General features: G+C 45.7%; 1 protein-coding gene and 1 non-coding gene across 2 annotated transcripts; both read left to right on the forward strand.

Annotated features, from left to right (window-relative positions):
- The first annotated feature begins 7,514 nt into the window (after positions 1–7,514).
- Positions 7,515–105,308, forward strand: LOC115324840 (connectin-like). Its single transcript, XM_042291281.1, has 3 exons — positions 7,515–7,888; positions 61,206–62,194; positions 104,731–105,308. The coding sequence occupies exons 1-3, from the start codon at positions 7,548–7,550 to the stop codon at positions 105,306–105,308; spliced, it is 1,908 nt and encodes a 635-aa protein (XP_042147215.1). The 5' UTR covers positions 7,515–7,547.
- Trnas-uga lies at positions 52,889–52,961 on the forward strand. The gene has a single exon. It is a non-coding gene; the product is annotated as a tRNA-Ser (tRNA).
- Positions 105,309–128,969: the final 23,661 nt, after the last annotated feature.

A 128,969-nucleotide genomic window follows, 5' to 3' on the forward strand; every position in this document is an offset into this window, starting at 1 on the left:
ACAAACCTCACATGTCTCGTCATGGACACCTAAGATGCCGACACTCGCTTACCCGACCCTGCACAGCCTGTTTCTCAAATTCAACACTGCCGTTCCATTCAGTGCCACGGTGGAACGTCTATTTAGCTTGGCTGGGGACGTCTATAGAAGAAAAAGGGGAAAACTCTCCTATCAAGAACTTTGAAAGTCAATTGCTTCTGCGAGCGAATAAACTATTTTGGCGAAAACGCAAGCTATTAATAGACTGCATTTATTTTAGGCTCGCAGGGTTTTTCATTGATCAAAACTGCTGTTAATTTTGCTTCCACAAAAATATAAAAAGGTAACTTCGAAAGTAACTTCAAAGTAACTCGCTACTTTTTAGAGTAGTTAGTAGTTTACTCAATTACTACTACAAATGCGTAATTTCTACTCTACTCCAATTACTTTTGGCGTCGATACTCAGTAACTTAACTTAACTACCTTTTTTGAGTAATTTGTACATGTCTGCTTTTTTCAGGGTATTGAATTAAGAAAGGGGGGCTCTTCCAAGAGACAATTCAAATAATGTATTAAGTACTAGTAATATTTGCTCCGCCTCTCCGTGTTTATGCGAGAAGTGACTGCAGTCACCGGCCAAGTCGGATTCAAAAATAAGAGTGCCACATATATAGAGACAGTGCGAACTTAACGTACGTAGAGAGGGGTAGGGGTATAAGGGTCCCGGTGTCGTTGCGTTGTTGTTGTGTGCGGGGTTTCGCTGCTTGTGTTTGTGTATTTTGTATGTTCAGTGATGTATGTGTATCTACCATGTAGCGTTCGAAAGTCCGGAAAACTTGAAAATAATTGTTTTAGAGTGTGCTGGATAAAGAGAGCCATAGGAAAACCCATACAGCCTTCTTTGGTAGGCCATATAGATGGCTAAAGACATCAAAGCAAAAGCCATAGGCAGCTATAGCATGCTGGCTAAGAGGGCCAGCCATTACAAAAGCTAAAGAGCGCTATGGCTGGACAGTGATAGGACCATAGACAAAGCTAAAGAGGCCTATAAGGACCACCATACAGAATGCTAAAGACAGCCTTAGAAAATCCTTTCGCTAATTGGGCCATATAGTTAAAGCCGACCGTACAAAGAATTTTCTATAGACGACTATAGGAGGTATTCACTGGACGCCACATTTGAGGGCGATGTTTAGAGCGCATGCTCAGAACGAGCTCACATTAGTAGACTGCTAAGACCGGCAACCTTGATGGTGCTAAATGCACGCTCCAAAAGGACTGCCGAAGCTCGTCGTCAGCACGCGCTCAGCAGCAGCGCACACGGATATGGCCGCCAATGAATACTCTCTATATTGGTATCGTGTGGGCTAGCTCACACCAGCTCCGAGCACGTGGAGCGAACACTCGCGCTGCATAACCCACGATCCTTGGTTCAATCCCCACCTCCGCCTGTTTCGATCTGGATAAGCATCGTACCGGCGTGCGGTCGTGTATCCCTACTCTGTGACGCACGCTAAAGACCCCAGGCTAGCGGTTGTACTGCACTGGCTAAATTTCTCATCTACAGCTGAGAGACTCGCCACTCGTTGAGGCAGACCAAGTTCTAGGATGTATGAACATACACACACCCCAATTTTTTAGAGCGCAGCTCTTAGGCGCCTGTTTCCGGCTTGAGCGGCGTCGGCGTCGCCGTCGCCTTCAGCGTATCCACGCGGTGCATTTTGGAAAATGTCCCATAATGCACCGCGCGGGACCCTAGAGCCGTCACGTGACTCTTGTGACGTCACGTGACCCACGTGACGTCACGTGACCCTTGTGACGTCACGTGACCCATGTGACGTCACTCGTGACGCCCCGAGTGCCACGCGTTGCATTATGGGACATTTTCCATAATGCACCGCGCCGGGAGGAGGAGGGGAAGGAGAAAGGAGGAGGGGGAAAAGAAGGGAAAAGAGGAGGAGGAGGAGGAGGGATAAGGGGAAGGAGGAGGAAGTGGAGGGAGGAGGGGTAGCAGGGAGGATGAGGAGGTGAGGAGAAGGAAGGAGGGGTATAGCCCCCCTCAGTACCCTTCCCTCCTCCTCCTCAAGAGCTGCGCTCTAATTCGGCGTTACAGGGAATTGTAAACGGCTTTCATGTTTTTTTGCTATTAGGGACAATTTCAATAGAACAAAAACGATTGCTAGACAACGGTATTAAGATATTAATCGAGCATTTTTCACGTTTTTGTCGAGAGATTTTGAGATTGGACGCACAAATGGCGCCGGAAGTCCTGCCTTTATTGAAGTCGAGTGAGATGGTCGTTTCAATTACTTCGTCCTTATCTCGGCATATATTGTCCTTAGTGGATGCACCGACGACGCGCTGCGGGGCTAGCGACGAGCGCCTGAGAAGAGTCTGTCACCCTTCTGGGCATAAGTTTGGAAAGGGCTCAGGCGGTACTTTTTTAGATCGGGTTTCGGAGTCAATTGGCAAAACGGCAAAAATCGATCGACGAATACGCCGAAGCGCAAAAAACGACAGTCGGGAAAGGGTATGTACAAAACAGGGCAGTACAGCCGCGCTTAACGCTAGGTGCACCGACTCTTTTCCTACGGTACTTAAAGGGGCCCTGCAAGGACTTTTTTACTGGTTTTTAGTTTGCACCGAACCTGAGCGCACTGAACGTAGTAACTTAATGAAACTTTTCTTTCCTCGAATTTCGCTTTATTTTAAAAGTTATAGGCAAATAAATATTAATAAATACAAGCAAAAAAAAAAACCTCCTTCATGACGTCCTTGGTTGCTTGAGTGGCCGTGAACAAGCGGAGGATTAGTGAGCTCAGCGAGCGCCCACGGCTCCCGCACTCCGTGTCCACGGCTCCAGACGGCGCCACTAAAGCATGTTCTGGGTAGGTTGTACGAAGCGGGCTGCCAGGGCGGCTCGCATTGCATTTGCTGCGCGATTAAACACTAATTCGGCATGACACTTCATTGGCTACAAACGACAGCAGACGCGAGGTAAAGATCAGTTGAGAACGGGAGCCACTTCGCGCTGCAATACCGCCAAAGGGCCAAACCGCAAGCCAAAGCTGCTCGCCGAAGGCCTTCGGAACGCTCGGAATTGGTCGGATCCTCGACTGCAGCGCCGCCGCGTACATCCGGGAGCTTTCTACTCTCGCCGCTCGTCTCCGCCTGATCCCACTTGACCTTTCTAGTATGCGCCGCCTTTTCAACCGCTTGGTGGCGGGTATGTCGACGGGTCATTTCTTGTTTCCGTACTTTATAAACTGCATTTGTTTCTTTTCTGATCTAAAATACTAAACTAAAACTACTTTTATAAATAATTAAAACGGCTCGCACCACGTATATTTTGCATTTCGACTCAACAAAAGCTTTTAGCGGCTCTGGCCAGTAGCAAGGCCAGGACCTAAAACGCCACGATGTCGTCACATTTTGCGCGCTTTAAACATTGCGGGTCGCACCCCGTAGGTGGAGGAAGTTTCGCGTCGTCCCGTTAAAATATGCGCACTGATATTTAGTTATTCTTAGAGTTCCCGTATAGCTACCTACGGTAGCAGAGTTGCGCATTCAGCCTTGGCGAGTGGCCGTAGCGCCGGCTTTCCCGCACGCCACCGGATGCTTTGCTCCTCATGTGATGGATCTCAGCGAATAGCGGCGTGGCGGCGCGGGGAAAACAAATGCGCAACTCTGGCTCCCGTAGGGTGCCTATACAGGAACTCTAGTTACTCTCTCCGTGCCCGCTGGCTTGCCCGAACCCCAAGAGACGTGGAAACCGCAGAAAAGGTAGACGGTTAAATATGATTGCAGGTCCCCTTTAATGAACAATAAAAAATATCAAGAAAACGGGTAAAATACACGAGGTGTGTTGCACCACCAGTTCAGCCCTTCGTTCTGTTTTTACAGCCGCACCTTCCTTAGCTATACTCCGTTTCGGCATATCTTGGGAAGTGGCGTAGGCTACGGCCCCAGCTGTTCAATAAGCGCTTGGGAGAAAGACACGTCACAACGCAGCTGTGCAACTGTGTAGATTCTGACTTTAATCTTGGCTGGCAGTGGCTTTTGACGAATGCCGATATATGCTGAAACGAAATGTAGCGTCGCGTCGGCCTTCATTTTTGCTTCATCTTGAGAAGTAATTTTGCTTCATCTTGAAAAGAAAAGAAACGCGCTGCAGTCTACGCAGAGTAACGGCTTCCAGCCGAGACTCGGTTATGTAAGAAACTACTACTTGAGCGGGTGGACAGTAACGGTTCTAGGTTATTTTTTGTTTGTCTTTATCGCCCAGGTGTCTGCTCTGCACCTTTTTAGACAACCATCAATCGTCTGCGGGTTGTCACATTCTGGAGCACCATCAGTTGCCTCGCGTCCCCCTCCCCCTTAAACAATAGAAAGTAAAGTTGCAGGTTTGAAAGTGCTGAGGCTGTGTGGCAGGACCCGCAGCTGCTCGGTCGAGTTTCCAAACTGCCAGTTACGAATAAAGGCAGCGTGTGTATCAGGGTGATGCACGCTCCGGCCGTACAATTTAATTATCCCAGAATAAGCTGAATGAACCGAGAACCTCTCATAAAAGACGGAAGTATTCTGATTCAGCATTACCACCGCTCTATTCCGATTCAGGCTTCATAACAGCTAGCGGCGAGTCGTTGAATAACAGCCGTATTTTCCGGACGAAATTTCACAGTTCCTAAATGATCAGCGGGAGCTAATGCAAGTTGCCTTTTAAAGAACAGCACGACCATGCTACCAAGCTTACGCCCAGAGCTACAACATGCAGAAAATTCAAATGGATTTGTCGGTTATCTCCATTGAAAAGACATTCTGTGACTATACTCAACCCTAAATTAGGAGTCACAGTTATTTTAAAAATGGAACAACGAACAACTTGTGCCTCTCTAATGTATAATGAAAGAAAAAAAAAAGCGGCAAACAAATTTACGAAGGAAGTCGAAGCTGGGAACATATAACTTAAAAACATAATTTTCGTGCAAACCTCGGATTGACATCGGGCGTTTTGCTGAGGGTTAACGTCTCTGAGTCCCGGGAGGCAGTTGGCTTGTGAGAAAAACATCGACCGCCACTATTGTTTTCCGATTCTTTTCAAGTATGCCGGACGTTCTACCCAGTTTTCCTCAACTCCCAGCGTTGTCATTTTTTCGGGATACCCTTAGAGAGGCGCAGCTTTTGTTTATTAAACCGCGAATTTCTAGAAATATAAACTACACAATGTATTTCCGATAAAAAAAGAAAGTGGCCCGAATTAGACTCAAATACACAAAAATAGTAAAATTAGTAAAACAAAAGAGCTTTGACTGAATCTATTCAAACCGGAGAATATACGGATTGGGGGAACGTAATCAAACGGTCTTCTGAAAACTTCCTATTTAATTTTGCAAGTAATAGGAGAGCGTATTGGTTGAACATACTGAAAGGTTTTTGAACGCAAGCATACAGACGAAGGGCACACAGTGTCTGTCGCCTTTGAATGTCCTTTGTCCATACTTGCGTTCAAAAACCTTTCAATTTGTTTAATTCCGTTGCTTGTCCTTACTGGATCTGTTTAAGTCCCTGTTTGCTCGATAGATTGATGAGACGCATTTATGGGAGCAAATAAGCAAATAAAGTACTAAAAATATAAAAAGGTTATAAAAAGCCCCCCTTCCAAACAGTGTTCTGTCCTTCAAACCAAAATAGGAGTCCTCAGCAAAGAAAAAGGAAACTAAAACGATAACAACATATTTTATATATTGCCTATTTTTCGAGCCTGTCCCTCGGATAGTTTCCCTGCGTCGACAATAGAGTCAGGCCTACAACATGTCGGTTAATTAAGCAGCCGTGTCCTCCATTCCGGATCATCGTCATCCCTCCCCCTATCCCCTCCTGCGACAACGGCGTCAGTTCCGCCTCGCCGCAATCACGGCCGGCGAAGAACTCGCAACAGCATCCCCCTTTGAAACAGCCGGGAGGGATACGGCATGCCGTGCCGGAATCGGAAGTACTCGCCTATAAAAGCGCAGCTCCGCTAACTCCAAGAGAAACATTCCCCAGCCCCGAGGATCCGGACGACGCGTGAATGGTGTCAAGGGGGTGGTAGCCAGCAGTCGTGGTTTTCGGCAGTGTCGAGGCGTTACCAGCAACGACGTAGCGCGTTAGATTTTCAGTTGCGTTCTCACGTACTCAATATAATCAGGAGTAACTGACAAATGAAGTAATTTTGTTACTATCTTAGGTATTGTCTGTCAAATTATGTACTCGTTAATTTTAATTAAATATGGTCATAGTCACGTTTTCGGTCTCTTTAAAGGTCCAACGCGCTATCGGGACGTCGCTTGATTCTACAGATTCCAGATTTCAATCAATTGCTTTCGAATTTCGCAGCCACGGCTCATTGCTGCCGAATTCCGAAATCGAAAGTAACGTAAAAGTAAAATTAGTTAGTTCTCGGAAGTGAAGGTAACGATATATTGTAACGTTTGCAGGACGATAACAAATCTCAGTAAGGCGTTAATTTTGGGTGAGCTAACGAGTAACCAAAGGTTTTCTGGGCGTCGTAACCAGCAGTCGTTAAGCGGCGCTGACCGTTTCGTTTGGCGAATTCGCGTGGTCGCCTCTCTCCTCTGACCTCGATTCAGCAGAGCGCCCCCTCCTCTCCGCCAGAGCTACTCGGGATCCTTTTCAGCCGATCACAACTGCTGGCTTCAGAGCGCTCCGAGATTCTCAGACCAGTCACGGAATTCATATTTCTTGACATTGGTAATGCGTTAAAAACAACACGATCTTACAGCGTACGGTGGACGACTGAGCAAATTTTACGCTCGCAACGTGATGAAATAAGTGTGGGGACGTAAATTGGTTTACGCATCAACATGTAAAAAAAAAAAAAGAAGAAAACGGCAGTATGCGAATTGATTTTCGCAGAACGGAACGAAAGCCAACGCTTGGAAAGAGTTGTCAACTCATCGCGGTTTCGTCCGTGAACGCGCAGCGATAGCGGTCATGCGTGCGACAGAACAGGCAAATATAAAATGGTTAATAAATCGCATTTTTGTCACGGCGAAATATCGTGCAAGCATCGCCATGTGGCCAAATAATCACAGTGCATTATATTCGGCTCTCCCTTTATTTTAGAACACAAACCTTTGAACGCACTTTTACCAAACCTGAAAATGTCTTGAAGCGACCACAAAACCCGGTAAAACAGCGGCGAGCCCTGCGAGCTGTTTCTTCGTCGGTTAGGCTTAGCGGATTCACCGCCGTGAGATGAACGATCTCGTGAAAGCACTGGGAATACTTCACACGTAGACTTTTTATGTTACGGTCGCAAAGGAATGTCGTCCCGTCCGTCGTAATCCTCGCACCGTCGAATTCACAAGCACTTCGTAGAACCACATATCAACCGCCGTCATGCCGTGCCCCGCACACCACCACCGAACCACAGACCACTGCCGGCCCTCGTCAACAAAACCACGTGATCCCCGTCCAAGTACCACGTGACGCCTGCGCCACTCCGCACTCCGACGGCTACACACGGAGTGCCAAAGAGCGCTCTGAGAGGGAGAGGCGTCCTCGGAATGAACCACCCGATCAGGCCGCAGCACTCTCTTTCAACCACCCGATCTCGCGCGCTCTGGAAAGAGCGCTCGAGAGCGCGCAGAAAGAACCACGCGAATTCGCCAGTTGAAACAGCGGAGCAGAGCCGGCGATCCCGACCGCGTCGACCGCCGCCTGCCTCGCTCTCTCCGTCGGCACAGTCACTCGGCGGAGCTCAGCTGCGGCGGAAGGGAGGACGCCGCTCGCCCGCCGCCGAAGGATACCCACGCTCCCGTTCGGCGGCCCCCGGCACCGACGGCAGCGACATGCGGACGACCGGGTGCTCCGCACGCCTCCTCCGGGAACACGGCTTCGGACCGCGGTGAGTGCCCGAACCAGAGTTTACTCTCGCTATCCGTGCTTGCCGCTTCGAATTCCGCCCAACCCGGCGCGGGAGGTGGCGCTTTGTAGCGTGCCGAAAGAGGCGCCTTTGGCGACAGGGCATGATATTTCAGCCGTCGGCCGTTCGCCAACTTTTCCGACAAGGGGGAAACAAAAGAGCGGACTGCTTTCAGACAACGTAGTAAAGTTGGCACCAGGGGCGTAGCCAGGGAGAGGGGGGGGCTTGTGGAACTTCTGCCCCCCCCCCCTCCCCGAAAAAAAATCCTGGCTATGCCACTGGTTGGCACCTCCCCTGCTCGATCCTCTGGAGTTTCTCCTTGTCTAAGTTCTTACGATGTCTGTGTGTATAGTTTGATCCATTATTCATTGCGTACAGATTTCGTAATTGTAGTTCATATCTGGTACGTCCAATCTATTCCTTTAGATTGCAGTAGGCGATCCCAGACAACAGGAACAAATTCCTCACTTCATCAAACGAACATTCGAATGTCGAATGCTCGAGGTGGTACTGCAAATTTGGCAGCAAGTCATAGAGCGGCTCAGGCTCTTTCCGTCGTTTCTGAACTTTTTCGAGAAGCCAATTTTGGAGAAATGCTCGTGAAGCTTGTCTCGGCGTACACAATTTTCCCGGAAAGTTAACGAAAGAAGTAACTAAGTATCGCTTACACGTTAGACGCCCATATAGTCAACATACCATCATCACTGTCATGTCATTTTTTTATTATCATCATCAGCTAATTGCCTGAATTATGAAGCACTCGGGAGATCATACTGGGACGACTCCGGCCATAGAAAATATGTAATTACTATCGTGGAAAAGAAAAAAGAAACGGGAGTTGCTGTTTGTGATTTCCTTCAGTTCAGCTTTACTGAGTACCAAACGCATAAATGTCAATCTAACTAAAGGTCGAGCCCGGTAATTGGTTCGACCTGACGCTCGTTAATCCCCTTAATAGTGCGGCCATCTATTGGGATACGATATCTATTAAATCGCTTGTTTTTGCCTTGTGGGCAACCTGAGGATTCCACGTGTTTGGCTTAGGTTGCCCCTCCGACAATCATGAATTGTCTGTCATCTTCACTACGAGGGGGCCAAGGACAACTGGCCACGCGAGCCGCGCTCCGCCGCTTATAAAGGGCCGTCACTTCGTATGCGCGGCGCTGTTGGTATCGCGGCGCAGGTGATAGCGGTCATTCATTGTTTACGTGTTGTTAAACCGGGGTGCTCTGGCATTCCCTGAGGCAGGTAGCAGCAAGGGTGATCCCACAGTCTAGTATAGACTGAGTTATACGTGGCGTACGAAGCCCAGACGTTTCTTCGACTCTGGGGACGCAGACACCAGCAACTCCTCGCCTACCTGCTGCACCGACGTAACACACGGCCAGAACACGCCGCCCATGTTGGCCGCGCACGCCGGATCCGCCCTTGAAAAGGGGTTTGCTCGCCCCTGTCCCCTAGCCCGCCCTAAGTGAATTACGGATCCACCCTGTAGTGTGTTTGTTTTGCTGACCCCCGGATACGCTAAGCCGGACGGGAAGAACCGCGAGTAATGACGTTGCTCTTCGGCGTCTCTTTATAGCTTGGACCGGCGGCGTGCTTCCCTACTTGCACCTGGCTGCTGCTCGGCCCTGCTACTTTCGTTCTTCGCTCACTTTTTATCGCTGGGGGCAAATCCGGTTTTAAGGTTCCTTTCACGTTTCCGCGACTTACGTTGTTGGAGCTGGGTTCTTGCAGATTACACGAGCGACACGATGTGTTCGAAGTCGAAACATAATTCATTTGATCGTATTTGTAGGGAAGGAAAAGAGACGTTTCCACCCAACAAAAAACAAAACAAAGGCAGGATGCAATATTTTTGTTTTTGTTCCATGAGTCTCTTTTGTTTCGCATCTCGCACGACAAGCATTAGTTAGTGGAACTCTCGTTTCTCTTCTCATTCGAAGGTCGCTCTCAAAGTGCAGCTAACCCTAGTGTAGAAAATTAGGCAGCCCGTCCAAGAGGAGGATGTAGTAAGACCTGATAAAATTAATCTTGCTAGAGACTATCTCGAGGTAGAAATTTTAGCGCGGGGTACATTTTCGGCTCAGCTCGCATTTAGGAAGGAAATTTGCGGGCCCTTTTGTTGTCGGAAGAAAACATACTTCTTTTTCTTTCCATTTAATCTGACGTTCTCCTCAAAAATGATTTAACTGTCTAATGTTACGAACATCTCACTTTCGGTAATTAAATGGAGTAATAAAAGAAAATCCGAGTGGGCGTATGACTGATCTTGTAAGGAACAAAAGTGAGCGGATGAAAGCAAAATGCCACTGGAATTCGATATACATATATGTTTCCTGATGGTGCCGCGATATGTTCTTGACTCGCGGAGTCCGTCGACAGCCAATGAATGTCAAGGACAACTGCGCGGCGCCGTTTTAGCTATGCTGGCGATAAGCTCCGTGTTCCCTGGGTCGTGCTTTATCGATTACAACCGTTTCTGATAAGAGCCACTCCAGATACACGGGGCCAAAAAAACTCCAATACGAGTTTATTATCTTTCTTTTTTTTTTTTTAGTGTTCAGAGTTGAAATTTTATTCTTTAGACATTTTTCAGAAACTCTACGAATACTCGATAATAAGAGCATCTGTGCCACTTTATTTCAGTCATATGTTTATGTTTTCTGACGCCATCGTCTCTCATGTTTTTCCCTCTCATTCGGCTGCCTATGTTTGGAAGTAGGCTAGATCTAAAGATCACAATACACTCCCTAACATACCCGCAGGTACGCATATACCCTGAGTAAGGTTCGGCGCGACTGATTTTTGTTAGTTTTCATTCAGAGGTGCGGAATGCTTCCGCCAAGCCGTGATAAATGCTAGCACCGACTGGATTCCGGTGTATCGGGTTACCTCTCGGCTGCACTAGCGCCATACGAGCTTGGGACTCTTGTTTATGTTTGCACTAGGTATTACTGCCTGATATTGCCTATTCGCGTGGCAAGGAAGCCGAGTTTAAGACCTGACGTCAAAGTCATAAAATGAGAAGAGCAAAGACGAGCTGATGTTAGATTTAACCAATAGTGTTCGTAGGAAATGAGGTCAACATCAAGCGTTATCTGTGTGTTTTGTTTCCAAAACAAAGAGGTGCGCGAATTCCGGGATATTTATACCCGAATTTCAAGTTGATTACCAATAATCGTCCCTATCTGGGCTCTACACTAATGCAGAGGAGGAAAGAGAGCACATCGCCTAGAAAAAGACTCGCAGAAAATATATTACAAATGCAGCATCTGGTCAGACAGTGCGACAGCGATATTAGGAAACTTTCTAGTGTGATCGACGGAAGCAGCGGCAAATGCTTGAAAATGTTTGTTCGTGGAGTACCTATGACAAGCTTGCAAGTGCTATGTTACAACGCGAGACGATATCAAATACAAGGTGTTATACGTTTTTTTAATTCACTGATCGTTTTCTGTAGTCGAGCTTTCCCAACAAAACGCAAAAAAAAACAATAGCAAAAAAACAAAAAAAAAAAAGAACCTTGTAAAGCAATTTTCGGGAAACACTGAACGGAAAGCCAGTGCTTCGCTGATTTTCTGAGAGATTTAACTTCGAGCTTCTGGGTATAGTTTCGAAATGCACCGATCAAATTATTCTGCCATTAAAGGTTACCTCTAGAAATCTTTTTAACGGTGTGCACACCACGACATAGCTTGCATCAGGGATGGGCAGTATTTCAAATACAAGTATTGGAAATAGGTATTTCAAAATACTTCGTGTATTTTGCCTTTGTATTTAGTTACCAATTGGGTAATGTATTTGACGTGTGTATTTAAATACTAAAACAAGGGTATTTAAAATACAATTGTAACTAAATTGTTTGTTGAGTTAAGTTTTCTTTTTTGGTTCAATCTTACAGTTTTTCTAATGTGATCACGCATCCTACTCGAGTGACGTTACGCAGTGAAACGGTTCTTGACTTATTTATTACAAACATACCTCTGACCCGGATTACCGCGGGTGTTGTGTGCTCTGATGTCAGTGATCATTTTCCAATTTTTATTTTTCTGATTTCGAAAACCTAGAAAAACCGTGTCATAATAGTGCATTTTTTTCTCCGGTTGTTGACGCGGAAACGCTAGGTATGTTTAGACACGGTGTGGAATCTCAAAACTGGGACGGGATACTCTCAATGGATTCGGCCGATGAAGCGTATGATTGGTTTATTAATACATTTTGTCTATTATATAAAGAATGTTTTAAACTTCGAAAATTAACGCCACACAAAAAGTCTAGAAAACCGTGGATTACCAGAGATATACTAAAAATGATAACAAATAAAAACAAGCTTTATGAGCGTTTCGTGCGGACGAAAGACCTGGATGTGCTTAAAATGTTTAAAAAGTGTCGGAATGAAGTAACTAGTATGTTAAGAAAAGCAAAAAGTGCATATTACTATAAAATGTTTTATAATGAAAATAGAAGTGACGTTATCTGGAAAAAAGTTAATAATATCCTAAATCGTAACGGTAAAGCAAACGCTATCAAAGAACTTGTAATAAATGGTAGAACTTTCAGTGGAGTAGAGTTAGCAAATAAATTTAATGACTATCTTACGAATCTATTTTCCCCTGTTCAGTTACAAAGTAATGATCTTTGTTTAACTGAACGCATAGCAGAAAACTGCTTCTTATTTCCTACTGATGAGTGTGAAGTACGTTCGGTGTTTTTAAACCTCAAAAACAGTAAATGTGTTGATTTTAATGGTATACAGGTGCAGCCGGTAAAATATGTGATTGACATCATTGCGCTGTACCTCACACATATTTTTAATTTGTCGCTCTCGACTGGCGTTTTTCCAAAGGGTATGCAGATTGCGAAAGTGTCTGTTTTATATAAGTCTGGAGATAGAAATGACATGTCCAATTACAGACCAAGGGCTTAGAGAAGATTATACACGCTAGACTTAACAACTTTTGTGAAAAAAATTCGATATTTACTGATTTTCAATATGGCTTTCGGAAAGGTCGCTCTACTGAACTAGCTCTTCTACAGCAAAAAGAAATTATTCTAAATAATATAGAAAACAAACTCTTAACGTTGGGAATATTTATCGATTTTTCAAAAGCTTTCGACCGGATAAATCATAAAATTATATTTAAAAAATTAAATTTCTATGGCATTCGAGGGCATTCTCTTGTTTTAATTGAAAGTTACTTAAGCGGTCGGATGCAAACAGTTGAAATTAATGGTTTTTCTTCTATGCTGAAAGCAGTCCGAACAGGGGTACCTCAAGGTAGTGTCTTGGGGCCACTGCTTTTTAATTTATTTATAAATGATGTAGTCGCTATTGCAAGTAACGCCTCATTTGTCATGTATGCCGACGATACTAGTATATTTTTTTTAGGGAACAATATTGATATAATGATAGCCGATGCAAACACATGTCTGCAAAAGCTTAGTTCATGGACTGTCTCAAATTCCCTAAAAATAAATGAAACCAAAACAAAAGCCGTTATCTTTAAATCAAAAGGTAGAGTGTGCAATCCTAATGTAAAGTTAATGTTGAATTCTTCGGAAATTGAATTTGCAAGCTCTGTTAAAACTTTAGGCATAATTTTTCATGAACATATGTTATGGGACTCTTATATTCAAAATCTTACACTTAAGCTTTCAAATACCGTAGGAATTCTATATAAGCATCGCCATACATTACCATCTAGTATTAAACTCTTAATTTATAATGCATTGTTCAATTCTCGTATATCCTACTGTAACCTGGTGTGGGCAACCACGACCAGTACAAACCTTAATAAACTTTTTTTATTGCAGAAGAGAGCAATTCGAGTCGCAGCCAATGCGTCGTATTACGCACACACCGATCCACTTTTCTGTAAGCATAAAGTAATAAAAATACAAGAATATTACAAATATAAGCTTGCGACAGTATACGCGGCATCCCTTAAGTATTTTAACCACCCATTACTGCGGTTTTCTGGACTAAGTGTTAAAAATACGGTATAGGAGTACGTAGTGCCGGGTCCCTGAGAGCGCCTCGTCCTAGAACAAATTATGGGCTTCAAATGTTAAAGCGTACATTGCCAACATTACTGAACTTTTTAAGAGACCACCATGTCTGTCTTGATGCACTAAATAAGAAAACAATACGCACAATATTCACTTCTAACTTTTAAACTTTTTTCTCCTGCATAGAACTGCCTGTTTTGTTTTTTCGCCTTTAAAATGTTTCTGTTAACGTTTCCTGTCTGCCGATCTGCCGATAGGGGGCAGGGGCTTTGTGAAGCTGCACATTTTGCAGCTTTTTTCCCTGTCTCCCTCACCCATATGTACAAATGGGAGTAAATAAATGAATTGAATTGAATTAAAATTGAAATACAACTTTGTGGGCGAAAATACATCTTGATTTATGGATGTGGTTGTAAGATATAGTCTCCATTGCTTATTCGGCCATGGGGCTTTTTCTCCTCCGGCTTTATTTCAAAGGCTCTCTCCAGAGCAGGAAGAAAACTAGGTTCTGCACCGAATGCAGTGTCTCTCAATCAAGCACAAGCGTTTAGTGACTTTGTGATTACGGTGTAAGTCCAGGGCAAGAATAGTGACGAAATCGACGTTCACGGGCAGACTGGCTAAATAAGTGCCTGTGACAACTTGTGATGCTTTCCAGCCTGATTTCCATCCATATTTTTGCCTGAAACATTTTAAATGCGCGGGTCGTCCAGAGTTTCGTAACTGGTGCGAGTTGCAACACTAAAAACTTTTCTAGCTAGTGCTGCGCGTCTTGGTCGTCTCGGTTCTTTGTTAGTCTATACCAAAATGTAATCGACAAAAAAAGCTGCTTGAAGCTCCGTACTTTTTTTTACCTATTACGTCTAAGTTGATTAAATCTTTCGTGATTATATTAATATGAACGTTACTAGAGCCTCGCACACTAACTCCCGAGTGTGCGATGCAAAATTAAAATGAGATACCCAGAAACCCGTTGCAGGTGCCCGGAAGTCGCTGACGCAAATTTTGAGGAATGTATTTGGAAAAGTATCTGGAGGGAGACCAAATACATTGGGTTGTATTTGTATCTTGTACTTAAATGCTTTTTTGGAAATGTAATTAGATTTGTAATTAAATACATTTTTGACGAAGTATTTTGTATTTGTATTTCGATACATATTTGCATGTATTTTGCCCATCCCTGGCTTGCACAAACAAGCGAACCGCGTTTTTTGTTTATCGTTTTAACGAAGGAGTAAACATACCAGTAGTCATCATCCATGCTGGCTTTCTAGGAGGTACCCTCTATATATTTAACTTAGTGGGCAAAGGCTCATGTAATCGAGCGATATAGAATCCAAAAACTATTTCAGGTGATGTGTCCGCGTTATCTGTGTTCATCAGGGTTCATATAAAAATTGTAGCTTGTCTTTTTCATGCCCGAGAAAAGGTTTATACCTAAAAGGCTTATTACCATTCTGCACGCGGAGTCACCACAATCGTCCAAATTTTGTAAGCCACACATCACCCGCCAAGCATAGCGGTTTTCACGTGATTGGAGAAAGTGTAACGTATGTTGCGTTATTTCGCTACATTATTCGGGTGTAGACCGGAGTGGGGGGAGCTTAAAAACGTATTCGACATAAAACTACGTAAAAGCGAAACATGTGTTTAACACGCAGCCAAGGCTGACTCCTGAATTTATATTTCGATGTACATCCCCGGACAGTATGAGCTGAAACGCCCGATCTCGACGTTCGCTACGCATACCGTTCTCCCCATAAGCTCCGCTATCTCTGAAACTATCAGAGAGTTCAAAGACCTAATTGGTTTGGCTTCCGGGTCCATTTTAAAGCAAAGCCTTTTTTTACAAATTGGCAAGGAAACCGAAGGAACATTGAGAGCTGTTTCAGGTCATATTGTTCGCGGTAGTAGGCATGTTTATCGGGTTTAAGTTCAAATCACCGCTTTTATTTCAGAATTACAAGAACTCGCGGGTACGGAATCATCAGACACAACACATTTTTCTAAGCACAGAAAGAAGAGTTTGTATTGTAGGAATTTTCTTTTAGGGGCGTGGGGGGGAGGGGAGGGGGAGCCAGAGAGTGTGCGACCGAGTCTCGGAATAATAGCAGCAGCAAGAAAATGTGCGAAGGTCAATGTGAAGATGAGCGATTGCGGCGAAGCCCCCATTCTTTCGGCACCCCACCGCTTGCCCTCTCTCCCGGCGCTTCGGTGCTCGAAATAACGAGTGGAAGGTGGGGATGCGTATAGATCTTTTTCACAAGGGCGCCGCCATCTTGAAAAATCGTCACTTCGAGTATGGGTGAAAACATTGTTTGCCGTCGCCACGCCAATAGAATGCATTTAGGTGATAAGCGTAACCGTCACCCATTCTCGTTTTGTCTCCCCTCTATTTTTTTACTATTTGCAGTTTGAAACGTTTTAAAATTTTTTCGTCGCCCATACCGGATATGCCTTCTTGGCGGTCGGGGGCGAGGGTAATCGGAAAAGGTCTATAAAGGGAAGTGGTGGCGAAGCACGGGGGCTGTTCGGGGTGTCGGGAGTGTCAGGGAACACGTTTAAAGCTATGCTCGGGATATCAATTAGTCTTTACGGCCGCAGGATGGAGGAGAACTCGCGTTGCGGAGGTGAGGTGCACGGCTTGAGAATTCCAACAAGTGTCCATGGAAACTAAAGTGCCTTGCGAAGACTCGGATTAAGCATAGACATACACTCTTAAAAAAAAAAAAAAAAAAAGGGCTAGCAGTATTTACTAGGTAAGAGCTAGTAACCGCTTGTCACATATGTTACTAGGTACCTAGTAACCTTAGGTAGTAACGGTCAAGCCAGTAACGGTTACTAGGTCAAAAAGATAGTAACTGTTACTAGCCTCAAAGTAGAATCCATGTATTTTACTATCTCTAGCCAGTAACTAGCGTTACTTCCCGACGGAAGACCGGAAACGCAACTAGTCACGTAATTTCCAGTGAAAAAAAAAAAAGAAAAAAAAGAAGAAGAAGAAGAAAAAGGGGGGGGGGGGGGGGTATATCACTTACCACCAGGTGGCAGGCGCAACAAAAATTGAAAACTGGAAATGAGTAATCCAGGTGGCGCTAGTCACCGTCCAATTTAACGTACACAAAAAAGGAGGCCCATTATTTATAGTTGATGTCAAAATTCTGCCACATTTGCAAGTATCAGATATATAAACCCACATTTTAGCACACAATCGACACAATGCATTGAACACAAACACACGCACTTAATCCCTCTAATCGATATCTTACGGGTGGGGGCATTGGGGATCGAACCCAGGAGGTTCCCAGCGCAAGCTTACGAGCGGAGCCGCTTTAGCCCACTCCGCCACTTCCTCCCCGCTAAATTGCTTGACTGGCGTTAAGTCTTTTATACAGACCATTTGAGTGCGGAGACTTGCCGTCGTGTATCAGCACGTCAGTTCTTCGCAGTCGCTAGGTCAGTTGCGCGACGTTTCATGACTTACATCTCTAAAACAAGTATGACCATATATACGCCAGGCGGTTTATCTAAAAATATTCGTATTGCAAAACTGAACCCTTGGTCAGATATCGCAGCACGCATCGACGTCATTAGATTGCATAATTTGCACTTAGGGAGTAGATCTCGGTTATATCTAGATGCATTTGTAAAACGAATGTAACTACATGTATTCGGTAACTAATTTCATAACAGCTCAAGTAACTGCAACGCTATAATATTTTTGAATATAATCCCTCTAGTGTAGGTTGTGCTAGTCCTGCTCGTAGGAGCACACGCAGAGTGTACGATATTAAGAACGCGCTCGACGAAAGTGTTATTGACCAATTTACAATTAAACATGACGTTTTTCTTAGTCTGTACTCTTCGCCAGAAAATAATGTTAACGAAATGTGGTTGTATTTCAAAAACCTAGTTCATGGGTGTTTGAATCTTCATGTGCCTAAAAGAACTCTCCGCTCCAAAAATCATAACAAACCGTGGTTAACGCGTAATATTATTCACTTAAAACGCAGAATTCATAGACTGCGCAAAAATAAACACAATCTTCTACTAGGAGAATATACTGACAAGATGAGGGAGCAAAAGCAGGTGTTAAACAATTCTATACGCAAATCCAAGTATAACTTTTTTAACGTCTCACTACCTCGTTTTTTAATAACAGACCCAAGGAAATTCTGGCGATACATTTCTCCCAAGAAGGAACAGCTAGATAAAATAATTGTTGACGGAGTAGACGTAACTGCGGGGAAAGAAATGTCCACCGCCTTTAACCAGTACTTTTCCAGTGTGTTTTCGCAAGACAACGGTGTCGAACCGAGCTCGCCAGATTTTCAGTTTGCACAGTCACTGCCTGATATTGCCGTCTCTGAGGAAGGAGTGTTCGCTTCTCTGCTCAGTCTAGATACTAAAAAAAGTTCTGGTCCCGACGATATACCGAATGAATTTTTAATGAGATACGCGGAATGGTGTTCTAAATATTTATACTGTTTATTCGAAAAATCGCTACGAGAAGGTTCAGTGCCAGATGATTGGAAATGCGCAAGAGTCGTTCCCATCCACAAATCGGGGAGCACCGATGACACTACTAATTATAGACCAATTTCTCTGCTCTGCACGGTCAACAAACTGCTTGAGCATATAGTACATAATCATATTTCTTCTTTTCTCGAAACAACCAACGTTATTTGTTCTGAACAACATGGATTCAGGCGTAAGCTCTCTACGACTACGCAACTTACGGAAACTGTTCATTATTTTTCGGAAATTATTAACAAAAGGGGGCAAACGGATGTAATATTTTTAGATTTTTCGAAGGCCTTCGACCGTGTGTCACACCCCAAACTTCTTGTAAAACTATCTAAATTATTACCAAATGGCAAAGTGCTTCGGTGGATTAAAGACTACCTATGCAATAGGAAACAGCTTGTTGAGGTAAAGAAGGGACGATCATCATTACTGCCGGTGCATTCAGGTGTTCCCCAGGGATCCGTGTTAGGCCCTCTCCTTTTCCTCGTTTATATAAACGACGTAGTAAAAGATAACATAAACATAAATTTTCGCCTATTTGCCGACGATCTGGTTATATTTTCTGAAATTAAAAATGGCGCAGATCAAGCTAATCTCAATTCGAGCCTGAAAAAAAATCAGTGACTGGTGCCAGACATGGCAAATGCAGTTAAACCTTGAAAAATGTGTTTCGATGACAATAACGCGTAAAAAGTCTCCGTTGGTCTTTTCATACAGTTTAAATAACTCTGCTCTGCAACAAGTTTCTTCATTCAAATATCTTCGAGTCACTATATCTTCTGATCTCAGATGGAATGCCCACATTGACTCGCTGTGTCAGAAGGCGATGTTCAAACTGTGGTATCTGAAACGTAACTTAAGACACTCTACATCTGCAACAAAATTAATAGCCTACAAATCTCTCATCAGGCCACTTTTAGAATATGCTGACATTATTTGGGATCCACACACATTATCGAACATAAATAAACTCGAAAGAATACAAAAGAGGACACTAAGATTCATTTACAACAAATACAAACGATTAGATTCTGTGAGTGCCCTATACAGCATAGCCGGTATCCAGCCCCTCCAAACGCGTAGGAAAATTAACAGACTCACTTTCCTATACACACTGATAAACGATGGGTTTAGGATAGACAGGTCACGCTATGTCACTCTAAAATCTGCGAGAAGCACACGTAGCTACCATGCCTTATCACTTACAGACTATCAATGCCATACCGACTGCTTCAAGTTTTCTTTTTTTCCTAAAACCATTACTGAATGGAATGAGCTGCCTTTTGACATTGTAAACACGACTTCCATCCAATCATTTAAAGCCTCGCTCTTTTCATTATTTAAATAACCTCGAGGCTACTTATTGCTTATTGTTTTGATTTTGTTGTGACTGCTGTCTGTTAGCCAATTTTTCAATGCACTGCTCCTGAAATAGTTTGGCAGCTATATATCTCGAACTAAGTTGTGTTGGTCGTTTGTGTATATAACATCGTTCAATGTCTTGTTCGCTTTCTAGCGTGAATGCTAAAATGTACATGGCAAAGTGTAATGATGCTCACTGTTTCGTTTCATTGTTGTGCAGTATTTCGGTTGTCGGTTTCACGGTTTCTGCTCTTTAATATGTTCGTTGCACTGGCCTTGTCCCATATTGTACGTTTCAGTCATTGTTTAGAAGCCCGTCCTACAACGCCCTCCTTGAGAAGGCAGTAGTATCTGTAAATAAATAAATAAATAAAATAAATAAAAAATTTAGTAAGAGTAGGTTTAACAGGTCTTCAGGCCCAGATGCAGCCTCCGCTTCAATGTCAGGTGTGAGGAGGAGGACACTCGGCATGCAGATCAGGGCATCTCGCCTTCGTGACGCGCTTCGCGAGGAGCTCACGTACTTTGCCGGGCAGGCCGCCGCGCATTTCAAAGAGGGTCCTCCTAAAGCAGAGGCTTCTTGTTTTGTCAGGAACGCATTACCGAGAAAACGCACGATTCGGTCTCAATTCCGTTGACTAGCAATGAAGAAAGTAACAAATGTACTTACTAGGCTACCGTACGGCCGTATGCACGAACTCAAGTCCCTGACGTGAGGCCACTGCGGTGGCGCTGGTGTCGGCACTGCGCAAGCGCAGACGATTTATATCGAGCAAAGCTGACTTCTGCGCACGCGCAGTGCCCGCACCGGGTGTGGGCACTGCGTCCACACCTGGTGTGCCAAAGCCCCAACTTGTTTGTTGACAGCTTCGAGGAAGGAAGAAGAGCAGGCGACATACCGGCTCAAGTCAGCCATTAGAGAACATCCCGAGTGAGGCCAGAAGTAAAGGTGGGGAATGCAGGAATGCACCCCCAGGGGTGACCAAACAAGCACAGAACTGCTGATGGCGCCAGATCACCTGTCCTTTCTGCCCAATAGCGTCTTTTGATTGTCCCTCCAAACCGGAAATCTCCATCGGCTTCACATCTGATGGCGTCATGTCGCCTCCAGTAGCTTCTTACCTCCATTGTTAAAGGGAGACTGACACGCCCCCCTCACCCCCTCCCTCCCCCCAAAAAAATAAAAGTAAAATGTTTATTATGTGATTTAACATGTTCTCAGGAAACTACCCAATCAATATTTTTCTACGGCGTCACGTATAGCTTTTATAAATTCAAAAAAGGCAACTGCTTGAAACCGAAACCGGACTGGGAAGGAAGAAGAAATGTAGAGGAGGGAGAGCGCTGCCGGATGTCACGTGGCTACACCCGACCACGTTTTCTTTACTTATTTTTTCCTTCGTTTTTCCGGCTTTACGAGGCAGATGAAAGATTCGCACGTCGCAACCAAAAATAAAAAAAAAAGAAACCTCAATGTCGAGCACTTCGTGCTTGACGTTCGCGCGTTTTTAAAGCTCTTATAGACCTTTCCAAAAAAAGCGCTCTGGCCGCCGCCATTTTGCGAATCGAGCGACCCCTATCAGCCAGAAATTTCTGGCACCCACCTGAGCTGTGGAAACCCGGTCAGCGTGACCCCCACCTGCATTCTGCACTCGGAGTTCGCCGGCTTTTCTTGGAAGTTTTTATTTTATTCGCCTGTTTAGGATGCTTACCCTTTGTATGTTATCTTCCACAGTGAGAACCAGGGAATACCAGGGCTCGTAGCCCGCTCGGCCTTCGCAGGAAACGAACGAACGGAGCGAACGTCAAGCAGCCCGCGACGCCGGCAGTTCGACGTGCTTGGAGGATTATCTCCGTCGAGATAATCTCCAAAAAGCCTTCCAGGCTGTGTTCCGGGTCTTCGCAAAAACTAGCTAATAGGGTCGGGTCCGGGGTGTGGCGACACAATAAGCACGTTCGTTCATTTGCTATGAAGCTGTGCAAAAAAAGGAGCTCTCTTCTACATGTTCCCCAAAACACGCCAGATTCCGTCCGATCGTCGTGAAGTGACTATCGTCGACACTGTATATTGGACATGCTGTGTTATTTGAGACCTTTCTCAAATCCTGTTCGGATAACGCGGCACCGAGGGGTACCTACAATCTATTTTTTGTTCGATTGATGAGATTCATTGAATTTTATGTTGTGGGCGGGGAATATCCCCGTAGTACGGATATCCTGTGTGGTCAAATATTTTGACCTTTATAGATTGACACGGCTGAATTAACGGTGCCGTAAAACAATGAACATAAAATGAAACAAACATTCCAGTTGCATTTGTTCTGTCGCGCACGGACTCACCAAAACAGCTTTCATTTCTTTGTTTTTGTTCCCAAAAATAGAGAACTGCTTTCTTAAAGGCATCTATAAATTATGCTCGCCACGGAACACAAGATAAAAAAGAAAACGCGGCAATTCAGCCGCCACCAGCGTCTGGAATTGCGCCCAACGCAGGCTGCCACAGCCTACTGACGAGAAACTCCACAGCTCAGCGCAGTCGGGCAACACTGACGTACACTCTCAAAACCAGGGACACGCGCTGTAAATCGCTTCGTTCGAGACTGCCGCTGGAAAGGTCTATACCAATTCGCGTTCGTGAGATGAGCGATGTCTTCAGCCAGTAGAAGAGACGACGACTCGGCGAGGTCTTCGTGCCATACATGGGTAAATTACTTCCAAAATGTAATTTATTTACAATTACAATTACTTTGCTTCAAATATAGTTTAACTACAATTACAATTTCTACTACGTGAAAAGTAATTATTATAATTAGAAATTACTTCTAAAACGTAAGGAAATTCCTTTACAAGTACTTATTTCTGAGAGCGACCCGACTTGGGCCATATAACTTTAAACGAGTCGTAAAGAATGCAGCGTATCTGTTCATTCCTAACTCCAATGTTCATGTGTTGTACTTTCTTTTTATACATTTTGTTAAATTCATGATAGAACTTGACAGCATGGGGCAGTGAAGTACTACGTTCTTATATTTTTAATAAATAATAATAAATTAGTTTTCATTCCGCAAGACGCCAGATTGCTAAAGAGAAACTTCCGCCCTTTCCACTCTGGTAAAAAGGGAAGACCTGCGGAGCTGTACAGTGGCAAGTAATGGCCGTCCGCAAGCCGGCAAGCCAGAGTGAAAGGCTGCCGCCATCTATGAGCGACGGCGGCAACCAGATACGATGCTTGCCGCCGTCGCTCATAGACGGCGGTAGGTGTCCACAGTTCGGTGTCTTCATTTGTTTGCGGGGGACACGATCCTGGGGAAACTAGCCTTTAACAGCTCCGCTATAAAAATTCTGCAGAGACTTTAATTAGCCAGGCAAATAAGAATGTGACAATTAATCTTATAGGAATATTTAAGAAGTGTTCGTACAAATGTAAAATCCACACGCGATAATAAGACCACATTCACACACAAAAATCATGGTATTTTAAATAAATTACATTGAGTTGAAATTATAATGGGTCAAAAATATATAAGAACCAAATCGGGGCTCCGAATCATTGGTGACAATACTCACAGGTGTGAGGTCAGTCTCCAAAGTGCTAATGCAAATAATATCCGAAGTAAAACCAACAGAAAATAAGCTTGAAATTAATACAAACATACACATATGCAACAATACTGAAAGAGGGACGTTCCAATATTTTGGCATGTTTACGCTATTGTTTTCTACCGCAGACTGCGCTACACAGCTCCTTTGAGGTAGGCTTTAAAGAAAATTGTCTCTTAGCCCACAGTGTAAGCAACAAGGCAACAAGCAGTGCGACGCTATTTATGTCGTGCGTGTGTGTGAGTCTGTGTCTGTGTGTGAGTGTTTCACCGAAAGCTAGGCCGCTTGTGCGAGCGGTGAGGCTTTCAGAGAGGTTCCGTCGGCTCCGCAAAGTTTTGCAAAAGTAATTGTAATTGTGTGTGAAATATTGCAATTACTGAAGCTAGAAAGTAATTAAATTACAATTACAATTCCTTTTAGCGAAAAGTAATTATTACAATTACAAATTACTAACAAAAACAATTAAATTACAGTAATTCAATTACAGTAATTGAATTACTACCTAAGTCTGCTTCGTGCGAATCAACTCGGTGGTCAGGCGTGTTGCGCGGAAATACACTCTAATTGTTTTGGTCGGTAAATGCTTTCTCTTTGGAAACTAGACAGATTCGCCAGTACCGCGAACAACAGTTCTGAAGCAAAGGTCCAACGCCCGTCGTCCGCCGCCATCGTTTCATCCGCTTCGTTTAGCCGTCCATGCCGCGACTCCCGCCACTCGCGATACGACGCCATGTTGAGGATTACGCAGGGAATGCACTGAGGGCTTCCGGGTCTATGCGCTACTTTCTATTTTAATCAACGTATCTTCAGCATTTTAAAACCAGGAAAAAAATTATATTATTTTGTTTTGTTTAAACATTGAGTGTGTGCCTTTGATGGCCCACAACTTTGGTTATATTTGCTGCGTGTGTCTACACCATAACAAACTGCACGTGACCACGAAGAAGAGAGTGAGCGCGACTCAAGCCGTCCAGAGGCTCTAATCCGGACACTCTGAGGAATTCTCGTTGGGGATTCGACCGCCGGTGATTGGACGTCGCCAAAGTAAAACGCCGCGCTGGCCGATATCGGCCTCAGGATTCCTCGCAAACTTTGTCGCCAAGTGTCCAGATTAGAGCTCCAGTTCTCGAGTGGGGATTTTGGGGCGGAAAGAAAGCAAATTTCGAGCCGCAAACAGTGTTCTGGGTAGTTGGGCTCTCATATCTCATGTACAAATAAAAATCTTGGCGAACATGTATACCCTGTCAATGTACCCTTTAACAGCCGTGTTGCTCCATATACCATTCCTACTGAAGCGCCTTTTCGGTTCTGTTACGTAGCTTTTTGAACACGCTGGTGAACAGCTCCTGTCATTTGCCCTTTTCGCTTGGGTATAAGCGGTCTCCTCTTGCGTCGAAACAATTTTGCGCTTGTCTTTTTTGTTGTGTTTGAAAATTTTGGCGTATGGCTAGTGCTTTCGCCGACGACGGAGTTCAAGAGCCACAATGGGGGACGTTTTTGGAGAAATTAAACCCTATAGATTACTCCGTTTTTGTTTATTTTGCACGGTTGCTTTGTGTCGCACACGCAGGTGCTTGACTGCGAAGAGACTGCTCAGGCTACGCAGGGTCATTCAATTCGAGGTTTTATCTTTGACCGCTGCGCCTCGCCTAAACACACTTGAACGCATATTGAACCAGGGGTATCCAAGCTGCGGCTCGCGAGCCGCATGCGGCTCTTTGCATGTTAATGTGCGGCTCGCGGCTCTCTTCCCTCACCCCCCCCCCCTCCCACCCACCATACACACACACACACACACTTCCCCGCCTTTCTCCCGGTCATGCGAGCACTTCCCCAAAAAGAAAAAAAAATGCATGGAACGCGTTTTAGATAGAAAGACAGGTTGCGGTTCGGTAGTCTTGTGCTATACTGCTACCTTACGTACAGTTGAACTGCTTTTCACTCGGATAGATTGAAAGTAGCGTTACGTTTATTGCTCTAAACAATATTTTTGGCACAGTAGCCTAATGAAACTAACTGTCAAAATAATACTGAGCATATGCTCGTACGGCCATGTTTTTGTAAATACCAGCAATGAAACAGTCGCGAGTTACTGCAAAATGTTTTCGCGGACCCGATATTCCTTCTGTCCGCTAAGCGTGCTTCGGAGAAGTTGTGCCCAACACCAATATTGTTCTAAATTATGACCTGCTGAAGCTCCCTTAGCGTCCCTCGTGCACGTCCTTTTTAATAGGGTGCTCAACGCGAATGCAATAAGACCGGTAACCGTAATGCCGATTATTGCCGTACTAGTTACTTCGAGCGAGGCGGCTCAATTGCTATACTGGAGGTGGGGAACAAACAACAGTATAACCGTGAACGTCCCGACGTTATTGCAGTAACATTATTGCGACGACGCAAGTTAAGGTTGCTCAGAAGATAACAAGTACACTCTATAGCTAGTGTTTATCTAGAGTCGCTTTTATCTGCACAATGTCAACAAGTTTTATCATTTATGCTCGCGGGGTATCGTCGTGCAAGCACCTGAGACTTATAAAGCCAAGTTAAGTCAGGGTCCTGTCAAGGTAATCGAAGAATAATTTTTAAAAATTGTAAAAACAGAATAATGCAAGTTTTACAGTAATAAAAGCTGTGACACTTGATAAGCATATCGAGTAGTGTATAAAATTATATTATAAAAAATAACACACTATATCTGTGAAGAGCGTGTTGGAATAAAATTAACTTTAAGCAGAAGTAATGAAACGGTAAGAGGACGTGACATATGCCCGCTTGTGTCTCACCTTCTTTCTGTTTTGTTCTTTCTGCTAGAAGTAACTAAATTGTTACACTTCTTTAATTCGCGCGTCCTCCCCCAGTAATACCTTTTTATATATCGTTAATGTAGTCGGTTACAATTTTAGGAAGATGTGAGTACCTTAGGAATTGTTATTCTCCTTCAACCAAAACTCATTATGCAAAAGCGTTTCTTAATCGTAACCGGTCAGATTTCATTCGTTTCCCCGTAGGTGACCCAAGTCGCGGTGCGGTGCGCCGATGCATATTCCAAAGACAAGAGTGGAGCGCCGGTCGGTTGGCGAGGGTGAAGAGATTTGCGGTCGCATGTGCGCTTTCGAGCGTGACGAAGCACACGAGAACAATTTATCAAAAGACACGTCCACTTTCTGTCGCTTGCTGTATCTGCCCTGAACTCGGTGCAAGAAACACATTTACATTTATGTGATGACTCTGGTCGGAGCTCCCCCGCGGGAGCGAGCGACCAGATCGTGTTCGGAGCTAGCCTCGAACCAGGTGTAGTTAGTTCCGCGCCGCCGCAGAGGGCGCTGAAGTATGAGGTCCCTTCTGGGCGGCCACGGTGTCGGCAGCGTAGCGTGCTCGCCTTTTTCGCGGTGAGGTGGTGTGGTGGTGGTTGCGGCCAGTGGCTCACCTCGTGTATTGCTTTGGTGCTGTGTCGATCACAAGTGCCACCGTCGTGCACGAACGTGAGCCTTAACCCGAGGAAGAAGAAAGAGAACATAGATTTACGGACTGTGGCGACTTGGTGGCGGCGTGGTGGTGGTGAGGTACAACAAGAAGCGGGGGAATGCGAGCCTACCGCTGGGAGAAACAACCGGAGCGGTCAGTTTGGGTGGGGTCCCATACTCAGGCGTCATCTATCCCTGTGCAAGGGAATCACGCTCGGTGCGCCGAACATAATGTGGCCGCCGTGTCGGACAGAGAGTCATCACATAAATGTTTGTTACCACCGTGGCCCTGAGTGGCTGCACCAGAACTCCGTCGAGATAAGTTTCCAAGCTGGCAGCTCAAAAATGTGAGCACGGGGCTTGCCAATGTTACGTATAATAATAATAAATATAAATAATAATAATAATAATAATAATAATTAATAATAATAATAATTTTGTATTCAGGAACATTCATGAATTCATACAGGAGTGCGGGGGCAATCAAAGCCAACAGTGGCTTGTGTGACGCCGCCCAAAAAAAGAAAAAAAAAAGAAACAGAGCTGGAATGTCCAAGAACACAGTCAGTAAAAAAATTAGCACAAAGAAAGCAGAGAACGGGAAAGAAAACGATCATAAAGCAGTTAGGAGTGCACAAGACAGGATGACTAATATATACACAAATGCAAATGCAGTAAATATAGACACAATTGTAAAACGATCAAGAACAAAGTCAGTACAAAAAATTCGCAAAAATAAAGCAATTTGGACGTGAAAAACAAGAATAAAGCAGTTAGGAGTTTACAAAACATGACTAATATGTACACAAATACATACGCACTATATATAAACATTGTTATGTAATCTCTCCTCCAGAAAGATAAACTTTCAGACTTTTCTTCAGCTGGCTCAAAGATTTAGCCTGCAGAATTTCAGAGTGCAAATTGCTAAACGTCTCAGGCACATAATATTCGCATGTATTCCTACCATATCGAGTACGGACAAAAGGGATTTTAAACGTTTCTTGAAAACGAAGGGAATGAGTAGGTACCTTTTCTCTTTTGAAATCATCAGACCAGAAGTAACGTTGGACAACAGTTCGATTAAACAGACTTCTGAGACATGGGAATTGCAGGAAGTTAAACAGGTCACTGTCATCAGGTATTTGCAAGCCATAAGATACACTTTTCAAAATATTTTTTAAAATTCTATCTATTTTACCATGCCACTGGGCAGAACTGTTTCCAAACAGTCTAATCCCATACCTTAACACGCTATATGCAAGTGTCCGCTTCTTTTGTAATATAGTGGAACCTGTAAAGTCACGGTGCAAAGGACAAGTCGTATGTGATTGGTTGTTCACGACGAAAACGAACTATATAAGAGGAAGTTGTTGAAATAAACGTATAGCTGAATTTGAGACCTGTCTGTTTTTTCTGTTACTTCTGCTCTTCAAAAAAAAACCCAGTCTTAGGGTAAACGACGAAATGCAAGTGTGTGGGCGGTTATTTTACGTACAGAAAAAGGCATAAGCGATTTGGTGTTATGACAACTTACACTCCTTAGCTTTGCACAAAGTCACACGAATTGAGCACTCCAAGTTAGGCCGCAGTCAAATAATATTCCAAGGTACTTGACAGATTCAACATATTCCAATGAAACACACTTGCGTGGTACACATTTTGAGTGATGTAAAACAAAAGGGAAATCCGGACGCACGTATTTAAGGGGATTATGGAAACAGATAAGTTTAGTCTTATTTACGTTAACGTCCATAAGGTTTCGCTGAAACCAGTCCATGACTGCAGTCGCAGCACACTGTAATGAGCGGGCGGCATTTTCGAAATTAATTAGATGTCGAGTGACTATTACGGTATCGTCCGCATATTGATAAAGCTTGGCTTCAGAGAGAAATGTTGAAATATCATTAACAAACAGATTAAATAGAAGTGGAGACAAAATTGAGCCCTGGGGAACCCCTGCTCTTAACATTGTTCGCGGACTGCGGGGCTCAGCTGCAATTACAAGCTGTGAGCGATTTAAAAGGTAATTGGACAGAAAAGAAAAGAACGGGCCACGAAAGCCGTAGCTATACAGCTTTCTCAAGAGGACTGAATGGCTGACCGTATCAAATGCCTTCGATACGTCTTAAAAAAGGGCACAGCTAACAAGATTTCTTTCAAAACCGGAAAAAAGTAAATCAGAAAATTCTTCCAGCAGCGGTTGAGTTCCTTTTCCCTAAATAAAACCAAACTGACTAGGTGAGAGGACATGATGCACGTCTACAAAGGATGACATAACTTGGAATACGTGTTTTTCTAGGATTTGAACAATAGTCGGTAATATAGAAATTGGGCGGTAATTTTCAATCTTATTCGCTCCACCTCCTTTGTATAAGGGCCTTACAATAACAGTTTTTAGTTCATCTGGAAGAACGCAACTCTCAATAAAGTCATTCAACATATGAAGCAATACATGCTTGATAACCTCATAATTTCTGTGGAGATCGGAAACTCGGATGCCGTCAATGCCTGCAGATTTGGAGGACTTGAAACTAAACACTAACGAGTGAAGGTCAACATCATTGAGCGGTGGAAGAAAAGCAGAAGCTGTGACGACATTGTCGAAAGTGATGGAAGAATCTCTGCTTTTACCAGAAAAGGTTGCAAAAAAACTGTCGAAATCTCTTACAACAGTTGAAAGATTTGGACCGAAGTTTGTTTTCAAAACGTTATCAACAGAACTTGTAGAAGGGTTGCCACGAAACTTATTGACGAGAAGCCAAGTCTGTTTCATGTTCGAGCGAGACTCTGAAATTTTTTTATGAAAATACTTTCGCTTTGCCGAGCGAATCATAGCATTTACCATGTTTCTGCAAATTTAATAGTTCGATTTAACTACAGTATTACTAGGCGAACGCCTATATCGAGCCCACAAGTTATTCTTTTCCGCTATTGCCGCCAAAATGTCTGCATTCAACCAGTAGTGATTAGGCCGACGTCTTTTAACGCAGATTTCTTTTCCTGAGGAAATGTAAAACATATTAATGACATGAGCGATCTTTTGGCATATGTCCGTGGAACTAACTGATTGAAGAAACCCCTTCCAGTCGATGGAAGAAACAAGATGATCAAATTTAGCGGTGTCAATAACAGATGTTCTAGTGCCCAGTAAGCTATTTTGCGGGAAGGGTTAACATTGGACCACCGACATGAAATAAAGTAATGATCCGCAAGCTTCTGTGTGATAATTGCTGACTGGACTCTTTGTGAACAAGTTCGGAGATTGATATGGTCTACACATGAGACGACCAACCGACCCGAAAGAATTTCTTCACGGGTCGGAGCATTTATCAAGCTGCTAATCCCGTTACCAGAGAGAGTGTTGAGGTAAGTGCATACTGAAGACTTTAAACGGGTCAAAATGTCGATGTTAAAATCGCCGAGAATGCATAATTGATCGTAAGTAGACAACTGCCGAAGAGCACCATCTAGTTCATCCAAAAAATCGCGTACGTGTTGTGATGGAGGCCTATATATTGATAAAAAAACATATAGAGCCAAGTTCATTTGTGATATTGAGCGCAATACATTCGGCGTGATTGACCGTAACCGTTAGGTTATTGATGGACCAGTTGTCACGAACAAAGACTGCAATCCCACCCCCTCTGCCACATGGCCGAGTGGTAAATGTACTGTTATAGCCTGGCATGAAAAAACTGACTTGTCATTTCTGCTGCAATATTAATTTCGGAAAGAACAAAAACGTCAACTGAGGTGTTGATATTACTGCATATTACTTTGAATTCATTCCAATGCTTTCGAAGGCTCCTGATATTAACATGAACTACTATGCAGGATGAGTCTAGTGAATCTTCAAAAAAATTACGAAGTCTGTGAAAATCTGACACTCGAGCAAAATTCTTTATGAGCCTATACAATGCTGTCAATGTCCGTTATCTGGTTGACACGAAAGAGGTCAGAACCCTCACTCTTCTTGGCAAATATTGTTCCCCTTTTTACCCGTACGAATTTGTAGCCCTGAGCCTTGCCTTTCTGCCTTGCTAGCCAAAACAGCTCCTTGTTCGCTCGGGTCAGGTTATTATTGAAGTAAAGCCGTTGGATGCCCCCTGTTTGACTCAGCAAACGAAGGGCACCACGCTCAGCCATCCAGGCTTCCTTCAGACTGACTGAAGAGAATCGGATTAGGACTGGTGCAACCCCGTCGCGCCTGCCTGGCAAGCGATGTACTTCCTGAATGTCAGAACACTGGAATGTCTTAGCAATAGACAGCTTACTCGCGAGCTCGGCTATAGACGCTACGAGATTTTTTCCCGGAGACGTCGGCAGCCCGTGCAGTTCAATGTTACCAAGACGTGAGTACTGTTCGCTGTCATTTTGCTCAGTACGTATTTTTAGGATCTCTGTTGCTTGGGACTGTACCTTGGCTTGGAGATCCGAGACTTCGGCCTGGAGGGCTTTCACCGTTTGATTATTTGCTGTTGCTAGCGTTCAAAAGAGAGTTATATTTTTCAGAGAAGTCACCAATCGATGTTTGGACGTCTTTCACTGCTGTCTGGAGGCACTCAACAATAGGCCCCAGGGCGAGAAGTTCGTCAAGCTTGGCGGGGAGCACTTCCAAGGAGTCGACGCTCTGTTTCAGGGAAAGTAAGGCTTCAAGTTTTGCGTTCATGGATGTTAGTTCTTCCCTTAAGGAGCCAGTTTCCTTTGATGGATTTGGTGCCCTGGAATGCGCTGGGCTTGGAACTGAGAGGCTCTCATTATTGCGACAAGACCTGCATATCCAATTGTCTCTCTTCACTTGACTCATGGCGGTAAACGTTGATTCAGAAACGCATGCGCAGTTTTTAGTAAGATGGAAAGCGATCTTGCAGGTAGCACAAACCAGGTGTTTGCCATCGTTCCGAATTTCTTTGCTGCACTTAGCGCATTCCACAGCTGAAGCCATGATCTGCACCATTTCAGTCTCTGCTCAGAAGGCTCGTGCAGATAAACGAGAAATCGACTAGCTCACCGCGAAGATGGTCTTGCTGAACAGCTGGCTTTGGACGAACACAAAGCTCTGCAGGGTAATAAGGCGGAAACCTGCCCTGGCAGTCGAGGCCAAAAACGACAGTTCTGACCAGGTCCGGATTTACTTCACCTGCTGCGAAATACCCAGTGCTTGCAGTTGTGTCTCGGACAGCTTGAAGCGGAGTAGAAGAGCTTTAAAAACTGATTTCTGATGTTAAATACTGAGAGCAGCTGAAAAGAACGACTGCTCTCGGCGACGTCTTCCTCTTCTGTCCAAATAATAATAATAATAATAATAATAATAATAATAATAATAATAATAATAATAATAATAATAATAATAATCAATCAATCAATCTTTATTATACAGTGCCCAGGAACAACCCTGAGGTCTTGGTGCTGGTACACTGGTGGATAAAAAAAAAACACTATACATATCTCCGCAGAAAATAAGATACATTTTTAAGCAAAATACTAGGCAGTGCACGAGTAATTAGTACAATGAAGTAAAAACGAGGCAGTAACAGTAGACACGGAACACAAGACCGAAGGACAACAAGTGCACCACCAGAAAACACGACATGGAGATGACGAAATTCAGACATAACAGAGCAATTCAGCAATGCTCATCCTGCACGGGCAAGTTTTTAATAGAAAGGACAAACGTCCTGTAGCAAGGATTGAAAATATCAAGTTTTTCAGAGTAATGATTCAAACGCTGAGCCATTCTCACAATTGGGTTTACCGGACTAAACGTTCTAGAAACATAAAAAGATAACAGAAGACGAGTAGGCACACGTGGGACCCTAAGGCACAGTTCAGATAACAGGCTCGGAGAATTGATGAGTCCATGCAGCGTTTTAAACAAAAATAGTAAGTCCGCGTTCTCCCGACGCCGGTGCAAGCTAAGCAAACCAACACGCTCTAACGCAGACTCATATGTTAAACAGTGAACATCCTCCTTTATCTATCGATGTTTAAAGATAGAAACAAACTTTTTTTGCACACGCTCGATCTCCAAGGAGTGACTTTTAGAAATTACATTCCAAACAACTGAAGCATATTCTAACTGCGACCTGGATAGCGAACAGTATAACGTGATAAAAGCCGTCGAGTTTTCAAATTCTCTGGTTAAGCGAGAGGCAACACCCAACATTCGCAAAGACGAGTTAACCAGCCTACCAACGTGATCAGAGAAACGCAACCCAGAATCAACCATGACTCCGAGATCTTTCACCACACTTACTCGAGACAAAGTCTCTCCTTGAATATTATATGCAAAAGAAATATTGTGAGTTTTCTGAGAGAGCGTCATGACCTTGGTTTTGGACGGGTTCAAGAGAAGGTCGTTTTCAGAGCACCATCGGTAGAAAGAACATGCACCTTCCTGGAGATTAGCACAATCATGTTCAGTAAGTATTTCTCGAAATTTTTATATCGTCAGCATATTGCAAGAATGAAGAATTTAAAACAGCAAAAGAGACATCATCTACGAAAATCGTGAAGAGAAGGGGTCCTAAAAAAGATCCCTGAGGAACGCCAGAGCGAGTCCTGTATAACGTAGAGTTCATGTTGTTGACCCGGACATACGCCTCTCTCTCTGACAAGTAGCTTTTTAACCAGTCATGTACTGAGCCACATACTCCATAGGAGGAAAGTTTGGATAAAAGAATAATGTGATTGACTACGTCAAGAGCCTTACTTAAGTCACAGTAGACGACGTCTAACTGGCCTCTGTTACATATTACACGAGATGCAGCAGACATAAAGCTAACAAGATTGGTAGTAGTTGATCTGCCGCTCATAAAACCATGCTGATTGGGAATTGCTAAGTTTCGAAATTTGAAAGACAGGAATTGATGGACTACCATTTCAAAGAGCTTAGAAAATGGAGTGAGAAGAGAAATACGTCTATAGTTACAAATATCACCTTTTTTCCCTGACTTTAAGAATGGAACGACAGCAGCGACTTTCCACGTTTGAGGAAAGGTTCCCAACCTTAACGAGTTGTTAAATATAGAGCACAGTACCGGCGTGAATATGTCGTGATAAGTTTTGAGAATCGGAGAGGGAATGCTGTCGGGCCCTACTGATAATGCTGCTTTCATTTTCTTAATAATAATAATAATAATAATCAATCAATCAATCAATCTTTATTATACAGTGCCCAGGAACAACCCTGAGGTCCTGGTGCTGGTACACTGGTAGATAAAAAACAAAAAAACACTATACACATCTCCGCACAAAATAAGATACATTTTTAGCATAATACTATGCAGTGCACGAGTAATTAGTACAGTGAAATAAAAACGAGGCAGTAACAGTAGAAACGGAACACAAGACGGAAGGACAACAAGTGCACCACCAGAAAACACGACATGGAGATGACGACATTCAGACATAACAGAGCAATTCAGCAATGCTCATCCTGCACGGGCAAGTTTTTAATAGAAAGGACAAACGTCCTGTAGCAAGGGTTGAAAATATCAAGTTTTTCAGAGTAATGATTCAAACGCTGAGCCATTCTCACAATTGGGTTTACCGGACTAAACGTTCTAGAAACATAAAAAGATGACAAAAGACGAGTAGGCACACGTGGGACCCTAAGGCACAGTTCAGATAACAGGCTCGGAGAATTGGTGAGTCCATGCAGCGTTTTAAACAAAAATAGTAAGTCCGCGTTCTCCCGACGCCGGTGCAAGCTAAGCAAACCAACACGCTCTAAGCAGACTCATATGTTAAACAGTGAACATCCTCCCTTATGTAGCGATGTTTAAAGATAGAAACAAACTTTTAGAGCGCAGCTCTTAGGGGCCCGTTTCCAGCCTGAGCGGCGTCGGCGTCGCCGTTGGCGTCGCCGTTGGCGTCGCCGTTGGCGTCGCCGTCGGCGTCGCCGTCGCCGTCGGCGTAACCGCGCCCCTCCCTCTCCTCCTCCTCCCCTCCTCCTCCTCCCCCTCCTCCTCCTCCCCCTACTTCTCCTGCTCCTCCCCTCATTGTTTAATATGGTCCGGGCGGGTCACGTGACCTCGGGGGGAGGGGGTCACATGACCCGTTTCCAGCCTGTGCGGCGTCGGCGTCGGCGTCACCCGTCCCCCTCCTCCTCCTCCCCCTCCGCTCCTCCTCCTCCCCCCTCCTCCCCCGCCCGGTAAAGGTGGTAAAGGAGAGGGAGGGGAGCAGGAGGGGAGGAGGACTAGCAGGCATGATCACGAGGGAGGAGGAGGAATATACCCTCCACTCCTCCTCCTCAAGAGCTGCGCTCCAATTCGGCGTTACAGGAAGTTGTAAACGGCTTTCACTTTTTTTTTGCACACGCTCGATCCCCAAGGAGTGACTTTTAGAAATTCCATTCCAAACAACTAAGGCATATTCTAACTGTGACCTGGATAGCGAGCAGTATAACGTGATAAAAGCCGTCGGGTTTTTGAACTCCCTGGTTAAGCGAGAGGCAACGCCCAACATTCGCAAAAACGAGTTAACCAGCCTACCAACGTGATCAGAGAAACGCAACCCAGAATCAACAATGACTCCGAGATCTTTCATTACACTTACTCGAGACAAAGTCTCTCCTTGAATATTATATGCAAAAGAGATATTGTGAGTTTTCCGAGAGAGCGTCAGGACCTTGGTTTTGGACGGGTTCAAGAAAAGGTCATTTTCAGAGCACCATCGGTAGAAAGAACATGCATCTTCCTGGAGCTTAGCACAATCACGTTCAGTAACTATTTCTCGATAAATTTTTATATCGTCAGCATATTGCAGGAATGAAGAATTTAAAACAGCAAAAGAGACGTCATTTACGAAAATCGTGAACAGAAGGGGTCCTAAAACAGATCCCTGAGGAACGCCAGAGCGAGTCCTGTACAACGAAGAGTTCATGTTGTTAACCCGGACATATGCCTCTCTCTCTGACAAGTAGCTTTTTAACCAGTCATGTACTGAGCCACATACTCCATAGGAGGAAAGTTTGGATAAAAGAATAATGTGATTGACTACGTCAAAAGCCTTACTTAAGTCAAAGTAGACAACGTCTAACTGACCTCTGTTACATATTACACAAGATGCAGCAGACATAAAGCTAACAAGATTGGTAGTTGTTGATCTGCCGCTCATAAAACCATGCTGATTGGGAATTGCCAAGTTTCGAAATTTGAAAGACAGGAATTGATGAACTACCATTTCAAAGAGCTTAGAAAATGGAGAGAGAAGAGAAATAGGTCTATAGTTACAAATATCACCTTTTTTTCCCGACTTTAAGACTGGAACAACAGCAGCGACTTTCCACGTTTCAGGAAAGGTTCCCAACCTTAACGAGTTGTTAAATATAGAGCACAGTACCGGCGTGAATATGTCGTGATACGTTTTGAGAATCGCAGAGGGAATGCCGTCGGGCCCTACTGATAATGTTGCTCTCATTTTCTTAATACAGGATCGTACGGACTCTTCATCAACATTAATGCAACTTAACAAGTCACCAAACCCATCTAAGTGAGGCAGCACAGGTGCAGAACGCTGCGTACTATCCCTGTAGACGGACCTAAAATGCTCAGCAAATAACTCAGGCACGGACTTCAAATCGCTCTCGTGATTATCCAGGACAATCTTCGACTCGATATGCCTCCCAGAACGTGAATTAATGTACCTCCAGAATTTCTTCGGATTATTGACAAGATCTGATTCCACTGAGCAACGATGAGCCTGGCGGTCGCGATCCAGGACCGTCTTACATTGCTTTCTGCAGTTCTTGAATTCTACCTCCCACTTTAAAAGGCCACTTTTCTTAAACTTCCTGTGAAAGAAGTCCTTTCTTTTCAGTAGTGTTTTTAGCTCACTGGAAAACCAGTTAGGAAAGCGAGATTTTGTAACTGTCCTTAACGGAATAAAAGTATCCATGGCCTTCCGAACAGTTTGCGTGAAGAGCATGACCTGGTCATTCACATCAGGCGACTCCAAGATCAATGCCCAATCAAAACTCGTGAGGTAATGATGCATCCCGACATAGTCCCCTGCCGACAGATTATATGAGGTGTGCGGCGGGGAATCACCAGAATGAGCACGAACAGAGGAATTCTCGAAAGAAAGTACTATATCAAGTGCAGGATGATATGTATCCTGAGGAACTAATGGCAGTTCACCCCGTGCTACACGCACACTGTCCATATTTGAGAAGCATAAATCTAGAGCATTAAATTGGTGATTCAGAACATTATTGTGTTGTTTGAGATTTAAGAAAGAAGAAAAGTTTAAGAGCTGTGTGCCTTTCTGCCTGCAGTAAAAGTTGTCCGTAAAAACATCAAGCTGCGGCCAGTTGACTCCAGGAGCATTAAAATCCCCCAAGATTAAGACTTCGCATCCCTGTAAGTCATTCACTACATTCTCTATGCCAACAAGACAATTATGAAATTCATCTGGCGGTGTCTGGGGAGGGAGGTAAAATAAACCGATTAAAACGCGTACTCCCTTTGCAGCCTCAATCTCGACCCATACGCTCTCGGGAAATTTCTCTAAGTCTTCGCGTCTCCTAGAGCGGTAGCGCCTGTCGACTGCGACCAACACTCCACCTCCCATTCTGCTCCGCGGGGTAGAATCACGATCGCGACGGTGCACCTCAAAACAAGGAGGGAAGTAACCGGAGGAGCGGATGCTAGAACACAACCATAATAGTAATAATAATAATAATAATCTTCTTTGTAGACTGTTTCAACAATCGCTTGACTCGGCGACCCTCCCGGAGGACTGGAGATTCGGGAGAGTTCTACCTATTTTTAAATCCGGAAACAAGCAGGACTACTCGAATTAGAGACCAATATCGCTGACAAGTGTGCCATGCAAAATTTTTGAACATGTCGTCTACTCCCACATCATGAACTATTTGTCGGAAAATAAATTAATATGTAACAACCAACATGGTTTCAGGTCGGGATATTCATGCGAAACCCAGCTTTTTGAGTTTGTAACAGATTTGCATAACAATTTTCACTCCTCTAAACCCACTGATGCCATCTTAATCGACTTCTCTAAAGCATTTGACACGGTTCCTCACCAGCGACTTCTACACAAACTTTCTGAACTTAACATCCATCCATCTCTTATGAGTTGAGGAGGAAAGCTAAACAGGAAAAAGTTGGAAAAGCGTTTCATGACCCCTTTAACTAACCGTAAGCAAGCTGTTCACTTTGGGCATGCCAGATCACCAAGCCTGCCTGTACTGTCGGGCGTCCCCCAGGGCAGCGTTCTCGGTTCGCTTTTATTTATTATATATATTAACGATCTTCCTCACCAGATAACATCATCTATTAGGCTTTTCGCGGATGATTGCGTAATTTACCGTCGCATCACTAACCCTGAAGATTCATTACTACTACAGCAGGATCTAAATGTCCTGTCTCATTGGTGTAATACGTGGAAGATGAAGGTCAATGTAACCAAGAGCAAACTTTTAACATTCACTGGTCAGCGATCTCCTATTGTACGTAACTACACCTTACTAACACTGCCTCTCGAAAAAGTACCAACTTACAAATATTTAGGCGTAACATTTTCTGATGACCTAACTTGGAATACTCATATTGACAATATAGTGGCTAGTGCATGCAGATCTCTAGGATACATAAAACGTAACCTATACCCCACTCCCCGTTGTGTTAAACTAACTGCCTATAAGACTTTCGTACGATCAAAATTAGACTACGCCAACTTTATTTTGTGGCCTCATCAATCATATTTCATTACTAAACTCGAATCGGTGCAAAACAAGGCCTCACATTTTATAACACACGACTACCCGCGAACTTCAAGCGTAACTGCACTAAAATTCAACCTCGACCTATGCCCTCTATCTCAAAGAACTCAACTTGCTCGTCTTGTCCTTTTTCACAAAACTTACTATTCCTCTTCTGATTTTCGAAACACCAACTGTCACCCATCACCTCACATCTCCTTGCGTCATGACCACAGCCTAAAAATTAAACCTCTATTCGCCAGGACTAATAAATTCCAAAATTCCCCATTTTCTCCCGCTGTTACTAACTGGAATTCCCTTCCTGAATCCATAGTACGTGAATCTAACCCTAAGACATTCCGTTAACTATGCAAGGCACACCTGAAAAGCGTTGATCCTTAACATGTTTATCTGTTAATTATTTTTTATACATGTTATGTTCTGATATCTGTCCTATTAGTTCGTAGTTTTTTCTGTTTTCTTTTTTGCGTTTTCGTATTTTTTGCCATCTTTTTTGCCATCTGTATATGTCATTTGATCCCCCCTCATGTAATGCATTTCATTTGAAATGCCTTTGAGGTACAATAAACTGAACTGAACTGAACTGAATAATAATCAAATAATGATACTGATAATTATAAAAAGTAATAATAAACGAAGATAACAATAGTAAAAGGTAACAATAAAAAGCAACACTCAGAATAATAAAAAAGTAACAAAAAGTAAAAATAATAAATAAATAAAAATGATAAAAAATAATAAAAATAAATAATAAACAATACGAATAGTTAATAAGAATAGAAAAAAAAATAACGTAAACAGGCGAAATAAAAGGCCTAACCTAATCTGTTTCGAACTGTCATTTGTAAGATTGGAGCAGGGTCGGCGTTAGGCAATGCCGGCCCTGGAGAGAAGTAAAAAAAAGAAGAAAAAAAAAGAGGAACTGAAGCTAAAAATAATGTTTTATTTTCATGTAACGGTTTCAGAGGTAAAGCAGAAGTGCGCCCTGTTATTCTTCCTGCGCATATCTCGTGCACTCCTGGCGTACATGTATCAGGCTCCGCACTTGATCCTTGGGAGCAACTTTTTGTGGCAATGTGGTCGCAGATAAGGGAACGCATGCCCTCGCCGACTTTACATAGACTGATTACAGAGCTGCGCTGTTGGCTCTGCGCGCCCTTTCCTTTTTTTTCGGAAATGCCACAGAAAATTGTACGTGAGTATATCGTGCCTGTAATTGTATAAAAATAACCTATTTTCGCCGTTTTGAAAAAGAAAACACTCGGTGAAATCTCTTCTCGGTCATCTGGGTTTCCAAATAGAAGTAGGTTGCTCTCGCTGCATGTTAGCAGCGCTTTGCACAATCAACATCCCGTTAAGCAAATTAAGTTAGTATTTTGTAATCCTCTTAATGCGCCGTCGGACTATTTGTATTTCGTAGATCTGTCTTTGATAGGCAACGGCGTGCTTCAGAAGCCTCACCTTGTCGATATTATTGAAAACTGTTCAAGAATCGGTAGCGTTTTCTTTCTAGCTATTATCAACGACTAGATTGCCGGTTGATGTTACCGAGCCATACGCCAATTGAAAAAAAAAAAAAAAGTTTATATCGTATGTTTAGAGGCACACGCTAAAACTGACACATGTACGAGAACAATGTAGCGACAGTGCGCAAAGTGTTATTACGACTCATTTTTTTTTTGTTTTTAGCGAATTATAAATTCGATGTTTTTAAACATCGCACCAAGCTCTGGTTGGTTCAAATCCCGTTTCAACTAGAAGCTTATGAAATCAGCTCGTGCACACGGGTAACTCCTTCTAAACCCGGTATCCCCCTTATGCTTGTTTATTTTTTTCCATGCGTGGCTCTTACTAGTGTTCAAGTGCATCCCATCAAACTGCATTGCAGCGATGTACACATCACCTTTCGCAACTGAAGTACCGTTCTCGACAGAGAAAGATAAAGTTTTGCACTTGTGCCGCATTATTTATCAAAATCACGTTAATCCAGTCAAACAGTTTCGTCGAATATGATGCTATCATTGTATGAAGGCAAGAGCGCGCCTAGCTAGTAATTCAAGTGACCCTGCAAAGCGTTTCTGGACATATTTTTAATTTGCATCGCGTTCGCTCGAAGAACTCTTGGGGAATTTAGCAAAACATTAAATACATAATAAGAAGAAATCTTATGTATTTTGAACAAAATAGGTCAGAGAAGTTAAAAAGTTTTAGCACATTTTCTATTCTTGATGACGTCATTGGTCTGAACCTATAGAGAACCGTAACGACAAGAGCGTGCAACAACGATGCGCGATCTTCCTAATTCTTGAAATTAACATCCAGATATAAAGACGCGACGCCCCACCAATTTACTGGCGTTCCAAGCAAAAGGCTGAGTGAGAGTCACGTGCTTGAAAGGATCAAAAGGTTTCACTTGCGCCTATTCAGACAGTCCCTTCTATAGAATTCTATGTCGTCATTATCCCAAACTCTAGACCAATATAGTCACTGAACGCCCCTGTTTGTCACTCATAGGCACGCCCTGCGAAGCAGCATTTGGTTTTCTTCGTCCCTTTGCCGTGCCCCTTTAAAGGGGTACTCTTCAGTTTCTTGAGCTACCTCAACTAACTATATTTTCTGACCCCCGGCCTTTACCCTTTCCGGTTTGCTATTTAGTATCGAGAGATTAATAATAGTTATTGTGGAATCAGCAAACGAAACTGATGAAAACAACATCAGTCAAATATACCCGCACTTTCCAGTGCCATGACATCAGTGCAGGCAAGCTTGCCAGTTGAGCAAGCAGTCTAGAAAATAGAATATGTCAATCGTTTGTTCCGTGCTGGAGAACGGGTACTGGAGCGAGCATCTAACACATTCATTTGACACCATGAAACTGCTTCAAATCAGTTGGGAAAACATTCTACAGTCCAAAGAATAAACCCCGTCTTCCACTGACGTCACTTTTTCGTTGTTGCCAGTAAAGACTTTTAGTTTGAAAAATACGGTAAGGAGCAAAACCGCAAATTCAATTACTTCGCGAAAAAAACAAACAAACAATATTTTTACCTTATATTTGGGATACTATTTTAGCGATGTTTGTTGGTGAGTGTAGCAAAATTGCAAGTAAATCGAAGACAATGAAAAAACTTGTGCAGTACCCCTTTAAAGGGCAACTCCGCTTCATTGCAGTCCTCTTCAGTATCATATAAGAAAGCCACATGTAAAATATTACGAACTAATTCCGTTTATATATTTAATAAACTGGCCAGCAAACTTTCCAATGAGCCAAGTTGCCGAAATCTGCTAACTCTAGCGCGCGACGTGAGGCGCAATCATCAGCGCAGTGAATGCCATGCAGTTGGAGCAGCGAACATTGAACCGCTACGTCAAAGGCATATGTACGTCATTCTCACGTTTTGTTTGTTTTTACTTCTCAGAGCGAACTCGAACGATTACGTCATAGCTTTCTCCTCCTTTGTTGGTTCAACTGCGTCCACGTGATCACCGTAACACGGATCAGCTAGTTTGCGCTGCCCTGCGCACTTCTCGGAGCTGGGAGCAGTCTGTTTCCCCTCGCCGCTGCTCAAGTTTGAGAACGACGTTTTGTTTACGATACGAGCGCGGGCCGGATCTCCGAGGCCCAGCTGCGATGAATGTCGAAAGATCCATAGGCTCACAATGTTGTGTTGCTGCCTGCTCGAATTACCAGTTTACCAGCCCAGGGACTGTCTTTCACAAGTTTCCACACGATGTTGTAGCAAACTGCATTGGCGAAAATTGCGGAGCAGACGACACTTGCGCTTTGCTCTACGTTCGCCCGCGAGGTCGTAGAGAGGATCACGTGACCTTTGAGAATGTGACGACACTCGTAGGGGGGGCACAGACACGCTGTGGTTGGACCACGCTGAAGTGAGGAGAGACGAGGGGAAAATAATATGTACCGTTTAATAATAATAGGAGTTGGTGCTGGTGCCGCCCGCAGCTCACCGGCCGTCGTGGCGTTCAAAAGGGGTGGTGTCTCGGGCTGTCCGTCACTGCGCTGGTGCGTGGGCGAGTTGGCTTCGGGGCTCACAGGGGTCAGGGGCTTGGAGCACTGACGCTATCGGGTGGCCTTGCGATTGAGGCGATCCGGGCTTCTCAGGGCTTGGAGGGTTCGGGGGCTTGGGGCGATTATGCCACCGGGAGGCCTTTCTGTTGTGTTTCTCTGGTGCGTTGTTCCGCGCTCTCTCCAGCGCGCTCCCTGGCACTCGCTTTCCCCGACCTGTCCCGAACCCAACTTGTTCCCCATGTCCGGTTTCTCCGCCCCCTCCCCTCTCTCGTCTTCTCACCTTCCCTCTCTCCCCCGGGCCTTCACTGTTTACGCCGTCCGGAGCGGCCCGCTCGCGTCACTTCTGTACCTTGCTCCCACGAACGTCACAGGGCCATATGTCTCGACGTGACGTGGCCATGACTCTGACGACACGAGACCGATGTTGCCCGACGCAACCGAAGTTTCGGTTTCGGTGTCTGCTGATGTTTAAATTAAGATTACACACATAATATTCCACATTTCGCGAATCCGAAGACGTAGAGCTGTTTAGTAGTGCTTTGGGAAATGGAATCGCATATAGCCTAAAATCTTTCGAATTGAGCGGAGTTGCTCTGATGGTGAATCGAAATCTGGATTCCACAAAATACGCGGCAAAAGCGTGCAACGGGATGCTACAACCACCAAAACATCACTCATACAGCAATATCTCGATTGGATGACCGTATTTTTCAAAAAAGGAGGCGCTTTTGACAGAAATGTTTACGTCATGTTTCTTCGAGGAGGAGAGGGAACGGCCTCGCGTCTTCTCCGCCTCGCCGCCTTGAGGGAGCGAAGCGAAAGGAGGAGGAACCTAGGTATCTTTACGGTTACGCGCCTCGTCGGCCTGGTTTAATCTCGACCTCTTTTTCCCAAAATACGGCCGTCCATTCGAGATATCGCCTTACGAGTAGTGTTATAGGGATTGTAGCGTCCCGCCTACATCTCCTGGAATTTTTTTTTTTTTTTTGTGAAATCCAAATTTTGGTTTATTATTCCTTTAAAGGGATGCTGAACCGAAATCTGGATTCCCCAGAACATGCGGCGAAAGCGTGCAACGGGATGCTACAAACACCAAAACACCACTCATACAGCGATATCTCGAACGGATGACCGTATTTTTCAAAAAGAGAGGCGCATTTGTCAGGAATGTTCACGTCATGTTTCTCCGAGAAGAGGAAACGGCCTCGCGTCTTCTCCGCCGCGAGGCCTTGAGGGAGCGAAGCGAAGAGAGGAGGAAACTAGGTACCTTGACGGCCACGCGCCTCGTCGGCCTGGTTCAGTCTTGACTTCTTTTTCCAAAAATGCGGCCCTCTATTTGAGATACCGCCTTACTGGTAGTGTTGCAGGGATTGCAGGGTCCCGCCCACATCTCCAGCATTGTTTTTGTTTTCTTTTTTTTCCAAACCCAAATTACGGTTTACCATCCCTTTAAGTATGCAGGTTTTGTTCCTTTGAGGAGATATGCGGCGCGCGCTGCATTATTTTGGGGAACACATTGCAAACGGTGTTTGATAAAGGCTACGTTTACATGAATGCGATCGTAGCACATTGAGTTGAATAGGGATCAATCGCTCGCAGCCTGTCTTCCTACTTCTCCCTCTTCTACTCATCTGCTACAAGTCAGAGTAGTCAAATCAAGATTCGATGCTCTGCGGTCGCAAACATGTAAATGTGGCCAAAGTTTTCGCATAACCTCGTACCAGCGCGCAACTGACGTACCCTCGATCCGCTGCATAATTGAATTGCCCGCTGACAAAGGTATATGTAACCGCCAAGGGTATGGGCAAAGAGGCTTAGAAGCGGAGGTCGTGCGTAAGTTAGTTCCGAGTGCTTCTTTTTGCCATGTTACAATCTCCGAAAATCTGCGGTTGTATGGATATCACTGTGTCGTCGTCGGGTGCTCAAATAATTTGAATACGCAGAGGTACAATCGCGAAAAAATGTGCGATGAGCGCAAGAAGCTGCAGCGCCAGTGTGGCTGCGATGCTACTGAGCCTCGCATGTTCCCCAGTGATGCTTATTTATGAAGTCAGTCTATTGCGAGCGTGAATCGCAAGGGATTTCTGTCAGACTCATCGTCACGTTTATGCTCAGAAGTACTTCGCCTGCGGCAAGGGGCCAATTCCAAGTGCGTGGAGGTTTTCACTGCACGTATGCTATTACTCCATTGCACGGGAAAGGTATGAAAGCGTCTACGTGCTACCCCTCAAGATGCAGTTATTGAATACCTAGAGCTTATTTTCGTAAACTACATTACTCTGCTCGTATGTATACTTCATTCTAGAAACTCGATCAAAACACCCCACCATCTTCGTCCTCTTTCTTTTGAGGAGTCAAGTTTCTGACCTGCCAGTAGCCAGCACGATTCAGCCGTCCAAGTTGCAGCCAAGTTATTGAGCCCACCATAGCCAAGTCTAGCCAAGTGCCCCCCCCCCCCCCCCCCCCCTCCGCACCTTCTTCCTAACCATACCGTTGCGTATAGACCAACACGCCGCTTTGACATCACACTCCTGCGGTGGCGCTGTTGTCGCCACGGCGCATGCGCAGAAGCTTCACCTCTCGCGAATCTGGTTTCTGCGCTTGCGCAGTGCCCAAACCTGGTGTGGGCAAATGCGGAGTTGTTTGTAAACAGCGTGTCGGTCTATACCCAGATAGCTGTGCTGCCAGAACAGGCCGGCATTTCAAGTTTTATGCCGCTAGACGGCGCCGTCGGCACTTCAATTCCGAATATGGCGGCGTCCTAGAAAAGAAAAAAAAAAACTATATTATTTACGTTAAAAAATATTTACGCAAACATGAAGCGAAACGCTGCTTGTGGATTTGCCCCTTGTGTTTGTTCCTCCAATAGGATACATCGCAGAAGCCATAGAATTTCAATTTTGCCTCAAAAAAAAAAAAAAAAAAATGTCGCAATGCGTTTTTTACGCGACGGAATACAAAAACACGCTCGTTGAGTCCAGTGGCACATCTCAACGGGCTTTGTGTGTGCTGGACTTCAAAAATTGATATTATTGGGAAGAACAAACCGCTTGAACTACAAACAAAAAGCAACTGTTTAGTTGCCGTCAAATGTATGCCGACAATTAGAAATTATTGCCCAGTCCTGCTGATCGTACGGGGTTCCTATACTGTGTCTAATTTTCTTACAGGACACGTGGACACCTATCATTGCCATTTACGGGAAGAGAGCAGCGAATGATGAGGTGCCCAGGGCATTCTGGCTCAGAAATGCGATTTGCGTTGAGATCTATGCTTCGTTTCAGCTTCGGTCCGACAGCGGCCGAAGTTATGAGCCGAAGGGCCAATCAAACTGCGAAGGAGGCACAACGTCATGGCGTGCTCTCTGCAGTTGATAGGACCCGCCGGTATTCGCCGTCTCTCCGTGCGTGCTCCTCCGCCGGCTAGTCTTATCAAGCGCAGAGAGCACGCCATGACGTTGCGCTTTCTGCGCCGTTTGATTGGCCCTTCGGCTCATAACATCGGCCGCGCTCGGATCGAAGCTGTAACGAAGTATAGTTGCTATCGGTACCTTGAGATCTGCAAAAGGCTTTCCGTAAATGGCTGCGATTTTCTGTTCCTCCGCTCTGCCGTACAATCGAAGCGCGGCCGGGCCTTTATCACAAAAATGCTTGAACGATCTGTGATAGATGAAGGTAAATAAAAACTTTTTAGTATTTTTTTTTTTTTAATTTGGAGAAACCTACTGGCTTTATTGTACCTAAAATGAAACATAATTGAAAGTAATCTGTTCTCTAATTCAGGAGCTCTGTCTGAAGCGGACATTTAAAGAAGAAAACAATTCTTCAAAACCGAGGTGGGCGATGAAACCTGAAATTTGATTTACCCAGTGAGAAACGAAAACCCGAACGTGCGCACATTTGTATTGGTTTTTGTAAAAATAATATACAATCATATAATATTATGTTTTTATACGAGCGCCACCAAGAAAAGCGTACGTTTCGAAGAAAACGGATTAAGCGATTTTCCCGAGAAGGGCGCTCTCGTCAGTATGGGCGCGCCGACGACACGATCGAGAGCGCGCCCTCCTAATGAGATTCTTTTCAAACTTGTGCTGCAACAATCGAGGGGGCGATCATCCGGAGTGCTTTGTGCCAAGCCGTACTCTTGGTAAGTGAGTTGCAGATGGTACGCAAATGCCGAGGTTTCAAGGACTTTTTTCGGCTTGTTGGCCCTCCCAAGAGCGGACTGCGTCGGGGGACACTGCGCCTGCCCCCGGATGGGGCGACCAAGACCGGAAGTGGAAGCCTCTCGCTTGTATTTCGTCCAGACACACGGTTAGAACTTCTTTCCACTTGAGCCAATCGCGGGGCACTTAATAAATCGGGAACCTCGCTTGCAAAACCTCAACAAAAAAGAAAAAAAAAAAAAAAAAAAAAACAGGCCCGCATGTTTTGCGCGCGAGCTTCTTCGGGGCTCGACAACGCTTGAGTGTGCTGTTTAGCTCGTCCTAACTGAATGCTCGAGTGGAAAAATTAGCCAACTGAGTGCTGCCTCGTCTTAATGGATCGACGAGAGCTAAGTTTAATTTCCGTTTGATTTTATTAGTTTTGTTTGGACGAGAGTGTATGCGAGCAATGCTCTTGCTGCGTGGCTTGCTTGGTAGCGTTATAGTTGATGAGGGTGTCTGACAGCGTCTTGTCTGCACTTGCAAGTTAAGCAAGTTACTTCGAGTGATTTCGGACTTCGTTTTGCTGGAGACCGTTGGGGTATCCCGCAAAACAGTGGTTGCTACGGGTCTAGAATAATGAATATTCGCTGCCACCCGGCTCGAACCCCGGTTGGTACCGAGGAACGTGTACGTGAAGCGTTACAGCCCAATCACCAACCACATGGGAAATGTTTCAAGGGCATCTTCCGCGCCAGCGTCACCTCGCGTCGGCGCGCGTCGCACTGTGCCGATATCTGTGCCGGCCAGATCTCGTCGTTGGCCCCCGCGTGGAATTGCTGCGGCTGTCTTAGAGCGACAAATGCTAATAATGACGCAAACAAAACGCGTAAAAAAAAACAAAAAAAAAACGCGATGTGTAGTACGGCGTTTTATGTAGCTCGGTACTTTTTCGGTAATAATGTAATTGTTTTCTTAGTTCTTTATGCTTCGGGAACAGGAAGAAGTCACGTAATTTAGTTAGTCTTCAATCGAATAATGTTGACACTTTATTTAGGCATTGCACTCTGAACACGCATGTGTAACACCAACGTTGTTTTCACTCAAACGTGTGCCGTATTTGCGTCACAATCCGGAAGCGCCGAGAAACAACATCAAAAAAAGGTATGCGCAGCAGTAGAGAACACGCCGCCGATTCTGCTGAACACATTAGTTCTATCTGTTTGTTCCTAGTCATGGTATGGACCTGTGAGCCAACAGAATTAGCTAGATTTCCTTCAGTTGACCTTCCAGCAATCTGTCTTGCTTTTTTTAACCGCGTCTCTATGTTCTAGTTTTATATTGACCACCACATGTTACCCAATTTGCAAAAAAACGAGGAATTTAACGTGTTACTTTTTAAAGCGAAGTAATTTGTTAATCGAGACTGGGTAGTTACCTACGCTACTAGTGCACCGAGCAATAAATAAAAATACCTCGGTTTTTCTTTTTTTTTGAAGCGCGGAGATGTTAGGTTGCTCATTCGAACTCTGAACGCTGCGATTCACGGTATCGATTCACGGTATCGATTCACGGTATCGATTCACGGTATCGATTCACGGTATCGATTCACGGCTGCGATTCACGGTAGAAAACGGACGAAAAATTTCCATGTGTTTTTTTTTCTGCTCAACATTTCCAATACAGCTTTTTTTTTTTCTGTATCGCGTCCTCATTTTAGATGAAAATACGATTTTATTTATATTTTTTGCACTTTCGTGCCAAGGTTTCTGATGTTAAATTCGCTGTAAGCCAACTGCGTTTTAAATCGTTCTTATTTTTCAGATGTCTTTTATTTATTCTGCAAGTCGTGTGCTGTGCTGAAGGACTGGGCTGATTAATTCAAACACTTTAATACATTACTCGGAGGAGTTGCTAAAATAATGCCTCCAAATCTTTCTTTTGAGCAATAAGTAGGCCAAACCACTTTTAACAACCAGAGCTACACTGATTTTTATTTTTCGTTTGGAGTAGCATATCCCTTGTTTCATTTTCTTTTTGCGGTCGCGCGCGCGTTTTCAAATCCGAGCGGGCGGAATTCCAATCTCCTCAGAAGCTGTCATTTGTATTTCTCCGAGGAAACGTTCCCACGTTTTTCTCAACGTTAAAGCCTTACCTCTTGTCATTAAGTTGTCACGGTTGCGCATATTTAGTCAGGCGCGTAGAAACTGGGACAGATCGGAATTAAGTTAGTGCTAATTAGCTATCGGAGGTATTCACGGGGAACCTTATCGTTGAAAATTGTTATCAGCGGGTGCTGGGAACTATGCCCATTTATCGTCTACAAAGAACAACTACCTTGATTGGGAGGAATGCACGGTTATGCGCGTTTAGCTAGCTACAACGACCACCAATATGGCGTCTGGTGTATACCCCTATACAAACCTGCTCAATTTTCGACCAGCTGCCATTGTTGTTTTAATGCTGTGCATGTAGCTTTTGCAGCGCCCATTTTGCATCGCTGAACATGTCTTTCTTTGCAACAGCGAGTAGTGCTAGGAGTTTCGTGTGCGGGCTCTGTGTGCTGCACAGGGGGCCGGCACTATACGGGTGGGCGGCATGGGCGGTCTTCCAGGGCGCCATTAAAAAGAGGGCGCCGCCGCGTCCATCCATTTCAATTTCGTTTTAGCTGTTGAATTTATTTTAACACGGTTCGTTGTTAGAATGTGGTCACTACTCACATGTTTACTAACAACGTGATGTCGTACCTAGTAGATAGGGGCTTACAAAAAGGGCGGGGGGCGGGGGGGGAGGGTGCTCTGGCCAGGTTTCGCCCAGGGTGCCATGATGTTGTAGGGCCGGTCCTGATTGCACAGTGCAGTGTTGTTCCGTTAGGTTACGGCTTTCCCTCGCTCGTGAGGATGGCCAACGTCTACGATTTAATTGAAATATGTAATTATTATGTTTCCTGTTTCTTTAGTCAGAACGGTTGACATATTTGCGCACATTGCCTTTTTCCTAAAAATTACAACGAATAACTTGCATTATCTCTGTTGAGATAATCGGATTGACAGGGCACTTAAAACACTGACTAATGCCAGTTTACTTTAATTCCCTATACAAATGGGCCACAATACAAAATCAATGATAATGTAGTGATTGCGCAGGCGAGCTGGTGGATGTTAACCATTTTGTTCTTAGCCCGAGACTGAGGCAGGAAAAGAGAAAAGTTTCAAAGTAAACTTTCCTCTTTTCCTGCCCCAGTCTCTGGCTAAGAACAAAATGCTAAGTATTTAATATTTTTTTAATCTTATTATAAGTATAACATGCTTCTTTACCATAATTTTGATGGAATCCTCAGGTAATCTTTTAATAAAAAAATATGCAATGTTCCCTCACTAGTGGAAGGCTGAAGCAGCTAGTACAACGGAAGCAGCTGAACATTGCAGAACTAGCAAGGTAATGACTAATATTCTAGAAGTCATAGCTTGACGTATAAAATGCGGTAACCAATGCACGAAGAAAACATATGCTCGCTTGATCGCCATGTATTATTTTTACTCTTTTTTGCAATGCTCAAAGATTTTCATAGAAAGGCCACGTTTTGAAACCGAAATGACATCGCAGGGCTATACAGGTTACCATGATGTTTTTAACCCGAGGCTGGGGCAGAAGGACGAAAAGGTTTTTACGGTGGTAGAAAGAAGAAATACGGGCAGGCACGTCTCTATAGGGACGTGTCTGTCCCTGTTTTTGTTCTACTACTGTAAAAGTTTTCTTCCTCCTGCTCCATTCTCGGGTTAAGGTCTTCATGCTAAACTTGCACCAGCTCGCCTTTGCACTGACTCTGTATAAATAGCTTCTCGGGTTCTAAATATATTAAATACGTAGATTATTATTAGTGTGAAAAGTCAATTAGCGTGCCTTGTGCGTCATCCTTACAATCTCGACCTTTTCCAAGGACAATCTTCTCAACTTCCGATATTGGCTACAACAAACCCGTCGAGTTTTATGATCCCACGGTTTTACTACGTTTTGTTAAAGAAATCGCACGCGCGAGCGTCGGGAAATCGCTATCTTGGAGAGTATCGGCGATCGTGTGCGGCCGAATCGTTAAGCCGTGATGGAGGTGTCGCCCCCAGACATCACTGCTCCAGTAATCAGCGACATCGTGTGGACGCCCACGGATATTTGTGCACGTGGGAAGCGAAGGCCTCGGAACGAGGCTGGGGTAAGGACTACCAGGAAGTCGTCGCACAGAGTCAAGCAGAGGAAGGCTACGCTGTCTGCGCTGATTTTTGAACCCGGTTAACAAAATGAGCTACAGGTCTTATAATGAGGGTCAACGGTAAAATGTAGATGCGTAATACAGGAGAATTATACCTCAGAAGCTAGCCCTCGAATTGTTCAGTTAATAGTATAGGTGGGACGCCCCACGATTGTGAGATATTATTCCCCATTAATATTAATTTTTGCGTTGTTCGCTCGGGGCAATTGTGGTGCTACTTCTGAAGCTGAAGAAAGGGCTAAGCTAATTATCGCTTGGCTTCGTCTTGCGAAACGTGCGGGTCAACATTTTCAGAATTTTCTTTAACACAAATAACTAAGGCTTCACTTTGTACTGCTTATGTTCTTGACTATCGAAATACCGTGATTATGTCAGTGTAATAATTCTGCGCTTTGAATTTTACTTTTCTTTCTAATATATGAGAGGAAGAAAGAAAGAAAAATGGGACTAATTAATCTTCTCTTCATGACAGGACATGCGAAATGTTGACATGTACAGCGCACTTGCACCATTTGTAACGGCTATGCAGCCATTGCAAAAGGGACGCGGCTCGTGGAGAAAGAGCCGCATCCACACTAGTAAGTTCGAGACATTAAGGTGAACCCATAATGCCATTAATATCGACAAATTCCTTCTAAAAATCAACGATGGACGCTGAAGAAGTGTCTATATGATCAAAATACGGCCTTGGGTTTCCGCTACGTTTGCTCTGCCTTTATAAAACTTGTTCGAGATTTTTGTCGAGCCTATTTTTTCAGAGTTGCTGGTTAATAGACTGATCTCGTAATTTGAACTGGTTTTTCTTTTAAATTTAACTTTACGGCTGTTGAAAAGAATAATATTCTGGTTTTAATCGTCGACGTGAGCACCTATAAAAATAGGCTTACTCGTATTATTTACTAATTCAAAAAAGCCTATTGACACAAAAAACAACACAAAAAAACACACACCAAGTTATAGCGAGAGGGCACCGTTGCAACCAGTCTCGTAATAACTGATTTGTGAGCAACATGTTTCCCATCTTGACAGATATTTCTTTGGCGACCATATGTTCCCTTTGCTCGGTCTAGTTTCCGCCTTATGCGGCGCAAGGGTTGCCCTGTATCAGCCGACAGCCTCTGCCCTGCCGTCATCGAGTCGAACATGACTGCCCGCATGACGCCGATTTCGGCTGCGGCACTTCGACGCTCGTTTAGACCAGGATAATGCGACTGATCTCCGCCCTTCCGAAAATTCGCTCGATGGAAGAAACTATACGTGGCTCGCAATGACGTCACGTCAGCGGTAATGCCGCAGCACACATTTCGCAGCAATGCATTTTTTTTTTTTTTTCAACAAGGACAAGTAGGAATGATCCAGAATGATCGTCAGCGCAGCGTGAGGACGTCAAGTGCATGTCATGTTTAAAAAGTAAGGCAGGGGAATCGCATCCTAGTATTTTTTTTTTTATATATTCACGAGTCATAGTACTAAAATCTGGCCCCCAGAGATTGTTGACAAAGAAAGAAAGAAAAACGAGCGCTCGATGATACCCTTCGTTTATTAGCATGAGGGAGTTTTAGTAGATCGTCCCGATAATTTCGATAACGATACCCCATACTCTTCTGGCCCCCTTTCCCATGCACCTTATTGTGACGAAGAAAACTCGAATTGTTTCCTTTTTTACTTGATTAAATCGCTTTGATACAAATATATCTGTCTATTCAAAAAAGTCTAGAAAACCTCTTTTGCAACTCAAGGCTTAAAATGCAAGCCTTTCACCCTTGTTCGTGTTAGACTGGTGGCAGCTGGTAAAACCTGCCTGCTTTACTGACATGTAATCCCTGGTTAGCTCACTTGGTAGAGCGCTCCACTTGAAATGGAGAGGCCCCGGATTCGATACCCGGACCAGGCGGAATGTTTCAACCGCGCACCAGTCACCTAGCTGTGTTTAGAGATTTGTGTTTGTCCTTTGTCCCTCTTGTTCCCCTTCTCCAGGGATTATTTTCGACAATTGACAATCGGACAATAAGCTTTTTGGGGAAGTATACTCCTATTTCTGGCGACTTCCCCTGCCGTCCTCCTCGACCACACCTCCACGGGGTGCTGAGACCGCAGCACAACAAGAAAAACAGGAATCCACACAAAGGCGGGTTAGCCGAACTCCTCCACGACCGTAAAGGGTCGCAAGTTTGTGAGTTAGCGGGCGGAAGACTCCACAGCCAAAGGTGGTCGGACGTGCAGGTTGGCCTCCACTGTCACAGTGACGATCAAAAGCTTCGCGGCTGCTTATATCGACTTTAGAGGTATTCGGGGGCCATCAGGCAACCAATTGTTTTCTTAGCACCAATGGAAAGGCTTGTACTACAAAGCAAACATGGGCATCCCAATATCAAAAGCACGCGCAAAACAATAAACTATCGAACAAAGTTCTCAAAAGGGGCTATGGACTATGCAAAAGGCATTCGAACCCAGGATCACAACAACAGTTATACACAGGGAAAAACTAAAACTACCCCTCAAGTGGAGATCTCAAAAGCAGACATGTACAAGACGAAACACCTCCGACGTGGGGCTCTATAATAAGTGTACCGTTACAGCGTTCACGTTCGCCGGGGCCTCCCGACTCTCACCCCCATTTGGGGTCTCCAGACTCCGGTAGAAATCAAGCGCTGTGCCGAAGAGACGATTATATCATCGGTCAAAGAAACCCTCGCAAACCCACGAAAAAAAAATGCAAAAAAGTTCAATTAAACAAGCGCGCAAGCACGACTTCGTGACAGTATTATTATCGGGTATCGTTTTCGGAGGTAATAGAACAGTCTACTAACTTCCTGAGTATTAGTACATTTTAATAATGAGTTATAAAAAGATACAGGTCAATCTTTGGGGGAATATTTTTGAAATACTAAATCAGTTATATAATTTACGGATGAGAGATTGAGATATTTGCTGATCGGCCTTTCAGAGAGGAAACATTTATAGCGCTTCACAAATGCAGAGCCAAATAACCTTGGACGCCTCTTGTGCGTACGTATGCGTAAACGCTTCAGGCACACATGCAGTCGGGGTAGTTGTCGTATATAGATGCGAGGAACTTCGAAAGTATCTTCCTCTTCGTAACGAAGGTCGTAATTTTTATGAAAGCAGTCGCTTGAGCTTCTGACTTGTATAACACGATTACAGCGTTTACTTTATAGCACGACGCTTAATTTATGTCCCTGTCCTAAACGAATAGTTTTACTTCATCCTTCGCATCTCGTGATGCGCCTCCTTCTCATCACGGCAAGATTTACGGTGTCGTTCATTCATTTAGCGAAGGCGGTACCGGGCCCAGCTTGGAGAAAAATTTGGAAGGTTTAGGAACTGTCCCTTCTCGCCGAAAAGGGGTTCGATAAATCTTTACGACGTTTGGAACAAAGCCAGTATGACGTCTCAAAGAAGCTGTCTTCTTGTCAGTAGAGACTGCATTCCTCGACATTCATGCCCGCGAAAGCGGCGTTTGACTCCCGTCAGAAAGGCCCCCGGGAAAAGTTAAAAAGGCAGGACAGTTTTCATTGCAAATAATAAAATGAGGCTGACGCGGTAGAACACGGACTTACTCGAGATATAGAATGACGTGTGGGTGGAGGGATGGAAGTTTGAAAGGCACATTTATGCTAAATTGCTTTCACAATCGTGAAACTCCCCTTTACGTGCAGTATACTTTTCCCCGATAAAATATAATAGAAAAACAATTTGAAGATATGATAGCGAATGAAACTGGCGCGACAAAGATAAATAACACTTCAATCGTGTCTGAACTTTGCAGGGAATGTGTTTGGGTACGTATTCATTCTTGGTACGTTCGAACAAAATATTTGATAGGGCTTCACAGAAATTTTGTATCGAAGTGACAGCCCATCCACAACAGATGATTCGAAAATGTTTGAAGTTTCTTAGAATAAATTGCTAGGGGCGGACCGACCGAGTGGACATTAAAACCCGTGGACACTGCTCTGTGGGGATTTTCACCATTAACACCGAACGCGCACCCCACATTCGTAGTTTCGCCTCATGTTTCAGTAACCTTTTCTGGTCAGTGTCACCTTTTTTTATATTTTTTTTTATTTAGGAAATACTGCGGATGGTTTTCCACCATCCTGACAGGAGAAGGTTACAACATGTTTATAAGAAAGGAGTCAAAACTATTCGACGTTGAAGCATTCACGCAGTCTGACGGCAGTGACTTCCAGTCTTCAATGGTTCGTACAAAAAAGGAGTACTTAAATAGATTATTACTAGGAGCTTATTGTCTAACATTTTTTGAGTGGTTTAGCCTTGCTGAGTGCTGAGGGGGTGGCTGAATAAACAAGCCTTTACTTAAGCCAGTTTAGTTATTATAAACTTTATATAAAAAAGCTTAATCTTGCAAATTTCCGCCTGGCTTCGAAATATTCCAGCCCATATTCATTCAACATTTCAGAACCTAAAGAGAGCTGCCTAAAATCAGAAAAAATAAATCGTGCACTTAGTCGCTGCATCCTCTCCACTTTCTTTATATTATATCTTTCTTTAAATAAGGGTCCCACATGATTGACGCATATTCCATAACGGGCTTTATAGGCTGAATGTTTGACAGTCGAATTGCACGTTCCCAATTTCCTCCTTAAAAACAGTTTTTTGTAAGCCTTGGCGCAAGTATTGTCTATGTGGGTGTCTCAGCCAAGTTTCGTATTAATAGTTAGACCTAAGTCCTGTATTTAGAACAAATTTCGGCGCTCAGAGGTACCGCTACCAATTACCACTATTGTTAAACTTTCTTTTTTCTCATGGAATTGATATATACTCTGTAAACAGTCGTACAATACAAGACATTTTGTAATATAAAATCACACTTTACGTTTCAGATAGCTCTAAATATATGTACTTAGGTAGATGTTTTTTTCTGATTGTTATATACTGTGTTCTTTTTTTTTGTATTCATGTCAGTTCCGCTGCTGCTTTGTATTGGGGCGCTGGGACTCGTCAAGCTGCTAATGTGCAGATTTTTTTCCAGCGCCCTTGTCATGAATGTATTTTTGTAGCAGAAAATAAACTGATTTGATTTGATTTGATTTGAAGTATTTTACGTCATTCACGGATTCAATGACTTTATCGCGGACATGATACTTATAGTCGAGAGTAGATTTCTTATGTGTTATTGTAAGTGTGCATGTTTTCGGGTAGTTTATAACCATCTGCCACCTCTCAAACCAGTCAGCGAAGTTACACAAGTTTTCGTGAAGCGATAATTGGCCCGGGGCGTTAATGACAGTTTGCACATAGTCGTCTGCAAACATTTTCACAGTCACACCCGAGTCAAGGTTGTCAGCTATGTAATTCACATATATCAAGAACAAAAGGGGTCCCAAGACAGACCCTTTGGGAACACCTTCAGGACATCGAGATTTTGCGATTGACAACCATTTATTTCTACAAACTGCGTTCTGTTCGTCAGATCCGCGGAAATCCAGTTCATAAGGCGGGGAGAAATTCCTACACGCTGCAGTTTTCTTAGTAGTAGATGGTGCGGTACCCTATCAAAAGCTTTTGATAGATCCAGAAATATTGCATCAATTTGTTTCCTTTTGTTGATAGCATTGGCGAAGTCATGTACAACTGATACGAGTTGAGTCGTGGTTGATAGCTTTTTTTTAAGCCCATGCTCAAAGGTGGCTAATATGTTATTGGATTCTAAAAACGAAGTTATGTGGCTGGAAATTATCTGCTTGAGCAGTTTGGAGCAACTGCTGCTTAATGATATCGGCCTGTAGTTCGCAGCCAGCAGTTTGCTCCCGTCCTTCTCCACCGGCACAATTTTTCCACACAGCCCATCAGGAGGCAGGCATCCCTGATCCAAGGATGCATTGAACGAAACCTATAAATACTGCGAAATCATGTCCGCGTAACACTTCAGAAAGGCGTTGGGGATACCGTCAGGGCCAGAAGACGTTTTTACATCAAGTATTAAAACGAGAACGTGAATACCATTCACGTTTAAATTTATGTCTTGCATTACAGTAGATGAAAGAGAAAAATGTTCGATTGTATTTTTGGTCATGCCCCGCCGACTAAAAACACTATGAAATATGCTGTTAAGCTCATTGGCAATTTGGTAAGAGTCAGTAACCCCACAACCATCAATGTGAGGTTGGACGACAGTCCAAAATATTGTTGCCAAATAAATATCCCCGAAACCTTTGCGGCGCGTTTCTCATGAAGTTTACAAGTGTCGTTCCAAAAAAATAATCTCGAGCGCTCTGTAATGTTTGCTTCAGTGTTCCTGGAAGAGAAGATATGACATCATTATCTCTACGAGCTGATTTGCGTTTTGGAGATATAGCTCTTTTCAAATGTATTATGTCCCTTGTTTTCCAGGTGTTGTGCTGTTTATTTTTCTTCAATTTTGGTACGAATTTATCAAAACATGATGCAGTATTGTTTTTAAAGGTATTCCACAAAGTCGGTACGTCACCTCCCGCCTCAAAGTCACTGAACCAGAGGTGAAATGAATCTATAACAGCTTTATCATCCGCAGCGGAAAAGGTAAAGACATTTACTCGTGTGATTCTTTTTGACAGGACAAACTTTGAGGCAAGTAAAACGAGCTCATGGTCAGAAATACCATCGAAAACACTCACAGTAGTGTCCTCTGGGAAATTTCCCACAAATATAAGATCTAGTACGTTATCCGTACTTTGAGTGACTCTTGTACCCTCTTTAACAAGCTGAATGAGATTAAAGATTAGCATCAATTTAAGCAACAAGTTGCAGTTCTTTACGTCCGTCGTACCTGGGTGTAAAGTGTGCCAGTCAATTGTCGGTAGGTTAAAGTCCCCCGCTAGTATGAGTTTTTGATTAGGTTTGTATTTTTGCTCAATGTAAAAGTGATTTTGCTTCCAAAAACAACTCAGGCGAGGAGGGGGGCCGATAGGTCACACCTATAAGAGCTGATAGCCCAAGATAATTCATTTGACACCACACACTTTCATTGTCGTCTATTTCGTTCATAGTAACGCGAATAATTTCCTTTTTGACTACTAAAGCAACTCCCCTTCCTCGGGAGCCTCGATCACGTCTAACAAGTTTGTGCGTTTGGGGAACTACTTCGGAATCTGATATGTCTGCTGATAACCAGGTCTCTGTAATCGCTATGATTTGTGGATCATATGTAAATATGATTGCTTCAAGTTCGTGATCTTTTTTGACAATGCTTCTGGCATTTATGAAAACAACGCGCAATTGTTTGCAATCGAGTCGGTCATCGCTGCTTTGTTGTACTTGAGAGCGAATTCATTTTAGACAATCATTCTCCTCGTCCCATTCACACACATCATCGTTCACTCGCAGCTTATCGTAATCAAGAGTCAATTTGTGACCTCGAGCTTTAAACTCCCCAGGACGTGACCACAGTTTGCTGCGCTTTGCTAAAGTGCCTTGACAGAAGTCGTGGTTTATCGATACTGTTGTTCCATTTAGTTTATGACAATTTTTTAATACCTTAAACTTCTCGTTATAGTCAAAAAAAGTTCATGATTACAGGTCGTGCTTTGTCTTGGCTTTTTCCCCAATTCTATGCACTCTTTCAACTGAGTTGACAAATACGCCAATTGTTCTCCTATCAGCACCTCAATTGTCTGTTTTCTTAGCACTGCAGCGTTTTCACGATCAGGCTCGGGAAAACCAAAAATGTTAAGATTACGGCGCCTACATATGTCCTCCAAGTCGTCGAGATGTTTTTGATGCAGTTGAAGATTACTTTTGAGCGGTGTAGCTTCGGCTTGTAATGCCTGTATCTCTACTTTATGTTCCTTTATTGCTGCCATCACTTCACTCATTCGAGTGTTAACTGTAGGTTCAAGCTTCTCGTGAGAAGCAGCTAAGTTCTCGATTTTTGATTTCAGTTCGTCCTGGGAAAGAAGCATGGCGTTCGTCATTGATTTCAGCTCTGCATAAGGCCCACTATTTTGCTCAAACATCCCCAGCAAGAAGAGTCAAAATGACATTCCACGTATCCACAAGAAGACATGTGCATGTCGCCGGGCACGGCAGGACAACAATGCATTACAGTCACTACGAAAACAGGTATAACCATATTTGCCACAAACTTGGGTGAAGAATACAGTGTGGTTTAGCGATATAGTCATCTGGGTCCCGCCGTGCCCTGTGAAGAAATCGTTGATGCGGTCGTTTTTATGCGCTTCAGCGGGCGCCGTTGTCATCAAGAGGTCGGATTTCATTGATGTCACGTGGTGCGTCCCTACAAATGGCCAATCGAAGTTCACTGCCGGCAGATCCAGGCCGCTGACATCATTCTTCAGCGCGAATGACACGTGCTGAGCAAGGGCGCACAGTATAACCTCGATGAAGAATACAGAGGGGTTTAGCGATATAGCCATCTCGGTGCCGCCGTGCCCTCTGAAGAAATCGTTGATGCGCTCATTTTTATACGCTTCAGCAGGCGGCGTTGTCACCAAGAAGTCGGATGTCTCTGACTCAGTAAACGCACTCAGCACCTTGAAACCCCTTATTTTCACCAATCTCTTACAATTATCCATTCATGTACTTTCAGTCTCACCCAGAAACAGAATATACCTGCGTCGCGGTACGCGGCACCTTCAAGGTCATTTCAGTTATTTTTACTTCGCAGTACCATCACGGGGGCAATATGCGGCGCTGGTGGCGGCGCCGCTTTCGCCGCTCCACCCCGGCTCCTCCCATTGACAAACCTCTCTCTTAAGGCTAGTTCACACACACTGGTTGCTTACGACTGTGTGCCTTGAAACCTCTTAAAACCCCTTACGTCGAGAGAACACACTGGCGCCGTTTATAGAGTAAACGTGGAACACTTTCAGTTTCTTTATATTGCCTATTTTTTCCCGCATCATTCTTTTTTTCTTCTTCTTGAAAACCTTTGACAATACTTTTTCTTGATAAACTTTTTGACAAACGACATTTTTTTTATAAATCAGGGTTTTCAAACAGATTCCAGTGAGGAAACCAGATAGCCCACTCCAAAAAGGTCGAGGGCCAATATAAAAACACACACACGCACAATATTTTTTTCTTTTATTACAGCAATGGTGTTTTACGTTAAAAATCAGCCGACCTTCTCAGAGACACCCCAGAGGTTTTCGAAAGTAGGAAACTCGTGCTCTCTGCTTTTTGTAAATTCGCCTTTTTGCCAGTGACACTTCTACCTTTGATTTGCTTTACTTTGGGCCCACACCTGATGTGACGACAAAACCAATCTAAAACGTTACTGTGTTGGTATTTTGCGATACAACGAGAGCAACCACACCGTTGTTGCCCTGTCGCACAATTCACTATAGGCTCAACAGGAATAGAAAACAATATCTCTTCATACTACAGTTTTGCTTTCCTGGCGATTTTTTGTAGAAACATTATAGAAGAATACACGCATATATATATATATATATATATATATATATATATATATATATATATATATATTGACGGCTAGAAGCTTGAGTTTATGCCTAATTTTTGGTGATTCCTCCTGGTGAGAAAGAGTTCGTGGAGTTGAGCTGCGTCCTAGAGTAAAGAGCTCGCGCTTGTAGCCTAGAAGCGGTATTGTCGTTCCGCTCAATTTGTGAGAAAGGGCTGAGTGAGAAGCAATTATTTAAAAAATGCAATACTCAGTCAAAAAAAAAAAAATACTAACAAAGGAGTGAAAGATGTGTGAATACATCACTGATTAGTCACGCCTGGTGAATAGGGCTGCAATTGTTGGCTTTCCTTTAATTAGTTCACATATCGAGAAAGCACTACAGCCATTGGTGTCTCAGCGGCAAAACTTCTTGCTACGGACACTGATCGTTAGTGTATAAGGTAGCACTCACCATTTTGTTTGGTTAAGCCAATTAAAAGAAGGCTGAGGATTTATGTTTCGAGAGCACTGTGGGGAAGCGTACGCTCAGGGACTTCTGAGAGCGTATATACAATTATATCTAAAATACAACATGAATATAATGCACTCGGGACTGATCTAAACAAAGAATCATCATTAATTATATGGTACCTTATAAAGTGTACTCTTTCCGCAGTTTTACTTATCGAGTTTATTTGATAATCACGTTATGCTCACAGTTTCTCCGCTTTTTTTTTTTTGGTTTAGGTATCTCACGCTCTTCCTAATCTTCCTCACGGCAACATTCCAAGCGGGAGCGTCAGAAGCCGAGAACCACGTGCCCAACCTCTGCAATCTCATTGACCAAGCGCTATACTGCCGCTGCGACACGGACGATATCACTGATGACGCGACCGAAGTGACTTGTTATGTGGTGAAAGACATCGCCGAAGACGACATCGTCTTCAAAGCCCTCGCGAAGCAGCCGTCCATCGTCTCGATTGTGTTCAGTTCGCTCAGTGAGGACCATCACTTAAAGTTTGTTCCTTCCGACGCCCTGCCACACGCTCCGGTCTTGGAGCGTCTCAAGTTCTCCCAGGCGGAGTTGGGTGTCTTGAAAACACACGCCTTCTACAACCTGACGAAACTGGCCGTGCTATCCCTCGACTCCAACGAGATCACGGAACTGGAGACGGACTGCATCTCGCATCTGCCTCGCCTCAAGAAGCTGGAACTGGCGGACAACAAGCTAAAGAAGATGCCTGCGCGAGCCCTGTCTCACCTACCGTCTCTGACACACTTGTTCCTGGAGCGGAACAAGATGACGGTCATAGAGGACTTCGCTTTCGCGGGCCTGGGCAAGGTTAAAGAGCTGGACCTCAGCGACAACTCCATCGAGGCCCTCACCGAGCACAGCTTCAAGGGCTTGTCGCGCGTCCTCAGGCTCGACATGTTTCGAAACAAGCTGAAGAGGCTGGAAGCCCGCGTCTTCGGCGGCTTGTCGTCCCTGGTGGAGCTCGACCTCAAGTACAACGAGATCTCCGAGGTCGATCCGCTGGCCTTCGACGGTATGCCGCACCTGACCATCGTGTACCTCTCGTTCAACCGGCTCCGCGTTCTGCCGGCGCACATGTTCATGGGAGCTCCCAACCTTGTGACCGTGGACCTGTCGCAGAACCAGCTGGTCACGCTTACCTGGAGGACTGTCCAGGACTTGAGGAAGATTGACGCAGAGTCCTTCGACATGAGCCTCACTGGTCAGTGTTTTTGTTTTGTTTTGTTTCTGTTCCCTTGTACTCGAGGAAGCTTCTGCATAGATATTGCCCCATGGTATCTTCGAAACCTTCTTTCGAACACACTGCGCCGTCGCGCCGGTCGACGCTACGAGGTAATGGTACCGATCAAGCAGCGTTAAAAGTGCAAGTCGCTAGGCTTTTTTTGTTTATGATTGGTTCAAAAATCAGATAGCACGTAAACAACGTGACGAACGCTATGATGGTCGCTTGAGAAGTTGTCTGATTGGTCCCATCAGCTCGTAGCGTCGGCTGCGTCGGGACGTAAGCTGAAATGAAGGTTAGCAAGAAGTACGGAGGAATGTGCCCCTTCTCTAGACATTTTAAGTAGTCCAGTGCCATCAATCAAACACTTAATATTGAATTATATCCGCTCAACTATAAAAGCAATAAGTGAAGAGAAGCAGACGTCGTCATTTTGATTCGTCTTCGGTGCACTTTCATAGCAGCAGAGTGCATTAGCTTACAAATGTAGAACAAAAATCAGTATAGCTAAATTAAAATAAGCAATCGATGTACCAAAATAATCTAATAGAAATGGCATAAAATAATTTCTGGCATTAATAAAAAGACACGAGGAAAACAATTTTGAATAAATAAGACAGAACCCGTGGGGAGCGTTGAACCTTTAGTACCTAAAGACATGGCCTGCATATGACGTCGTTGTTCGGAAATCTTCTACCTGCACCAAGTGACAAACCTGCTGAATCTATAGAGTCACCGCATGGCGGCAAGCGCGTCCGTCTTTGTGTTGCAGCGTGCAAGCGTCGCGCTTGTTGCGAGACGCTGCGAGACGCTCTGGCGGCGATGCTGATGCCAGCATCGCCGCCAGAGCAGTGCTGCGTGGATCATGCGCTGCGTGGATCATGACGTTCTGGGAGGAAGGGCGCAGGCCTTCTCTACTATAGGTAGTATTGGAATTTGCTTCAATTCCCCAAGCAGAACGGTTTAGGCGCTATACTCCGTTCATGACCAAACTGAGACTGCCGTGGGAGCTACGTGCCCGCCGAACCAGTCAGCCGTTTCCCTCTTCTCACCTGACCGGGCTCTCTGCGCGTGGCTAAGGGCAGGAGCGTGGTGACGTGCCAAAAGAGAGGCGTATGACATGGTCTAACGAGGACGTAGCCTCCACCGCTGTCTCAGCTTAGGCGTGAACGGAGTATAGTTGTCGCACGTGCTTACGTCCTGATAAATCTAGCTGCTGAACCTCAGTTTTGTCGTGATACTTTTGCGCGGGGGGTGCGGAAAGGAAAAGCTTAGGGATATACTCTACGTTAATAACTACCAATTTGGATAAGAGTCGGAATGTATTCCCTTCTGATAGGCGCTACAAATGTTGGCAGTGGCCTAAGCCAATGTAGGTGTCCTCTACTTAGTCGTACTGAACCATGTACGAGTTACAAAACGTAACCGAGTACCGTTTCTTATACTTTATCATATAATCACAACGTGCGGGACTCTTTACGTACTTTGTTACTAAAAAAGGATCTATCTCAGAAGTAAAGCTCTGTATTTTTTTTATGGAGTAGCATGTGGTCGACGTAAGTCGGGAAACACAGATACCACACGAGAGTAGAGCAGACTGCTTAAAGGTTAACCAAACAAACTCCGATATTTTTCGTTTTGTTCTCAGGGTGACGAGCGACAATTAGGTGAAGCGCTTGTACGAATTTAACCATATGGCATGATGTGCGGCGATGTACTGGGAAACTTCGTAAACATTGGCATCGTTTTTACAGCGATGCTGTATATCACTCACAAGTAGGATTTCTGGAATTCTTTCGTGTCGTCGTCCTCGCGGAAAAGAAAATCTTCAGCGATTGAAGCGAAAATAACATATCACGCATACAAAATACAGCACAGCATTCGTTTCGATAAAATACAAGCACCGAAACAAGCATCCGAACTAGATAATTGATAATAATACGCTCCTGATAACACTGCGAATCACGCAGCGCTCACCGTATACGTTTCTCGGTAAAGATTACCGTTGCGGAAGCTGCCGCGGCGACGGCAGGACGTAAATGGACAAGTAAGTCAATCGTGTTTCTCGTTTTCTTTCCGCACAACAAAATTTAACGCAAATAGTTACTTGATTACCGAAGAAGGAACGAGCTACAAGTAACGCGTTACGCTGGCTCTCGCTGTGTCTTCCATATACAAGCCGAAGGTCAGGCATGAATCTTTGGGGTAGCGAGGACTCGGATAGGAATAGGTATGAAGTATTTCCATATATTACTTCGACGTGACCCCACGCAAATCAACTCTGTCTACTAGGCTTAACCGCCGCCGTCAGCCGGTGATTAGCACGCCTTCGAGAGAGCTCTAAAAATGGCATTTTGCGTTTCGTAAGAGAGGCTGAGAACAGCCTTGAAGGCGGATGTGCATCGCATTGCGTGCGACCTTGAACGCTCTTAAGGATGGGCTCGAGTGAGCTCAGTGCTCCCGAGTACTGTGCACATCGCGCCTAACCTACGGAAGCGAGAGATGACGCGAACGTCGTTTTAAATTATCGCCGGGCCGGACAACTTTCCTTGTTTTTCTGGCTGAAATTAGAGAAGCGACGGCTACTCTCTTGATATAGAGGCTTCCTGAGAAAGAATAGCAAAATTAATATTAGCAGGCGTGTTACACTCGCCTCGTCTTAACATGGACAAAGCGGAAAGGCTAGAAGTGCGAGCTCTATGCATTGGAACGCGCCTCGGCTGCACGAGCGCTCATGCAATGGAATCACTAGTCAAAGCTACTCTCTCGCGCTTGTAGCCTTCGCGATTTGTCCATGTTTAGGTCAGGCGAAAGATAGAGCTTTTTTGACTAACAGGTATGGGTGTATTTTGGAATACACCAGTTCATGTTTCGCGCGTTATGCCAAAAGGTTGGCGCCGGCTGTAAAACCGAACATGGCCAGGTGCTTTGGTTCTCTGAAAGTGGGTTACTACGCAGGCGTGGCTCTACACTTTCCGTAGATAAACGGGCTTATCTACAAAATATGATTTTGTGCATATGAGTGATGAGGCTGTTTCCCAGTCAATGGGCACGTACTGGAAACGTGTACATAAAAGATGGCAAGATAAATACAAGATATTAAACTATGTGAACATCCAATATGAATGCCAAAGAACAACATGTTTGAAACTTCGTTAATAATGCAGGAATGTTTCTTCTTTTAAATTCAAGAATGGATATTAAAATTAAACAAAATATTTGAATGTGTCCACTCTAACTTGGTACTTTGTAACATAACATGCGTGTCAAGGTCTTCTGTTTAGGGGACCTGAAAACATGATGCGTTTGATAGTATCGAGTTTTATCGGTGCTTAAGCATAAGAAAATGAAATCTTCGATTAATATATAGGCATTATTTTGTTTCTCGACGCGAGTACATTTGGTGGTCGGAATAATGCCCAAGGAGAGCTTAACGTACCATATTTGTTGTATGTAAACCACAACCTGTGTGCATATTTTCTACCTTATTAATTGAAGAAATCCCAAGCAAAATGTTTATAAATTAAAATTTCCTGTAATAATGTTTTACAAACACGAATACTTTTAGTTCGAAGAAGAGTACACCGGAAGAGACATTTTAAAACCCGTATGTCGTTATCTTATAAATTTAATACTAATATTTATCCCCGTGCATGTCTACTCAAACTTTTCGAACCAGTTACACATTAATGCTATATGAGAACGTCGTCGCACACGTTTTGCGTAAAAGTACATTACACTGTTTTGAGTTATTTAAGCCATTTGCAATTTCCGACAACAGGTGAGCTTTTTTTTTTATCTTTGTAAACATAATTTTGTTCCTGATAGGATTCAACTTCGTTTTACAAAACATAATCGTATATAAATATATTTAATATCTATATTTGTAATATCGGTAATGAAAAGTAGAAAAGTCAAGTGCCAAATGAAAAAGACCTGGGGCAGCCTTAAATCAACAGGCACATAGTAAGATTTATGGCCTCTAATAGATCCTGTTCTCTCTCTTGTAAATACGAAAAACACTTTTAATGATTTCTTCGTGTTGAAGATGGCGTTTCGTTTCCGAAGAAGTTTCTTGTCAGCAACTTGGTGTGACGGGCTTTGTATATATCTAACGGGAAAATAATCATCTGATTCCTGTTAGTTATTAACTTCACTAAAGCGTGCCCTACTTTTAACGTTCTCGTCAAACGAAAATTCTTTTTTCTAAAGCTGTAAATTCTTCTTTACGCCTTTGGGCAGTGTGGGATCATCTTTCAATGAAGAATAAATACTGAATTTAGAGAATTTTATTTTAAGTCTATGCATACCAACGGCGAAGACAATGAAAAGCTTGGTCTGCTGAACAAGTTGGTAATCGACATTCAGATTAAAAATAGCGCGAAAATACGTCTTTTCCCGCGATTTTTAAATTTTAATATGATGTCAAGACAATAAATTTTGCTGCATAACAATAAATAAATCTCGAATTTTTATTTTCGAATAACTTTAAACAAAGACTGGTTATTAATATCTGCCAGATATTCGCATGTGTTTGTCGTCTGATTTAAGAATAGGTGTTAGCTATTTTTCCTCCATTTCGGAACAGCACCTCACTTCAGTAATAATTATAGAGATTATCATGATTTATTTCGATATTCATTAAGAAGAATATTTTAATTTAAGGATTTGTTAATGACTATTAACAAGTATTTATCCGCAACCCCTCCCCCATTCTTGATAACGCACCAAGAAAGCGTCCAAGACTAAATCCGGCCCAGTTAAACTTCCAAAATCAATGATAATAAGCAAATGACAGATGCCTTTTTTCTATTAGAACTAGACCAGTGATTGGGGCTAACGGTGCTGTTTACAGCTCTTCGTTATCTAGAGCACAACCAAATATAAAGTGTTCAATCAAACTGTTAAGAATTTTTTCCTTGTAATTCCTCCGTAGTCAATTTTTTTTATAGTTAATGCGATACACGATTTCTGTTGACCGACACTTTGCCGGGGAGACGACCTCGGGAATCCCTCTTTAGTAAAGCAATAACAACAAAACTGCGTGCGTTTATTTGTTAAAAATACAAAAAAAAAACACAAAAACACACACGAAAATGTTACTTTAAAGTAACATTTTTTGTGTGTTTCTATTTGAAGCATTTGCTTTCACTTCGAATAGCTCGAAGATGTCCGTGTTTGAATAGCTCGAAGATGTTCAATTTTATATGGAACGAAATTAGTTATGCGCGTCTCTATAGGACTTTTAAAATATGCGAAACTCATCTATAATGGCGTCACAAGTTTATTTATAAAAAAAAAAAAAAGATCGGCGAACTCATCAAGTGACTAACCTGACAAATCTATTACATAGACGGTGTGTCCAGTTGTAAAAGATAGCATCACAGTTGTGTCGTCTTAGGCGCACATGTTGTGGGCGTGTAAGGTAACACGAACAACTCTAATGTTTGATAAAGTTACGCCTCGTTGTTCTAAGAAAGCTTGTAACGGCCGAAAGACTAATATAAGGTTCGAGTCCAGGAGCTGAATTTGCTGGAGCTTTGTCCGGTGTGCTATAAGCAGTGAGTTTTAAAATAGCTTACGTAAAAGCTTTGCATATGCGAAGAGATAGCGTCGTCACCACGTGACAACGCTATTTCTTTGCGTGCGCTATGTTTTTGCGTACGTCTAAATCTCGCTATCTCAAAACTGGAAACCCGCACATGTCTGTCATTGTTTCCTTTTTGTGTTTTGCGTTCGTCTTCAAGAGAAAGCACGTAAACACACTCGTCGAAATACTCATTGGTGGGTTCGTTTTTTTTTTCGTAATTATGTTAAGACACTGGGACAGATACGTGCATATATGTATTTTCCTAACCTGCGAAACTCCCATTGCGTTAAACCCACTCGCAAGCTTATTCTTGCTCACACTTCTGATCTGAAAAGGCTCTGACTACCTTTCTATTTATGGCACAATGAGGAACATTAGAAAACTGAATAAAACGTACATCCTCCTTTCTTGGACGGAACCATTCGCTCGCTAACAGATTGTTTCGTTCGGCAACGCCATTGAAATGTTCCCAAATCGGAACTGCACTGCACATCGGAATGGTCGTGTTCAGGTAATGAGAGGAACTTGCTCTTTCCGGCTCTTCAAACCAGCTACTTTTAAAAACAAAAGGTTGAGATAAAAGGGCACGAATGAACAGAAAACGAAACAACTACATTTCTCTCAATGCATGACGTAGAAAGCGATTTGCTAAGATTCCCTTTAGTTTTTCTTTTTTTGTTTTAGGGCTCCAAATGTCGCGGTCTCTACTAAAAAGAAGAAAAAAAAAAAAAAAAAAAAAACAAAGAAAATAGTGGAACGAGACAGAGATTTTTAGCGCGATTAAAAAATCAAAATGAGAAGAAAATGGCCGGGGAAAAAATAGAAGGAAATGAACGGGAACGTTTCTGTGTTTTGGGAAATGTCGCTATTCCCTTTCCTTTTTGTCGTACGGGCACATTGCTGAATGCTGTTTTCGCGCCCAATTCCCTCTAAAGTTGAAATCGGGAGGCATGTCTTCTAGCAGCAGCCGTTTGGCGAGTTGGGGAGGGAAACCTCCGCAGCGAAGGAAGGATCTGAAAATAAATAAGAACAAAAACAGACATTACGAACCGAGTTAAAAAAAAAAAGAGGAATAAATGAGTGTAGGGCGTGTTTTACTGAGATGGGGAATGGAGAAAGCAGAAGTTGGGGGTCAAAAATACGCGTGCTGAGCCGAGTTGACTTCTACCGTTTCAGGCACCCGAGTGTTCCAAGCGAGCCTCCTCTTTGGGCTCTGTTGTCACGGCAGTGGCGGAGCGCCCCGAGCGAGCTGCGACTGACTTCGATTTTACGCTAACGTCGATTTCGAAATAAGTCTGCTAGTGTTTTTTATTCCGTCTTCTTTTTTGTATCGACGAACTGAATAGCAAACACGCGAATTTAAGCGTTTCTTGATATGAAGCGAACAGACGGAAATAGAACCGAAGTTTTGCTTCGTTTTGTTCTTGGCTTTGTTTTGTTTTGCGAGTTCAACTGCGATACGTTCATTTTGGGGTAGATTTCTAGATCTATCGCTTTAGTTATAGATTATAGGCGTTGCTTGGCTTGTTTGCCAAGGTCTATCGTGACGCTTGTGCAAACTCGTTATTTCGAGGGTAAATTCTTTCTTGAGTAATGCGTAATTATTTAACCTCACTGTACGACCGAAGGCACGCCTATGACGTCACGCTTCAAGCGGTGGCGCTGCTGACGCTGCAGCGCACGCACAGACGGGTCAGATGTCGCGTATCTGGTTTCTGAGCGCGCGCACTGTTAGCACCCGGTGTAGACAAAAGCGCATTTATTTGTAAACACCCATGCACCCAATTACCTCTCAACCTAATAACAGTCTTCAAATTTGCGTTTTCTTTGTGTAGTACGCAAAAAGAAGTCGAGTCCAATGAGCCCGACAACACCGCTAGGTTAGGGAGCATTAATGTGTTTGCCGCAGAATAAGCTGGCTCGGGAGTGACTTTACCGCTGCCTGTCACTGCTGTCGCCATTGACGACGAGCCTGGGTCAATTACGACGACGTTCGTAGGTTCATGATTGATTTCGCACTCTACAAGGCGAGACGCAACCATCTGATTCTCACCCCAATGGCAATGAGGTGACAAGTGCTGGTCACAGACTGCGCCTTTTAGGTATTCAACGATGAGAAAAGATGAAAGATGTATGCCGCGCCATGACCGACTCTTTCATCGGTCGTCCCTCGATAAGACCAACCGATCACAGGGCATGCTATCGCTCCCCAATAGTTATGCAGTCCCAGAAAACGAGAATGTCCGCCCCTGTCACCGCACGACCGTGTGGCTATTGGACTCTGACACGGGTTGCTTCCTTCGTATTGTTTCACCCGATTACTTAGAGGCACGTACGATTGGCACTACAAGTACGCGGAGGTGCAGTCAATCAATTCCACCGTAAAGATGATGCACGCGCAGCAGACATGGTTAGCGGATCTCCGACCCATCTGAAGAGGGGAACATGTCACAGCTCGACGAGACACGGCAGACGCGCCATACAACTTGCCTGCGCGTGTCAATCGGGCAAGAAAGGCCCAGTCACCGGGTTGCGGGCCCATGTGCGGTGTCTCCGCAGTAGAGTGATACTGCGCATGCTCAGAACAAAAATCACGAATCAAACGCAGTAACGTCCCAGAGTTTCCAATCAGGCGTATGCACTTTGGAAGAGGAAACGTTTTTAGAGAACTCTCTTTTAATTCCCACCTCGGTAAGCGAAATTGTATTCTGTCAATGAATGAAACGCAGCAAGGGTCGTCTGCTAACTATTCTTTCCAGTAAATCCTGTAGAGCTTTCTTCGATATAAGAACTTTTTTTTTTCTTCGACGGACGTCTTCGTTGTAATCAAGTTCCTGACGTTTCTGAAGTTCCTGGGAGTGTCCGAGGCATTTGAAGCTCTGCTTCTTCTGCCATTCCTATACCCAGTCTCGGACAATTCTGGCCGGGACGCTTACAGCTTGGCCCACCGGGTCCCTTTTGGCTGCCGCTGCTATCAGCGCCGTCCCTCTCAATTACTCGCGCGCTTTATTTACTCTTTTGCTGATGACACAGGCGAGTCGCAGGCCTTGTTTCGTTAAATCTTAGAGGAGCCTCTCGGACGTACAAGTGGTGCGTGCCTCGTTAACAATTACGCGTTACTCGTAACTCGTTGCCTTTTTCTTTTCCTTTGTGACGAAGTAAGGATATTGTTACCTCGTGTGAATAGCAGCGATAACATGGTTCCCAAGAAGCGAAACTATGCAGAGGAGCTGGTTAGGAAAGACCACATCTAAACCTCTCCTTGTCCTTTTGCCAGGCCACTCGTCTGATGACTTAAATGATGAGACCATGTAATATTTTTCTCTTGCTGACAGCGCGAAGAGCGTAAACGTTTGTGGAATATGTTATTTGTTTCCGGGGAACGTTTACACAATATCGCCCTTATCTACCCCCCCCCCCCCCCCCTGTATTCGGGCAGTATTTGCGAGTCACTATACAGTAGCGGCTGGGGTACCCTTCAATATGAGACTCGAAAGCCACGGATTGCTAAAAATGGGAGCGTTTAGTCGATGGTCCCTATCTCTTTCTCTATCTCTCTTTCTTCCTCTAGTAACCCCGAGTTGGTGGGAAAGATACAGTGCTCGCGTTGTTTAGGCGATGGCGACAGCGGGGCGGGGGTTGGGGCTCAGTGTTTGGAATAGGATGCTGGAGGTTTGCTGGAGACGTTTATTCTAGGAAGCTTGTTTGGACAGAGCGGGGAGCACGGCTGGGAAAAGAAGCCAAACGAAGGTCAAGGACATCTCGAAGAGCGCACGATCGCCTACAACGACGAATTAATATCTGGGCTGAGCCCATGGCGAAACCGAAGTTCCCCGCTGGTAAAGTCTGAATTGCGAGTGTTGTTCTCATTGACCTCCCCCCCCCCCCACCCCCCCCCCCCCCCACCCTATTTCAACAGACCGCCGTCCAATTAAATCAGCGAGCTACTTGAGTGCAACGTTTTTATGAACCCGTCAAACACATTGGCATTTGCCATACTTTTTTTATAGTCGTCGCCGGTAATTTGCAGATCTGAATACGGAAGCAAACGACGGCATGGAGTCGATAGTGGAGTCATCAGAGAGAGACCGCAGCCAAAAAGGGCCACTGCGCCTGGTTCTGTTGTATAATGGCGTACTATCCTAGTCAGAATAAGGTTTTCGCAGTTCAATGTTCATTCCAGAACGATAAGTTTGGGAGCTTTGGTATTTCCTTCCAACTATTAGGGCTACACTCAGGTGAAGTTGGGTTTTTGCCATTGGTAGTTTATTGTTTTAGCTTCGGTATTTTCTTCTAACTACTAGGGTTACATTCAGATGAAGTTGGGCTATTGCAGAAGATCGTTAAATTTTTTCAGAGGGAAACGCAGCTTTTTTCACGTAAACCCTCTGAGACGTCCTCATTTTGCCTGAAAAAAAAAATACGAATCTGGGCATTACCTAGAGATATACCAGCGAGTGGCCTTACCCTCGCCGGTCAAACTTGCCTAAACTTTAAAGGGACACTGACAGGGTGCTTATGCATGCCGATGTTTTTATCTGAACATAACTTATGAGAACCCAACTACCCAGAATACAGTTTGCGGCTCAAAATTCGTATTCTTTCAGTCAGAAAACCGCCGGCCCAGAATTGGCCGCTTCCAGGCGCTGACCCTTTTTCTATGGTCGCGTGCCGTTCAAACTAATAGGTGCCAAATATATTCAGAGTCGTGGGTCATCTAAGCACGAAGTCAACATTAAAAATAAAAAATAAAAAGATTACGAACCCCAATTTTTGTGACTTCCAAGAAACTGTAAGTACGTTGATCGAGAAAAAAAAATGTTGCACAGAACACAGGAAGTACATGTACACGTCATTGTCAATATGGCGACGTGCGGCGGGCTGGACGACGCGATGGCGCCGCACGACGGACCAATATTGCGAAGGATGTGGGTCCTCTACTTGAGAACTGCCGTTCGTGGCACCGGCCAATCGATCTTCAAGCGCAGAACATCGAGGGGAAGGAATATAAGTACGAAGCAGTCGCACGGCAGACTGTTCAGGCAACGTCCTCGTCGTCGTCGTCTGCCTAACACGCCCGCGAAACCGTGGAGTTATTATTATGTACGCTAGAGGTTCAACGTAGCCCACGTACTTTATTCTTTACGTTTCGAACGTTTTTTTAACCACTCGTAAAGATGCACGACGGAGTCATTCTCATATAGTGAGAGGACAGGCATATTAGCAATATATAAGCACCAACGGAATGCTGGCGAACTTTGAACACACTCTGCATTCCTTTCGATCGTTATTTTGCTTAGAATCGTCGCTCGTTTCTACATAACTGCCATGGAACAGAGGTTTGGGCCTGAAATATAGCGAAGTTTAACATCGTTCAGTGGTAAAAGAAAAATGCTGTAACTAAAGCAATTAGACTTTCACAATATTAATAAAGGTATATACTATCCGGTACAACCGAAATAACAAAAGTTATTCATGTTATTTTCCGGCGAAGAGACAAAATTCACGCGCGTTTTCCAATAGGAATACACAGGAAGACTGGAAAAGTAGACTGCATGCTGTCTGCTTCAATTTGCAACCGGAAGTCCCGTAGACACTAGCGCCAGCTGATCCTCTAGCGTTTATTATAATAACTCTATGCGAGAAACGGAAGAACGAGAAAAACTGGGTAGGAAGCGATAGCCACGTGACTTCCGGCAACTCTCTCCTCCGAGCACATGTTTCAGTTTCAGTTTCGATCAGTTGAATGTTTTAGCTTTACTGAAAATACACGTGACTCTGTAGCAAAAGGTTGATTGGGTAGTCTTCTGATACCCTATCTGATAGACCCACTCACACAAACCCAGCGACAAAACCAAAAGATGCATTTGCCACCTACTCTAGACTGCCTTTGTCCCGACAAAAGAAACAAATATAGGAAAACTTGCGTTTCTGCGTGAGCGTTTCTGATGATCGAATTTCGAGGTTCGCCCGCTTCGTAGAACCTTCAAAACGGTCGGAAACATCGGAGAGGTTCGATTTCTCAGACAGTGTTGCCCGACTTCGACAAAACATTTCTAAATGTGGGGGACAATTATTTACACACTATCGTGTTTCATGAATTTTTGAGAATAGTTATCAACGTTTGCACAACCACGGCCGGACTGGAAGCGCGCGCTCTCTTTCTCTTCTTACGGCCTTTGCAATTGGAGCAATTGCCACCACCCGCCGCAATTCGCGGGAGGCGCTGTCACCTCACCCCTGAACTACTCTTTACCGTTTCCACAGAGCGCGTCTGACAGTGAATCTCAGCGCTGTCGCAACTAGCGCCCGAGATTTTTATAGTCTTTGACACCTGATTCTTACGTTTAGACCCTCAGTCACTATCTAATGCGCTTCTGATGAGTCCAAAATGGTGAATATTTGACGCACATCTCCGAGAGATGCGGGTGTAAAAAGTAGTAAGTAGAGACAGCGAATGCAATTGCGGAAGAACTATACTCGTCTTTACCTCCAGGACTCCTGTCGCAACTCAAGAACAGGAGGAGGTGGACCCCTTCTACGAGGAGGAACTTTAAATGATAAATAATTCGTACTTTCTCGTGAAATGTAAGCACGCCCAATCTATCTATTGCTGTGGTCTGCAGCATCATTTCATAGGCCGCACATGAAGGTGGTCAGCTTCTCTAGACGAGGGTGTAGTAGGCTGTACAATTTTCGCACAGTGCATATTACAGCCTAAAGTGCTTCCTTGAGGGCTTGTGCACATATCCTGCTGATTTTTCGGTTCTGTCCGTGACCGTTTTTGCATGGTTAATCAGAAGTATTCTGAGGAACTTGTTGCAAATTAAACCAGCCAAGCGCTTTGAGGGACTGTACAGACAAGTACAGATGTCCCGTCTATGTCACAGGGAACGCAGTTTGCTCACGACACTGCCTGTCGGTAGTGTGACTTAAATCGGAGCGAAGTTCAATAAACCTTTGCCAAAACAACAACCTACGAACCTCGAACACCAGCGTAAAACAGCTCGAAGGGACTCTCCGAGTGCGGTGAAGTGGGGCGAGGTGGTTGCGCCGCTGGCTGCAAGCAAGTGAACTACATACGGAGAAAAGATGCCATTGGCGCCCGGGTGATTGCAAAGGCCGTAAGACGATAAAGAGTGCGCGCGCTTCCAGTCCGGCCGTGGCACAACATAGAAGCTGACATTTCAACTTTTAATTATTTAGTGTGTTCGTTAAAATGGCGGGCGCACAGTTCCCCCTCGACGTCAGCTAATTTACGCGCGTCCTCGCAAACGTTTGGTAGAACTTTTAGTTAGAAAGTTAAAACAAGCAAAACCTAGTCGAATTCCAACTTCGGCAGTTTCGCTACGTCCCTACAACAGCGGATAAAGCTACGCCGAGTTGACACCGAGCAGCCTGCTCATTTGGAATAGTTTTGGCCCAGCGGCCCGCGGGGTCGGTACCCTCTGGTTTTAACCTCTCTCCTCGGCCGTACCTCTGAGCCCGGTTCAAAGGGAGAAGGCGGCTCCAAAGCTGCGGCCCTCGGCACGTCTGGTCCATAAATTCGGGCCTCGGCCGCTCCGCTTGACGCAGCGCAGAAAGGCGGCCCCTGTGTTCTCTGGGAAGGCGCCGGTGAACCGCGTTCCGACAGCGAACAGCGCCTCTCCGTACGAATACTGCTCACTAAATGAGCACGCTTCGGGCAACCCTGCCTCCATCCACACATTCCTGCAGAAAGTATCTCGGATCTTACGGCGGCAGAACAGTTTCATGTATATTAAAAAATCCCCCCCACCAAAAAAAAAAAAGAAAGCTATGAATATAGAGAAGAGCCGAGAGCTTACAATTTTCTCTATATGTGTGCATAATAGGAATCAATTTCTTATGTGTGAATGTTTATGTTTCCGCTCGGAATGACGTGTACCAGACCCCCGAGGTTTGGCGTATTTGCCACCTCCTCTGCGGATGTTTAAGCGCCGAAGAACAGATGGTATTTCTTTCTCTCGTTCTCTTTTTTAGTCTTTCGTCCGAGATATTTTATACGGCGGTTTCGCAAAAGGGTCATGCTATTTCGGGCAAGCCGTCCGTGGTGATTGTATGAACTTTTTCTCTCATTTACACGGAAGCAATGTTTTTTGCAGGCGACGTTTCTGGTGTCGGTAAACGTCTTAAACGTGAAAGGTGGCTCCGCCGACGATTACTCTCAGGAACCAGACCCAGGCGTGTAAACTTCGCTCGTGCGACAAAAGAAAAAAAAAAAAAAAAGAGCTTTGAGGAAGTTGTGGTGCCCGACGTCGTAGCTGTGAATTTGCAAGCAATATCGCGCCGTGTGAATCTGGTTTTACTTCGTTTTTTTCCCCCTTCAAAATGGTATCGGGCATGCCAACTCCGACGAGCCAACATGCTCGAGCGCCGCCTCGTCTTAACTCGGAGGAGCAGCCGGTGTCTGTGAAAACCGAGTACCGGTCGAGGCTTTCTCGTGCCGCCGACTCGACCGGCGGTTCTAATCGATCCCCACACAAAGAACCTCGAGCGAGCCAAGAAACACTGCCTCCGCTCATAGAAAAGCGTAAGGCCAAGGCTCCCAAGTACAGATATTTGCCAGAGTTTGAGCCAAGTGTATGTCACTTGAGGTCTCCCTATTGGAGGGATAAAAGCGCAATCGGTGTTCGCGCCTTCCAGCCAAGTGCCCTGATCGTTTGTCATCTGTGTAAGAACAAAAACAGGCCATGAAGATCAGCCTGCAGGTATTGTGCGGTCTGGGGTTCACTTTTGTGGACATACAAAAATAAAGAATATTATTATTATTATTCTGACGAATTCCTTTGTTTCGTGAAAATTAGGTATGTAATAGTGGCCGCAGAATATCTCGAAAAGTTTTTTTCCAACCACCACCTCCAAAACTCGGTGCCGCGAGTGGCACCGAATTTCGGCAAGTGGAGGCGCGACAACCCGCGTCTTCTCAGTGGCCTTTGTAGTCATAACTTTGAAAAAAAAAACATAACTTTCTTGTAACAAATCGGGAAAAAAAAAACATTTTATAAGTTTTTTGGCTAGTAAGCAATAACGAATGATGGTGTCCAGAGTACTGCGATCAATGTTTCCGGCGTAAGAGGACATTAGTGTACAAAATGTTTTTTTTTTTTTTTTTATAAAAGAGCCTGTAACTGCAAATTGCAATGGGCTCCCTCATGGTAGAATGGTCGAAAACAAACCCCGTTGTGAAACGTTTACAGGATGACTGTGGGTTGGCCAGTATATGCCAGAAGAGCGAGTTTCTATCTGATGAGTAGCGAAGAACCTACGAGAGAGAACGCTCTGAGACTAGTTGTTGCGCACGCGCTCTCGTGGGGTGAAAGCGTCTTGCGAGTCAAAATATCGGGCTTGTAGCATCAGCTTCGTTGGCACTTACTTCGAGACCGAATGGGTACAAGTTGATTAGAGCTTTTGCCTACATTCTACGCTAAACCTTTGCTAGCGGGAGCTCGTGTTGTCACTTTGAGCACGAGCCGAGCACGTACCCGCAGTGTCCCTTCCAGGAAAACGCTTTCGGCCCCCCTGATGGCACAGTTCGTACAAAAAAAGCCCTGAAAATTACGGACACGCGTCCCGCGAATGAGGTTTCAGCGTACTCTTTTGTCTCCCCTGACTCAGTACGGCAGTCGGCGTCGACTATCGACAGCGCCCGACAAATCAATCTGCACGTTGTGTGCCAGGGGCCTCGCGGGTAAACACACACGTTCATGATGAGTGCGCTACGGCGGAAGCGGGGCAGGCCATCGGAGAACTCGCGCGCTCTCGACGTCACGCACTGTTACACAAGCATTGATCGAGAACGGCGAGAGAGAGACGCGTGCCAACGACGAGTTTGAACAGACGAGCCTCGCGTTGGGGCAATCTCCGGAGCGATGACCCAATATCAACGCGACCTGCGACGGGGGACGCTGCAGCTGGCGTGCGGACGTTGCTACCGCGTGCCTCCGAGCTTTTAGTTTCCGGGCAGCGGACCGCAGGAAAGGGGCCCGCTATTCATTGTCGCCGCTGTCGTCCCTTGTTCGGGGTTTTCAGCGAGCCATGTCTCGCTCTCCCTTTGTTTCGAACAGCGGGTTCGCGACACCGGTGCGGAGAGCAGCTTGTCGTGTCCGCACTGGATATTCCCACCGAGTCTGTAGTTGCTCACCGTTGGGATAGTTTTTCGTGTTTTTTTTTTCGGCCCCGGCTGGTAAAGGGGGCGTGTTTTTGGCAGGGTGGAGAATGAGGTTTAATATGGTTTAAATCGTGACTTAAATTGTGATTGAGATCACACCGGTTTACCAACGATGATATACATCCAAATCTTTCCCGCCCAAATATTCCTCCAAATACTTTTTATTTACTGTTTACCTATCATCTGACGCTTTCTTTGTTCATTTGCTTATTTAAATCAAATAATAATCGAAAAAAACATATTCATAACGGCTGAAAATGAGCAAAGGGCGGGGCTGTTCTGGGCCAATCGGAGCGTTACTAGAGATCTCTCTCTACCTTCTATTTACTTCTTTAGTTACATAATGTCCCGCGGGTAGAAAATCAGGAAGTGGAATGAAGAAAGAAATACGAGAAAATTAATGTCATACTGTAAGAAAATGTGAACATGACAAAAAACAAGCAGAGGAAGTTTACTCAGAACTAGAAATATCAAGCTGCATAGCGGGATTGACACAAATAAAACAGTTGCTTATTTCATTGCACGTTTATACGCCATTTTTCTTTCCTTCTGCATTGTTTTCAGTGATTGGACGGATTAATTAATGGATCAATATGCCAAGTTTAGAAATGCATCCAGCGATAAAAAAATTAAAAAAATTTCTAGTAAGTAATTTATACCAAATTAAGCTAATAGAAAACGAAATAGTCTGATTTTGATTTAGATGAAATATGTACGATTTAAATCGTATGATCTGATGTAAATAATTTCGAAATCGAAAATCTTGCTTTTTTCTTTCTCGTTTGTACGTTTTAGAAAAGACACGGTGTTTGGTGCACGCGTGATGACGGCATTGTCTGCGTACATGTCTGAAGCACCATAGAAGCCCGTTTGCTTCATGTCAGCGTGGAACACGTCTGTAGGCAGTTTTTATATGACAAATCTGACCGTCGTAGGGGTAAGACTATTTCTGCTGACTGCGGGAGCGGTCTGGGCTCTTTGTTTCTTCCAAGTTTGCCAGTCGGGTTGGTCTAGTAATACGGGCTTAGATGGACATCTTAAGATTTTCTGAAACGATCAGTAAAGGGAACAAATAAAATGGGCCTCTAGTGACACTCGGCGGTCCCCGAAGGTGAACGCAGTCGCAGGGAAACAAACGTCAACTCGTCTTTTTCTCGCACCGAGGAAAGGCAAGACGCGATGACAGGAGCGGCGTCGGGAGCGGCGTCACCCACGTAGCCGATTCGTGTTCACGGATCGCGCGCAGAAATTAGTCATGGCGACGTCAACGTCGTCGACGAGGCTGACGTGTGGCAGTTTGCCGAGGGAATGAAAATTGTATGTCAGATTGCTGGATACGTGAAACGTTCTAGCATAACGTGACATCGGGTCACGTGACGTCGATTCCCTCGCCAATTTAGCGGGGAAACCAAATTGGCGCGTAGGTCACGGGATCTTAATAACTTAATTTCTCCGCTAAATTTAGTGGGGAAACTGAATTGCTCTGCGGGTCTGTGACATCCCATAATGCAGGGGTGGCCACGCTGTGGCTCCCCGCTTGTTAAAGTGCGGCTCGCGGCTTCCTCCCCTACTGCCCCGGCCCCCCCCCCCCCCCCCCCAAAAAAAAAAAAAGAGAAAAAAAAAAAAGAAACGGAACGCGTATTACATTGAAAGACAGGTTGCGGTTTGGTAGTCTTGTGCTGCTGCTATGTTACGTATAATTGGGCTGTTTTTGACTCGGATAGATTGAAAGCAGTTCGAGTTTTGTTTATTGCTCTGAAAAAAAATGTGTACCCCCCCCCCCCCCCCCCCCCGCGGCTCTTGGAAGTTTTGTGGTGTTGTTTGCGGCTCTCAGGCCGGGTCAGCCTGGCCACCCCTGCCATAATGCAACACTGCGCGCGTTGCATTGTGGGACGTGGCAGGCAGCGGCTTCACGAAATGGGGTTTCACGAAATCCGGAGCAAGTACCGAAACATCGCTTCACATTAAAACAAATTACGAAAGAAACTGTAATCTCTATGCATGTCTGTAAAAAAGAAATGAAAAAAACAAATAACAGTGAAATATTGCACTTTGCAGGTCTTTATTTAGCCTTAACGCGCGCTTACGTATATCTTTGGAAGGTGCACCACACACACACACACACACATGCGCACACACGTACAAAAATAATAAAAATAACAACACCAATCGCTCCAACACCAGTATTTACAGGTGCGAAGCGCGAAGGGGGAAAGACGTGCCAAGCCGCGGGGCGCCGGTGAATAACGCCGCCCCCCTGACCTTCTCAAATGCGAAGATGGACGAGACGCAGAAGAGCCGTGGAGAGCAGCGAAAGGCCCGAGGCCGGCACTGGCAACGCGTAAGCACTGCCCTCCTCCTCCTCCGGTTCCTGCCCCGTCCCAGACGTCGGCCCTCCGTCACGACGGCATGGAGCCCGGTCACGGCACTGCAGACACACTCGCCAGCTTTCAGCGGCTGCGCCGGCGGAACAGATCCCAAGTCTCGAAGCTGCTGTCGTGACAGCACAGCGGAGCCTACGAGACAGGCTGGGCCACTCTCGCTCGCGGCACCCACATACGCGAAGCCTGCTGGCGATTGGTCCAGCCATCGAGCTCAGATTGCTCCTCGCAGTCAGCTTCCCTTGATGTGAAACCGGGCATGGAGCCTGACGTGGCGAAAGCGGTTGGAATCCGAAGTGCGCTTGGTGGCGGCGGCGTCGGCGGTGCCATGTATGTCTGGGCGCGTCATTTGTGGGCATTGCCCGGCTTTCACCGACCAAGTCTTGCTTGCTTTCATAACCGGTTGTGCGAGGCATGGCGTCGCTACATTTTGTTTTTACTTCGTTGGTATTCCGATTTGACTGTGCGCTATGCAGCAGGTAGCGAAAGAAACAAACCAAAAACTTTGCAAGATTGTTATTGGGACCATCTTGCGAAGCTTTTTTAACGCCTTTTGAACTTCGAGAACGACAGCCTTTTCGAGACTAGTTAATTGCAAAAATAGATAAAAAAAATAAAGACCATGCCTTCATAATACTGACTCGAGTGTCTCTAGACACTAAGCCAACAGGCTGAGTTATTCTCTTTGCTTTACGAATGGTGGCAAGGTAGTGTCGTAACCACGAGACAAATGGCGATGAACTCTGAATCTTGTTCCGATGATTGAAGGACAACTCCGGTCGAAAATTGAATCAAATAAATTGCCGGCATCGTCTCTGAGGCACGAAGTATGATCGCGGCCGAAATATTTGGTCAAAATGAAGCCGCGTACTCCGCTAAAATCAATATTAAAGGTGCGACCGGTCGCTCTTTTTACCAGCGGGTTAGCTGATAGTCAAGCAACGCTAGGCTGTAACTAGGATTCCGTGTTTTTGGAGTTGATTTATAGTAAAATTCGGAGGGTGCTTTTCGGAGTTTATTTTTCGCTGAAAATTTGGGGTTTATCTGAGTTCATTTTGTTAGATTCCCTATTCTCTGAACTTCGTACTTTATTTAACTGGGGTTCAAATAAAAAAACAAAAAAAAACGTAAATAAAGCGAATAAGGTTCGTGCACCCTGGCCGGTTGCCCGGAAGGAATGTTAACGAGCTAAAAGGAAAACCTTTTTTGCCAGTATTTCGAGGTTTCAAAGGACACTGAGGTTGCATCTTCTCAGGACCACTGACCCTGTGCTCCTGTGAAGCTTTCTGGTAAAACGCCGTCTTTTCTTTTTTTTTTTTTTTGCTTTCTATTTTGTTAGTGTGACCTGATAATTCTGGGGTTTTTTTGTTGATACATTTGAATTTACGGAACATAAAAAGGCGAGCATTTTTCTGAATTTTTAGGATTTATCCGAAAACACGGAACCCAAGCGTCGGTGCTTTGGTTCTTTTCCTGCAAACTCTCACCTGCAAGCAGTCGTACAGCGTGGGAAATCCACCTGCAAACGGACACGCAGGGTGTGAAACTCGCGCCGCTCAATCGTATGATGCAACTGCAGTAATTTTTTCCTCTTATATACGTTTTTTTTTTTTATTCTTTACAGATTTGCTTTTAAAAAAAAAAACATGAAAGCTACAGTTATGCGGTTTGTGCGAGTGAGTTATACGCCCAGGGGGAGAGTATGTGGGTGGCTAATCTTTGCGATAATTCAAATGGTTAATTAAAATTTGTTAATTAACTTTTTAATTGGAGAAAGTGACATATGGTTCCAGTTAAGAACTTACTGAGCGTTATCGAAAACCACTAATTCAGTCATTTCAAAAAGACTTTCAACGCGTCAGGAACGTTGTAGGTTCACTAAAGTTACCACTCGTGAAGCAGGTACAAGGCTAGCGGTTGCGGTAAGGCGCCCGCAGTTTTCCCTCTGTTATCTAGCCCCAGCCTTGTACCTGCTCCACGAGCCATAATTTTAGTGCACTACTGCGCTTCTCACGAGCTGAAAGTCTTTCTGAAAAGGACAGATTTAGTAGTTTTCGATAACGCTCTGCAAGTTACTAATTGGAACCATATTTCTATTTTCATTAATTAAAAAAACACTAACGAATTTTAATTAATTAGCCGACTTCTCGCAGAGACTAGCCACCCGCATAATGTCTCTTCGGGCGTATAACTCACTCGCACAAACCGCGTAAGTGCAGCTTTCATGACCTCTTTTTAAACAAATCTGTAATGAATAAAACAAAAAAATAAAAAAAAAGACCTCGTATATTACCGATTTTTCTTTCCGCGAGCAAGAAACAGAAATATATGCGTACTCAGGGCCGACGTTTTGTGGCATCTTAGAAGTGAAGATTGCGCGTGCACAGCTTTCACCGGTGCCATTCGGTGCTCACGGTGTGCGTGGGCAGGGGCACCCATAGCTTTGGCTTCACTGCCGCTCAATCTTGCAGCCACGGTGCATTCCTTGCGCCGGTACTCGGAGCTCGTATGCGTACCGCAGCACCGACATGACACCTGATAACCAGCGTTGCCAGCCCTCTCCTATAGTTGCGGCTTTTGACGTAGACGCCTGCAACCAACCCTCGAGTCGTAATATTTACTAAGCTACTCTACCTATCGAGCGAAAAGGAAAGATACCTCGTAATTTAGGGACATTCGCAATCGCAGTTTTTTTTTTTTTAATATTCACCCGTGTTTACGCGCTAAGACCACTCCGGGTGACTCACGTAGCCTGCGCCGCATCAGGTGAACACGTGACCCTACATCAGAAGCAGTTTCAGTCGATTTCCCTGTACAGTAATAGGAGGAAACAGAACTGGTCGAATAGATGCACTCGCGATGTTATTTTTTTATTTTTTTTATTTTTCTTTGTCCGAGTGGATTTATGTTACGAAGTTCAGCTTCGTGTATAATGAGCGTGGGATACACATGTGCAGTATATGAAATGTTTAGTCTTGCGCAAATAGTGCATTTTGAGTTCGAAGCGAATAGTGGTTTTGGCCGAATATTTTCGATTCAAATATCGAATCGTTTTTCCACGCCTTTCACTACCATTGCATAATGCTTAGACGAAAACCCAGCTAAACTTGTGAAGGTTGTTCCACTTGTTCATTTATAGGCTAAGTTTGATCTATCTGACCCAGAAGGTCGGATGTCTTGGAATGGCAAGTAAACGACGCACTTGACATAAAATGTGTCGTATAGCCTATAGGGATGGCCAACTATACCAAATTGAGTGAATTTACAAATCTTGCTATATAAAATATTCTTTCTTTAGTCTCGAGTAAAATAGAATGAATCGTGCATGATGAACGCAGGTTGTAAGGGCATCTCTGCCTAACATATAGTATACTCTTGCATAACAGTTTAATTTTAAACCTTTTACTGCAATGTAGATATACACATTCACAAAGTTTTAATTTATTTTCGCATGCAGTCGGAACAGGTCCGCCATCCCGCTTTGAACGTATGCTTTACTTCCAAGCACGCAATTACGATATTCATAGTGTTCCAAGTGTTTATCACGGCGTGTTACCCCGTTTAGTCCGCTTCTTACCAAGCGTCGGTGCGCTGCGGAGAAGCAACATTCGCGGAGCTCGCTTCCGCGGGTACTGCTTCTCCGCAGCGCATCGGTGCTTCGCAAGAAGCGCACTCAACGGGGCCAAGCCGCCGCAATCAACACTTGGAAAAACGCGGATAGTGCAGTTCTTCTCGAAGCGAATATCGAATAGTGTATTATTCGGAACTACTATTCGAAATTTCGAATATTCGCACAACCCTTAAAATGTTCCAGACGATGTTTAAAGTCACAGTCACACTGATGATACGTCATAAAAAAGTATCGCAAGCGCAGTTATTCCTGCAAATCATGACGATACATCATGACACGTACGATTCCAGCATGTTTGACGCATATTTACTTCGTACATGCTTTGAAAATAGCTGCAGATAGATTTTGTGACCAAGAGACACGGCGCAGTCTGGCGGAGGCGTGTCGCGCAAATATTTGCCTAAACATATTCATTTATTTTCTATATCGTAGCTATCTCTCCCCCTTCCCCCAGCCCAAGTTTCTGCCCAAGAAGTGCTCCTAGAAGCCTAAAGCAGCATGCAGTCGCCATGCTCACAGATCATACAAAAGTGTTCTCTGAAGACACAGGCAGAAAATTCTGCGGACACGCTTGAAGGATGTTCGAAGCATGTTGACGTCTTACGTATGTGTGCTTCCAACATGTCTGTAGGCAATTTTGTATCACCAATGTGACAAAGAAAAAAAAACACCCGCATTGTAGGCTGTTTCTGTAAGCTGTCTCTTATGTAACGTATCAGCAGTGTGACCACGGCTTTGCAAGCTACGTGAACAGTTCTCTGCTGTGGCGGGTTTCCAGTATAGGTTCATTTTCGAATGCACGTTTACTACCGTCACTCGGAGGCGAAGACGCTAACTTAGCACGCTCGGTGAAAAAGCAGGTATCACTACGCGTATTTCATGTGTCATCCAAAATTGTGGGAAATCTCACTGTTGCCCCCCCCCCCCCCCCCCCCCACACACACACACACACACACGCACATGCACATGCACAGACTAACACAGACGCACAGTGGCAGAAAGAGCTCGGTTCCTGGTATTCATCTCGGCCCCAGTAAACGACAAGGATGGCGTGTCGGATCGCGCTCCCTTGTCTCTTTTTTCCTTTGTTTCCTTTGTGGCGCGGCCATTAGCGCGAAGCCGGGGAGCGCACGGGGAGCATTCGGGCGAGAAGTCTCCCTGCACCCGGGGCGAGCCCCGATGCCACCTAGAAGACAAGGCCCGCGCCTTTCCCCTCAAACGTCATCACTACTGGGCCCCCGGAGCGCCGCCCAGATATATATAGTATTCTATATAGGATATAGCTAGCGTCCGTGTCGCCACCATCGCGTCCTTCAGCGCCTCACAACGAGCGCGACGCTACCAGACGGCTACGCCCCGACGAAGGCGTCCGCCTCTTTGCAGTGACTCTGGTAAAGCTTCGACGAGTTGGCCGCTTTCGGCCGGGAGCCATTAACGATGACGTCACGCGCAGGCCTTGTCTGTTGGGTGGTACTTGGCGAGCCCGTCGCTTCTCAGCCGGAAACGATGCCTGCAATTAGCGGTTGGGGCCAAGATCTCAATTGACGCGCCTTTCGCTTGGTACGGGGCGAAGGAAGTAATCGACCGAAAGGTTTGTCGCTACCGCATTGGTGCGAAAGAAAGAGAGAGAGAGAGGAGGCGATTAGTGGAGTGTTAAGTAAGTCCGAGTGTCATCCCAAAATTGAAAGGCCGAAGGGCAGGCGGAGATTGTCGTTCGAAAAGGCCATGGTGAGGTTTGCGCGGGTTTGTGGTTAGCCAAGAAAAACCTGTCTTCTCTTCGGTGGTTCGAGTTAGTTATGTCACTCCGCTTCATCGCGCACGTTTTATATCTCCAGTGGAGGGAGCGTATTTGCGAGACATTTTTAAACAATATATTTTCTTTTTTAGTTATTTTAAGAAAACTCTTATTCTTGCTTTCTGATCGGGCACACGAACCACTTTGTGTTTTCGTCAGTACCCCCCGCCCTATGACTGTCGCAACGTTTGTTGAAGGTATTTGATATCTCCGAAACCGGCAGACCAGGTCGATAGATCTTGGCCGAACAACCTCCGCATTATTGATTTATCGATGTATCGATGTATTAATTTTGTTATCAAAATCAGACCGCAGCATCCCACGCAGTGGCAATAACAGCGCGCAATGCTCAATTGGCTAGGCAGGCCATACTGAAACGATGTCGAGGTTGTGAAGCACAACTTCGACTGCTTCGAAGAACAAATAATAGAATGACTCAGTGAACAAAAGGTAAGGGCGCAAACGAGCTGGTGGTGGTTAAACATTTCGACAAAAACCCCGAGACTGGGACAAAAAGGGACGGACAAACAAAAAGTCTTTGAGACTTTTTGTTTGTCCGTCCCTTTTTGTCCCAGTCTCGGGGTTTCTGTCGAAAAGAATGTCAGCAATTAAAAGTTTCGTTTCTGCGATGAATTTTCCCAGTCTAAGTGCCCGTTTAATGTCTGTCAATTCTAACGGCACAGTTTTTGGCGGGCGACAACGTGTGTCGGTAGACGTGTTTTTTAGACCTAGTTTTTTTCGCGAAGACTATAAAATCGTTGCTACAGCACGCTCGCCGGTACAGAACAGCTCTGCCACTAGGGTGGCTCAACATGGTAAGGCTTCTTTACTTTAGCTATCGGGCACTGCACCCTGATGTTTCACAGGGTGCAGCATACCTTAGGCTCATGGGCACGACGAAGGATCGTAACTTCTCATATCAGCACAGCAGATAAGAACGCCAGAGGCGTGCTGACTGCGAAACACCACATAAACACATGCACAAGAAAAGAAGAAAAGGAGAGGAAACGTATAGGAGACGTGAGGTCTCGAAGTATTTCGAAGCTTTACCGCATGATGTCAGGAGCCACTCGGCTAATACTATTATTGGGCCTCTTGTTGCGAAGACGACCGAGGCTGCACCGCGATATTCCTGGGTCGCATACTCGTATCAGAGGCACGTCACATCCTGACGTCACACCCGGAGGTCTCTTAGGGACGTGGAGGTTTCTTAGTTCTTATGCGTGGTAGTTTCGGCCGGGAAAACCCCACGAGTTTTGACTCTACAGTGTGCTTTCCGAGCGCCGATTCGGGCGCAAAAAACCTCTGTTTGGATAAATCAATAAAAACGAGTGCAATTTAACTTCTTACAAAGAGGTCTTTGGGTGGAGTATTTAGCAGACTTAAATTTGATGAGTATAGGTTTTATAAAAGAAAGGTAAAACCTAAAGAAGTTGTTTTTTTCCTCTGCACGTGAGGAAAACGGCAAAACTGACTGGTTGACAACGTTGCAACACAAACAAATGTCACACCACAAAAAAAAAAAAAGAAAAAAAAAACTTTTTTTTGTTTTTTTTAGATGAGCTTTTGAAAACAAGTTTAGCAGATCCCAATGTGTGTAGTGTCGTCTATGAGCAGCGGCGTCAACCAAACCGTTTTTGCCGTCATTCCTCCCGGTGCATATAAAAGAAGCAAAAATATTTTTAGGCCTAATTTTTTCCTCGTAACGTACCGTTATACAACTTGAGTATGATAAATGCACAACCTATGAAAACCTCCGTAAACAGTTCTAATGCTCCCCGTTGATCGGTTTATTTATGCGAATAGCATAAATACACCCGTACAGCGCTCAAACACCCTGTAGATGTAACTGATTTGTGTCGGTTACAGCGTTCCCGGCTCGAAGCGTCCGTGACCTATTGGCCTTGTCGTCGCGTGTTCTGTTTGGCAGGAAGCTAAAAGAGTCCGAGGAAGCTGTCGACCCGTCGGCGGCCTCCCTTGATCCGACGTCTCGAGTCCGATGCAGTTACACGTTGGTGACACGCTCCTGCAGCGAAGCGCATCGCGGTCTTTTGACGTGACACTCGACACAGTCTGGCGAGTGTCCAGGAGAGCCACTGACACCAGTAAGGTTGAGCGGATCGAGCCACTTCCATGTCGCAGTTACCTATTGTGTTTCGGTGGCGTCCTCTTGGGGTTTACGTTTGTGACTTCACGACCGGGGTCAGGTTCTTATTTCCGTCGATGGAACCAACATTAATTCAAATGAGGACATCGTGGAGAGCGTTTGACTAATCCCGAATGCCGACGACACGGTCAACTTTGGTCGCCAATAGGGAGTATTCACTTAGTATTCACTGGCGGAGGTCACGTGACACTCAGAGGACATTGGACTGGCTTCGTTGGCTGGTAGCATCGTCTGCAGTGCATCGCAAGATGAAAGGGAGTGTAGCCCAGCCTATACTCCGCGACAACTTTTCTTGGCAATGCAGTGTAAGGTACAGGCCCGCGTCCCCTCTCCCATTTTGAGTGTGCGCGTGCTCTCCTCCTCTCCCCGGAAATGAGGGAGAAGGAGAGCCTGTGTACACTCAAAATGGGAGAGGGGACGCGGGCCTGTACCTTACACTGCATTGCCAAGAAAAGTTGTCGCGACGTAAAGTGAAGCAACATGTTGTCGCCGCGTTCGCGCGTCAACCCATTGACCCCGTAACATTTTGGATATGCGATGCAGGCTTCGACAGATATTCCTCAGCAATTGCTCAACTTGTTTGAGATTTGCTTTGCTGCAATTCTGTCACGTTGTGAGAACAGCCGCGTAGGATGGACGACAAGAATAATGGTTTGCGGATACGAAAAGGGCTCGATATGAAAATGTAGCGATGAGTTCGTGCTTGCGTTATAGAAAATGACTGACTGTCCTGTCGACTAGTTAAAAAATATATATATTTTCTAAAAACGAGATGCAATACAAGATGATTCTTGATGATCTGAGTTCCAATATGAAAGGCAAGATTGCTTGAAAGCATACCTCACGTAAAGCCGGAAGCAAGCGATAAAAAGGCAGAAGGTCTCAGAGATATGTTTTATTTATATGGCAACGACTGCCCGAGTGTCCGTTAGAAATTCTAAGCAATGGCCGCTCGGCCGAGCGCCACGCCACAGTTACGTTTGCGACTGAAGCCGTCACTAGAAATGAATATTAAAAGCGTAGTACCACCGCGCAGACGCTAACGAAAGTAGCGTAAGCATCAGCGGGCTCATCTATCTCGATTGAAGGCTATGGAAAAAAAAAATCACACGACATTGGAAACATAAAACCTTGTTTCAGCAGTTTCTTAAAAGAAAAGAAGAAAAAAGCCGTTTACAACTTTCTGTAACTCCGAATTGGAGCGCAGCTCTTGAGGAGGAGGAGATAAGGGTACTGAGGGGAGGGTAGACCCCTTCTCCTCCTCCTCCCCTCATTCTTTAATATGCTCCGGGGGGGGGGGGGTCACGTGACCTCGGGAAGGGGGATGTCACGTGACTTCGGGGAGGGGGGGTCACGTGAACTTGGGGTGACCTTGAGAGGGGTCACGTGATCTCGGGGGGTCACGTGACCTTGGGGAAGGGAGCATGTGACCTCGGGGGTCACGTGACCTTGGAGTGGTCACGTGACCGGGGGGTCACGTGACCCCTCCAAGGTCACGTCCAAAGAGGGGTCAGGTCACGGGACCTGACCCCTCCAAGGTCAGGTCACGTGACCTTGGGGGTCACGTGGGGGTTACCTTGGGGGTCACGTGGGGGTCACCTTGGGGTTCGCGTGACCTTGAGGTGACCTTGGGAGGGGTCACGTGACCTTGGGGGGTCACGTGACCTTGGGATGACCTTTGTTTCGCCGACGCCGACGGCGACGGCGACGCCGCTCAGGCCGGAAACTTGGCGCCTAAGAGCTGCGCTTTAAAAAAAAAACGAACTGCGCGTGTGCGTTTATTGTGCAGAAATCTCCACTATGCTTTTAAAGCTGCCATAGATACTTTCACTTTCTTGAAAATATCATGGAAACATTCTTGGATGTCTGAACTTTGGTGCGATTTTCGGTTGGGCCTTTTTGTATATGTGCTCGGCCATTAGACCTCTACCTTTAACGCTGCTAGATTCAATCCAACCGATTGTGGCGGTGGCCGCGGTAGGACTTCGCTGCACGAGCAACACGACGCTGTCGCCCTTCGGCGGCTTGTTTCCCTGTCGGGAAACAAGCCGCCGAAGGGCGACAGATTCGTGTTGCTCGAAGGTCGATGTTAGCTTAATATGACAAAGTTGCGGCAAACATGTTGATCTCTCATTTACGAACAAAGTTAATTCTCAGGTTATAACTTTATTCTAATGACTGAAAACATGCGACCGAGACATCCGCTTGGTTTTTGCGCAAAGTTTGTATTTACAATTTCCTAGCTTTAGTTTGGTGCAATTATTAAAAAAAAAAAGATAAAAGAGAAGTAAATGTTCGTTAGCACACTTCCACTTGTCGGTGGAGGGTTTGGTAGAAGGAGGGCCAGGCACCGTCGGTCGCCGTCCAGACGCTCCTTCGTGAAACTCGTCGGTGATGTCGGGTTGAAGGGCGAGGGCCGCACCTCCTTCGCAAGGCCGGTCCTTTGCCGGGCCCGCCGGAGCCACGCCATGCCCTTCGTCCCCGATCTCTAGAGCCCCCTCTTCCTCCCTTTCTCTCCTCATTCGTCTTCCTGACCCGTTAACTTTCCTTTCTCTCTTCTTGCCGTCGGTTTATTAGACACATAATTACATTAGCAAACGGCTTCCTGAATATGCCAGAAAAGAGAAAGCAATTCGTTTATTTTTGGAGAGCATGCGTCGACGGTCAGTCAGTGTAATGAACGAAGCGTTTGGCAGGGACGCGGGTGCAGTGACGCGCATCATGTCACTGCACCAGCTTAAGTAGCGTCGGCTTCGGTCAGATTCCCATCGGACGAACTCGTTTAGTTTCACTTCAAGCAAGTGCACTTCAACGTATCGAAGTCACCTCAAGTGCTTTCGATCTAAACAGCAAAACGTAGAATCACTCGGAAATGATGTCAGTGATGATGAGTAAAGCAAAAAGCACGCGAATTATCAAAATATTTACGCGCAGATTTCTCAATAATATTTTTTTTCATCCCTTTTCAAAACATGGTACCAGACATTGCTGCGTTAATTGAAAGCTTTACACAAATTTGATGAATATATTTAGCCATATCGCAAGCCGAGAGGAGTACTACACAAAGCAGATTCCACATTGAGACCTGGGTCCTTAATCTGGAGCCTTGGCGAAAAAGTCGTCGAGAAATCCTGAGGCTGTGATTGACCGGCGCCAAGGTCAAGTGGGGCGGCGGCCCATCACGGCCGCCGGATTTGTCGCAGACTTTTTCGCCAGGCGTCTAGATTAGGGTCTCTGGAAGACCTTTGCACTACAGAAGTCTTCCAGGTCTGATCTCAGCCAAGGTATCCTGCTCGGACCGTGGGCGACTTGGGGTTCGCAGTGCTACGATTGACTCCATACTACCATCCGAAGTTCGCGGTTTCGCGCTCGAGGGGTATTTCCTTGGCCCATCGTTGAAAAACAAAAATGGGCACAGTACATTGTTGCGCAATCAAGTGCAATCTGTACGTCGGAAAAACTGAGAGCCAGGTTACCCTCTTTTTTTCTCTATTACTTTCTGTTGGCATGAAACAAGCGCATGTTCATGCGGCTTTATTGCTTTCTACTAGGTTTCCTTTTTACTCATGAAACACTGCTATCGAGGCTACAGACTCGGTCTGCTGGATAGAATATAGCGCCTTCTACAGGGAGTAAAACAACAAGTTACCGTGTGGCACCGCACGAGTGACACACTAGGAGTGAAGTGCACTCGCCTCTAGTGACACTAAATTAGCCGGTCGGGCAGGGGTATAAGCTCTCGACAATGCGTAAAGAGACGTTTCGTTTTTCTCGCTTGCCACCCTGTGGTTTATGCAACTCTAAAGCCGGGGAGGGGGGGGGGGGGGGGGGGAGGAGCCGGAGCGGGGGAGGGTGAGAGGGGGGGGGGGGGGTCACACTGCTCCCATCATGCAAAAGACAGTCTGCAAACACTAATCACCGCAATATCCGTGGTTCGAATGCCGCTTCACCAAGTTGTCCTCGAGCTCATTGGTATGCGGCATTCGAAGCAGGGATCTCGCGGTGTCTCGCTTTCGAATCTGTGTGTAGCCTGTCTTTTTTTATATAAACAGTGTGACCCCGGGGCAGTCACACTGCTCACACATTATAAAAAAGACAGGGTTTTCGCTGCAGTCATTATGACAAGATTATCTGGGGACGCGCCTCATTATTGTGATTCGGACATGTCTGCAGACAGTGTTACCAATGTGACCGTCAGAGTAAAAGGAATGCCTCAGGCAGTGTCTGCAGACTGTCTTTTGTATTAGGATGCGGAGCGCAGGTTCGTCTGCTTCTTGCACAGGGGCGTGACGATATTGGAACGCCGAGCCTTTATTGGCTGATTGAAAAAAAATATTTTCAGTAGCGTCAAGGCATTCAGTTTCTAACCACTATCCTTTCAATCTAGGCCAATCAGAGCTCGGCATCGTTCTGACGTCACCACCCCTCCTGCTCAAAAAGCAGACGAAGCACTGCAGATTGTCTTTTGTATTAGAATTGCCTTGATTATGAAAATATTTCTGTTCACTCCGCTCCAGGGTTCACCCTTTCAACGCTGCAAGTTGAAGTGCACGGTTGACAAAGTTTTCACAGTTAGTTTCTCTCCAGTGACCGCACCCGCGAACAAACCGAAAATAAGAGGGCTGTGGCCGCGTGCTCCTCCTCACGTTCCACGTCGAAGAATTTTCCCCGCAGGAAGCCAGGCCCGCGGTTCGTAGACGAACCTGGACTGCTTATTCTCCTTCCCAGGAATAGACGGCGCATTCCCTTCCCATTTTATGCCTCTCGAGCTCCCAAGTTAAATTTGGAGAGCCACCGGACATCCACTCGCGTTTTTCGACGTGGGCAGTCCTGACACTGGAAATGGGATTCCGAGAGCCAGAAACAAAACTCACGATTCGCACTTTCCCGCGACGAAGTTTCCAATCTAACGAAAGTGGAACCAACCACTCAGAAGGTCTTGTCGCCGCAAGTGTGTCAAACCAACGCACTTGTCTGTTTTTTTTTTTATCTGGCGGAACCGCATGTCGTCTGCTGCACCTTGGAGAGTGTGAATGAACGGTGTCGTCTGCAAAGAATTCTTCGCAGACAACAAGCCGTTACGGCAGACATTCTTGTGATTTCATAAAATAAAAGACTCGTGAAATGTTTTTTGTGCGACATTCTAATCGCACGAAAAAGTTTCATGCCTGTTTTATTCCTAGCACCTTACTAAGACAACTTTTATAGGAGATAACTGCGGGCCCTGTAATGGGAAATGGCGTTTTTGGATGGCTGCCTTTGAGTATGCGATTGGGTGCGATGCGGGTTGGGCACTAATGTGTGTATATATAGGTGACGACGCTGGCATTGAAAACACAACAGTTGAAAGTAAAGCGCCTGTCCGGTCGACTGTGTATCTTTCTTGTCCCCGTTTTGCTCACAATTTTAACCGTTTAGTCCTGCAATGGTTTTTTAGGCATCTAGATTATTATTTGCTTTAGAATTATTACCAACACATGAATATTGAAATCAATCAAAGTTTACCAAATTTTCGCCACGGGTGATAAGCTTAAAATTAAAAAAAAAAACTCATGAATTATGAGACACTGTTCTCACTTCGAAAATCCAAACCCAGAATCCAAAAGAGGCAACAGAAGCTTTTTTTTTAGGCAATGGTTATCTTGATAATGATGTCAGATTGTTGCACGCTAAAAAGAAACGAGGAGTCCTTTCCGTAAAATTTATATTAGTTGTACCTCGTATGAGTATGACGTTCACCGGGGGCCGCACTTTGTATCACTAATAATAAAATTAACGTGCCCTAACACGTAGGTTTTCAAGCTGCAATATTGTCACGAGTGGTGACCAAACAAAAAAACAGGAAATAAACAGAAAGAAATAAACGTTTAATGTGGCGAACTTGTGCCAAAAAAATAAAGAAGGAAACAGAAGAAAGCAGAGCGTCGCGGGCGTCGAAGTCGGCGTGTCAGCAGAATCGAGCGCTAGGGCGAGACTGACTCGACAAGGTCGCGGGCGGCCTCTTATCTAGAGTGCGCCGCTATCTCGAAGATTCGGCGAAAGCGGTTCGAGCGTCGGGTGATCGGGGCGAGAATGAACACGCACTTTCTAGAAAACAAAAGCAGGGATAAATGATAGAAGTTACGTGCGGCACATGAATAAACGGGAACTTTCTGGAGGACCGTGACCGAGCGTTGCTTTCTCAGCCTTGCGCGCGGCATTACTCCCCCCTTTAAAAGTGCATCGCCCCGATGCAGTGTAAAACAAATCAAAATAAAAAAGAACGATAAACTAAAGAGTCTTTTGGAGCACAAAAGGTCCACAGTCCTATCGAGCGTAGTACGGCTTCAGGCGCACGACGTGGACGACCTCAGGTCGTGGTGGGCGGCGTGACGATGTTCGTGTTCCGTCGGGCATCACCTCGTAGTTCAGCTCGCCGAGGCGACGAAGTACCTTGTATGGTCCAAAGTACCGTTTCAGCAGTTTCTCACTGAGGCCGCGGCGACGGATGGGCGTCCATACCCACACCCTATCACCGGGCTGGAAGTGGACGTCCCTGCGACGAAGGTTGTAGCGGCCGGCGTCGACGCGTTGTTGGGCTTCAATACGGTGTCTGGCGAGCTGGCGGACTTCTTCTGCCCGTTGGGCAACCACCTGGGCGTCGTCGCTTCCGTCGAGAGCCGGTTCGTGGGGTAACATCGCGTCCAGCATTGTCGTTACCCTGCGCCCATGCACAAGTTGAAAGGGTGTCACTCCGGTGGTCTCTTGTACGGCCGTGTTGTAGGCAAAGGTGACGTACGGCAGCACCTCGTCCCATGTCTTGTGCTCGACGTCGACGTACATGGAAATCATGTCGGCGATGGTCTTGTTGAGTCTTTCCGTGAGCCCGTTGGTCTGCGGGTGGTACGCCGTGGTGCGACGATGGCTGGTGTGGCTGAGACGCAGGATTTCTTGGGTCAGCTGTGCCATGAACGATGACCCTCGGTCTGTGATCAGGACTTCGGGGGCGCCATGCCGGAGGACGATGGACTCGATGAAAAACTTGGCGACTTCCACAGCAGTCCCTGAAGGGAGGGCTTTTGTTTCGGCGTACCGCGTGAGATAATCTGTGGCGACGATTATCCAGCGGTTTCCCGATGTTGACGGCGGAAAGGGGCCAAGTAGGTCCATTCCGATCTGCTGGAACGGTGCGGTTGGGGAAGCAATCGGCTGCAGGAGACCGGCCGGTTTCGTTGGCGGTTTCTTACGTCGCTGGCACTCGTGGCACGATCGGGTGTAGAGGTGGACGGCTTTGGGGAGCTTTGGCCAGTAATACTTTTCACGAATACGGGCCAGTGTTCGGCTGTAACCGAGGTGTCCCGACGTCGGGTCGTCGTGACATGCTTGAAAGATCTCCTCCCGAAGGTCGGTCGGGATTACCAGCAACCACGGTGTGCTGTTGTCGCCGAAGTTCTCTTTGTAGAGTACACCTTGTCGAATGGCGAAGGTCGGCAATACTCGTGAGAAGACACGTGGCACGGTACCCCCACCCCCTTCCAGGTGCTCGATTAATGCGCGCAGCTCAGGATCGTCCCGTTGACGTCGTGCCATGTCGTCGGCGTTTACAGCTCCTAGGAAGCTCTCGTCGTCATTGTCGTCGCTGCAGCCGGAAGGAGTTTCGACGGGGGCTCTGGACAAGCAGTCGGCGTCGCTGTGCTTCCGGCCGGACTTGTAGACCACTGTCATGTTAAACTCTTGTAGTCGGAGGCTCCATCGAGCAAGACGTCCTGACGGGTCCTTCAGGTTAGCAAGCCAGCAGAGCGAATGGTGGTCAGTGACTACACGGAACGGGCTCCCGTACAAGTACGGGCGGAACTTCGTGATTGCCCAGACGACCGCAAGGCATTCTTTTTCAGTCGTGGAGTAATTTCGCTCCGCCTTGGACAATGTCCGACTTGCGTAGGCGATGACTCGCTCGGTGCCTTCTTGAACTTGAACCAGTACCGCGCCAAGTCCTGCGTTACTTGCGTCCGTGTGAATCTCGGTTTCCGCATCCTGGTCGAAATGTCCAAGAACAGGAGGCGTCTGCAGTCGTCGCTTCAGCTCGTCGAATGCCTGCTGCTGCTCCTCGGCCCATTCGAACTTCTCGGCGTCCTTCGTGAGGTTTGTGAGCGGTGCGGAAATCCTTGCGAAATCTCGAACGAAGCGCCGATAGTAGGCACATAGCCCAAGGAACCTTCGCACGGCCTTCTTGTCTCTTGGCACTGGAAATGCTGCGACCGCGCGAGTCTTCTCTGGGTCTGGACGAATGCCTTCGTTACTAACCACGTGACCTAAGAACTTCAGTTCGTCATAGGCGAACCGGCACTTTGACGGCTTGAGAGTGAGCCCGGCGGTCTGTATGGCATGGAGAACCGTGCGGAGTCGTCGCAAGTGCTCGTCGAAGTCAGCTGAAAATACTACGACGTCGTCCAGGTAGACGAGACAGCTCTGCCACTTCAGCCCTGCCAGTACGGTGTCCATGACACGCTGGAAAGTTGCTGGCGCCGTGCATAGTCCGAAGGGCATCACCTTGAACTCGTAGAGTCCATCCGGCGTGACGAAGGCTGTCTTCTCTCGGTCCCGTTCGTCGACCTCGATTTGCCAGTAGCCGCTCTTCAGGTCCATCGATGAAAAGTATCGAGAGTGGCGCAGCCGGTCTAGAGTGTCGTCGATGCGGGGCAGTGGGTAGACGTCTTTCTTCGTAACCGTGTTGAGCTGCCGGTAGTCCACGCAGAACCGAAGAGTTCCGTCCTTCTTCTTAACCAGCACGACTGGAGAGGCCCATGGACTGCTTGAAGGTTGGATTATGTCGTCATTCAGCATCTCTTGAACTTGCTGCTGGATCACCTCCCTTTCCTTCGCGGAGACTCTGTACGGTGATCGATGCACAGGGCGCGCGTCGTCCTCGGTAACAATGCGATGCTTGGCAACCGCGGTCTGGCGCACCTTCGACGACGTCGCAAAGCAGTCGCGGTATTCGGCGAGGAGGTTAACCAGCTGACGTCGTTTAGAGTCCGGAAGCTTAGGGTCAATGTCGAGCTGCGCTGGCGACGTACTGTCTTGCTGGGACGGCGAGAATTCGTCAGTAATCGCGGTGATTTCGGCGGGGTTTCGGAGTTCCTCGACGTGGCCCACGGCTGCACCTTTCGTGAGGTGTTGCGTTTCGTTTCGGAAGTTCGTCACGAGGGCCACAGTCCGCCCATCCTGAAGTTCAGCTACTCCCCTTGCAACGCCTATGCCTCTTCCCAGGAGCAATTGGAGGTTTCCCTCGAGAAGAACTTCACCATAGGAAGCTTCATCGATCCCGACAAGTACGAAAACACTCGACCGCGGTGGTAGGTTTACGTGGTTTGCGAGGACTCGGACCGTGGGTGACGTCGCTTGGGGTTCCTCCGATGGTGGAGCAGGTTTTCGTAGCGTCAGCCGGTTTGTTCCGAGGTCGATGACGGCGCCATACTCGCAGAGAAAGTCCATTCCGAAGATAACGTCCCTCGAACACAGTCTTGTAGAATGACGAACCTGACAGGGCACGTTTCACCGTGGATCTCGACGCGAGCAGTGCATCTCCCGACTGGTGTAATGAGATGTCCTCCGGCGGTTCGTATTTGGGGTCCTTCCCACGGCGTCATGACTTTTCGAAGGCGGCGGGAGAGCCTCCCACTCAAGACTGAGTAGTCTGCTCCGGTGTCCACGAGTGCCGATGCGTCGTGGCCGTCAATGACGACGTTTAGGTTGTTGGACACCGTTGCAGGGGCGTCGTAGCGATGCGTGGCGTCGGGGGAGTGGGAGCGCTCCGTCGTTCTTGGAGGCTCTTTACGTCGGTCGTCTTCGGCAACTCCACCTCCAGGGGTTGCCGCGCCTAGTTTCCCCGGCGAAGAGCGAGGGGTGACAGGCTTTCACGTCGGGGTCGGTGCATCGGCGAAGCTGGACGTCGCGGCGATGGCGACCGGAACTCTCGGCGGGACGCAGGCTCGGGGGACTGGGGTCGTCGCAGGTACTCGTCGGTCTCCCGAGGGCGTTCACCATACCGGGGGCGCGGGTCGTTTGGGTGGAACCCGCGCAGCCCGAGTCGTCGGTATGGGCATCGGCGGTACACATGGTCGGGTTCCCCGCAGTGGTAGCAGAGCGGGCGTCGGTCGGCCGTTCGCCACACGTCGGTCTTCCTCGACGAGGGTTGCTCCGGGCGGACGTCCTGGACTTGCCCTTCCTGGCGTCGAGGATACTGTGGCATCGGAGGGTCTCGTCGGGGTGGCGCCGTGGCCTGGCGGTTAGCTTGCGGCGGTCGTCGGGCCATGGCGGCGTAGCTCAAAGTCGGCTCCTCTGGCGTCGTCATGTTGATCGGAACCTCAGGTTGGAAGGCCCGATGAACTTCATCTCGCACGACCTCGGCGAGCGACAGGGAGGACGGGCGATCCATAGCGGGGAGCATCTTGCGGATTTCTTCCCGGACGACTTCACGGATGATGTCACGGATGCCTGGGAGGTCGGTACCGAGGTTGTATCCGGATGTCGCCAGACTAGTCACGCCAGGGTGTCGCTCGTAGTGCCTGGCGCGTGCTAGTAGGGCACGTTCCATATTCGTCGCCTCCGTGACGAACCCGTCGACAGTTGTCGGAGGATTGCGAATGAGACCTCCGAATATCTCGCTTTTGACACCCCTCATCAGGTGTCGCAGCTTCTTCTCCTCTGTAGCCTGAGGATCGGCGCGGGCGCTCAGGCGAAGAACATCCTCAACGAAGCTGGTGATGCTTTCATTCAGACCTTGGGTCCTTGTTCGAAGGATGTCTTCGGCCCTCTCGCGTCGTTGTTGGCTGGTAAACGTCTTCACTAGCTCTTGCTTGCACACCTCCCACGAGGTTAAAGAAGCCTCGTGGTTCTCCAGCCAGTACCTTGCAGTACCTTCCAGCGAGAAGTAAAGGTTCTGCAAGCAGTGCTCAGCTGACCACCCGTTATGTCGGGCCACACGTTCATAATGTTGCAGCCAGTCCTCGATGTCCTCGTGGGTGTCTCCGTGGAAAGGCGTCGGAGTTTTGGGTGCGACGGGCAGGTATACGACGCTGGCGGTGGACGGGTTCTGGGACGACTGGCTGTCCATCGTTGGCCTCGTTGGCTGCTTAGTCTTGGGCGGTAGAGGTCCGAATTCCGGATGTAGACCTTGGGTGCGACGACTGAACCGGATCTCGGAAGTGCTTTCGTCGGTTCTTCGTGGGCTAGGCGTCGGACTTGCACTGTGGGCCCTCGGAGGGGTACGCGGCAGGGGCATGCGGTACCCCGCACCTCCACCAAATGTCACGAGTGGTGACCAAACAAAAAAACAGGAAATAAACAGAAAGAAATAAACGTTTAATGTGGCGAACTTGTGCCAAAAAAATAAAGAAGGAAACAGAAGAAAGCAGAGCGTCGCGGGCGTCGAAGTCGGCGTGTCAGCAGAATCGAGCGCTAGGGCGAGACTGACTCGACAAGGTCGCGGGCGGCCTCTTATCTAGAGTGCGCCGCTATCTCGAAGATTCGGCGAAAGCGGTTCGAGCGTCGGGTGATCGGGGCGAGAATGAACACGCACTTTCTAGAAAACAAAAGCAGGGATAAATGATAGAAGTTACGTGCGGCACATGAATAAACGGGAACTTTCTGGAGGACCGTGACCGAGCGTTGCTTTCTCAGCCTTGCGCGCGGCAATATAATATGTTGCTCATGATCTAATTTCAAACGTGCGAACAGCTGTGGTGATCCTATGTTGGCAAATTATCAGTATGGGTGCATAATGTAGTATTTTAATTAACGAGGTGTAAATTAAAACTAGTCTGACATCAATTAAAATGCTCTATCTAGTACGAAAAATCCATGTGTAATGACATTAATTGTGGTAAAGCACTTAGTGATATCAAAGTCGCGGCGTTTGATAATGGGTAAAAGTTCCAAATTCAATACCTGTTATTTTGGAACGGATGTGGCTAGAAAAAGCGATTCCGTTATTTGTTTAATTACATCATCTTCTATGACATTAATTTTTGGCTAGTTCTTTTCTCCGGAATCGTTTTGCCCAGGTCAGGATTTGCAGTTCGGAGGAACGCCTACCCGCTTGCACGTACGTTCACTGCGGCCCCTTTCGCTGATGTTGGAAAACCGGTGGAACAGTACAGTCTAAGAAATGCCTGCGCGTCTACTTACCCGCAAAACCCTCAAAGAGCGCATTTCTACGATCTACGAGATCAGCTAAGCAAATGATGAGGGGGAACATCTGTTTTAACCTCAGAATGTAGTATACGCAGTGGCACTATGCGATGCAAGCATGACGCTTGGCATTACGTAATGCCACAGCGCATACTTCATTTTTAGGTCCAAACGGATGCTCCGCCTCATCATTCGCTGAGCTGATTTCGTAGATCGGAGAGGTCGTCTCTTCGGAAATTTTACGGATAAGTAGACGCGCAGGAATTTCTTAGGATGAATGGTTCAAGTCCCATACGGGCTCCTACGTTACATTGGTACAGTAAAGAATGCTGTTTGCATTCAAGACTGGCTGTTGGTGAGCCATGATCGCCGAGCTGGGGGTTATGCAAGATGGTGGAACGATGGGGCCGGGACATCGCCCGCTGCGATTGGTCAGCGTCGTGGCGCTGACCAATCGCAGCGGGCAGCAATGCCCCGCTCCTTTCGTCCCTCCGTCTTGCCTAGTCCCCAGCAGCCCACGATAACCGGGGGACCCCCGCTAGAGCGCTTCTCGTTTCAGCCGGGAGAGGGCGAGCAATGAGCTGGAGACGCAAGTAGACTCGAACAGAATATTCCAAACATACATAAAAAAAAATATATATATATATATATATATTATAAGATTTTTGAAATCCACATTTGAAGCGCGAATTAAACTGTATCCACGATGAGAAGTTCCAAATCCATCGCTTCTCATTCTAATCTCGAGGGAAAAAGACGGCGCCTCTCTGATTACTAGGAGGGATGTCGTATGTCGGCCTTGTTTATGATCTCAAACTCGACCCGGATGAACAGGAATTCAAGTACGTTCTTTCTTATCAGTTACAAATAATCTCCTTTCTTCAAGGCTCATTGTTCGACCTCCAGGATCATGCCGGAGCCGCCGGATTCGATCGCTGATCCGGGCAAAAAACCGCAGAAAGCAAAAAGGCGTTTCCTTTCGAGAGCCTAAATTGAGCCGAAGAGGGAAACTAATATTTCTTCGTGAACTCAGCAAATCCTTGGTCCCGCTTATAATACCTTTCCAACGCGGTTTCCGCGGACCACAGAAAGATCGAGATTGGCAAAGAAAAGAAATTGACTCTTTTTTTTTCTATTGGGTGATTCTTTATTTGTCTAGACCCTCAGAAATCTTCGTCTGTATTCTTCACCGAAATGAACACGGAACACTTTTCGTGGCTTTTTGATTAATCTGATCAGCTAATGAGAAAGGTGATTGGTATCATGCTATGAAATCAGTGTTGTCTCGGCGGGCAGAAAGAGGCGCATGCTTTTTTCGCTTCTGTATCTTGGAGACTTTTTCTTATCCCCGCAACAATGACAACCAACAAATGTACGATGTTTTTCAGTCGCGTATAACCACCACCGCCTGCTCCTCGACAAATGTTTTGAAGCTAGAATTGGAAATCCTGCTGCAGAGGTGATTATCTTATTTACCGGATGGACTCGTTAACTTACGCTTGGTGCGAGCCCGTTGCTGGACGTGTTGAAGTTTGCCGGGTTAGCAGAACCGCTTTTGTGTGGAGACAATTTCGCGCTAATTAATAATTCCCGTGCACTATTTTAGGCTCCCCTCTCGTTTTACTCATCTCCAATTTCCTCGTCTACATATTTAATTTATGTATATTTTGCTCTGGTATTGCACTTCCTGATTTCTTCTTTCTAACATGATACCTCCATTTTCTTTTTGGAAAGCACCCGCTACCGAGACTGCATGCTGCTGGGAGAGGCGCAGTACGGTCCGCTATTCGCATTGGCGAAACCGCTCGCCCTTTTCATTAGCAGAGCTGATTAACGAAAAATCGATGGCTGACGTTAGGCGTGCATCTTGAGGCAATACACATACAGGAGCTTCTGCGAGCAGGGAATCCATGCACGCTGTACTTCTTCCGAATCAACGTAGAAAGAGTAATGACGCCGGTTTCTTTTTTTGTTGATTCATTAAGCTTCTAGGGTAGCTTACTTAATTCCTATGCATCGCCTAGGCACGCCGCGCAGTGAGAAAACTAGTCGGCTTTTCTCTAAAGCCATGGGCACACTGCTCATACTTCATACAAAAGACGTTGTGCGGACAGTGTCTGAGGGGTGCCTTAGTTGTGACCCTGCTGTCACATTGTACGTACGAAGCCTGCATGTTCGAAGTATGCATGAAGCAACATGCTTGGAAGCTGCTTGAGACCTGCCCTCAGATAATGTTTGTCATCACATGTCTGCAGGAAACAACGTGTGACCGCGGCTTAAGAGGCATGGAACTAAGACTCTTAGCGATACAGTTCGTCCATTTGAATGATGCCTCCTATAAGAGGTTTATTTTTAAAATTTTATCAATGACTGCTTTCATTGTAGGTTTGTTTGCACTTCCCAGAAAATTTATTGCCTGGAAGAAGCTGATGTATCTCGCGATAGGTTTGAAGGACATTTGTGCTTCCGGACATCTTGATTGAATGTTCCGCGTGTGACCAAGAAGAATGTCACGAACGCTTCACGAATCGGCTTGCACTTAGCCACTGTATTTTTGATGACCTGAAATGTGCGGAATTTCTGATGTATTCGTGTTTTCAATTTTTGGGGGCGACGCTCCTTAGGGGCTAGCCATGTCCGTATGTCCGTCCGCCGTCGGGTCACGAGCACGTGAGCACGTGCTCGCGTGCTCGTGTAGGGCAAAAACAAAAAAAACGAAAAAAAACAACCGCATCTCCACGTGGTGAATGATGTCGAGTGGGGCGAAGCTCTGGTGGTGCTTGTCTGCGTAGACGGTGAGCCGCAGCATGCCGAGCCTTTCGTTCGTTTTCATCCATGTCAGAAAGAGAACGTACGGTATGGAACGTGGTTATATACCCATTTGAGCATTTGACCGCAGCGTGACACGGATGAAAATGAACGAAAGGCTCGGCATGCTGCGGCTCAGCGTCTATGCAGACAAGCACCACCAGAGCTTCGCCCCAATCAACATCATTCACCACGTGAAGATGCGGTTGTTGCATTTTTTTTTTGTTGTAAACTATGGACCTTTTACACCGAGTGTAGCTGTTTTCAAGCACATGTCCCCCCCCCCCCCCCCCCCCCCCCCAACATTTTATTTTTTCGGAGACGATCAACACTAGGTGACTTATTCTATTTCAGTCAATATTTTTTCCTCGGATGTCGGAACAATACATAGTTAATTGACGTTCTAGGACCACCCGCGTCAGTTATACAAAACTTAATTACACTAAATATTATCTGTTGGCAACGGTAATTTGCCAATGAATCCTTTTCGAATCATGGTTAAAAGCGCTAAAAAGACGAACACAAGAGAAGACAAACACGGGCGTTACTAACAAATGTATTCGAAAAAAGAAGATAGACGCACACATATACCTACATGTTGCTGCACTTATCGTCACTCAGGCTACGCATGCGCAGGGATAAAGTACGCCTGTTGCAGTTCGCGTGCTCTTTGATTGTTGCTTCTACCTAGAATCTGGGTGTCACCGAAGCGTGGCTCACATTTGCAGGCCCTACAGTGCACGGGCAAATGCGCCTCATCACTTGTCTTCAAATGTTATGCACGCACCCTCAAACGGTCATTGGTGCACCTTGCCGTTTGCCCAACGTAAGAGTTTCCACACGTTAGCGGTATTTCATACACGACCCCCTTACGCATTCGATATACAGTTTGACGTGCTTCGTATCACAGGCTCGCTCGTTTTTGCTTTCACTAGCCATTCGAGGACACATTTGGCCGAGTTTCTTGAGAGCTGAAAACACCAGAGGCACTTCATACCTATTCGCAACCTTTTTGAGGTTATGCGACATTTTGTGTACGTATGGTACGACCTCAAGACTCAAGTTGCTTTGTGCCGACTGCGTCACTTTTCTGGTTGTGTGGTTTTTACTTTATGTAGGATGGCCTCTGCCAATTTCGCCAAGACCGTATTTGAGAGAAGTCCCCTCATTCACGCCCTGTAGGGCGTGGATGAGCTAATGTGAGCCACGCTTTGGTGACAACAAGATTCTAGGTAGAAGCAAGAATGAAAGAGCACGCGAACTGCAAAGAGGCGTACTTTATCAGGAATAGGGGGCCCCAATACGTGAGCGACACGTCGATTGCATTGTATAATGCCGAGATACGTTTGTTTGATACATTTATGTAAATGGTTGAAGGGTGGGTATCCCTGCACATGCGTAGCCTAGGTGACGATAAATGTATCGACATTTCGATAGAAGTGTCGATAGAAGTGCATATATATATACTTCTATTTTCTTTTTTCAAAAAGAGTTGTGGGTAGCGCCCATGTTTGTCTTTTCTCTTGTGTTTGTACTTTTAGGGTTTTTAACCGTGGGTAAAAACATTCATCCGCGACTAGCCCAACAAGTACTTTTACAATAAATCCTTTGTTTTTATTCACCTTAAATGTGCATGCAACCCATGATGCTGGCGGGACATAATAATTGGGACGTCATAAAAAGCATAAGCACAGTCAGGAAGTTTGTCAATTTCACAGTCAATCTGCCGATTAGTCAATCTAGTCAATTAATCAATCAATAAATGGTTCTCGTTTTCCTCCAGGCAACAAGTTCAGCTGCGACTGTCGCCTCGTGTGGATGCTGCACCTGGAGAACGCCACTAGGAACGACAAGCTTCGGCGCGAGCTGCGACACGTGAAGTGCGACTTCCAAGCCAGCGGCAACCTGAGCAGCAGCAAGGTGTCGCGACTCAGCGCCAGTCAGCTGGGCTGCCCCACCGACTACGCCAGGCCAGAGTTCCGCAGCGCCGCCGCCATCGCCCACTCCACCACCCGAAAGGCTTCGGCCCTGCCGCCGCCGACAGCCGCCGGGAAAGGAAACAAGGAAGCCGCAGGCGAGTCCGGTAACAGGATTAACGGCGGGGCCTCTCCAGATCCCGACATCGATCCCGACGAGAAGAACAAAGCCGTCAACTACGATGATGTGCGGCTGATGAAGAACGACATCGAGGTCGTCTTGAATCAGCGAATGGGCGCGGATATGCTGGCGTCATCGTCCAGGGGACACCAGCAGCACAGGGGCAACGGGGCTGCTTCCGGTCGGCCGATGGACACCGGATGGTACCTAGTCGGCCTCCTCTGGTCCTGTTTGGCGGCGGCCGCCATGTCGACGTGTAGGTGATCGCGCAGTGCGACGACTGCGAACGAGGACAGGGTGGTACTGGTCGGTTCTTGTGGTCGGTCCTGGTGCGAAGGACAATGCCGCGAGGACTGGCCGTCGGTCTGTGATCATGAACCGCTGTGGCGTGTCGCTCGGTTGTGTACTTTATGTTTTTTTTTTTTTTTTTTGCTGAGAAATTAAGTGTGCGTCGTGCTTTTAATGTGGAGTGTCAAAAACCTCGATACATTTCAAGGTTGAGGTGACTTTGTTTTGTTATTGTCTGTTAACGTAGTTCATGTCACGTGGTGTGGACAAAGCAAAAGCCTCATCTGCTTATGTAGCGCCGAGTGAAGTTGAGACGTGCGCCCTTTTCACTTTTCATTCGTTCTTGTTTTATATGATTGTGTCAGTCTTACTTCTACGACTTGGAACTTACTACGCTCTCAAAAGCACCTGCATGTATACTGCCTCCCAAGACGCACGGCAGGAACACCAATAGAATAAAAGGTTAAAAAATCGCGATCAAACGGGGACAACGAAGAAACACGGATGACAGGACAGGCGCAGGAGAGGCGCCTGTCCGGTCGTCCGTTTCTCTTCATTGTCGCCGTTCGTTCGCGCTTTTTAACTTTTATTCAGTAATGGACCGACTAGCTCAAACCCAAGTTTTAAAGGAACACCAATTATTGGCCTTTTTTAAAAGTATAGCAAATGAGAAGGGCTAATCGGATAGCACCCAATGGCTGTGCAGTGTCACTGGTAAAAATAGGCGTCAGGCCCTTTCGCCATTGAGACTGATCATGAATCGCAGCATGATAACGATATGCTTCTAATTATCTATGCTAACTAAAGAAATAATAATAATTGATTTTGGGGGTGCAAAGTAGGCCAGTACAGATGCAGGGACGGCTGAGAGTATAATTTTAATGACTGCCAAAACTCGTGTTCGTCTTTTTTATGAAGTGTACGAGCAAAGGTACTCTTAAGTGGGTGAGTTTGTTTTGGATCTAAAGAAACCAAGTTCTCCGAGTGATCGTTATTTGTTTTCTGTTTCAATGCCCAGGAGCGAAGGATACCTCATTCTAGGTTCATTTAAAACATTACATATTTCAGTTGGGCAATCAGGTTTGCGGAATGAAGTGGGATTATTTATTTTGAAAAGCTCTGAATGGGAAATGAGTTAAGATATGAAAACTATTTTAAGCGCATCATTCACCTAGGTTCGGGTTGCTATGTACATGTCGCAGTCATCAATGATAGCTGATTTTTGGAAGCTCCCGTGGAATTTAAAACAAAATAAAGTTAAACACCGTACAAGTTTTCGTTTTTCGCGTCTTACCTGGGTTTCTGAACTGAAACACTGCAACTCTGGGAGTTGGCAAAGTTTCAACATGAACTCTATCTCTCTTTGACAAGATATTGTAACTAAAGTGGGGAGGGGGTACAAAACCCAACAAACTTGAAGTGGATATGTTTATTATTGTGTACGTAATCAACCTAACTAAAAAACACATGCAAAGGCCAAAAAAATATTTGAAATGATGGAAAAAGATGGAAAAATAATGTCCTAAAACAAAATTTACAACGAAAAACAAATCGTTTAGACCTATATTTATGGCGCGAAATTACTTTGTAGTTAGCGCCCACGGGGGAGCCCGCGGAAAAGAGGCCGCTGTTGTCACGTGACTGGCCACAATGGTCACGTGGTGCTAGCACATTTTTGGGAGCTTCATGTTGGCTCTTAAAGTTACTTTTAGATCTCCGTTTGAAGTGCAAAAAAGGAATATTAAGTAACTTCTAGATCCTAAAGGAAGCTCCTGAAAGAGCGCTAACACCACGTGATAGACCTCTGCGCCGGTCAGAAATTGACGGCGGTGGCGCGCAGTGGTGTACCCTTACAACAGCGGCGGTGTTGAGAAACGCGTTAAACCGGCGTCGCGCCACGCTCTGCGTGCAGTGGCTGGGCTGCAGCGAGGCAGCGCACTGATCTACCACGTGACCAGTGGCGGCAGCCGCGGGTGCCAAATACAAATGCGCTTCGCGCCGTAAATATAGCTCTTAAAATATTTTTTGGTCGTTGTAAATTCATTTTATGGCATCCTGTTCCCGTCCAAGCTGTAATAAAAGAAACAAAAATGTTTTTTTCCCCTTTGCATGTTACCTTTAAACAACCTATTGCATTTTAACGTCTCAAAATCGACAGAAGAAAAGAAAAAAAAGCTTTGAGGGACGTTTAAGCATTGCCTTTAAAGGGGCTGTGCAGCGCTATTGCGTAGCAAAGTTTCTCAGTTTACACCAGCTGGCTGGCACTAGTGCTACCCAAAATTACTTGAACGCAACACCACTGACCAAGAAGCTTCGTTGCGCTGGAATTCACCGGATAAAAGTGAACCTTTTCTTTCAGGCTCTCGTTCGCAAAACTTTATGACGGAGTTGTGGGGATAATGTCAACAATGCGATCTCCAAAAGTGCGTCATCGAGCTTTGCGATCCCCGTTGCGAAGATGTTTAAATGCTGCTCACACAGTGGACACGAAGACTGCGCAGGGCATTCGATTTCGGCACGTGACAGTCAATGCCTCTACACGCATTCGTGTAGCTGCTCGTGCAGAATCACTGAAATGACGGGGATAGCCGAACCTTAACAATGCGTGGAACTCGGCGCTCCCTGTTCTCTGCATGCCAACCCCGACGCGTGGCTATGTTAAAAACATTGGCGGCATATACAGCTTTCCAGCGGCGCAGACTTTCCATTTTCCCGGGGGGGGGGGGGGGGGGGGGGGGGGGCAGGCTGAGAAGTTCTCCGGGAAGGGGGAGGGGGGTGCTGTGCGTTATTTTTTCGCCAGAACTGGAGATTGAATAGCTACCGAAAGCACGCTGGGATTCCATTTCCCATGTATTATGTCAAGAAAGGCAACGGGGGCGTTATTTTGATTACATGTCACTACTAGAAATTCGTTACGTGGCACGGAAACAGCGTCTCGGTAAGGGTCATGGCCCGGGCCCGGGGGGGAGGGGGGGGGGGGGGGCTCTGCCCCCTCCGGATCTTGCCAGGGGGTGCCCCCCCCGCCCGCCCCCCCCCCCCCCCCCCCCCCCCCCCGAAGTCTACGCCTGTGCATCTTTCCATAGAAGCGTTTGAGGGTGCGGTCATTGCTGTGTTTGTGCTTTATGCACGCACACTTTCTGGCTGGCCGGAACTGCGAGCGAGCGCTGGCTGGGCTGGCTTACATTTCGTTTCAGCTGAACTTCAGACGCAGCCGCTGATACAAGCGCGAGCTCCGGGCTTTCAGCGTCCCTGCGAAGGGCGCGCGCTTGTGCAGTGCAAGCATTGTTCAGGCCACATGCTCGTGCTTGCAGCTTCGGCCTCGCTCCCACTTAAAGTGAAAACGAGTATTAGCGGCGAGTTGCTTCGGTGGCGCCCTCGTTCGTTACCTTTTGTGAGGTCATTACGTTGCGAACAACAAGCTCGATGGTGTTTGATATGAGCATTCTGGAAGCCTGAAATCATAGCGGTCTCAAACCAACACCACCGACACCGTCAAAACTGAGGTTCTTGCATTCCTCTTATTTCCGTCAATGAGACATCTTTTGCTTACGTCATAGTCAGCATTCGGCTACTTGTGGTGGGCCAACCACAGCGACACTTTCGATCGCTCACGTCGCCAATAGCACGTGTGGACTGTGATTTTTGTAAGCAGTGGAAACGTCTTTAATTGGATCCAGATCTCGTGGGCGCCTTTTCTGGCTGCGAGTTGAGAAGGTAAACGGTGTTCGCGTTTCTCGGATTTTTTTTCTGCGACTTCCATTGCGTAGAGTAAGAAAACAACGTGTGTTTCATAGGTCACAGATGCCAAGGAATAATTAATTCTAAGTTCTATTTATTAAAAGTGGAATAACTGCTGCATTGCCCCTTTAAGAGTGGAAGGCAATAGAGTTATTGCGCCCTGTTCGCAAAGCCCTTTCATATAAACCCGCGCTCGTTCCCGGGACGTACAGCCGTGCTGGCGTGGTCTAGTTGGTAGCGTCACATGTCACGTGACGTCACACGTAGCTGTGACGTTATGACCCAATCGCCCCGCTAAATATAGCGAAAAACATTTCCGCCAAATACAAAGAGAAAATTTCCCGCCAAACTTAGCGGGGAATATAACCCTCGTAATGTCGCACGTGACGTCACGTGCGACGTCACCAGGTGCATGCCGGAATTTTTCGGTCCCGCCGACGCTGACGCCGACGCCTGATTTTCTGCGACACAAGCTCCTGAGCGCTATCGCGGTAAATTCGAAGAAAAAAAAATATTGGTACAGCGAGGATAGGCGCCAAAATTAGGATTATCTTTTACCATTTAGAAGGGCTACCTCCCGATCTTGTACTAAGGAATAGACATTTTCCGCATGTATCTTGATGTTTTGTTTATAACTAATTACTGGAGATTAAATATGAGCCATACAATAAAACACGTAGAACAACGAAAAAACAAACTTTGTCTGCGCGCTGTGACAACTCTAGTGTCATTGAAATAAATGCCCGAGTGTGCTAAATATGTAAGTACGTTTTAACAGCCAAAACTGTCATCATGTCCAAAGTTCCATCATTCCATCAATTTAAGCATTAACATCTTCGCCAGTGCGTGAAACTACCAGCTGTTTTATAGTTACACTTTAAACACTGACGAAAACGCCCTTTTTAAATACTGCATCGCTTTGAAATGGTGTACATAAGAAAACGGAGACGCCGCTAGCATATGAGGATCTGAAAAAAATACCAACCATAAGTGCAATAGAGGTCTGACTTGTAGCCATTAAAACCAAGAAAAAACAAACAAAAACGGTTGTTCTTAAAACTAATAAGAACTTAAAGGGGCCATGAAACGAATGTTGGGTTGGGATGAATGATTTTAAATTAGGACTTTACTAATCGCATATCGTTTAGTTGGCCAAAAGAAAGAGGCTAGAAAGTCAAAAGCCAGCATTTCGGTACGAGTATTTGAAAATATAGCGGACTATTTTGTACCTTCTTGCCTTCGAAAGCTCTCCGCCTTTTCACTATGATACATCCGCGGTTCCAAAAGCGCGTCACTGGCGCCAAACTGACGTCAGCAGAGCCCAGCTCACGCATTGGACACGAGAACTGCGTCACTCGGACGTATGCGCTCGTCGACAATCAATCCGTCGACGAATATTTGGATTCGCGTTCGTGGCCAATGAGTGCCTTGACGGAACTTATTGTCATTGGAGAATGACAAGTTCTATGGTGTGCATAAAAAGCACGGTGGGAGCTAGGAGTCATCGCACCGGTGCCGAAGGAATGTCACGACCACGTGATTTCACAATTCGCATTTGAGTCGAGGATTAAACCTAAAGAGGAAGAAGTTGGAAAATCGTTTCATGACCCCTTTAAAAATTGTAACCAGAGTGCCGCCGACGTTGCCCAAATATACACTGCGAGCAAAGTACTGCTTTCCTTACCACACGAAAGCGTTGCTTTAATGTAGGAGGTATATACTACCACTTATCGAAAACTTCACTTGGCACTTAAAAGAAGCAATACGTTGAGAAAGTCAGGGAGAGGAGGGGACGAGAGCGCGCAGTGACGTCAGAATGCCTAGCTCTGATTGGATGAATTAGTGGGTAGACTTAAAGCAAGCTGCCTTTGTCTCCACTGCACTCTCCTTGAACGCGTTAGAACGCGGAACGCGGGCGTCCAGTTTTTGGCTCCATCATTCGAGCGCATTCGACGAGAGTGCAGTGGAGACAAAAGCAGCTTAGCTTTAGGTCTACCCACTAATCCTTCCAATCAGAACTCGGCGTTCTGATGCCAGCGCGCGCTCTCGTACCCTTCTCACTTTGTTTCTCGGCGCATTGGCTACCTCTCTTTGAGGAAGAATGTAAACCTCTTAGGATGTTTGCAAGCAATCGCTGCTTGCTTCTCTTTTTGAGCAAAAGGATAAATATAAAAAAGAACAGTTTTTTCTTCATTTCTTACACTCAGAATACAAAAGATGCCTGGTTGACGTCCACATAAAAAAATCTAGACGTGAGATCGAGCCCACAAATCCGGTAGCTAAGCATCGGATCAATGCACATTGAATTAAAAGCTACCTTCGTGAGGAATGGGGGAAGTGGTAGGGAGAAACTCACCGAACAAAACTTTCAGCCTTTCCACTCTGGTGAAGAAGGAAGACCAGCGAAGCTGTACTGTGGTGGGAACGAGGTATTTATAGATGTAAGGATTAAGGTGTGAATTTGCCATTTGAATGATTAAAGAATCAGAGATATATATAACGATCCGGGGTTGTTATTTATGCGATCGTCTCGTGTGTTTCTTCTTCGTCATCGTCTGTTTTTTGCGCTGTTTCCTACGATGATTTCCCATCAACTCACCCAACTATCCATTCTTCTATGATAGCTGCAAAGGTTGCCGCCATCTTTGAGCGACGGCGGAAACCAGACTGGTTGTCTGGTTGCCGCCGTCGCCCGTAGATGGCGGTACCTGTCCAGAGTTTTGTGTAGTTTTGTGTCGACATTTGTTTGGTACCGGGCACGAGACTGGGGAAACTAGCCCTTGACAGCTCCGCTGTAAAAGTCGGGCAAGTTGGTTAATAATCTTATAAGATAAAACAGCGCAAAAACGAGACACGAAAAAAAGGAAGGCGCGGCTGTGTCTGTGCCTTATAAAAACACACACAGAGTGCTGCTTTGCGTACAAACAAAAAAAAAAAAAAAACACGGTAGCTTGCCGGTTTTTTCTTGAAAGGGTCCATACTTATACCCAAGAAAGGGCAAGTTGTGCACTGGAATGTCCGTAGAACGCGCTAAAAGAGGAGTATTATTCTGGAGCCCGAAAATTCATATTACGAGACCTGCGCCCGTTCGGACAGGTTTGAAAACCCGAGCCCGAATCAACCGAGTTCAGTCAATATTACTTAGAAGAAAAGGCTTGCGCATGACGTCATCGTTGGTGGACCCCTCCGCAAGCGCCAAACACGCCGAAGCTCGGCGAGAGACGCCGCAAAGTGGCAGACGCGTCCCTCTAGGCGTCACCGCCTGCTAGAGTCGCACACGTTATGAGACGCTGCCCCACGCGCTCGCAGCGATGTTGACCTTATTATGAGGACGTTTAGGCGAGGTTAAGGGGTACGCCTTGTCTCCTATACCCGTTTTCACCTAAAAAAAAAGGCAACTTTTGCGCATTGGTCACACGCGGCGAGAAGTAGTTCTTACGAGATTTGGTTGTCGGAGGAAAAACCGATGCTTTTGGCGTTTGGAACCTGTACGTCTTAATAAGACAACATATATCTAATCTTAAATGCACCCGCATATATCTTAATTCTCTATATAACGGGGGAAATCAGTAACGCTCCGGGAGAAGCCGGACTTTTTTTCTACAATGGTTCTTGAGGTGAAAACGAGTATAGGTTGTATTGGTTCAGTTCTAATGAGAATAAAGGTGAGCCCTATCCTGGTATAGGCCAGGCCGATTTACTCCGAATTCCGCTAAGCTGGGGCTTGGTCTACAATCCCGACGACTCGGCCTTGCTAAATGAAAAATAAATGTGAGTGTGACTCCGAGTTAACTATTTATAGCATCTTTAAACATCATGAAGAGAGGTAGAAAAGCATGCACTTTCCACGCGCATTCCTTCCGCGACTAACGTGCCGCGGATCATTACGTTTCCTACAAAGCTTGCTCTGACAACGCGCTTGCATCATACGCCCTAATAAAACACTTTTGTCATCCAGTTTTTCAGTACACGCGGGCAGCCAGTTTCTAGCTTAGCTCAGATGATGAGGTTAGACCTAAAAATGCGATGAGTGCACTGCACAAAGACATTCAACATTGAAGTGCACTGCACGTCTTTCTTGCTCAAGTCGCAGCTCTTACGCAAAGTCGTATGTTAATTACGCGGTGTCATTTTTTTTAAGAACTCTGTCTCGGTGTGTATTGCATCTTTCATAGCACAAAGAAAACTAGAAACTAAAGTCGGGTCAAAGGTATCCAGCCAGGCAGGGTCGTGCCTCAAAATTCCGGTGCAGTTTAATTTTCTGGAAAAACTCGACAACAGCCTCTCAGTGGAATTTCGGCTCGATTGTAATACTCCATCTTCCTTTCTAAGATGAGCCCGGGCAAAAGAAGGGCAATCGTAAAGGAAATATTTTAGCTACGAGGGTATGCGCACAATTTATACGCGCATTATCGAAGTGCTACATTCGCTGTCATGTAAACTGAAATCAAACTTCGTCGTAATTTATGCACGTACGTTTACTTACGACACTTTTTCGAAACGGCAATCCCGCGGAGCATTTTTATGATTTTAATTTATACGCTTCCATCCCCCACGAGAAACCGTAAGCACTACACTCCTATAAGTACCTGCAAGTGTACTGCACAGCGGCAGAACCGCGACACCAATCATTGGATTTATATTTACTCGTTCAGTCAATGAGGAACGAGATGTTTATTATGCTGCAATTGTAAAGCAATTGCAATAAAAAAGTAAACTTTTTTTTTAATACTGCGACGGTTTGACAATTAAAACGCACATTACGCTCGTACTTTCATTGGGTGACCTGATTGAAACAAGACCAGTAATGAGTGCTCCAGGTGCACCTCCAGACAGTATACATGCATGGGAACGTTTCATAGTGTAGTTATTGACTTGATGTAAAAATGTTGCTGTTTTTCTTCCTGACCTTTTTTCTGGAAATATTGTGACACCGAGTTGGGATTGAATGAAATTATTTCAGAAGAACATTGCACTCTAATCACTCGCCGAAAGAAAACGTACCACGGCATCCAGATTTTGGATGGCATACGCCGCCCCAAGGACCCAAACAAGGTTATCGCGAAAGAGAACACTCGAAAAGAACACACTCGCGCAGCACACGGCACTCTTAATACTGTCTAAACTCTGACTGCAATTCTAATCATTTTTAAAAATCTGTCCCAGCTGTACGAATGGGCTTAAAATTCCTGAAGATGACAGCGCTTAAAGGCGGTTTATATTTCCCAGTGCAATCTATCACCATTGCTTTAAGTGTATTCGTGTTCTGTCACCGACAGCTGGAAAAGTGTTGTCCTTCAAAAAAAAAGAAAAGCTTTTTCGGACTGTTTTCAGCAGTGTTTTAATCAACACTTTGTTTTGTGAGGGTCATTTCTTGAACTCTTACTGAGGACTTTTCAGAGGACTGTAATGTTTGGTCCATGCTTTATTGCTCGAATTGCATTCCTTTCTTAATTAAAGCATAAGCACGAGCCCGCGCCGCTCTTTGTCATTTCTTGTAATTTTCTCGAACACGTTTTGTACAAAGTTAGGTGGCTTTCCTACATTCTTACTCGCACTGGCGCACTACTGATTAGTACCAGCACGGCGATTGAAAGAATAAACATTCTCATGTAAGCCCTACTAGCTGAGTGCATTCCAACTTCAAAACTTTTTAAGTCAGTGTAGTGCTCAAGAACGACTTCTAAATTACGCAAACAAAACAATACACGGCTTGGAGACGAAAGAGTATTCATTCGCATCTACCTCGTTAGTTGCAAAAAAAAGAAAAAAGAAAATGAAATTATCAATGACCAGATTCTGGAATATTGAACTCTGCGGAATAAAAAATAAATAAATTATGATGTTACGAATGAATGGCCAAAACAAAATGTTTTACCCCAGTGGCATGTCACATTATTAATTGCGGTAGTAAAGAAGCAAGAGTACTAAACCTTTTATATCTCAAAAGAGAGCACATGAGTAATGATCTGCACTAGACAGATGTTTGCATGTGAAAATATCTTGGTCGTTTGGTCGGTTCGAGCAGTTCGAAATACAATGCTTGTTATTTTGGACGAGAAGGCTTTTATTTAGGGGTGTGCGAATATTGAAATTTTTGAATACGAGTCAAATACGAATAAGACGAAAAACGGGGTTCGAATATCGAATCGAATATCGAATATCTGTCTAGTAATAAAAGATTGCAAAACAAGAGGTAAGAGCAGGTTTTATTGCCTTTCTAAAATAAATTAATGAAACTGCATATTACTGGGCTGCAGCAGATACTTCTAGCAATGCACTCATTACAAATTATCGTATAAAAAAATTAACTGCTCAACGTGTTCAGAAAGTAAGCGCTCCCTACGCGCCATGACAACATTTCCACCAGTAGAAAGACCCTTTCACTCGGGAAACCTGCGAAATTTCACTAAGGTTCGAAGAAGTTCCTCTTATGGACAGTGTCGCCCGGCTGCTACACGCATATTTCGAATTTTGGGAAAGGAATAATTTAGAAAAAGTTCTTTATTTTATATTTCATAAAATGGTTACCAACGTTTACACCATATAAAAGCGAAAATAAGCGCGTTTAAATCCCCCTACGCACAGTTGCGTTTGAGAGCGCTTGACTGCGTTGCGTCGGGAAACGAAAGCGAGTCACCGGCACATCTGTGCTTCGTATGAAGCGTGGACGGCGTGGAATCAAATTCAAGGAATTGCGTTCTCGCAGTCGCAACGCAGTAAAACGCTCTCAAACGCAACTGTGCGTAGGGGCCTTAACGCTTTCATTAGTTATTAATGTGAACCAGTGATGCCAATAAACACAACAAATAAAGCACTTTTCCTCTGCCGGCCAAGTCAACTATAAATATATATATATATATATATATATATATATATATATATATATATATATATATATATATATATTAATTTTTGTGCTTGCGCACAAAATTCAAACTTTACTCGAACTTTTGTCTAACCTCACGTTGAAAGTTCGAAAAAGTCGAACTTGGGCGAACTCAAACCTGGGCAGGTTCGCGTAATCCTAGTTTTGACTGTGCAAGAGAGGCAGGAGTTGTCTATGGCGATGCAATGTTCTACTCGCACCTAGCTTTTTTCTATTTTTTTAATTTTCAAAGATTTATATTAGATAACGTACTCGAGATTTATTTTATATTTATAATTCACTCTCGAGGTTTATTTTAGTGTATCAATTTATAGAACGCGCAATTAAAACACATATACAAGTGCCACACAACAGACGGATTGGTGAAAAAGAAACCGAAACTGATCCTGTCTTGCTGGCATCGAACAGATAGAAACGGAGGAGACGGATAACGCACGCATCGTACGCCTTTCTCAGTGAATAAACATATTCATGGGGTTGATGGCAGGCAGATTATTTGTTACTTGCTCGAATATTCGCCATTTTCCCCGAATATTCGGCTTTGAACGAATACTCGGGAACCTCCGAATATGCAGCTTTCGGATCGAGTACGTTTCGAACAAGGCAAATATTCGATTCGTGTTCGAAATTTTGAATATTCGCACACCCCTACTTTTATTGTATCTCTAATGTATATTTTTGCCTTTAGTCTCTATTTGTCGCTAAAGCATTGTCCGCGATCTCTACTGTGTACTAGCAACAACGTTACTATATATTACCTCAGTTATGCAACTCTCACCCCCGAGACTGTACTCCACTAACTTCCTTCAGTCCGCTTCCGTCGTTTAAAGCGCTATCTAGATTGTCGTTTGAAAACTATGTGTTCTATGGATGGATGGATGAATGAAGGGCGGCTGTTCCTTTTGAATCCCGCGGTGACTTGCGCCACCTAGTACGGTGAAACGCCATCCTGGTGCTGTGCTTCGAAACAGATGTGTTCCATAGAAAACGCTGCACTTACCGTAGCACCCGTCGTCCCAAAACGGTGGCACATCGAGCGACTAGAGGCCAGCCGTAGGGGGACAAAGTGGGGGGTACCACTCTATGGGGTGCCACTGAGCAGCAGTATGTGAATGTCACGTGATACCCGGAACGCCGAGTTTGTTTACATCGCGTTCGCAATAGCGGTACGGCGTGATGGCTGACTTTCGGAGGCAGCAATTGGTGGTTCGTTGCTGTTCTGTCACCGGTGGCACAACAACATATGCATGTCTCAAATGGCTGAGACTGAAGCTTTAGATGTCGACCAAAATATTTATTTCAAATGCACGATCTTAAAAAACTTCTCTGTTTCCAGTTTCCAGTTTCCACTGATAACCGGAAACTGGAATATAGGCAAGTTTCCGGTTTCCACTGGAAACTTGCTTATGTTTCTTTTTTACCTAATTCTAACTGTGCATAATGACGTGTTTCGCTTTTTTTTATTTTTAAATTCAGGTTGGGCTCTTCAGAACGGAACATTTCTTTTTGCCTTAACTTTCTAAATACTCGTGGTGGTTCACACTTCATATAATGGGAGGATTCACTTCTCCACTGTAATTACCAAAACAATAAACGTGGTGCTGCTGCTGATTTTATTAAGCTCGGTAAAGTCCAGGATGTGTATGAAAGCAAATGGGCGCAGTACTGCCCCTGCTTTTTTTAAAGAAGCAAAATCGGGATAGTCTAGAAGTAACTTTTTTCTGAGACTTTACAATAAAGCTTGAAAAAAGATGTCAGTCCAACATTAGTGAGCTAAACATAAACGACTTCATCGTGCTTCGCTACAAGAAGAAAAGGGACTTCTTAGTTACAAGCATTGACACCTGCCAGACGCAGAATATGTAATCGTCCGCGGCGAATGTAAAAAAATATTATAGAAACAAAAATATCGGCAGAGACACTTAAGACTGCTTATATGTAGGAATGCGAAAGCATTCCTACAAGTAGCGCGCCACGTCTTTCATTTTCTCATGGCACTCCGTCGGTGACATCGCGCTCCCCCGCTGCGCAGGAGGGTCTAACCTCGCCGGCCTCACGACGGCTTCCGTAACGAAGCATCTGCGCCGCTGCGCTTTCTTTGTGTTTTATTTCCGAGGCACGTCCGCTTTGACCTTGAGCACCCCGCCGGCTACCGTGGTGAGGCATCAGTGCTGCTGTGCTTTCGTTTGTGTTTTATATTTGAGGCGCGTCCGCTTTGCAGCCGATGGGGATTTATGTGCCGTTTCGCTTAGCCAATGGGAATTTACGCGCCGTTTCGCTCAGCCAATGCGTAATAAGGTGCCGCTTCGCTCAGTCAATGGGTATTTAGGTGCCGTTTTTCGCTGCTACAGACATCAGATAACACCGGCTTCGCTTATTGGGACAGTTAATGCTTTCGCATTAAAAAGACAAACTGAAAAGTGACGAGCTAGACAGGCGGAAGCGGCAGCTCCGTTGGGAGCGTCAAAAAAGACCTCACTTTGGATTGTGCCGAGTTTCCTCTAGATGGCGACGCCAAAACGTCTCGCCGCGATTGGGCTGTTTCGTAACTGCGCTAATCTAAGCTAATCTAGTAACGTTGAGTCGCAAGTGCCTCCTTCTCGCAACGCTGCCCTCTGGCGGAATTGTAGGTTTCCAAGGCGGGTAACGGCTGTCGTCGGCATGGCACTTGCGCATTCGCTTTATGCGAAACTTGTTTATGCGCATGCGCAGTTCACACCTGGTGTGGGCAAACGCAGACTTGTTTGTAAGCAGCGTGTCTGCTTGTACTATATAATTGCAACTAAACGCTCCCGGCTCCTGCTAATAACTAGATACAGGTAATCCGTTACTTGTGAGGCGTTGCGTACAAGTCTGGTCTCGACATCCATACCCTCAGTCGTTTTTGCATGTATATTTTCCCACGGTGCGCTCAAAACACTCATAATAGGCCATCGTTTAACCATTTCAACCAATGAGAAGGGCGACCGGTATCTTGATCCAGTGGTCACGCGGATTCCGTCGTAAAAGGAGCGGACGCCACGTTGCCACTGCTACTGCACGACGATTAAACGCGCATACCATTTGCTGGTCTCATCGGTTTAACTGGCTAAACAAAGACCCGTGATCGATGTCTCGAGCTCACCGCGGAGAACTAAACATATAGGAATGTCTGAGACTGCACACTCTCAATATATTCTGCATGCTTATTCGCATACAATGCAGGCGGGTCATCGATCAGTGGCCTTATTTTAACCAATTTAACCAGTGAAATTATTTAGATGTTTCAGCCGCCAAAAGGCTTCGAGGCCGCTGATGGTCATCGAGTTTTATAAAATTGTTACCATGCACTAAATATCCACCCCTGAGTATATGGCTACAAAATATCTCATCAAAAGAGTCATTATTCTTAGAGAGAACAGATTGTGAAGTTTACGCGCACACCTCCGCATTGCTGACTGCCGCTCTACTGGCAACAACGAGCAAGGTCGCTCGTGACGTCAGCTACAGTATCCGAGAGCAGACGGCGCTCCCTCCTCCGCTTCGATGTGCGTTGTTGAGAGAGTTGCGACCAGAGTGTGCGCGTGTTGTTTTGCGGATTGTGTCTTATTTAAACTATTGGCGGAATGCGATGGAGGCTGGGGAGATTCAGGGATGCTGCTGAATTTCTTCAGCGACATCTCATCGGTTTCTTACCGACTCTGTGACGGAAGTGTTTCCAGCAGTCCGACGCGAAAGCTGGCTCCTAGAGTCCTTCCGACCTTCCAGAGCGTTCTGCTTCTGAAGCGACATATAGGTCCACATGTCGACGGACCACGAATACAGCCGCCATGGGTGGTCCTTTAGTAGGTGATGCCGGCGGATCGAATGCGAACGGGGAATCTTCCAAAATTTCATGCTGAAAATCTTATAACATTTGCTTGCCAATGCTTGACACAGAAAAGCTTGATGAATCGTAGTCAATTATTTCCCATGTACGATCGCGACGGCCTTTTGACTGTTTCTGAGGCTGGGCGAAACAGGCACAAGCTGCCTATGTGCTGATGTTTGTACACCTGAAGTCACAAGATGATGACGGACCAATAAAGTTGCAGTTTAGTTTCGGTTCCCGTTATATCGTATTTCTACAATTAAAACTTTCCTAAAAAGTTTTTGGGGAATTTACTTGCTGCTCAAGGCCCAGTTCATTGCGCTCCTTCAGAAAACATGTTTAGTTGAAAACGTCCGATTGACAGTGGATGTCCATGATATCCATGAACTACCGAGTTTGCTGAATTGAGAAAATTAAACCACAGAATGGTGTTTTGAATGCCTCGCTGTGCGAAACATACTTGGGGGCTTTTGAGACTGTAGGACCCGGTGAAGTTTTCATGAAGAACAGAATCACGGATATCGTAATTAAAACAAATTACCAGCGCTTTTTAATTTTTTTTTCTAAATTTATCAGGAAACTGACGTCACGTTAGAGGGTCGTGGTGTCACGTGACGCGAGGTCACATCACCGGGTCACGTGACCTGCTGTCACATTAAATAAGATGACGTGGCATCATTTTTTATGCTACATTTTGCGGGGAAATCGACGTCACAATTTCGATTCCACGACGTCACGTGTGCTGACGTCAGCGACGTGGTCACGAGACATGACGTCACGGTGAAAAGCCTTGATGTAATGTGATAACCTGACGTCACGCGACGTCAAATTCTTAGCTATATTTAGCGTACAAAAAATTGTGAGCAGCGGCAGCAACGAGGTAGAGGGCCTTAGAGTGATAAACTAGTATACCGTTCATCAGGCAAAAGTGACCCCCGATTGGCCGCCGCCATGTTGTACAATTTTGACCACTAGACACGTGACCAGGCCAAATCTATGACGTAACCAGCCCAAATCTCTGGCGTCAACGAAAAGATGGCAGCGCCCAGTGCGTGTCGGAAGCGTTGTGGGCGTTGATCGGAGTGTGTGGATTTCGTGAGCGGAATTCGGTTTTTGAGGGTTTTGTATGCTCCCCGCGTAGGAATAACGTGAAGTAGGAGAGAATGAGGCTTTTCTTTTTTATTTAATTCAGAGTAAGCCAGATTCGGTCCCGTGCTTCTCGTACGGGCTCGGATCACTACCTCGGACATCGCTCGGTCGTTCGAGTTTAATTCAAATATCCGCAATCGTTAACCACGGGAGCTCCTCCATAATCGCTGAGTCGAAGGATACGTCGAACCCATCCGGAACGCGGAGTCTAAAGGTATGTAGGACGTAACCAGAACGCGGAGTTCTAACGGTACGGCGGACGTGCCCGGGCAATTTTCTTAGCTCGACCGTCAAGATTCGCATTTGAAGCAGCGAGTGAAGTGTTGAAATCTCCGAACTGCTCGGTGCTGAGCTAACTACGGACCACTTCACTATGTGATCCGTAGTGACGTGAAAAAGACCGACGGCGGTCACTCCGGGGGGACGGCGGCTCCCGGCCGCCTGCCGGGTGCCTTCTGTGAAGGGGCCACAGTCGTGTAAGCAGTACTGTACCAGCTTCTCTTATATTTATGTTGTTCTCAAGCAGCTTCCCGATCACTAAACCCCGCAAACGCGTGCCGAAATTTCAAAAGGTGTCTGCCAACCTGGAAAGCCTTGAACTCCCAGGGAATTTCGGATCATCTGGGAAAGTCAGGGAATCATTCAAAAAGTGGGCTAAGTAAGGGAAGACGACTAGTGAAAGCGGCATGGCGGTTGCTCGTCGGCACGGCCATGCTGAATGACATTGCCGAAATGTCATCCTTCGACTCAAAAACTCAAGGAATTTGATCAAAATAGTCAGGGAAAAACTTGAAAAAGTCGGGGAATTTGAAATCAGTAGTTTGTTAGACACAATGTTTAATTTTCTTGGCACTCCACGCGTTTTTACACACGACAGGCACACGCCCGTGTATCACACGGCAGCCAGGCCAAGCGGCTGCCAGCCACTTGTGCAAGGTCGATAAGACGCAAGCGTGGAACGCTTTCGGACTGCTGTAAATACACCAGCGGAAGCGTCCGGCCGCAGTCCGACTGCCCACGCCAGGACACCCGACACAGATTCCGCGTCCTGGGTAGGTCTGACGTATCTTTAGATTTTGCATCCTAGGTACGTCAGACCTATCCTTAGACACAGCGCCTGATAATAGTAGTGAATAGGGTCACGTTCAGTGCGCAAGTCACTTTATTACACTCGGAGAGCGGAATTCCATTCCCGTTGCGCAGGTAGTTCCCGAGCTAGGCATGCACTTGAAGACTATGTTTCACTCTTTCATAAAGCAAGCTTTGCGGGACCCCTCCGCCCTTGTGCACCCATTCGCAGGTCGTGTCGCCTTTCCTCACGTAACTCCCGCAGGTTCAGTGAGTTGCCGAGCCACTGCAGCCCTGGCGTCGCTCGGTACATACAAGAGGCGGCTCACGTCGGTCGTCCAGCAGCGTACTGGAGGGACGCAAAGCTAGCAGCCTCCTTGGTGCATGCAAGACGAGGCTGAGCAGAGCTCCAAGCTCTTCTGACGCACATGTGCACTCCAATGAGACCGGTGTCGCACCCCGATTCCTAGAGATGTGGTCGCACTGGCAGTCTTGTCGGTCCCTGGGGGCCGTCGAGGAGTGCCAGAAAGCAAAATTCCATCCTTCTTGCGCAGGTAGTTTCCCAGCTAGTCACTTCCTTGACGACGTCGCACCCTCTCTGGAAGCAAGCTTCGGGATGCTCTTGTGCACCCATTTGCAGGTCGTGTCGCCTTTGCTCACGTAACTCCCGCAGGTCCAGCGAGTTGCCGAGCCGCTGTAGCCCCGGCGTCGCTGGTCGTGCATCCTGGTCCTGGTCGTGCATCAACCACAGCTGCCCATTTCCGCTGAGTACTTGGGTGTGGTAGCTTGACGTGCTTTCGCAGAAAGCTGTATGCCTTTGCCGAGTAAAAATGGAGCGTGAGGGCAAACTTGCGCACATCCTCTGTACATGCGTTTTTGTTGCGCCTGACTCTTTTTAAGACGAGGTTGCGCATTGTGTTGGTGAATGCATTGTCAAGTATGTCAACTGCTGGCTTAGGAAGTCGTGTCCTCAGTTCACGGAGCAGCGTGTTCAGCTTCCTAATCCTGGCCGTCTTCCGATTGATCTTCTTCTTTGCCTGTTTTAACAGTTTCCTCGCCTTCTGCAGCTTTTGCCTACTCGTGGCCAGGACCCTGTGCAGTCGTGGTGACACAGCTGCGTACGAGTGGTCACCGAAGGAAGTGTTGCGTCGCTTGAACACAGCTTCAGGGGGAGTCTCTGACGTCGTAGCCTGAGAGGGGGAAGTAACAAGCTCCAGTTTTCAGGTACTTCGGGCGACTAGTTGCACAACTTGCAAAGGTGTGTCTCTTGTATCTGAAAGTGGTGGTCAACGAATCACTAGAAAAGCGGCATCTTTGGGATCAAGTTGATAGGTTCGAGTAAAACATCCAGGTTCTTTGCAACACTTTCAACCACCACCATTATAATAATTCCATGGCATGCTGTATGCTTTTTACAATCATTCAATCATAAGTGGGTTACGTGTTTTCAGTATATACTGATATACATAAAAATATGACCTCCAAACGATTTTTCTTGAAATCTGCAAAAACCGAAAGAACCCGAATAGAGCTTGCTTTGAAGAGAAATTGCACTTTCCACGGCAGGGAACCTTGATAAACGGCTGTATTTTTGTTGAACCACAACACCGACCACACTGAATTGTCTGCGAGGCTGCTCTTTTTCTTTGGAAATTGTTTTTATGTGCTTCATTTAGCAATGAGTAGTGCATATCATGTTGTGTCTCCTAGAAACGCCACAGATATGCATTTGCTTTTACCACATAAGTACCGTGACACTCCGAGTTTTAGTCGATATCAAAAAAAGACACTGATAAGCTCAAAATTCGAGAGAACAAATAAGCACCAAAAAATCACCCCCATTTTTAAAAAAAATAAAACTACGAGAGCACCTCAGCTTTCTTTCTTGATGTGAGAATGCGTGAGCATTACCTTTGGCCGAGTTATATCGACGTCAATGAGCAAGGTTGACGCAACGAATAGCACACTAGTTTTGCGATCATGAGAGCCTAGGTTCGAAACCGGGCGGGGGATAATTTATTTCTAGGTTTATTTTTTGTTCGATCACGTGATTAATAATTAAGTCACGTGACGAAAATGATAACGTGAGCACAGCTGTTTGTTTTTCTTTTATTTTCTTTTCCCTTGGATTGCGTCGCATTGGTCACGGCATTTGGACACAACTTTTGGTTACCGCTTTTGGCTGCACCCTTTGATCACGGCTCTTTTTTTGCTCACTGAGCCAGGTAATACTCACAAATTAAAAACACCCAAGACCTACGTCAGACCTACCCAGGACGCGGAATCTGTGTCGGGTGTCCTGGCGTGAGCAGTCGGACTGCGGCCGGACGCTCCCGCTGGTGTATTTACAGCAGTCCGAAAGCGTTCCACGCTTGCGTCTTATCGACCTTGCACAAGTGGCTGGCAGCCGCTTGGCCTGGCTGCCGTGTGATACACGGGCGTGTGCCTGTCGTGTGTAAAAACGCGTGGAGTGCCAAGAAAATCAAACATTGTGTCTAACAAACTACTGATTTCAAATTCCCCGACTTTTTCAAGTTTTTCCCTGACTATTTTGATCAAATTCCTTGAGTTTTTGAGTCTAAGGATGACATTTCGGCAATGTCATTCAGCATGGCCGTGCCGACGAGCAACCGCCATGCCGCTTTCACTAGTCGTCTTCCCTTACTTAGCCCACTTTTTGAATGATTCCCTGACTTTCCCAGATGATCCGAAATTCCCTGGGAGTTCAAGGCTTTCCAGGTTGGCAGACACCTTTTGAAATTTCGGCACGCGTTTGCGGGGTTTAGTGATCGGGAAGCTGCTTGAGAACAACATAACTATAAGAGAAGCTGGTACAGTACTGCTTACACGACTGTGGCCCCTTCACAGAAGGCACCCGGCAGGCGGCCGGGAGCCGCCGTCCCCCCGGAGTGACCGCCGTCGGTCTTTTTCACGTCACTACGGATCACATAGTGAAGTGGTCCGTAGTTAGCTCAGCACCGAGCAGTTCGGAGATTTCAACACTTCACTCGCTGCTTCAAATGCGAATATTGACGGTCGAGCTAAGAAAATTGCCAGGGGACGTCCGCCGTACCGTTAGAACTCCGCGTTCTGGTTACGTCCTACATACCTTTAGACTCCGCGTTCCGGATGGGTTCGACGTATCCTTCGACTCAGCGATTATGGAGGAGCTCCCGTGGTTAACGATTGCGGATATTTGAATTAAACTCGAACGACCGAGCGATATCCGAGGTAGTGATCCGAGCCCGTACGAGAAGCACGGGACCGAATCTGGCTTACTCTGAATTAAATAAAAAAGAAAAGCCTCATTCCCTTCTACTTCACGTTATTCCTACGCGGGGAGCATACAAAACCCTCAAAAACCGAATTCCGCTCACGAAATCCACACACTCCGATCAACGCCCACAACGCTTCCGACACGCACTGGGCGCTGCCATCTTTTCGTTGACGCCAGAGATTTGGGCTGGTTACGTCATAGATTTGGCCTGGTCACGTGTCTAGTGGTCAAAATTGTACAACATGGCGGCGGTCAATTGGGGGTCACTTTCAGCTGCCAGTTTATCACTCTAATGCCCTATACCTCGTTGCGCGGCAGAGGCTTTATTTTCAATGTTGTGAGCAATCTCTGCTCGAACCGTCGAAAATAGAGGCTCTCCCGCTGCTCACAAATTTTTCTACGTCTGATACCCCCTTGGTTGAGAATTTATTTTAACACTTTGGATAGAAACTTAGCACAGATATGCACTGACGGAAGAACGGACGAACCAACAAGTTTCTGAGGTGTGGGAGTTTCGTTAAAAAGCATTCCATGTTCTAAAAACTGCTGCAAACTTTGCTAGATAACCAACTTAACTTTCATTAGTTTATTGTGGCCCCCTTTTCCCTGCCTGCTATAATTATAAAAGGACGAATACAAAAAACAATAGAGGACATATCTCGCTCAGATAAACTGGTACGTAGACTGAACGCTAGAGCTGCAAGCTCACGTACAGCCGCTGCGCCAGGCCAATCCCACCTAGAAGACGAGGCCTGCGCTTTTCCCCCTCATACGTCATCACTAGTGGATCGGCGCTGCGCCAACCCGTTTGCGGTAGCTTGCGTCAGCGTCGCCGCTAGCGCGTCGTGCAGCGTCTCACAACGAGCGCGACTCTGGCACGCTGCGACGCGACGACGGACGCGTCTGCCGCTTTCCCGCGCCTCTCGTCGAGATTCAGCGTTTGTCGCTTGGAAACGGGTAGGGAGCACACTCATAATGACATCACGAGCAGGCCTTGTTCTTCCTAGGCGGCGTTAGCAAGGCCCCCAATTAGGGCGGTGTCAACGATCCCTTCCACCGATGCACCGCGGTTCGTACGCAGCGTCCACTCTTGCCGAGCTGTGCACTCCGAGATGTGGCCAGATACGCGCGCTGTAATGGTCGAATTTCCGACCGGACGCGACCATCGTGTCTGCAAACACTGTGCGCCCGATCCATCATCGCGCTCGTCCGGAAGGCAGCGCCGGTCCTCACCAAGTTTATGAAAGGGGCGTGTACGGGTTCCGGCCTTCCAGCTAGGTCTTGTGTCCCGCCTAGTTGACCTTTCGACCGTCAGAAAAAAAAGGAAGCAAACTTGTTTGCTCTTCAATAATAAAAGCGAAGTTGAAGTCTGTCGATTCTTCGCTAAGTACTTTAAGAAGCCACGCTTCGACGTCTACGCCGAGGACCGAACGCATCTCATGCATTTTCAATTAAACTTGCTCTTCCCCCTCTCCCTCTCCCCCCTCCCCCCTCCTCCCTCCCTCCTATCCCGTCCCGAAGTATGGCCATTTGCAGCGGCAAACATACGTACCACGGTTTGGAATGTTTACGGTTGGTATTTTATTCAAGGAGAAAAAATAGAAAGAGTAAAATCGAAAATGGAAAATCAAAAAGCCTTTTTTAGTCAACATGCTCATGCAAGTTGTTCTATCGTTGTCATTAATAGTGAGTGGGTCCTTGGTACACTATTTTAATCTAGTTTTGCAATTATTTCATGAGAGAGGAATGAGAAAAAAAAAACGGTGTAAATATAGACTACCGCTGTCTTTTTGTAGTATTTTATTCAAAAATAAAGTTACATTAAATTAATTCCCCCGGAAATACTTTTCAACGAATTCTCAATTAAGCAAATGCCGGAAGAAAAAAGGGGGGAGGACCTTTTTCAGGTTGTTTTTATTTACTTCATACCGCAAATCGGCAAGGTGGGCACGATGCACAATAAAGTCGCATGGAGTTCATCAAGTACAGCCAGACCATGCATTACGGCTGCATCAATTCAGCGAAACCGTCAGAAAGCTGACAACACACACAAAGAAAATCCTTTCCACACAAGGGCAGTTCCTCCAATTTTCAACGGACTCCCAATCCCAGAAACTTTGTCCGTCCGACCGTCGTTGCATTTCAAGCAAAATATAGCGTGGAGATAGACGACACTTAACCTATTATACAGAAATTCACTCTCCACGCTAAATTTAGCGGGGGAATGCACGTGACGTGGCCTAAGCACCCTTTCAGTTTCCCCGGTAAATTTAGCGAGAAAAGGGCGCGAAACGACTGTTTAATGTCTTGTAAACGCGTTTAATAAATGCCTCCCTAAATGGGCCATGAAACAATTTTGAGACTCCTTCCTCCTTAGCTTTCCTCCTCAACTCAAACGCAAAATAAGAAATCACGCGGTCATGAAGTGCTTGGTCAAGGGTACGACGACTCCAAGCTTCCAACGTGCTTTTTAATCACACCATGGAACTTATTAATCAGAAGTGATGATAAGTGAGTGCCCTCATGGCACTCGGTGGCCACAAACGCGAATCCAGATGTTCGTCGACGGATTGATTGTAGACGAGAACATACGTCCGAGGAACGCAGTGCTCGTGTCTAATCCGGGGGCTGGGTTTGGCTGACGTGCTTTGGGCGCCGCGGATGTATCACGGTGAAAAGGCGGAAAGCTTTCGAAAGAAAGGAGGTACGAAATAGTGCGCTATATTATCTAATTTTCGTACCGAAAAGCAGTCTTCTTAGTAGGGAGATTCAGCAAGTCATTTTTCGAGCCCACGGTTCCGAAATTACGAACGGTGCAGCTGGTTCGTTTCGTGAAGCCGTGCGTGAAATTTGACATATTTTAGCAAGTAGTGAAACTAGCGCAACTGTGTAAACGATGACGATGATTGCGTTTGACCGCGGTGGCGCCATTTTCTAGTAAACATGTGAAGCATTCTGCAACGTGTAAATCCGTGGTGGCTCGTGTTTCCGGTGTACGACTGATGTAGACAAGACGGCCGACGTAACATTTGCCGGTCGGAATTTCAAGAACTGCTAAGCTAGATAGAGCAAAAAGTACCTGAACGACCGTAAAGGTATGCGGTGTCTCCATCATCTTGAACTTGAACGATCGTTCACGGTCTGTGCCGTCGATCCAAATACTTTCTTCTGCTCGCGGTTGCCACGGCAGCTAGTCTGCCCGCAGATCGTAAAAATTTACTAGCATGCGCAGTTTACAGCATTCACGGTCGCTTACCATTGTGAGCATTCCTCGAAATGATTTGGTTCATCCTCTCAAATGAAACAGACTAATAGGATAGCAAATCGCCTCCCGCTGACCTAAGCCTAACGCTCGGCTGGGTCGGGGAAGTCAGTCGCCAAACCGACCGCCATTTTTTTTTCGTTTTTCGTGAGCGGTGCTGGCTGCGTTGCGGTGACGAATCCAGCGGCCGGAATGAGAAAAATGAACGAGAAGAGCCTCCCGACGTCCCGAATGACTCGCGCGCTCATGAGCAGTGGCGTTGCCGATGCGTTCGAGGGCGAAGCGTTCGTGTGGAAACGACGTGCTAAAACTCCATTTTTTCTGCCCTCTTCCTTTTGACCCACTAAACGATATGCGATTAGTAACATTCCAATCTAAAATTATTTAGCTTAACCCAAAGTTCA

Source organism: Ixodes scapularis, unplaced genomic scaffold (genome assembly GCF_016920785.2).
Source record: "Ixodes scapularis isolate PalLabHiFi unplaced genomic scaffold, ASM1692078v2 PGA_scaffold0__279_contigs__length_252992795, whole genome shotgun sequence".
In the NCBI taxonomy this organism is placed as follows: domain Eukaryota; kingdom Metazoa; phylum Arthropoda; class Arachnida; order Ixodida; family Ixodidae; genus Ixodes; species Ixodes scapularis.

Coding starts and splice junctions, on each gene's coding strand:
- LOC115324840 (XM_042291281.1), top strand. CDS start 7,548: ATGAACCACCCGATCAGGCCGCAGCACTCTCTTTCAACCACCCGATCT. Junction 7,889..61,205: donor GAACACGGCTTCGGACCGCG/GTGAGTGCCCGA, acceptor TTTTTGGTTTAG/GTATCTCACGCTCTTCCTAA. Junction 62,195..104,730: donor CTTCGACATGAGCCTCACTG/GTCAGTGTTTTT, acceptor GTTTTCCTCCAG/GCAACAAGTTCAGCTGCGAC.